This window comes from Mirounga leonina, unplaced genomic scaffold (assembly GCF_011800145.1).
Source record: "Mirounga leonina isolate KUSES-001 unplaced genomic scaffold, KU_Mleo_1.0 Mir_166, whole genome shotgun sequence".
NCBI lineage: Eukaryota > Metazoa > Chordata > Mammalia > Carnivora > Phocidae > Mirounga > Mirounga leonina.
Genome location: NW_023270418.1, coordinates 25,011,299 through 25,129,434, shown reverse-complemented (window position 1 = coordinate 25,129,434; position 118,136 = coordinate 25,011,299). Strand labels below are relative to the sequence as shown.

Below are 118,136 nucleotides of genomic sequence, written 5' to 3'. Positions count from 1 at the left end.
GCTAATGAAGTTCATTTTGTTCCTAGATTGCTGAGGATTTTGATCATAAAAAAAGATGTTGAATTCTGTTGAATATTTTTTCTACATTTATTGATATGATCATATGATTCTCTTTCTTTGGTGTATTATATGGTGAATTACACTGATTGTTTTTCTATTGTTGAACAAGCCTTGCAGCTTGGATGAATCCCACTTGGTTGTGATGTATTGGTGTTTATTGCTGTATCTGACTTAATAATGTTTTGTCAAAAATTTTTATGTCTGTGTATCATATGATCTCACTGATATGAGGAATTCTTAATTGTAGGAAACAAACTGAGGGTTGCTGGAGTGGGGGGTGGGGTGGGAGGGATGGGGTGACTGAGTGATAGACACTGGGGAGGGTATGTGCTCTGGTAAGCATTGCGAATTGTGCAAGACTGTTGAATCTCAGATCTGTACCTCTGAAACAAATAATGCAATATATGTTAAGAAAAAAAAAGAAGAAGAAGAAGATAGCAAGAGGGGAAGAATGAAGGGGGGGAAATCGGAGGGGGAGACGAACCATGAGAGACGATGGACTCTGAAAAACAAACAGGGTTCTAGAGGGGAAGGGGGTGGGAGGATGGGTTAGCCTGGTGGTGGGTATTGAGGAGGGCACATTCTGCATGGAGCACTGGGTGTTATGCACAAACAATGAATCATGGAACACTTCATCTAAAACTAATGATGTAATGTATGGGGATTAACATAAGAATAAAAAAATAAAATAAAAATAAAATAAAATGCACAGTAAGTGGAAAAAAAAATTTTATGTCTGTTTTCATGAGAAATAATGGTCTTTCATTTTCAGTACTTGTAGTTTTTTTTTATAAATAGAGCCCTATTGTTATCAAGAATATATTATTTACGGGATTAACATAAGAATAAAAAAAATTTTTTTTTAAGATTTTATTTATTTATTTGACAGAGAGAGAGACAGCGAGAGAGGGAACACAAGCAGGGGGCATGGGAGAGGGAGAAGCAGGCTCCCCATGGAGCAGAGAGCCTGATGCGGGGCTCGATCCCAGGACCCTGAGATCATGACCTGAGCCGAAGGCAGACGCTTAACGACTGAGCCACCCAGGCGCCCCTAAAAAAAAAATTTTTTTTAAAGATTAAAAAAAATTTAAAAAAAGAATATATTATTTATTATGTTTGTATTTTTTAATGAAAAAAATTAACACTGAGTGCAGAGATGAGCAAGATAGGCAGATAGATCTGGATTCAAAGTCCAGCTGTGCAACAAACTGTAGGTCATCTTGAGGAAGTCACTTTACTTCTTCAGACCTCAGCTTTCAACTCTGTAAAATGATAGTAATTACATCTAGATTTTAAAGTTACCATTAGGACGCACCAAGAAAATAAAAATGTCATGCATCACACAGCATGTACCACTACGTCAAGCCACCAATCACTATGGGCTGTCCATAATAGGCACTAACCAATATTATAGTCTTTATTTACAAAAGAAAGGACACTTCATTAAGCATTCTATCACAGCAAACTTTGTCCTTTCTTTTATTATTCAATGGTTAGAGGGAGTATAGCCTCACACTTAAAGAGTTCTGGCAAATCAGTGATGAGACTTGAGTTTGAATCTTAGCTCTCTTGTATGCTGGTGAGTAGAGCTAGACTGAATTTCTAACCTCCCAAATTCAGTCTCCTTACCTTTAAAATAGAGATAAGAAATTCATGTAAATTGTTTAACAAAATACTTCATAAATATAAGCAATTGTTGTCACTTATCAAGATTTCTTTCTTTCTTTCTTTCTTTCTTTCTTTCTTTTTTTTTTTTACTGAATCCCTTTAGGTACAAATCTGTTGAATTGCCATCAGGTCATACAAAAGCAACGTCACGACAGAAACACCTGCAGACATCTGCTTTCTGCCTCCTGCACCTAAACTTTCCAGTCAAACAAGTGAGGCTTGCCTGTGATTTGAATAATTGTATATGTGCTGCCGAAGCGAGCACGTGATTTGAATAATTGTAACTGTAGTAGGAATGAGCATTCATTGTAGGTTATGTGTGCTCTCTAAGTCATGCCGGGTATCTAAAGAGGACATCTGGCTTCAACACAGTGCACAGCCATGTCTGAGCCACTGGCTCTCCACCCTGGGCAAGGTCTGCAGTTAGCCCTCTTAGTGAAGCTGTAAGATTCTGGTCCATCCCCAGTGAGAATCCCAATATAACAGAAATGCTGAAGTAAGCACAATTTAGAAACCCTCCTTTGCATCAAATTAGCATTTGGCCTGGATTAGCATCCAGCTCAAACACATTTTGATGAGCCATGTAAATTAGATCACAGGAAAGATGGGCCAGGCAGAAAAAATATGATAGAATCAATATTCTTGCAAGGAGGCAGATCTATCTGCCCTACTTTGTTACTTCCCTGAAAGAAAAGCTTATCTTGTGGGTAATTCAGTGTCATTCATGCATTCAGGCATGAAAATGGGAATGAGAATGATTGGGCCATAAAAGAGGCTTGATCGGTTTGCACAAAGAGGAGGCCACAATGTGGAGGCAGCCATTTCCAGAGAGAAAAGGAGTCATCAGGAACCCAGGGTTCTCCTCATGCCTCCAGGAGGTAAGCAAGATGAATTTTTATTCTCATCAGCCCTGAGTCATCATCCCCACCATGACACTGCAGGACATTTCCAGATTCTGAAATGGAATGTGCAAATGTGGATGGATAGTTAAGAAAAAAATAAAAATGAATTTCTCATCAAAGGTCAAGAAGAGTGAAGTCTTTTGCCTTCTCTGTCCTTTGCCAGTTTTCTCACCAACTCTCTCATTATCATCTGTACCTGAGTTCCAACTCTAGAGAGAGGCCAAGTCCAGAAATGGATTCTAGAAGTCAGGCACAGAGCATACCTGTTACCTACTCGTCTCCCAGCTGCTTTGTTCTCTCCCAACCCCATCCCATTGGGTGCATGCTCTAGCTGTCCAACCATCTGGACTGTGGCACTTCTCTGCTCAAACACAGGGAACAGCCTCCTACTGCCTTCTTAAAACCAGTCATAGTAACATTATTGCATGCATACTCAGTACCAGGAACTGCACAAAGACTTTTCCTTCATTATTCCCAATGCTTCCAAAGGCCCTGGGAGGAAATGATTATTCTGTTATTGTTATTATCCCCAGTGTTATGCAAACTTCATATTTGGTCACGTCTGGATTGTCAGCTTTTTTTTTTTCCCCCAGCGTTTTTCCTTAGACCCCCAACCAAACTGACTTCTCACTGTTTTCCCATTCAAACCTTGTATTTCTTCCCCTTTGATTCTTATTTGTGGCTTCCCTCCAGTAGGCATGCTCTCCCTTTTGAAAACTGATCTCAAACACACCTCCTGCATGAGGACTTCTCATACCTCTTGGCCAAAAATAACATTTTCTCATCATTATCAGAGATACTCTCGTACCACCTTTTGGGACTTCCATTTGATTTTGTGCATCTCTGTCTCTCCTCTGCTAGACTGCCCATTTTTCAAGAGACTGAATGTCATGACACCAATATTTGTGTTTGGCATAAGGCATACAACACGTATTTGCTCAAGGAATGTCATATGGATAAATGTCAAACTTGAGGAGAATACCTAATCTCTGTTTGTAGAGTCTTAGACATCTGTTTCTCTCATCAATTAGTTTTTTCTTTCCTTAATTTACATTTTCACTCACATGTAAAATCCAGTATCAAAGTAAGCCCCCTACAGTATCATATTATTTTTCAAAGTACATCTAATGATGGCTATTTAATCAAGGCTCTGGCTGGCTCCATAGTAATTAAGAGAGAAATCTATACAAAAAACTTCCTGTGCCCTACTCAATTAATTTTCCCAAGATTATCCACATTTTCATTTAGACAAGCTTGCACAGAAGGAGAAATAAATTAGTATTTAACTTCACCCTTTTTCCCTGTCACATGTAACACCACTGAAGATGTTGTTTCATGTAATTCACTGACGGTATTTTTAGCTAGTTCATAGGGCTCCATGCAAGTTTAATGGAAATCAATGACCCCCAAAACTTACATTTGTTTTGATTTGTTTCTGATTTTAGTACAACGTTTTTCACAATATGAGATGAACTTATTTATGCCCAGGCTTCAAAGGATGTGCAAACATCTACTAAGTTATTTCTATCAGCAGAAATGTTAAAAAAAGAACTGTTCAAACTCTCATCATTATTATTCAACAAATAATTAAAGCAGAGTGTCTTTCTTAAGTCAGCAAGCAGGCAGGCAAGAAAAGAGGGTGTCGGCACTTAGGTGAAGAAAGAAGAGTATATAACCTTGGGGTTAGAGGGATTAGATCAAAACTGGCTCTGGAGAACATGCATCCTCAAAAGGGGAATGAAACCCAGAAAGGAGAAAAGGTAGGTGACAAATAATGAGTGACTGAAATGGAACAGGTAAATTTGAGAAAAAGACAGAGGAGTTACAAGATTAACCAAGATAGAGGGAATAAGCAGGAAATACAGAGAAAATAAAAATCCACCAAGGTTTAAATTTTTTAATCAGAAAAAAATAATTGTAACCAAGACATTTTGAAGCAGTAAGAAAAGTAGTTAGAAATGAAAAGCTGAGCGAGCTCAGAGTGGGACCAGTTCAGCTCAACAGCCATATACTAAGGTCCTACTATGGGCAAGGTGCCATGTTAAGAGCTACCGAGACCACCAAGACAATAAAGAAAGGCCCTGCCCTCCAGAAGCCCAGCAAAATGACAAAAACAAAGCTATCACTACGCCACAAAAATCATGATACATGGCAGATTGAGATGATGGTCAGGAGAGCAGCACCCGGAGATACTAAGGATGAAAGAAAGCTCCTCAGGGAAGGAAGTGATTCTTCATGAGCGTACTTGATGAGCATGCTTGAGCACGTGTGCTGTCCTCATTCATGGAGAAAAGAGAGTTAAATATATACACACAAAAGTCTTGTATTAATAAACAAGAAGTAGATGTTCTCATTTTAATGGGGTTAGGCTGGAAAGAAGGAGTTAGGAAATAAGACGATCAAAACCCCACTTGGTTGTGATGCATTGGTTTCTATTGCTGGATTTGATTTACTGGTGGTTCGTTACAGATTTTTATGCCCACATTCATGAAAATAATGGTCTTTAGTGTTCATTTTGTGCATTATTTTTACTGGTTTTGGTATTGGGGTAATATGACCCATAAAATGAGTTGGGAAATGTTCCTTTTTCACTTAAAGAGAATGTGTAGAATTAGTACTATTGCTTCCTTGTATGTTTGGTAGAATTCAGTACTGAAGCCATCTGGGCTGGAAGTGTCCTTTTATGGATGGTTTAATTCAATTTCTTTAATAGATATAAACCTTTTCAGATTACAGATTTATTCTTTGTTGAGTTTTTGCAGTGTGTGTCTTTCAAGGAATTTGTGTTTTCAATTAAGCTGACAAATTTATGGCATAAAATTATTCATACTATCCCCTATTAGCCTTTTAATGTCTATAGAATGAGGGATAATGTCTCCTCCCTCATCCTTAATCCTGGCAACATGTCTTCTTTCCTTTTTCTTGGTTAGCTTGGACAGAGATTTATGAGTTTTATTATTCTTTTTTTTTTTAACAGCTTTTGATTTGATTGATTTTCTGTACTTCTTTTGTGTTTACAATGTAATTATTTTCTTGCTTAATGTTTATTATTTTGTTCTTCCAGCTAGGTTTGGATTTTATTTGTTCTTCCTCTAATTTTCTAGGATGGAAACTTAGGTTATTGATTTTACATTTGTTTAAAATGCATACAGTCCGTATTTTAAATTTCCTCAAAACACTGCTTTAGGGGCGCCTGGGTGGCTCAGTCGTTAAGCATCTGCCTTCAGCTCAGGTCATGATCCTGGGGTCCTGGGATCAAGCCCCACATCAGGCTCCCTGCTCAGCGGGGAGTCTGCTTCTCCCTCTTCCCCTGCTCGTGCTCTCTCTCCCTCTCTGTCAAATAAATAGATAAAATCTTTAAAAAAAAAAAAAGCTCTGCTTTAACTGCCTCCCTCATTTTAATATTATTTATTTTCATTCAGTTCTAAATACTTCTTAAAATTTCCCTAGAGAATTCCACTTTGATCCATGGATTATTTATAAAAGTATTATTTATTTTTAAATATAGACTTTTCCAGATTTCTTTTCTGTTATTTATTTCTAGTTTAATCTTATGATGGACTAAGAAAGTGCATTGACTGATTCTTATTATTTTAAATTTGTTAAGTTTGCTTTACCACTCAGAATATAGAATACCCAGTGAATGTTTCATGAATGTTTACATCTATCTATCAGTTATCTATCTATGTATCTATCTATCATCTATCAATCTATCTATCATCTATCTATCTATCGGCATTAAAAAAGAGGGAATATTGCCATTTGTGACAACATGGATGGACCTTGAGGACATTATGCTAAGTGAAATAAGTCAGACAGAGAAAGACAAATATTGTATGATCACACTTACATGTGGAATCTAAAAAAGTTGAACTCACAGAGACAGAGAGGAGAACAGTGGGGGTAGGGAAATAGAGATATTGGCCAAGGGGTACAAACATCTAGGTATAACCAACTGAGCCACTTAGGTGTTCCTTTTTAAATTTTTTTAAAAATTTTATTTATTTATTTGTCAGAGAGAACAAACATCTAGGTAAAAGATGAATAGATTCTGAGGATCTAATGTACAGCATGGTGGCTATAGTTAACAATATGGTATTATATATTTAAAGTTGCTAAGGAAGTAGATCTTCGATGTGTCACCCTCCCCCACCCAAAAAATATAATCATGTGAAGTTGATGGATGGATCACCTGACTTTATTATAGTAATCATTTCTTTTTTTTTTTTTTAAGATTTTATTTATTTATTTGAGAGAGAGAGAAAACAAGAGGCAGAGCACAAGCAGAGGCCGGAGGGCAGAGGGAGAGGGAAAAGCAGACTCCCTGCTGAGCGGGGACCCAGATGTGAGACTTGTGGGATCATGACCTGAGCTGAATGCAGATGCTTAACTGACTGAGCCACCCAGACGCCCTATGGTAATCATTTCACAATGTATACATGAATCAAGTAATTGCATTGTGTACTTTAAACTGACACAATGTTGTAGGTCAGTTCTATCTCAGTAAAGTTAGAGGAAAAAAAAAACTGATGAAATCAAAATCAAGTCTACGGTTTAGTTAACAGTAATGGATCAAAGTTGGTTTCTGGATATTGAAAAATGCATAATGGCAATGTAAGATATTAACAATGGGGAAAATAGGAACTATACTACCCTTATAGAAGTTCTGTATGATAAAATTATTCAAAATTTTCTTTTTTTTTCATTTTTTAAATTTCAAGTTCTTATTTAAATTCTAGTTAGTCAAAATTTTCAATTTACATCAGACAGAAGTGCTTTAAATGCTATAGCCCCAATGCTTTTTATGCATATAACTCTGCTCACACCATCTCAAAATCCCACAAAATTAACTACATTTCAAAATCCATTTTTGTATGGTAGAATTTGTCTTTGACCAGCCGGTACTCGTAATCCATAAATCCTATTTCTGTCATCCATAAATGATACCAATGGAACAGTTACTCTGCGAGATACTTTCCTATCTCCCTCATCCACATCTAACTGTTCCTCCTTTTTAAGTAAAGATGTTTAGCTATGACGTTTGACACCAATTTTTTCTCATAGCATTTTTCACCTCTGAATTTCTCAGAGTATAGACTAAGGGACTGAACATAGGAGCAATGGTGTAAAATAGAGTAAATACCTTATCCACAGGGAAAGTGGTCGGAGGTGGAAGGTAGGCAAAGATTGAAGACCCAATAATAAAACCATCACAGTGATATGAGACCCACAGGTAGAGAAGGCTTTGTGTCTTCCTTCAGCCAAGGGATTTCTTAAGGTGAATAATGACATAGGAAAAAAATGCAACCACAAAAGTCACTAAGGTAACCAATCTTGAATTAGCAACTACAAGGACACCAGCGAAGTGGGTATCAGTACCAGCAACTTTCAGCAAAGGGAAAATACCATAAAAGTAGTGATCGATTTTGTTAGGACCAAAAAAGGGCAACTGGATTGCCATAGGAAACTGAGTTAAGAAGTGGACAGCCCCACCAGCCCACTCAGCTAAGATAGGAGATTGCACCTTGTCCTATTTGTGATAAGTACACAGTGAGGTTTGTAGATGGCAACGTGGGGATCAAAGGCCAGGATGGTAAGGTTAGAGACCTCAGTGCTTCTAGAGAAGTGTATGGTAAGGATCCGTCACATGCAATTACCATAGGAGATGGCTTTTCTTCCCACTAGCAGGTCCCTGATCAGTTTGGGTGTCATACAAGAGGTGTAGCATATGTCCATAAAGGATAAGTGACTGAAGAAATAGTACATCAGTTGGTAAAAAAGACGGCTGCATGGATTGCAATAAGCACTGGAGGTTATATGCAAATGAATCATGGAACATTACATCAAAAACTAATGAAGTACTGTATGGTGACTAATATAACATAAAAAAAAAAAGAATGGAGATAAGTTTTCCTACCAACAGGGCAACATAACAGAGTAAGAAGAGAATGGGACAAAATATTTGTATATCATAATTGTAAGACAATCCCAAAAGGATGAATTCTGAGACATTCTTCTGTTTCTCCATATATTTTAGTTTGCAAATATCTGAAAAGAAAGAAAACATTAATTTGTGTAAAAAATTAGCAACATGATAATAAAATAAAATTTGCCAAAATATGGTTGGGCATTATTGAATTTTTTTTTAAGATTTTTTTATTTATTTGACAGAAAGAGACAGCAAGAGAGGGAACACAAGCAGGGGGAATGGAAGAGGGAGAAGCAGGCTTCCCACCGAGCAGGGAGCAAGATGTGGGGCTTGATCCCAGGACCCTGAGATCATGACCTGAGCCGAAGGCAGACGTTTAACGACTGAGCCACCCAGGCGCCCCAGGCATTATTGAATAATAACATAAATTATTCCTGTTATGTAGAATTAACTTTCCTTTTTATTATGTATTATATTTTACAAATCAGTTGTGAAATCTAATGTGAAGTGGTTATAATAATATACTTTTTCAACTTTACTGTCAATAAGACAAATGATTATTTAAAAATGTTAGATTATCTTAAAGCAACCAAATATAACTTCTAGTTATATTATTTAGGTAACACAAGTTTAATTTACAAAAGTTTAAAAAAAAGCAAAATCTTTTGCACATTTTTAAATATGTGTTTAGGGTCAAAATATAGAATTGCCCAAGCATATTTGAGTTGATCATGTTATGGCTTTTTCTAGAAATTTCATGTTTTATATACAATCTAGACAATAAAAGTCAATAGAAGAAGATGATACAAGATTATAGCTTTAAGAGAGTTTTGTTGTCAGCACCCAGTGACTATTTGTTACATTAGTGAATGGATGAAAAAGTCACAAATTTGTATGTTTTGTACCATCTTGATACATTAGGAAATAGAGTATAGAATAGAGAGAATGCACTCTGGGAGCAGTTATATCCAGTGGACAAATTGATACCCAGTGTGAATGCAAACATTTTCAATCTTAGCTGAAATGTAGCTCCAGATGACTTTAGAAAAAAAAAAAAGATTTTATTTATTTGACAGAGAGAGACACAGCGAGAGAGGGAACACAAGCAGGGAGAGTGGGAGAGGGAGAAGCAGGCCTCCCGCAGAACAGGGAGCCCGATGCAGGGCTTGATCCCAGGACTCTGGGATCATGACCTGAGCTGAAGGCAGATGCTTAATGATTGAGCCACCCAGGCATCACTCCAGATGACTTTAAAAAGCAGAAGCCTTTTAGAGCAAAGTTTATTAGAAGCCATCAAATCCCAGGATTCACAATTTCAAAACTGATGCCTTTAACATCATTTTACCTGGTGAATAGGTCATTTGTACAGCATTTAAAAATGGCCCGTACTCCGAGAAACCAATTCTACTCTAAATTATTATAAAACTCTAATTTCATCAAGGAAAAAAGAAACTCAACTTGTTCATACTATGACTTGAATTGCTATAAGGCCTCCTACTCCTTATTGTTAACAAAGCAAAAATTATTATCAGGCTCCTAGTGTTCAACAGTGAATAGTACTTAAATAGAGGTGAATAAATTTGGGGGTCATTGATCAGTCTTCTCCTTACCTTATTACATCCAGTGCTGTTTCTTTGTTTACTTTATACATAGGTTTATTTACCCAAAACCAATTAATTTAAGGTAACTCTTAAATAAGCAGGTTGGTGAACAACTTAAATGCAATATCATGGGATATATCTAAACCCTTAATTTTCCATAAATGAGACACAGATCAAGACAATCTAAATAATTCCTTGTCATCAAAAAGTAATGCCCTGTGGATATTGGAGGACAGATATGCTGATTCCTACGCAGTCTAGGGCTGCATCCCATGTTTGAGAGAAGAACAAAATGGGGTGTCCTGGAGACCAGCATGGAGGGGTAACACTTTGAATCCTCATCCCAACAGAACAAGTATGCAAGGTGACTGACTACCAATCACCCAGTCTGTCTTTAAGAATACTTGAGGAGATACACTTTGCAGTTAATATAAGTACATAGCCCAGCATTCTTGATTCCAAATCCTTTTGAAATAATTTTCCATTAGTTTTAACAAATGTGCATTCTTTTTTTTTTTTTTTACAAATGTGCATTCTTTAAGGTAGGACAGAATTAGAATTTTTGTTTGTTTCAAGTTTTGATTTAAATTCTAGTTAGTTAACACATAGTATAATATTGCTTTCAGGGGTAGAATTCAGTGATTCATCACTTACGTACAATACCCAGTGTTCATCACAACAAGTGCACTCCTTATACCCATCACCTATTTAGTCCATCCCCTGCCCACCTCCCCTCCAGCAACCCTCAGTTTATTCTCTGTAGTTAAGAGTCTCTTACGGTTTGCCTTCCTCTCTTTTAGAACTGAAAAGAATTGAAGGGAGAAGTCAGTTACTGACTGTAAACTATGTTCTTTTTAAAAAAGCACATCTCCCTCCCATTTCTGCTTCTCTGTCTTGTTCCATTAATGTGGGGTTTAGGGGACTACAACCACGATCTTGTCCTACACCAACTGCCAGGTGACAGCCATAGGCAGTCACCCAAGATCTAAAATGCTTAAGCTAAAAGGTTGATTTGTAAAAATATGAACTATGAAGTTTATCTCTCCCTTTTCACTTACAAATATATCTGTAGAGGCTCTGAGTGCTCTAAGGATTGCTTTTCACAAATTAGAGAAAGCAAACTAGAAACAGGGATATGTGAGATATTATTAAACATGAAAGAACATTCATTTCTGTTCTTTCTTACTTATCAAGTCTTAAATATCACAAATGTGCTTGAAGGTTGAAGCATATTATTATTATTTTTTTAAAAGATTTTATTTATTTATTTGAGAGAGAGAGAATGAGAGACAGAGAGCACGAGAGGGAGGAGGGTCAGAGGGAGAAGCAGACTCCCCACCGAGCAGGGAGCCCGATGCGGGACTCGATCCCGGGACTCCGGGATCATGACCCGAGCCGAAGGCAGTGGCTTAACCAACTGAGCCACCCAGGCACCCGAAGCATATTATTATTGAAAGGCTGTATTTCCTGTTCCTCCTTTAAAGCTGCTATATCTGAAAGAGTATGCAGAGAAGCAGATTATGTATTTACAAATAACATACATTTATAAAAATATGTGTGACAAATATTGATATATAAATATATATGTGTAAAAAGGACATTCTTTATAGGGTTCAGAGTGGCATGTGTGGTTGCATTAATATTCCTGAACCTTCATGAGCAGTCAAATATATCATAAAGGCTGAGTGACATATGATACAAAACAGGACTCCAATATTTATTAAATATAAAAAGCTGAGGAAAATAATAGAATGGAGCCACATATCTTAATTTTATGATCATTGAATTGGCAAAATTAATCAGAATCATGTCAAATCTAGAGAGAGGTATATTTGAAGAGTGTTGAAGGAAACTATCATATTAATAACATACCTCAGGACTCACAGCATCAATGAAGTGGTCATTAAAAATTGAGAACAAAATATTCTGCAGTAACATGAAAAAAAAAACACAGAATGTATATGATGAGAAATATTTATTTTTGCTTAAAATATACCAGAATATCACATAGTACCATGAATTAATTTGCTTAAAATATTCCATAACATCGCACAGCACACTGTAAATCAATTCTTTTATTTTTTTGCAGATAAATCTTTTCACACTTTCCCTTCTCCTCATTCATGATCATGAAGCCGAATAACATGAATACATTTTTCTGCTGGGGTTGATCCAGGATCCCGTTGGGAAGAAAACAGTGTTTGTCACTTTCTTGCGCTTCTATTTGGGGATGTTGTTGAGTAACTTTCTGATGATTGCTACTATCAAGAACATTTGGGAGCAAGGGAGTCCAATGTACTTCTTCCTTTTCCACCTATCCTAACCTGACACCTGTTTCTGTACTTCCGTAGCCCCTAGAATGATTGTGGATGCACTTTTGAAGAAGACCCTATCTCTTTCAATGAGTGCATGAGACAAGGCTTTTCATCCCATTTCTTTGGCTGCCTGGGGTTCTTCATCCTTATCCTCATGACTGCTGACTGCTATGTGGCCATCTGTAAGCCCCTGCACTACACAACCATCATGAGTCGACAGGTCTGTGAGGTGCTGGTGGATATGGCGTGGGTGGGGTCCTGTGTGCATTCTTTAGCTCACATGTTTCTGGCCTTGAATTTAGCCTTCTGTGGTCCCAATGTGATCGATCACTAGTTTTGTGACTCGCAGCCCTCGCTGAAACTTGCCTGAGCAGACACCTATGTGATCAACCTACTCCTGGTGTCCAAAAGTGGGGCCATTTGCCCACTGAGTTCTGTCCTGCTGATGTGCTCTTATGTTACCATCTTGCATTCACTAACCACCACAGCGCTAAAGGGAGGAGAAAAGCCCTCTTCTACATCGTGATCTTCTTGTTCTTTGGGCCTTGAATACTTATATACACACATCCTGGAACCACCTTCCCCCTGGATAAGACGATAGCTGTGTTTTATACACTTGGAACACCTTTGTTCAACCCTCTGATTGACACTCCGAGGAATGCAGAACTGAAATTATGGAGCAAGAAGTGGATTTCAGATGACTAAAGATGAAAGGAAGTTTCAAATCATTCTTCATAGTTTAGGGTTCATAGGTTTAGGAACCTAGAAGTCCCTAAAGAATATAATCTTCTTGGGGCGACTGGGTGGCTCAGTCGTTAAGCGTCTGCCTTCGGCTCAGGTCATGATCCCAGGGTCCTGGGATCGAGTCCCACATCGGGCTCCCTGCTCAGCGGGAAGCCTGCTTCTCCCTCTCCCACTCCCCCTGCTTGTGTTCCCTCTCTCGCTGTCTCTCTCTCTGTCAAATAAATAAATAAAATCTTAAAAAAAAAAAAAAAGAATATAATCTTCTTAATGTGGAGCTAATAGAATCCTGTCTTTGGACATGAGCACTATTTCCTTCAGGAAAGTGAGCAATATGAACACACACACTGGTTGGTGTGAAGTCACCTTTATGCAGAGGAATAGACAGCATAAGGTACAAACAGGTACATGAGGTCTGTATCCTTACTCACCATTCTGTCTCTGCCTGTCTTGCCTGCCCAGTCACTGGTGGTTTTGACCTAGTGCTTGCCCTGTCCCTCTTCATGTGGACTCCTGGTTTCCTCTGCTGTTCAGTGTACCGCCCTGAATGTTTGCATCCACAGACTGCAGGCTTTCCCTCTTCCAGTTTCCTTTATTAGGCACTTCCGTGTCATCATAGCTGACCATGAACCTTCATTTAGTTGTTCTTCCTGACTTGATAGAAAGTATCAGATTCAAATAATTATAGGAGCTTCATGTTGTAAAGGACAATATGTAATCTAATAATCACCCCAACAATTCTTGGGGTTATATTCTGAAATCCCCTTTTTTTAAAGATTTATTTATTCATTCCCTAGAGACAGAGAAAGACAGAGATCACATGAGTGGGGGGAGGGGCAGAGGGATAATCTCAAGCAGACTCCCACTGATCATGGAGCCCGAGATGGGGATCCCATAACCCTGAGATCATGACTTGACCTGAATCAAGAGTCAGACACTCAACTGACTGAGACACCCAGGCGTCCCTATATTCTGAAATCTTATATGTTTACCTACATCCTTCTAGAACAGTAACAGAACTTGGTGAGAAAATTCATGTTTCTGAGGTTGTTCTTTGATATTAAGAAGGCTTTAATGGTTGGGTTTATACGCCTATTAGTATTCTTTTGGTAAAATCTACTTTATGCTCCTATCTTAATCCCTTCTAATTTCGGGGGTGTTAGGTTTCTTTTGAATCATACCAATTATAGTGATTTGTATATAATATTAATCATTATAATTATAACATAGATGGCCCAAATTAAAGATGATATATTTATGTGGCAGAAGTAGAGAGTGTAAGCAGTAGATAGCAGTGAATTTTAAAATATTAATTACTAAAACAATAAATGAGATACCCCAAAAGCTGATATTTAGGTTTTGAAACAGAAATATTTACATCAGAGACATGGATTATGAATTCCCTTTCTTGATAAGGAAAAACTGGTCGTAGTAAAAAAAAAAAAAAAAATCACTGGTTGGCAGAGACTCAGGGATAAAGGAGAAGGGGTGAATAGGTGGAGCATGGGACATTTTGGGGAAGGGAAACTATTCTGTATGATACTGTAATGGTGGATATGGGACATAATGCATATGTCAAAATCCCTAAAACTTGACAACACCAAGAGTAAATCCTAATGTAAGCTATTGACTTCAGGAATACTGTACCAATATTAGTTCAGCAGTGGTAACAAATGTAACACCCCACTGCAAGATGTCAGAAAACAGAAATTGTGAGGGGCAGAGCATGTATTTGGGAAATCACTGTACTTTTTGTGTAATGTTTCTGCAAACCAAATCTGTTTTAAAAAATAAAATCTATTTAAAAAACATATTCATGAGAATGTGCCATTCTGCCATTACATTTCTTTAAAATATTTTATTTGAATTTTTATACAAATTTATTATATAAGCCACATACTGATGCCCCCAAATCCTTTACAGTTTATGCTGGTATGCTATGCTAATCTCATTAGTGAATATAAAATATTATATTATCTGTGTGTAACTTCTTAAAAATTGAGATATTCTAACACTGCAAGCATGAATTTGAATTCTGTTACACCTCATGAAGAATTTGCAGCAGAAGGAATTTGCTACATTTAATACTTTTAAGTTTATATGCTTTTTTCTTTTCTGTTTATGTTTTCTTTTTTATAACATGCAAACTTTGTCAACATTTTCACATCAATAAACACAGATGTGGATATAATTTTTGCAAATAATTGTGTAATAAAAATGACTGGCATCTAAAAAGTTCTTGTCGCAGGAAAATAATTTGCAAGTATGTGTGGTGATGGATGTTAGCTAGACTTACTGCAGTGACTATTTTGCAATACATTATGTTGTATACAAGAAACTAGTATAATGTTATACATCATTTATATCTCAATTTAAAAAAAAAGACAATGCTTTCAACTTATTTAACATGAAAGCCACAGTAATAAGCCCAAAGTGATTTCTGTGAAAGTTGTTGGTTTGGTAGAATTCTAAAGTCTCCTTAACTTGGAATGGGTGTCTAGATTTGCAGCAGAAAACGTCATTAACCCTAGGTCAGTATTGTTTGCAAATAATAATTTTTATCACTAATGTTCTAAAGGAGAAATTCATATTATTAAGAAAGCATGATAATGAAAAAAATTAATAACCCTTATATAGAAGAGGCCTTTACAATGAATCTGCTGTTTAATTATCTGAACTTCTATTTCATTTTTAGAGACAGCTTTCTTTGTTCCAGCTGAGTAATTAAACAGTATATAACATGCCTAGGAGAAAAGTTTTAATCTGGCAACAGTTTTGTTTCTTTGTAAATAACCACTGAGACAATCTGTCCACTTCCTCTCTGCTCTAACAGCTCTGGTTAATTTCACTTCCTCATTACTTTTTTCTGCTCTTTCTACGGATTTTTATGGTGCCTCCAGACTGATTGTAACTCTTGCATTTTACTTAGATATTCGAAATGCTTTCCGTATTTTTACCATCTTCCTTTTAATAAAATCCTGTTATCTAGCATCTTCTCTATAATGATACTTGCTGTGTTTTTTAAGGGAACTTTATTTAAAATCTATGAAGCATGCAAAAAAGGTCTTTCTTAAACTTTGTTTCTGTAGAAAATCTTTTTCAGATGTCTCTTCTTTATTCCACTTGTGGTACAGAGATCATTATACATTTGTTATTTCATAAATCTATCATAGAATTTACAATTTAGGAAAGCCCAGAACTAAATGATAGCAGTGAAAACAAAACATTAAATTAAGTTCAGGGGTGCCTGGGTGGCTCAGTCGTTAAGCGTCTGCCTTCGGCTCAGGTCATGATCCCGGGATCCTGGGATCGAGCCCTACATCGGGCTCCCTGCTCCACAGAAAGCCTGCTTCTCCCTCTCCCACTCCCCCTGCTTGTGTTCCCTCTCTAGCTGTCTCTCTCTCTGTCAAATAAATAAATAAAATCTTTAAAAAATAATAAAAATAATAAATTAAGTTTAAAATTTGGGGGTATAAAATGGTAACAGTGCTTGGCAATCCAATCCAAAGACATCGCACACGTGAAGGAGGATAGACACTGGCAACCTTGAGGATGGTTAGTGAGTGGAGCCAGGCCAATCTGCAGGGCAAGCAATGGCTTCCAAGATTCTTTCTTCCTTCTAGGGAAACATGACATCAGGGCACACCTCTGCTCCTCAGAAACAAGTGCCATTCAAGCCCCAAATTGGCTTCAGGACAAAAAGGAGAACATCATCTCCATTTCCTTATGAATAGGTGCCCCCAGCTGAAGAAGGAGCCAGACACCTGTGCTTCTTTTTTAAAGTTACGAGGGTTGCTGGAGGGAAAGTGGGTGGGGGGATGGGATAACTGGGTGACAGGCATTAAGGAGGGCACTGGATGTGATGAGCACTGGGTGTTATAAGCAACTGATAAATTATTCAACACTACATCTGAAATTAACGATGTAGTTAAGTTGGCTTTAAAAAAATTGAGTTAAAAAAACAAAAACAGAATGGTTACTGAGATTAAGGATTCCTCATATCAGTAAGATCATATGATACATGTCTTTCTCTGACTTATAGGGTTGCTGGAGTGGTGGAGGGTGGGAGGGCTGGGGTGGCTGGATGATAGACATTGGGGAGGGTATGTACTATGGTGAGTGCTGTGAATTGTGTAAGACTGATGAATCACAGTCCTGTACCTCTGAAACAAATAATATATTATATGTTAAAAGAAGAAAAAAGAAGATAGTAGGAAGGGAAAAACGAAGTGGGGGAAATCGGAGGGGGTGATGAACCATGAGAGACTATGGACTCTGAGAAACAAACTGAAGGTTCTAGAGGGGAAGGGGGTGGGAGGATGGGTTAGCCTGGTGATGGGTATTAAAGAGGGCACGTACTGAATGGAGCACTAGGTGTTATATGCAAACAATGAATCATAGAACACTACATCAAAAACTAATGATGTAATCAAAAACTAATGATGTAATATATGGTGATTAACATAACATTAAAAAAAAAAAAAGAATGGTTACTGCTGCCTATGGACAGACAGGCAGCACAGTTTTTGGAAACTTGAAACTCAGAGAGCCTGGATACCCCTTACTAGTTCTACTGCTTAACATCTCTGGATAAGGTACTTAAATTCTCTAAAATCTTAATAAAATAACAAAATATAAGCACTTATAGGATACTTACTACTGTTAAACCCAAAAATTCAACTGAGTAATTTAAAAGATCCAACTGGCTTTTTTGAATGATTCATGAATCAGGCAGCATCCTACCTAGGAAATAGAAAAGAGGTACAGAGAACAGAGAACTGCAGAAAAATAAAAGTTTTTAAAGGCAGAGAAGCAGCATAGAAAAGGAAATTATTAACAAAGAATGCACTGTTTTAGGCAAAGTTGCCCTCCTAAGGGGGACAGACGGGGTCTATCAGTAAATTTTCTACTGCTGACCAGGAAATTCCATATTGACTGGCTAAAGTTATATCCCTGAAGGGGTTGAAAAGGCAGTTAGGTAGTAAGCCTTGCTTTGCTGACTTGGGCCCTTAACCTAAATGACTCCATTTCGGGCCTGTGATTGTCTTTTTAACACTATTTACCAAGAATTAGACCGCCCTGTAGACTATGTTCAAAGCCACACAGCCCACCTGTCATAACCGGGTCTTACTGACTCAGGAGCTTAAATTTCTTCACCATAATGCGATGGCATGTCATATCCCCTCAGCACCACCTGAATGTGAGAACGAAAACATACTCTAATCACTGTAGCTGCAATACTGAACTGGACTGAAATGTTGGGACCCATATGTAGGAAAGACCCCCCAACTCCCTCTGATTTAGCTGATTGTCCAATTTTCCTTATGAGGGACCCAATTCAGATTATAGTTCATTTTACGGTAAAAGTATCTGAACATGAAGTAAAATAAGACTATTTTGTGTACTTTCAGATGAAGCAACTAGTCTAAGTGGTATTTAATAAAATCTAAATGCTTTGAGAAATTTGATTATTTAGGTACAGAGTAAAGAATGAACTATTTGAAACTAAGATTTTTTTTGTGTGTAGATTATTCACAAAAGCCATGATATGGAACAACCTAAGTGGATAAGTGGAGATATATATATATATTAACCATGAGAAAGAAGGAAATACTGTCACTTATGACAGCAGGGGTAGAACTTGAGGGCATTATGCTAAGCAAAATAAGCCAAGGAAAGACAGATAGTGCATTGTATCACTTATATGTGCTATCTTAAAAAAAAAAATCCATCTCATAGAATCAGAAAGTAGAAAAGGAGTTTCCAGAGGCTGAGGAGTTGGAGGAACAGGAGAGGTTGGTAGAAGGTTATAAACATTTAGCTATGAGTAAGGTCTGAGAATTGAATGTGTAATGTGATGACTATAATTGATAAAATGGTTATATAATTGAAATTTGCTAAGGGAGTAGAACTTAAATTTTTTTAGAAAGATAAATATGTGAAATGATGGATGATTAACAAGATGGGGCAACCTTTCACAATAAGAAAAAAAAAAACAAGACAAAAAGATTGCTTTGAAATAATGAGGATATGTGATAACATAATCCTGGGCATCTCTCTGGTGTTGAAGAGAATACTAAAAGAGTCTAGAAGTGTCTCAACCAGCCTTCTCAGTGGACGCCTAGACACAGATGAAGGTTTGAAGAAAAGGTGAAGGACCTGGAGAGGGTGCTGAGGCAGAAGTCACATAGAACTATGTCGCCCACAGCTGATTTTGGACTCCAGTCTTTCCCTTATGGCCCATCCAAGATGTCTAAGCTTCCCCCAGTCTGATAATTTCTGAATATTGGGTCTAATATAGGGTGCTTGGGTAGTACGCGTGTTCCTTAGCAGGTTAAGATATTCCCTTAACAAAAGGTAGTGATGATGTACTTTTAAATTAGTGATAAATCCCGGTAGAAATGGATAGGACTTCTTAAACTACACATTTGTAAACATAAATATTCCTTAAATATTTTGTGTTTAAACTCACATGCAGAGCAAAACATCCTATGAAAGTCTTCTAGGCATTTACCTGACAGATATTTTTGAACATAGTAGACATTGTGGGGCACCTCAGTCAGCTGAGCGTTTACCTTTGGCTCAGGTCATGATCCTGGCATCCTGGGATCAAGCCCCATGTCAGGCACCCTGCTCATCAGGAAATTTGCTTCTCCTTCTCCCTCTGCCCCTCCCCCTGCTCATTTCTCTCTCAAATGAATAAATAAAAAATCTTAAAAAAATATAGTAGACATTGCACTGCAGGCTGGAAAATGAATCCTAGAAAGAACACCTGGCAAGTAGATAAATAATCTTATTACAGTGCATTTTTTTGTTGGCTTATTATATAATATCCTCATATCTTTTTTCTCATAAAATCTTGTGGATCATTGAGAAAAAATAAAAGATAATAAAAAGGGTTTTGGTTTTGTTGCATCACATTCTTTCTAGTGGTTATTCCTCCTGATGTGTCCTCAAGACCCCCACGGTCCCCATTACCACACACACAGACACAATCATCACGCATAGGTACAATACACCCACTACATCTTTATACTTAAAAATAATCCAAATACTTTTTGGGAAAATGTTACATTAAACCAGAGCACACAGAACTATGAATAAATAACCAGTCAGAGGAATTTCTGTGGAATGGGCAGGGTGTTTTCCCTGACATTTCAGAGATTTTCATGGCTCAAAAAAAAAAAGTATTAGTTATATGTGTGAAAAGTTCTAAGAGTTGAAACATCCAAAGATGACCTTGTCATCCACAGACAGGCACTATTGCCTCCATGGTTTTTCTTGGATTTTGTCTTGGCTCTGGGGCAGGAATACCTAAGTCAAGCAAACTCTGTTTGGAAGCAATCCAATCATTCTGTTAAGAGAACACAAGTGTTTGGTCAGAGAGAAATGTCCAGACAAATGGGAACCAAAACACGAAGCTGAGATTGGATTGTATGATTCAATGGACATGGATATAAACAATCATTAAAATCGTAGTGCCTCTTTATTGTAGAAAATAAACAAATAATAAGATATTCTAGGGGGCCTGGGAATCTGCTAGATTTCATTACCTCCCTAAGAGGCACATGGGAACACATGTTAAACTTTTAGCCTTTCTGACAATACTTATTTTATCATTAATGCATGATTGTTTGTGACGTAGGGAGAGTTCTAAATATGTAAGGACAATATATGCAGTCAAATAAAAAGGGAAAACAGTATCTTTGAATTTAATTCAGGAACGGTTTACTTACATCTTAATTAGTGCCAGGTTTATAGATAGGAAAAAAAGATACATATAGAAAAAAAAAAAAGCCAGATAATCTTCTGGCTCCGTCAAACTGAAAAACATAATTTGAAAGAAGAAACACTCATATACGGCACAGGATTATTTGAAAAGGAGTAAATGTACAGCTGCATAGCAATGAAGAACAGGGAAGGAATCAGAAATAATTCTGGTCTGTTGACATATCTGAAAAATCTTCCTGAATAAGATGACATCATGAGTGTGAATTATAGGTAAGACATGGATCCTCGAGCATGGGAGTAGGGAATCCTAAGCAGAAGAGATAGCTTAATGTTGATAGATCCTAGAGTGTGTTTGGAGAATGTAGATGGACCCAGTGTAGCTGGATGAAAGCATCTGAGCAAAGGGACATGCAAAGAGAAAAGCAAACAAAGAGGAAAAATAACTAACATGAGTTTCTGGTAGTCATGTGCCACATTAAAACTTCACATGTGTTAGCCAAAGTAACATTACATCTTTATGAAGGACAATATTACACCATTTTATAGATACTTTTTAAAGGGAGACTAATAAAATTAAAGTGAATTGTCAAGACCCAGAGATAAAATCTGTCAGTATTCACCCTGCTCTCCCTGACCCAAAAGCCTGTGATTTTAACACCATACTTTCTACCAACATAGTGACTTCTAAGATTGGCAAATTAGACTCAGATGATTTATGGAAGATTTCTGATAAACAAGCAGGGAAGTTAGTTTTATTCCAAGGAAAATAGGATTCCTTACACATTTTTGGATAAGGGAGTGATATGATCAGTGATATGCTTCAGAAGGGCATTTCTTGCTTCCTCACATGCAAGTGGTCACACGTGGAACTAGATGGATCTTTTAAGGTGACAGATTGCAGTCTGATTCACAGTAACTTGCTTCTTTGGCTCATGTAACGTCAGTCAGAGGTAATTTAGCCCAAGTGCCCAGACAAAGCTTATATGCTTTCTATAACTATTCAAGAGATAAATGCCTTTGGTACGTAGGATTGAAACTACAAAGAATACCACCTTATTTACATGAATTCTGAATGTGCTATTTTAGACCACACCTACCCCATGGTGATTTTCATCTCCATCTTTCTCAGAGTATAGATGAGAGGATTTGGCATGGGGACAATCACAGTATAAAATACGGAAATTTCCTTATACCCATTCTCACTCTCTGCAAGTAGAACATAAGTATGGATACAGGGCATGAAGAATAAAACTACCACCATTATGTGAGAGCTGCAGGTGGAGAGAGCTTTGCATTGCCCTGCAGAGGATTAGATCCTAAATGAGTATAGAAGAAGCCACCAGGACAACAAAAAAGGCTGCCACCACCATCCTTGAATTAGCTAAATTACCTAAAATACTAACAATATATATGTCTTTGCACACCAGTTCCAAAAGGGGCTTCACATCACATATGTAGTGATCTATCTGATTAAAGGTAAACTGAGTAAATTTGGTAAAAATAAAACATTAAATAAAGGGTAAAGCTGGAGCTTTTAATCTGGCAATATTTTTGTTTTATTAGTAACTTGACAAACTAGTAATCTGTCCAGTTCCCCTCTGCTATAAAAACTCTAATGAATTACATCTCCCTCATCAATTTTTCTACACTTCCATCCTTCTGTATATAGGGCCTGTATAATCACTGTAACTTTAGTATTGCATTTTCATGGACTAAAATTCTTTGTGTATTTTCATCATCATCCTATTCATATAATCCTGTTAAACAAACTCTTCTATTTTCATGATATTTGCTCTGTTTTCTAAGAAATCATTTATTTTTGTATCTTGTTAGAGATCCAAATAAACACATCACATCAAATTTTTTTTTCAGGTTCCTCTAGGAAATATATCTCATGTATCTCCTCTTCATGTTATTTACAAAGATGATTTGCCTTTTCCCTTCATTTCCATGATTTGTGTTAGAGGGTTTTTTGATTGAAGTTTGTCTGTTTGAGCTCTTATTTGTTTTTTGCTTATGTTTTTCTTGTGTTCATAAGAAGGACTTTGGATCTGATAAACAGTGACTTTCCTACTAATTTCTGGCATTTTATGATTCAGTTCCTTTATGGACTTTTTTAATGGGCCAATATGTAGAAGAGCAGTGAGTGTATTTTTAATATCCCAAGTAACTGATTTCACTTTATCTTTACTAGTTTATTTTTATCTCCAAAGTGAAGTCAAGAGGGTTAAAACCAGAGAATCACTTTAAATCAGATTCTATTATGCAAACTTCTTGATGTGTATTAATTTATAAATACGACTTGAGATCATTTAAGTGAAGATGCTATCATGAATCAAAACTTGATCTCAAAATTAGGGATTTTAACTACTCCTTTGCCAGACAGAATGTTTCATCATGTGGTCTAGCCACTAAAACTGAATTTTCTAATACAATTGCTATTAAAGTTTTCTTTTTTACATCAAAATTCACATTTTATATAACATTGTCTTAACTGTGCGTGTAACTGATTTTGTGTGTGTAAACTTGTTCATACCATCTCAAAGCCCACAAAATTAACTAAGTTTTAAACTTATTTTTTGTATGGTTAAATTAATATTTCTTTGTAGCTATTATTAAACTCTAAGTCCTAAGTTCTGTCACTCATAACATGATACCAGTGGAACAATTATTCCGCGAGATTGTTTCCTCCCTCCCCCATCCACATCTAGCTGCCCCTCTGTTTTGCTAAAAAGATGTTGAGCTCTGATGTTTGACACCAAATTTTTCTCATGGTGTTTTTCATCTCTGAATTTCTCAGAGTATAGATTAGGGGATTGAACATAGGAGCAATGATGGTATAAAATAGAGCAAATATTTTGTCCTCGGGAAAAGTAGTAGGTGGTCTAAGGTAGATAAAGATTACAGGCCCAAAAAATAAGATGACCACAGTGATATGAGACCCACAGGTGGAGAGGGCTTTGCATCTTCCCTCAGCTGAGAGATTTCTTAAAGTGAACAATATTATCCCATAAGAAACAAATAAGACAATAAAGGTTACTAAGGCAACCATACCTGAAAAGGCAACCACAAGGACACCAGTGATGTACGTATCAGTGCAGGCAACTTTCAGCAAAGGGAAGATATCACAAAAGTAGTGATCAATCTCATTAGGACCACAGAAGGGCAACCGGATTACCATAAAAAATTGAGGAAAGGAGTGGACAGCCCCACCAGCCCAAGCAGCTAAGAGTAGGAGACTGCACCTTGTCCTGTTCATGATAAGCAGGTAGTGGAGAGGTTTGCAGATGGCAGCATAGCGATCAAAGGCCATGACTGTAAGGATTAAAATTTCAATCATTCCAAAGAAGTGCATTGTAAAGACCTGTAACATGCAATTACCATAGGAGATGGTTTTTCTTTCCACTAGCAGGTCACCAATTAATTTGGGTGTAATGCTAGAGGTATAGCAGATGTCCATAGTGGATAAGTGGCTGAGGAAGTAGTACATGGGTTGGTGAAAAAGAGGGCTGCATCGAATGGAGACAAGGATCAGAAGGTTTCCTGCCAACAGGGCAACATAACAGAATAAGAAGAGCACAAAGCAAAACACTTGCATGTTCTGGTCATACGAAAATCCCAAAAGAATGAATTCTGAGACATTCCTCTGGATCTCCATGTGTTTCAGACTGGCATATATTGTAAACAGATGGGTTAAATATCTGAAAAGAAAGAAAACGTGAATCTGCATAGATATTAGCAGCATGGCAACAATACTATAAAATTTACCAAAAAGCAAATTGGTATCATTGAATAAGTAATATTTATTCCTGATACCTAGATTTATGCTTCTTTTTTATTTCTCTTATTTTAGAAATCTATTGTAAATAATTCTATAATGGGAAAAATGATGTAATTTTCAACATTACCGTCAATGATTATGGAATATTCAAATGTTAGTTTGACGTTAAAGAAATAATTTTTGTTAGTTGCATTAATTAGATAACAAAAGGAGTATAATTTACATAATTAAAATTTTTTGCACATTTTAAAATGCACGTGTTTATCCATAGGGTCAACTGTTTTTCTTTCAGGATGATCTGGACAAATTCTGTTTTATTTGGGAGTGTATCCTCAGGAATGAAAATTTATTAAAAATACATCAGTTTTTGGAGTGCCTGGGTGCCTCAGTTGGTTAAGTGCCCAACTCTTGATGTCGGCTCAGGTCATGATCTCAGGGTTGTGAGATAGAGTCCTGTGTCAGGTTCTGCACTGGGCATGGAGCCTGCTTAAGATTCTCTCTCTCCCTCTCTGCTTCTCCTCCCACCTCTCTCTCTATCTTTCCCTCTCTAAAAAATAAAATAAAAAATAAAGGATTATCTTCCTTGCCTTGTGGACAAACACTATCAATTGCACATTTTGAACTAAAATAGTTTCAGGCACATTAAAAGCAAAGAATGGTTGAAAACAATGCAGCAAAGAGACTGTCAAAGGATTCAAGTTGCAAAAAAATAAAGAGCCAATTTATTCATTTCTCCTATTTACATTTTACAAGCTAAACAAAAAAATTATTTTAAATTAATATAAATTTGTGATGGCAAGTGATAAATGAAAGATAAAAATAAATTGCCCAAGTATATTTGCACTGTTTATATTTCATGACTTTTCCTAGGAACTTCAGTATTTTATACATGATCTAGGCAATAAAGTCCAACAAAAGAAGATGATACAGAATGTAGGTCCAAGAGAGATTTGTTTCAACACTCAGCAACTAGACGTTACATTAAGGAATTGATCAAAGATTCACAGATTTGTATCTTTTGCACAATCTTGAGACATTATTTATATACAGGGAAAGAGTGTAGGAGAGACAGAATGCACTCCGGGAGCTGTTTTAGCCAGTGCTAAGGAATTAACTGACACTCAGTGAGATTCAAACACTGTAGCACAGCTTCCACCTTTGTCTGATCTAATGTAACAACCATGTCTGGGCACTCTGGATGAATATTTTAAAAACACAGAATGCTACTGTAGCAAAGTTATTTAGAAGCCATCAAATCCACTAAAAACTCAAAACTTTTATGCCTTTAAGATTTTTTTAGACATAATTGGTGTAACATTTTTAAACAGTGTAGACTATAAGAAACTTATTCTGTTTTAAATTATCATTCAACTCTAATTTCATCAAGAAGAAAAAAAATCCATCTTTTCCTACTATGGCTTTAGTACTGTTATCAGACTTCCTGACCTCTCTCTTGTTTTTAGCAAAGCAAAAATAATTATCAGTTCAGATGTTCAACAGTGAACAGCACTTAAACAGAGGTTAATAATTTTATGATTCATTGATCAATTTTCTCCTTACCTTATTACAGCCCGTGCTGATTCCTAATTTAGAAGATGGCATACTGTTTACAGAGAGATGTATTTGCCTAAAACAAATTGACTTGAAGTTAATTGTTAGATAAAAAACTTAAAGTGGATATCACATATCTATCCAAACCCCTGATTTTCAATAAAAGAGATTCAGATCAAGACAATCTAGGTAATTTATTAGCATCAGAAAGTAATATCGTGTGGAGGACAGATATCTTGATTCCCAGTCAGTCCAGAGCTGTATCCCATGCCTGTGAGCAGAACAAGAAGATGAGGTGTCCTGGAGGCCAGCAGTGAGAAGATGCATTTTGAATTCTCATCCCAATAAAAAAAGAAAAAAGTATGCAAGGTGACAGATTACTGATTACCTAATTTATGTTTATGAATATTTTGAGAAACATATTTTGCAGTTAATATAAATATGTGGTCCAGCATTCTTGATTCCAAATCATTTTGAAATAATTTTTCATCAGTTTTAGCAAAATGTGCCTTCCTTCAGGTAGGATTCTGCCTCATTTTTGAGATTATCACAGATGTTTCACCCACAATAGCTCTTAAACTCTCATCCTGATATCTGAGGAGAAATGCTATTATAATCACTGCTGTTAGCTGAAGTAAAAAGGATATGTGAATGCAGTCCAGTGACAGAATTATTGTGATTGAAACATGAAATATATTCTTGACCACATTTTCTCAATTTGTCAAATAATTGAAATCATAAGTGATGAAAGGAAGAAATATTATGCATTCCCTGGTTGGAATCATGGAGCAAGAAATATGTAGAAACATGGAGAAGTATAACTGAATGGTGAACTGTTTTGATTCAAATTGTGTTTCTACAGCAGTAACAATCTGAATATAAAAAGAATACCAGTTACCTAAATACTTCTAATGGTCAGAGGTTTGATATTAAGTGAAATGTGTCCTTATATTTGGTTATTCCACTTTAATTATGGTTATTTAGAATCAATGTATAGCATTTAAAATCTGAGTAATCTGGCCAATGTTCTATGAGAAATCAATCTTCCAGTTTAAGCAAAGACACTATCCAAACATTTTTCTCATTAACTTTAATGTCTTCCTTTTTTATATGCCGATAACTTTTAATAAGAACTCAGTAAACAAAATTAACCTTCTCCCTTTCCATCCATTTATGAATGAGATTATTGCTAACCTCTTAAAGCTTCATTGTCCACATTTATAGACTCCATAAACTATTACATAATTCAGACTATAATGAGGAATACAAAAAATAATGTGAAATACCCCAGTGTCATACATGGTTCAAAGTCATACATTAGCTTCAGTTTACTTTTTTGAGTGAGCAGTCTCTGATATTGCCATGTGCACATATATAGCCAGCCCAACAAGGAACAAACAAACAAACAAAAAAACTCCAAATATGCCAACATATATTAATGAGGATGACCATGATAAATTTCAGTTTGGAGCAAACTGTTAGTAAAAAGAAATAAAAATTACTCTAAAAAATTGGTTGTCTTTGGGCACTTCTTTTTTTTTTTTAAAGATTTACTTATTTATTTGAGAGAGCGAGAATGAGAGAGAGTACATGAGAGGGGGGAGGGTCAGAGGGAGAAACGGGCTCCTCGCTGAGCAGGGAGCCCAATGCGGGACTCGATCCCGGGACTCCAGGATCATGACCTGAGCTGAAGGCAGTTGTTTAACCAACTGAGCCACCCAGGCGCCCATCTTTGGGCACTTCTTAATACTAATCACTGGCCTGCAATTTCCCTGCACTAAAAAAATACAGTCAAACTATTACTTTATTTCTTTGGTTGCATTGCATAAAAATGCTGCATTGTCTTTTGATTGTGCTATTTAAATAATAAGAAAAACTGCTCTTAGAGTTTCCACTGTAAGTTCAGATTTTCTCCTAATGATATCAAAATATGGCCCACGAAGGTTACTTTAATTCAATCAGATAAATCTAGTCCATTTTAGAGTGACAAGGTTTTTGAAAGTTAGAAAACTTCTCATCATTGGGACATGCAATCATAAACTGGGCTATTCCTTCATAAGAATATAGTGGAAAATATAAAGGCGCCAAAAAGAGACTCAATAAATTTCACTGAAACATAAAGATTTCATTAACTTCAACTGAATTGTTTTTGTTCTCAAGTGGAATTCTGCTCATGAATAATGTACAATAAGACTAAAGGTAGTTAAATTATTTGGTAGTAATCACAATTAACTTATGCTGCTAGAGAAAATATAGTCTAAGGATGAAATTAAGTGGAATAAATTTAAATAGCATATAACCACCCCAAAGCACAGTTGGTGGAACATTCTCCAATGAAAATGGCATGGTTAATTCACTGAACATTAGATCTCAGTGGCTGTAAATTAATTTTAGGTCAAATCAGGAGAGCTCCCTCCTGAGGTACTCACTCTGCTGATTCTTCTCCAGTATCTAAAGATGAAATAAAATGCAGAGATTTATAAACCAATTATTCAAGCACATTTAGGTCAATTCTTTAAAATTATTTTGAAAATCTCAATATGTATTAGAACATTTTATATATTTGCAAGGGGAGTAGAACTTAAATATACATTGAACCATCAGGGATGTAAGAAGTGGATTTTAGAAAGAAAGAAGAAAAAGAAGAAAGAAAGAAAGAAGAAAGAAAGAAAGAAAGAAAGAAAGAAAGAAAGAAAGAAAGAAAGAAAGAAAGAAAGAAAGAAAGAATTAAGTATTTTGAAATTCTGGCAAAAACATATATACATTTTAAGTTCTAGGAGTCACTTATTTTATGCCTATCGATGAGGGGAAGTTGATTCAGAAGAGCAGAATATAACATATGACTAGCCTGGTGGTGGGTATTGAGGAGGGCACATTCTGCATGGAGCACTGGGTGTTATGCACAAACAATGAATCATGGAACACTTCATCTAAAACTAATGATGTAATGTATGGGGATTAACATAAGAATAAAGGGAAAAAAAAGAATATAACATATGACAACACAAGAATTAATAGGTCTTTGAAACTCTGAGAAATTATATTCCCAGAGGCATTTCTGAACAGATCTTCACTGTGTTGCTCTCCATGGTACTGACCCCGGTGCCTGTGGGCATTTTCTGGATATAACTTTACTCTTATCTTTGTGTTGGCTTGTGTCAAGCAGTTTCTCTGGAGGCTCCATAATGCTCTACTCAGAGCAATTCAGAAACTCTGCCTGCCTTGTGCTCATCTTGCTTTCTGAAGAAAAATAATATAACATGGAATAGTATTAGGGTAGTACTGACTAAGAAATAATTCACTGAAAACAAAAACATACATTTATTTGGGCAATTAGAATTGCAATTTGGGAGACACAGATTCAGGTAGAAACCTAAATTGTGTTCCCAGGAAGACAAAGAGAAGCAGAGTTATATAGGTGAAAGGCTGTGAGTGTAATTCTCTTTCATGTCCTCTATGCAAAACAAATTGGATTTAGGGTTACTGGGATTGGTTGGGTTAATAGGCAAATGAGGGATTGGAGCTCCTTTAGAAGTAAAGAATGCAGATGATTCAGGTATCATGGCTAGGAGAAAGTTAAGTCCAGGCCAAGGGCTTGCAGCTCTCTGAAAATTTAAAAAAATCTTCATGATTTCTCCAATGAAGACGTGCACAAATTCTTCCTCACTTATGGCCTCCTGATCCTATTTTTTTAAAAAAATACTCTTAATTAGGCTTATTTGCTCCATTTTGGAAATTTCCTTTTACATTAGCTTCAGAAAACTCTGAAATGGGGAAAGACAAACAGAACCAAACACATGCAGTACAGTCCAATATGCATCATTATCTAGAGTAACCTTCATGGGTAGAGTAGATAGATCAATAAAATAATGACCTGCCATATCAGGACTGGAACCTGGGTTATTTATTGCCAGGGACTAACAGTGATGAAATAGATGGTTGGGGAATGGAGGACAGAAGAAAAGGAAAGATAAAAGAATAAACAATCCATTCTTTATACACATATTAAGGTTAAAATGTTGTATCATTAAGTGAGAATATAATAAAATATGAGGGCAAGTCAGCACTCAATGCACAGCATAACTTTTATTCTGTTTACCATTTGGCTTAGTCCTATGTAACTTGATCTCTACAGATTATTTGGCTCAGCCCTGAATGTACACATTGATGTTCAGTGAACCAATTTTCCATTATACACAAATCCATATATAAAAAATTTGCTTTACACATGCTGAACCTAAGGAGATCAATTTTTATGGGATCTTATCTGGTACAAAATAATAATAATGATAATAATAAATAATCTATCAAGAGATTGTTTTGTGTTTTAAGTTCATTATATCATTTCATCTCACAATAGTGCATATTGTGAGTTAAGTACTGTTAGTTCTGTTGTTCCAATAAGAATACAGTCCTCTAGAAGTTAAAAAGATTTGCTCAAATAAGATTTGCTACTAAATAAGAATAAGAAAAAGAACTGTGTGCCTTTTATGACTGAAAGGAGCAGGTTTTTATATGTTTACTACTTGCTTCCAGGCTTTGAAAATGTAGTAACCCTGAGGAAATAAGAGATTCTAGTACTTCAGAATGATGGATATCAGAACTCAGTGTTTTACTGGTTGTCCATTTCAACATAATGCATGCTTTTGACCAAGCTTCACTCAGAGTTTGTGTCAATACAGAGAAGGAGATAGCTGGTCATATCTCTACCAATAACACACACAAATGCACCAGGATACTCCTTAGAGATGTGTTCAAGTACCTCATTTATAACCCCAATCCCTGCATTTGTCTCAGTTCATATTAGCTTGCTCTTCTGAGAATTGATTTTGTTATATTTATCCTTCTTTTCTAATCCCCTTCTAAAACCATTTGTTTTATGGGTTGTATGAACTTATTTGTAAAACAGATTTCAGGTATTTTTGAAGATATTAGGTATTGTTCTGTAGGCTGGAAAGTGAATTCTAGAAAGAACAACTTACAAGTAGATAACTAATCTAGGTTCTATATATTTTTTTGTGGGCTTGCTCTATAATATAGTCATATTTTTTGCCAATAAAATCTTACAGATTCTTGAGAAAAGAAAACAAATAAGAAAAGATTTTGGTTTTGTTGTGTAGCATTCTTTCTGATGGGTTGAATATTTCCTTTGACCCATCCTGAAGACCCTCAAAACCCCCATACCACACACACACACAGACAAAATGATCACACATGCATAGGAACAAGTATACACACTACAATTCTATACTTTTAAAAATAATCCAAATATTCTTTGGAAATTTAATAGGTTAAACCAGGTCAAATCAAACTATAACTAGACAGACTTAATAGTCTATGAAATAGGCAGAATGTTTTCCCTTGATATTCCACAGGTTTTCATGGATCCATGAAGAAAAAAAAGTAATTAGATGTGTGAAAAGTTGTAAGAGTGGAAATATCAAAAGAAGCTTTCCTGACATTAAAGACAAACACTATCTCATTTATGGTTTTTCCTGGGCTTCTCCTTGGCTCTGGGGCAGGAGTAATTCACATTTTTTTTATTCTTATGTTAATCCCCATACATTACATCATTAGTTTTAGATGTAGTGTTCCATGATTCATTGTTTGTGCATAACACCCAGTGCTCCATGCAGAATGTGTGGGGCAGGAGTAATTCAATCGAGAAAACTCTGTGTGGAAACAATGCAATCATTTTGCTAAGAAAAGTCAAGTGCTTTGGCAGAGAGAAATATCTACACAACTGGGAAGCAAGACACAGAGCTGACTGGATTATGTGATTCAAAAGACAAGGGATAAATGAAAATTAAAATAGTAGCAACTCCAAATCCAGAAAATAAGTAAAAAGACATAATAAGTGACTGAGAGTCTGCCAGTTTTCATTCCCTCTCTGATAGCTACATGGAATGTATGTTGAATTTTTAACCTTTCTTACATTACATATATTTTTTAAATTTTATTATGTTATGTTAATCACCATACATTACATCATTAGTTTTTGATGTAGTGTTCCATGATTCATTGTTTGTGTATAACACCCAGTGCTCCATCACCAGGCTAACCCACCCTCCACCCCCTCCCCTCTAGAACCCTCAGTTTGTTTCTCAGAGTCCATAGTCTCTCATGGTTCATCTCCCCTCCAATTTCCCCCCTTTCATTTTTCCCTTCCTACTATCTTCTTCTTTTTTTTTTTTTACATATAATGTATTATTTGTTTCAGAAGTACAGGTCTGTGATTCATGATAGTTCATAGCCTAAGGGGAATTTCTGGATATGTGAAAGCAAAGTATAAAGTCCAATAAAAAGAGAAGATAGATTATTTGAATTTAATTCATTAATTGTTTATTTCTTAATTTGTATGGGTGTACTGCTAGAAAATAGATTAAAAAAATAAAGATATAGTACATCTTTGACTGAGTTGACTCAATCAAACTAGAAAAACATAAGAAAAAATACTAACATGGGGCACAGGATTATTTTAAAAGGAGTAAATATACAGTTTTGTAACAACAAAAGAACAGGGAAAATCAGAAATACTTCTGGTCTTCCATGAGTTGGCAAAATCTTCTGGAATAAGAAAATATCAAGAATGTGACTTATATGTAAGACATGAACACTAACGCATAATGGGGGCAACATTATAAGCAAAAAAGATCGAAGAAACAGTCATAAAGATGATAGACTTTAGAGTATGTTTGGAGAATGTAGAGGAGTCCAGTGTAGCTGGTTGAAACCATCAAAGCAAAGGGAAACAAATGAAGAAAGGTAAGGAAAGAGGAAAAATATAAAATATGTTTCTAGTAGCCATATGCCCTAGCTAAATCTTCACGTGTTAGCCAAAGTAGTATTACAACTTTATAATGTACAAATTACACATTTCATAAATATTTGAAAATGGGGATACATATATAACTAAAACAAATTGCCAAGACACCAAGATAAAAATGTACCAGAGTCAGTAATCGTCGAGCTCTCCCTGACCTCAAAACCTGTCATTGTAACACCATACTTTCTACCAATGTACTGCCTTCTGAGATTAGCAAGTTGAGCCAAAACCAATTTTGATAAACAAGTGAGAAGTTTGGATTTTATTCCAAGGAAAATAGGGTTCCATATACATTTTTGGAGAGGCCTGTGCTATGATTAGGCATGTGTTTTAGAAAGACATTTCTAGCATTCCTCAAACCCATTCAACCACATCTAGAACTAGTTGGAAACTTTAGCATGCAGATTGTAATCTGAACTACAGTGACTTGCTTCTTTGACTCATATAATGTTAGAGATCATTTAGTCCAACTCCCTAAAGAAAGCTATATGTTTTCTATAACACCTCAAATAATAAATGCTCTAGGAAAACAGGGTCAGAAGTGAAATGAATATCACTTTTACCTGAATTTTTTTTTTTAGGATTTCTTTATTTATTTGACAGAGATAGAGAAGAGAGAGCACAAGCAAGGGGAGTGGCAGTAGGAGAAGCGGTCTCCCTGCTTATCAGGGAGCCTGTGTGGGGCTTGATCCCAGGATTCTGGGATCATGGACTGAGCCAAAGGCAGACACTTAACCAACTGAGCCACCCAGGCGCCCCTACCTGAATTTTGAGTGGGCCATTTTAGACCATACTTTCCACATGGCAATTCTCATCTCCATGTTTCTTAGGGTATAGATGAGAGGATTCAGCATGGGGGCAATCACAGTGTAAAATACAGAGATTTCCTTATCCTTGTTCTCACTCCCTGCAGGTAGAACATAAATATAGATACAAGGCACAAAGACTAAAATGACCACCATTACATGAGAGCTGCAGGTTGAGAGAGCTTTGCATCGCCCTAGAGAGGAGCAGGTCCTAAGATTATATAATATGAGAATGTAAGAAGCCACCAGGACAAGAAAGACAGCAACCACCACCATTCCTGAGTTTGCAATCATTAAGATATTAACAACGTAAATGTCTTTGCACACCAGTTTCAAAAGAGGCTTCACATCACATAGGTAGTGATCTATTTGATTAGGACCACAGAAGGGTAAATTGAGTACCATGAGCAATAGAGCAACAGAGTGCCAAAACCCCACACCCCAGGCCATGAAGATCAATATGCTACACCTCTGCCGGTTCATGATGACCATGTAGTGCAGGGGCTTGACAATGGCAATATAGCGGTCTAAAGCCATGGACACCAGGATGAATATCTCTACACCTGCCAGCAAGTGGGCAGTGAAGAGCTGGGTCATACAGTTGTTATAGGAAATATTTTTTCTTGCTGAGCCTAAGTCCCTGATTAACCTGGGGACCACAGTGGAGGTGTAGCAGAGGTCCATGAGGGCAAGGTGGCAGAGAAAATAGTACATTGGTTGTCCAATTAGATGGCTGCAGGTGATTGTGAGTAAGATAATGAAGTTTCCCATTAAGATTGCCAAATAACAGAACAGGAACAAGAAAAAGAACAGTAGCTCCATTTGCTCATTTCCCCACAGACCCATGAAAACAAATTCTGTGACATTGTTCTGATTTTCCATGAGGTTGAGGTGATTCCAGAGACACAAGAGAAACTTAATTTATCTGAAATGATACAGAACATATGACATCTTCAATAACACTTTTTAATTTTTGGAATATTTATAAATTGAAAAAAAATGATGTAGGTTATAAAGACTTTGTTACAATCTTTTAAATCCTTGCAGATCAGGGACATCATATTTCAAATTATATTTAATGAAAGCATGTTTTATGTCTGAAACTACTGTAAACACTCTACATGCATTTAATTCATAGCAACCCAATGGTTACTTTTCTGATACTTATTTTACATACGGGGAAACAGAAAGATAGATTGATTCAGTTAAGTCCACCAAATCATTAAGGTGTTAAGTAGCAACCTAAGATATGAACCTTTATCAGATGCCGTTTCCATTCTCTTCACATTTATGCCACATTACCTACTGAGCAAATGGACTTCCAGCTGTTTTCCACCATCTTAAAAGATATGGGTCTTACTCCATGTCTGCCATTAACTACCTCTATAACTTTAAACAAGTCCCATCCTTTCTCTATTCTACATACAATTTATTTGTGTGTGTTGCATGTGGTTGTCATATTTCTTTTTTATTTCAATTTTTAATTTAAATTCCAGTTAGTTGACATATATGGTAAAATTGGTTTCAGATACAGAATCTAATGATTTGTCACTTAACATATAACACTCAGTACTCATCACAAGGCCCTCCTTAATACCAATTACCCATCTAGCCCATTTCCCTCCATCAACCCTCATTTTTTTCTCTGTAGGTAAGTCTTTTATGGTTTGCTTTCCTGTCTCTATTTTTTCCCTTTACCTATGTTCATGTTTTGTTTCTTAAATTCCACAAATGAGTGAGATCATATGGTATTTGTCTTTCTCTGGCTGACTTATTTCACTTAGCATAATACACTCTAGCTCCATCCACATTGTTACAAATGGCAAGATTTCATTCTTTTTAATGAGTAATATTCCACAGTATATATACATACCACATCTTCTTTATCCATTCATCAGTTAATAACCATTTTGGAATTTATATATAATGCCCCAATCACACACATACATTCCATATATCCAGTAGAACTAAAGATATATTCTTGAAATAAGGACAAAATCAAGGCTCTTAATCATAGCAGAGATTAGTTGATAATTAGTTGATAATAGTTTCAGTGATTCTTCTTTTTGACAGGTTTGGTCAAGATTCAGAACATAAAGAGGCAGGAAAAAGGGAACTGGGACACAATCTGGGCATCTGAATATAAGAATGCAGTTTATTATTATATAAAACCTTCCTTTTTCCTAATCATTTTAAAGACACATTTTAGAGGTTGCTATTTAAAATGTTAGAAACACTGTGAAGAGATAGCTATTTTCTGTTGACATATGGAAGAACCCAAGGTGATTAAAGAATGTCCTGCATGTTTAACCATGCAGTTAAACAGCACAGCCACTTAGATGCAGTAGATCTAGGAGCAGAGAGTGACTATGTTGAGCCATCACCTTTTACCCATAACCAAATGTCCGCCACAGCAAAATCATGATTTGCTTAAAAGACTGTTAATGTCAATGAATTACTTCAATGGTACCAGCAGAGGAACAGTATGATGTAGTGGGCAGATTTCTAGTCAAATGTTCATGAAGGTGAGCATCCAGGGTCCTATGTCTTATTACCTTTATCTTGTTAGCACTGAGCAATTCATTCTCCCTGGTCCTCTTTCTTCAGCTGGTATTGGAACTAATAATCCTGGATCTGCCTGCCCTGTTCCAAGGGCAAAATAAATAAAGTTTATTTAAGGATGTACCTTATAGAGGCTTATGATTCTGATATGATAAAGTCTGAAGAAGAGTGCTCCCCGAAATGGAAAGGAACGAGTTGTTGTATAAGAAGATAGTTATCAGTATGTCCATCAGTTAATTGTTTTTACCTGTGGATTTTGTATTCTGCCACAATGGGGTAGTTGAAGAACTCATGTTAGACATACATTAAATGCAAAGAAAAAAAGTGGTGTTAGTATAAATTTGTTCTGGGTTAACACAGTCAAGCTTAGCAAAGTATTTATTTATGTGTAAATTGAGAATATCCAAACCTAGTCCTTGTTTATGTGGAATAATATGATCAGTTAAAGGATATATATGAACTTACGGATAACTTTTCATAAAGTTGTAGAACAAAAATGTAGCAAGTTCAAATCTTGGTTAAGACTCAACATCTCTCAGCATTTGGTCCAGGTCTGCTTAGTTCACAGTGACTGAATATCAGTTGGGAAAACACAAGCCCATATAGAAAAAAACATTCTGCAAAGCAGTGCCCTTAGAATCCTCTGGGAATGCTGCCTCATGCATAAATATCCCCTAGCCCATATTCAAATATTTTCCTTGTGGTCTTTATTTAATCCATAAAAAAAAAATCTTGTTTCTCTTCTCTTTTCTCTCTTCCTCTCTCTCTCTCTCTCTCATACACACACACACACACACACACACACACACACACACACCCCATATCTATATGCACAGGGTTTTAGGAGTAAAGAATTTTGAGTTCACCTTTTTACATACTTTTTTATTTAAAGAATTTCAAGAACCTCTCCTTAAGAGGTTATTCATTTATTATTTATTTATTTATTTATTGAGAGAAGGGGAGAGAGAGAGAGCGAGCAAGCACAGGCAGGCAAAGGGGCAGGGGGAGAAGAGAGAGAATCTCAAGCAGACTCCACACTGAGTGCAAAGCCTGCGTGGGGCTTGATCTCAAGACCCTGAGATTTTGACTTGAACTGAAAACAAGAGTCAGATCCTTAACTGACTGAGCCACCAGGTGCCCTAATTCTTCTGGCTTTTTAAAACTATTTATCACATCCATAATAAAGAAAAATGTGAAATTGAAATTTATGGGCTGAATTATGTGATACAATTAGACTAAAATGTTTAAATACCAAATGCTAAGTAATAATATATTCTAGGCACTTTAGTAAATGCTTTTCATTTAACAAGCATTTCATCTACACTATGACTTGATGATGTATATTATTGTACTATTGCCCCTGTTTTGCAAATAAGGAAATTTGAAACCAAGATTACACAAGTATTAAGGGGGAGTCTGTATCTAAACAATTTCTATATGATTTGAAAACTCATACTTTATTCATTTTGCTTGTCACAAATAAAAGCTTTAAACTATCAGTTTGCCCTCAAATTATCCAGATTTTATCTTGAATATCCTGAATGACCTCTCTTAAAAATAACCACCAAGAAAATATATTTCAGAAGAACTTAAACTTAAAGATAGGGATTCAATAAGATCAAATTTTTATATAAAATGAATTATTAGAAATCCCAATTATTTCCCCTCAATTTAAACATACATATTTACGTATATATGCATAAATTAAAATATAAAAATTATATATTACATTATACACACACACACATACATACCTAGTAATCAGGATGCTCACTTCTATAAGATTTTACATCTCTTTGGAATGTCAAGTGATCCTTTAGGCTGTGTTGTTTTTATTTTAATTTCTGTGCCTGTGCTATATAAAACAGCAAACACATGCGGAATGTCTCTGACTGTCCTGTGAATCTTCCATCCAAAAGAACCTTTCAGGAAAGCATTACTGGGAATACTTTGAATTAAAAGCACAAGAAGGACCTGAGGGGAAAACTCCCACAGGCATTTTACAGTGGCCAGTGCATATGTGGTTATAATTTGAAAAATAAAGTCCATATTTTTATAAGGCCATATAGATGGGCTTGAGGCTTATTTCATTAATCTCATGAGAGTTATTACCTAAGTGATTCAATACTTCTGTAGTGTTATAGCCTTGATGTAATATTATGGATATTTGTTTTTCTCCCTCTCTCCTTTTCTAGAAAATTTCCTTGGAGACTGAAGTCTCTCTTGTTGATCATAATACATAATATATATTTAATAAATGTTGAATTATTTATCATTCCAATTATAACCTTTTTGTGTTACTGGATATTACCTAGTTCGGGCACTGGTTAGAATTTGAAATGCCACAATGCATAATTATTTTCTCCCCTTATTTTAGTTTGTTTTTATCTTGCTTTGTTTTATCTCCCTCTCCTGAGAGAGAAATAGAGTGTCAATAGAGCCTAATGGGGGCAGGTTGAGTAAATCATAGCCCTCAGTTCATAGCAGATGATCCTCATGGGTCCATGCAAGGTCCATCTAAGGTTGTATTTTATAATATATTTTTCCCTTCTGCATTGCTCATCTCCACTTCCACTCCCTTCTGTGGACCCACCATACTCTAACACACTCAACTTTACTGGCCTGGGGCATTGCACATTCTTTGGGTTCTCCTACAGCTATCCAATACTGAGGAATAAATTTAACCAAGGAAGTGAAAGGCTTGTAGACTGAAAACCATAAGACAATGAAGAAACAGATTGAAGAATACACAAATAAATGGAAAGATATTCCATGCTCATGGATTAGAAAGATTAATATTCTGAAAATGTCCATACAACCCAAAACAATCTACAGATTCAATGCAATCCTGATCAAAATTCCAATGGCATCCCTGCAGTGTTCCTGACCTTAGGGAGAAAGCTCTCAGTTAACCCCATTGAGAATGATATTCGCTGTGGGTTGTCCACAGATGGCTTTTATGATATTGAGGTATATACCCTCTATCCCTATACTCTGAAGTTTTGATCAAGAAAGGATGCATGGTCATGGTGAATAATCCTTTTAATGTACTGTTGGATCCTATTGACTAGTATTTTGGTGAGAATTTTTGCATCCATGTTCATCAGGGATATTGGTCTGTAAGTCTCCTTTTTGATGGGGTCCTTGCCTGGTTTTGGGATCAAGGTAATGGTGGCCTCATAAAATGAGTTTGGAAGTTTTCCTTCCATTTCTATTTTTTGGAACACTTTCAGAAGAATAGGTATTAATTCTTCTTGAAATGTTTGGTAGAATTCCCCTGGGAAGCCATCTGGCCCTGGGCTTTTGTTTGTTGGGAGATTTTTGATGACTGCTTCAATTTCCTTAGTGGTTATAGGTCTGTTCAGGTTTTCTATTTCTTCCTGGTTCAGTTTTGGTAGTTGATACATCTCTAGGAATACATCCATTTCTTCCAGATTATCTAATTTGCTGGCATAGAGTTGCTCATAATATGTTCTTATAATTGTTTGTATTTCTTTGGTGTTGGTTGTGATCTCTCCTCTTTCATTCATGATTTTATTTATTTGGGTCATTTCTCTTTTCTTTTTGATAAGTCTGGCCAGGGGTTTATCAATCTTATTAATTCTTTCAAAGAACCAGCTCCTAGTTTCGTTGACCTGTTCTACTGTTCTTTTGGTTTCTAGTTCATTGATTTCTGCTCTGATATTTATTATTTCTCTTCTCCTGCTGGGTTTAGTCTTTATTTGCTGTTCTTTCTCCAGCTCCTTTAGGTGTACAGTTAGGTTGTGTATTTAAGACCTTTCTTGTTTCTTGAGAAAGGCTTGTATTGCTATATACTTTCTTCTTAGGACAGCCTTTGCTGCATCCCAAAGATTTTGACTGCTATTCAACATAGTACTAGAAGTCCTAGCCACAGCAATCAGACAACAAAAAGAAATCAAAGGCATCCGAATCAGCAAAGAAGTCAAACTCTCACTCTTTGCCCATGATATGGCACTTTCCACTTATGTGGAAAACCCAAAAGACTCCACCCCAAAACTGCTAGAACTCATACAGGAATTCAGTAAAGTGGCAGGATATAAAATCAATGCACAGAAATCAGTGGCATTCTTATACACCAACAACAAGACAGAAGAAAGAGAAATTAAGGAGTCAGTCCCATTCAAAATTGCACTCAAAACCATAAGATACCTAGGAATAAATCTAACCAAAGAGGCAAAGAATCTGTACTCAGAAAACTATCAAATACTCATGAAAGAAATTGAGGAAGACACCAAAAAATGGAAAAACGTCCTATGCTCATGGATTGGAAGAACAAATATTGTGAAGATGTCAATGCTACCTAGAGCAATCTACACATTCAATGCAAACTGCATCAAAATACCATCCACTTTTTTCAAAGAAATGGAACAAATAATCCTAAAATTTTATGGAACCAGAAAAGAGCCTGAACAGCCAGAGGAATGTTGAAAAAGAAAAGCAAAACTGCTGGATCACAATTCTGGGCTTCAAGCTCTATTACAAAGCTGTAATCATCAAGACAGTATGGTACTGGCACAGAAACAGACACATAGATCAATGGAACAGAATCGAGAGCCCAGAAATGGACCCTCAATGCTATGGTCAACTCATCTTCAACAAAGCAGGAAAGAATGTCCAATGGAAAAAAGACAGTCTCTTCAACAAATGGTGTTGGGAAAATTGGACAGCCACATACAGAAGAATGAAACTGGACCATTTCCTTACACCACACACAAAAATAGACTCCAAATGGTTGAAAGACCTAAATGTGAGATAGGAGTCCATCAGAATCATAAAGGAGAACACAGGCAGCAACCTCTTCAACCTCAGCCACAGCAACTTCTTTCTAGAAACATCACCAAAAGCAAGGGAAGCAAGGCAGAAATGAATTATTGGGACTTCATCAAGATAAAAAGCTTTTGCACAGCACAAGAAACAGTCAACAAAACCAAAAGACAAGCGACAGAATGGGAGAAGATATTTGCAAATGACATATCAGATAAAGGGCTAGTATCCAAAATCTATAAAGAATTTATCCAACTTAACACCCAAAGAACAAATAATCCAATCAAGAAATGGGCAGAAGACATGAACAGACATTTTTCCAAAGAAGACATCCAAATGGCCAACAGACACAGGAAGAAGTGCTCAACATCACTTGGCATCAGGGAAATCCTAATCAAAACCTCAATGAGATACCACCTCATACAGGTCAGAATGGCTAAAATTAACAAGTCAGGAAAAAACAGATGTTTGCAGGGATGCAGAGAAAGGGGAACCCTCCTACACTGTTGGTGGGAATGCAAGCTGGTGCAGCCACTCTGGAAAACAGTATGGAGGTTCCTCAAAAAGTTGAAAATAGAGTTACCATACGATCCAGCAATTGCACTACTGGGTATTTACCCCAAAGATACAAATGTAGGGATTCGAAGGGGTGCGTGCACCCTGATGTTTATAGTGGCAATGTCCACAATAGCCAAACTGTGGGAAGAGCCAAGATATACATCGACAGATGAATGGATAAAGAAGAAGTGGTATACATATACAATGAAATACTATGCAGCCATCAAAAGGAATGAAATCTTGCCATTTGCAACAACGTGGATTGAACTAGAGGGTATTATGCTAAGCAAAATAAATCAATCAGAGAAAGACATGTATCATATGATCTCACTGATATGAGGAATTCTTAATCTCAGGAAACAAACTGTTGGTTGCTGGATTGGTGAAGGTGGGAGGGATGGGGTGGCTGGGTGATAGGCATTGGGGAGGGTATATGCTGTGGTGAGCACTGTGAACTGTGTAAGACTGATGAATCACAGACCTGTACCTCTAAAACAAATAATACATTCTGTGTTAAAAAAAAAAAAAAGAAAGAAAGAAAGAGAGAGAGAGAGGAGACAGTAGTAAGGGAAAAATGAAAGGGGGGAAATCAGAGGGGGAGATGAACCATGAGAGACTATGGACTCTGAGAAACAAACTGAGGGTTCTAGAGGGGAGGGCATGGGGGGTTGGGTTAGCCTGGTGATGGGTATTAAAGAGGGCATGTATTGAATGGAGCACTGGGTGTTATATGCAAATAATGAATCATGGAACACTACATCAAAAACTAATGATGTAATGTATGGTGATTAACATAACATAATAAAATAAAATTTTAAAAAAAGAAAAAAAACTAATGATGTAATATATGTTGGCTAATTGAACAGAAAAAGAGTAAGTCTGAAAAAAATAAATAACCTTACTGAAAAATTTTAAAACCCTAACTGTATGTCCTATGTTTAAATTTTCTTCAATAAATGTAAGAGGAATAATTAATTAATTAATTAATTAATTAATTAAAATTAGGAAATGAAAAAATTTAAAAAAATTAACAAGTTGGAAAGGCTTCTTGAAATTAAAGCTCATTGTTTGTTATCTATTGTAGTTCTGAATATGGAGGGAGACTTTTGGAGATAGCCTTTCCCCAAGGTCATTAACATTTTACATCATTCTCTTTATATACACCTTATAAGAAGTAGAGAAAGCAGCATTTATTGCCAAATATTCTGTGAAAAAGCAGATTTCAGTAGGAAAGAGACAAAATCAGGAATGACAAAGATCTGACTTCTGCCAGCCTTTGTTTCAGGGGGTCAGAGATTCTCTGACAATAATTATTCACAAAGCAATTCCTAAAGCATCACTCTATTGTGGATAGCTGCAACCAAGTTATCTTGGAAGAGATTGAAGTGTAAATCAAAATTGAAGCCAGGGGCTATACTGGTGAGATTTTTTTTTCTTCTAAAATTAAAATAAGAAGGATTATGGAAAAAAGGAATTAAATACAATTGATATATTTTGAATACTTAAAACATAATTGTAAGACACTAGTCTCAGAAATAAGTGGAGAATAAAATTATTAAGATGATGGTCAGGTAATAAGGTGCACCTATATATGATTATAAAATGGGTAGCATGACTGTGAACAAGAAAATACCAATAATTTCAAAAGAAATTGGCATTGTCATGTTTGAAATGCTCAGAAAGTGGAGGAAGAAATTCTTTGAGATAGGTCTTAATTCAAGGACTCGTAAGTGTTCCCCTAGGACCATATAGATTGAATAATGGAAGCACAATATCCAGGCTTGTGTTTAAATGGTCATTTTCTTCTAGATGAAAGCCAAACAACATAATTAACAGTTATCAAAAACTACTAGTTTTCAGACCTCTTAAACTGACGGCTTTCTGAGTAAATATAGTTGTGTATTTTTTTATTTGTTTGTTTTAATTCAGAGGGACAAACAAAGGAGAATAAACATGTAAAAGGGGTATTCTTGAGTCTAAACCTGAATTATTATTACTATTATGATTTTTACCATTGATATTATCATTATTTCATGCCCTATAAGATAAAGCACACTTGTAATGACTACTCTGTCAGCCATAATACACAGATCTGAGAAAACGCAGCCCTGCAGTCTCCCAAAAGCTGGAAGAGCCAGGCACAATGTTGCTGCAAAGAGACAGCTGAGAGCACAGAGTATAATAGAAGCTATGTGCACTACACATGACAGATCTGGAGGGGACGTGGCCTCAGACAAAATTCCTAATGATGGCCTAAGACAATGCAATGCCATCCTAACCTACCACTGAAGGAATCATTTACAACTGTGGCTCAGCCTGAGGAAAAACTTGTACGTTTAAATCAAAACTATTGTACATACTCCTTTCCACATGCTTTATGTCTCTGAACTCACTAGAGCACCTGAAGTCCTAGCACTGAGGATGCATCCAATATTGTCTTCTTTTAAAATATTTCCAGTGATGATCTCCTCAAATATCTAATGCATCCTGACTGGGAGACCAATATAAACCAGCATGAAACCTAAATATTAAAAAGATGATGAAGGAATTAGTGAGATTAAGGGCAGAGTCTTTCCTTTTTTTCCCCCCTTTGAATCTTCAATTTTTTTAGTTAACAGGCAGATGTTTAAAAGTAATTCCTGGGGAATTCTCAAAAACTGAGTCTGAAGATGATAAATCACCCGAGATTTCACTTCCCCTCCTTTCAAATCCAACATGTCTTGATGTGTTTCCAGCAGTTCCTTTCATTGCTTTATCTTATTTTGTCTCTGCCTCTTCATCAGTGTTTCATGGCTATTTCAGGCTGACAGAATGGATTTAATTTCATAGTAGAAATAACGGCTCATATGATAATGGTAATGAAACTGAAACTTTCTTATTTCACAAATGGGATAAGAGAAGCCTCATGAAGCTAAATGATTTATCTAAAATTTCTGCACAATTGTCTCAGAAGATGTGTATAATTACTGTCCTCTTTCTAAATATACCCACCACCTCTTGAGTATAAGAGTTTGATATCTAATAGGGAACTGTAAATTCATTCACTCAAAGATAAGAGCATTCTAAGAGAACCTGTAGAGATCACCCACACTGAACTACTTGAACACTCATGGCATTATTCAGAAGGGAAAATACAGGGACATGTTTTCACTTCTGTGAAATAAGATGAGCTTTTCCAGATATATAAAAAATACCATATCCCCCAACACTGAATCGTTTCAAAATTAGGTTGACTGCCTTATACAGAATTAGAACTACTAAATTTGCATCAACATGGATGAAACTGAAGTTTATGCTAAGTGAAATAAGTCAAGCAGAGAAAGACAATTATCATATGGTATCACTCACATGTGGAATATAAGGAATAGTGTAGAGAATCATGGGGGAAGGGGGAGGAAACTGAATGGAAGAAATCAGAGACGGAGACACACCATAAGAGATCTGGACTCCAGGAAACAAACTGAGGGTTACAGAAGGGAGGGGGGTGGGAGGATGGGGTAAGTGAGTGATTGGTATTAAGGAAGGCATGTGTTGTGATGAGCACTGGGTGTTATACGCAACTAATGAATCCTTGAATACTACATCAAAAACTAATGATGTAATATATATTGGTTAATTGAACATATTAAAAATAGATTAATCAATTAATTTAAAAAGAACTAAATTTTGAGAAACAAATTTAAAAAACGTTTTAAAAAAAGGTGAAATTCTTCATTAGATGTGCGACTTAGAGAATTTGCTTTATGTCTCTGGACTTTGTTTCCTCATCTAACATGAATGAATGGACTAAACATGGAGGTAAGCTGATCAAAATATATACCCCTCAATTTCTCTAAATTTGCATGCTAAGAAGCAGTAAATATCCATTTTTACATTCCTAACTACATGATTCTCCGTGTATTTTGAGTCATAAATACATGTTCCTTGTTATGTTTTTCTTTCAGATAATTTTATCTTGGGAACTTGGTGTGCTAGACTAATTCCATGGGGAAAATAAACAATGTAACTGAATTCATTTTCTGGGGTCTTTCTCAGAACCTAGAGAGTGAAGAAGTTTGTTTCGTGGTGTTTTCTTTCTTCTACACAGTCATTCTTCTGGGAAATGTCCTCATCATGCTGACTGTTTACATGGGCAACCTTTTCAAGTTTCCGATGTATTTCTTCCTCAACTACTTGTCTTTTGTGGATATTTGTTACTCTTCAGTCACAGCTCCCAAGATGATTGTTGACCTATTAGCCAAGAGCAAAACTATCTCCTATGTGGGGTGCATGCTGCAACTCTTTGGGGTACATTTCTTTGGTTGCACAGAGATCTTCATCCTTACTGTTATGGCCTATGATCGCTATGTGGCTATCTGTAAACCCCTACACTATACGACCATCATGGACCAGGGCAGATGTAATAAAATGTTGCTGGGGACCTGGATAGGTGGGTTCTTACACTCCATTATTCAAGTGGCTATGGTAGTCCAGCTACCTTTTTGTGGACCCAATGAGATCGATCACTACTTTTGTGATGTCCACCCTGTGCTGAAACTTGCCTGCACAGACACATATGTTGTTGGTGTTGTGGTGACCGCCAACAGTGGTACCATTGCTCTGGGGAGCTTTGTAATCTTGATAATTTCCTATACCATCATCCTGATGTCCCTGAGAAAGCATTCAGCAGAAGGCAGACGCAAAGCACTCTCCACCTGTGGCTCCCACATTGCTGTGGTCATCATCTTTTTTGGCCCCTGTACTTTCATGTATATGCGCCCTGATACTACCTTTTCAGAGGATAAGATGGTGGCTGTATTTTACACCATTATCACCCCCATGTTAAATCCCTTGATCTATACACTGAGAAATGCAGAAGTAAAGAATGCAATGAAAAGACTGTGGGGCAGGAGGGTTTTCTCAAAAGCTAATGGTAAATAGTTGAAAGTAACAATTTAACCTGGATGATCTTAAATCTTCTCATCTGTTCAACAAAGACAGTAATGACAACCTTATAGGTTTTTGGAGGAACAAAAGACAGAATAACACTTTCTACATGCCTGAGGTATTATTTATCATCATTATTATTATATTTGTTCTAATATCTCATAAGTAGATAAATTTTCTGAATGAACTAGGCCAGAGGAATCTTATTAAACTCAGAAGCTCAGCATGATCATTCTCAGCACCATTGTTTTCTCCTCCCCATTTTGGTCTTTTTGCCATTTCCTTAAATTGAGAGTCTACTGTGAAATGTTTAAGTTCATTTTCTCGCATTTAGAACTGTGTTTGAAACATATTGAGCACTCAATATGTATATGTTGCATGCACAAAAGAATAAAGGAAAAATAACAGATCTGATCTACAGTGTTCTGATCTTAGTCCTCCAAAACACAGTGGAAACTAAATCTAGCAAGGCTGCAAAGGGAGGGGAGGTGAGTGCAGCATATGAAAGAGATTAAACAAGTTTAAAACACAAAAGACTTGTTCTCATCCTTTGCTCTTAGGAGAAAGAGTTTTCCATTCTCTAAGACTCATTTTCTTTACCCAAACAATAAGGAAAGTGGGGATAAAATTACCTCTAAAATGTCCATTCTAATGCTAACATCCCATTTATATGCTTCTGCTCACTCACTAAGCTTGCCTTGTCTGTAGCCAGTGGTCTCCAATTAACACAAAGTGACTAAAGGGAAAGACTAAAGAAAATGAATGAAAACAAAGACAACTGTGATGAGTTAGCCACTTGATTCAATCAACAGGGCAAATACAATGCTGAAATTCATAGCTGGGAAACTGTATTTCCTCCAGTGTTTGAGCCAGGCACCTTTACTGAATTCGGTGAGCCATTCATCACACACTTCTTCACTTTATGCATCTGAACTTTATTTTTCTATAAGAAATGAACATATCACTGATTATCCCTCTCATTGTTTCATGGTCTTTTGAACAAATCTGATTATTCAAGTGACTACCTATACCTGGGTAAGTGTTTATGGTGGAGTGTGTGTGTGTGTGTGTGTGTGTCTACATTACACTGAAAACTGTACATAGTGCTTTTAAAAAATATCTCTTATATTGATGCATTCACAGAGTTAAAGATAAGAAAGACCAAAGGCAGCACCATATCTGGATTAGAAGTTATAATTAAGAAACCCTGGCTCTGGAATCACACCATGGAACATGTTTATTGTCCCAGCTTGGAATCTTAATGGACTTCCATTTGCTCAGTTTTTAATGATGACTAGATCAGTGCTTCTCCAACTAGTTTGATCGTGGGAGTCATTGGGAGAGACCTCTGAACAGATAACAGTATCTGTGCTGAGAGTTTCTAATCTGTTAGGCCATGGTTAAGGGGTATTCAAAAATCTATATTTTTAACAAGCTCATCTCATAATTGTTATAGAGTCAGTGGAACATCTGAGCACTTAGATTGGAAAGAGTAGGACCGGATGATACTTGTTCTTAGAGCACAAGAGGTCTGTGAGTCAATGAAATACTAGGAGCCCTACCCTTGAATATAGGCCTTTGTCTGTTCTACTAACTGATGCAAAGGCAGCTAAATTTAAATAAGTTTAGAAAACATTGAAATAAATGAATATTATCCATTTGTAACTTTCCTCCACAACACTCTTTCATTCATATTTTTGTGCTGATGGCTTGAATACCAAGGAATGTTAGTTCTATTGAAGGTCTGAAGTCCCCAAGAAGATAAAAGCTGACAGATTTATTATCCTCAAAGACCAAGAAGCAGGGCATATGAAATAGTATTGAAGTTTCTACCAATGACTTTATACATTTATTCCTGTTCACAAAAGTTCCTCAGGGTCAATCCTAATCAGAGGAGCTCAGAAAGTTTACTCTTAGATCCTTGGAAAGAGATGACCAATAATCATTAGAACCAGACTCTCCCCAGTTTCATAGGGTTGAGTCTAGTTTATACCATTCTATTTCATAGACATATGATCACAGCATTGCCCGCCAACCACTGAAGTTTTATAGGTTTTGTAGTTTTACAACCTTGCTGTTACAAGATGACAGATAGGACTTTGATTAGAGCCTTCACTGATGAAAAACATGGCAACCCTTCCCATTTTCCAGATGAATAAATTAGTTTATTTCATAGTGGAAAACAATAAAAATATGTCTTCCTATGTCTTCCTATCAGTGGTTATACTTCTGTTCTGTGGAGTAGCAAAAACATTTTTAAACATGTTTCCTTATACCACTCAATTTAATCTGTAAAAAACTATTTTTTTCATTCATGTTCCCCCATATGTCATTCCTAATAGAAGAGTCTGTTTGATAACCACACATAGTAAAGAATACATATTTTAGAAAAATAATTTAGAAAAATCGCCAAAGAAACAAACAACCACAACCCACAAAACATGTCACCAATAATGTCAGAACAATACCAAGATGTTCAATCTCACTACTTATATTCAACATTTTATTATAGGTTTTTGCCAGAGAAATTAGGTTAAAAAATAAATAAAAGCATCCTCTTAAGAAAGGAAGAAGTAAAACTCTCTCTATTCACATAAGATATGATCTCATATATAGAAAATCCTAAAGACTCCACCAAAATAAGTATATATATTAGAACTAATAAATGAATTCAATCAATTTGAAGGATAAAAAAACAACATACAGAAATCAGTTGCATTTCTATACACTAATAAGAAACACCCTGAAAGACAAAAGAGAAAGCAATCCTATTTACAATAGCCTCAAAATCAGTAAAGTCTTAGGAATAAATTTAACTGAGGAGGTGAAAGAATTGTAGACTGAAAACCATGACACTGAAGACACAGATTGAAGAATACACAAATGAATGGAAAGGTATTCCATGTTCATGGATTAAAAAGATTAATATTGTGAAAATATCCAAACAAACCAAAGCTATAGATTCAATGCAATCCTGATCAAAATTCCAATGGCATTTTTCACAGGAAAAGATAAAACTGTCCTTATTTATCTCACACAAATCACAAAATTAACTTGGAATTAATCAGAGACTTAAATATAAGACCTAATAAAATAAACCTCCCAGAAGAAAACAGGGTGAAAGATTTTGGACATTAGTCTTCCAAAGAATTTCGGGGATTGGACAGAAAAAAAAAAAAAGAAGCAGGCAACAAAATCTAAAATGAACAAGTGGGGACTACATTAAACTAAAGAATTCTGCACAGCAAAGGAAATAGTACATTGAAGCAATCTACAGAATGGGAAAAATATTCACAAAACATATATCTGATAAGGGGTTACAAAAATAATAAAATAAAATACCTAATGAATTAATACAACTTAATAGCAATTAAATAAATAAATAATCCAATTAAAATTGGGCAAAAGACTTGAATAGTCATTTTTTTCAAAGAAGACATAAAATCATCAAAGTATATATGAAAAGGTGCTCAACCTCTCTAGCTGTCAATAAAATGTAAATCAAAACCACAACTGAATATCATCTCATTCCTGTTCAAATTGTTATTATAAAACAAAAACAAGAGATAAAAAATGTTAGCAAGAATATGGACAAAAGGAAACCTTTATTTTTTTATTTTTTTTATTATTATGTTATGTTAATCACCATACCTTACATCATTAGTTTTTGATGTACCTTTATACACTGTTGGTGGGAATATAAAATGGCATGTCCATTATGGATAACAATATGGTAAGACTTCAAAAAATAAAAAAAATGAACTACCATATTTATAAGATCTAGGAATTCTACTTCTGGGTATATTTGAAAGACTTAAAATCAGTATCTTGGAGACACCTGACTGGTTCAGTCAGTAGAGCATGTGGCTCTTCATCTCAGGGCCATGAGCTCAAGCTGAAAACTGGGTGTGGAACCTACCTAAAACAAATGAATAAATAAAGTTTTTAAATCAATATCTTGAAGAGACATCTGCACACCCATGATTATTCTAGCATTTTTTACAAAAGCTAAGATATGGGGGAAAAAATAAATGTGCCTCAATAGATAAATGAATAAAGAAGATAAATACTATTCAGCCTTAACAAGAAGGAAATCCTGCCATTTGCAATGACATGGTTAATCTGGAAAGCATTATGCTAAGTAAAATAAGCCAGAAAGAGAAAGTCAAATACTGTATGCTATCACTTATAGGTAAAATTGGGGTGGGGGAGAGAACAATTAGAGAACTTATTCTAGCTAAATTAAAGATTTATATTACGCTCCCATAACCAACACTGTGTGGTATTGCTCTAAGGATAAGCATATAGATCATTGAAACAATAGAATGTCCATAAGTAGACCTAAATGTGTGATTTTTTTTACAATGATGTTACGGTGATTGAACGGGGGAAAGAATAGATTTTTTCAACTAATTACGCTGGGTCTATTGGATATCCATCTGAGAAGTAAATGAACCTCAACTTCTATCTAACACCATACACAAAAATTAACTCAAAACAAGTCAAAGACCTAGATGTTAAAAGATAAACCTATAAAAATACTAGAAAGAGTATTTTTAACCTTGGGGTAGATCAATATTTATTAAATATCACACAATAATCATAACTAGAAGAAAAACTGAAAATTAGAATTTGTTAATATTTTAACTCTTAACTCTTTTGCTCATTGGATGTCATCATTTTATTTTAATTTTTTAAAGACTTTATTTACTTATTTGACAGAGAGAGACAGCTAGAGAGGGAACACAAGTAGGGGGAGTGGGAGAGGGAGAAGCAGGCTCCCTGCTCAGCAGGGAGCCAGACTCAGGGCTTGATCCCAGGACCCTGAGATCAGGGTCTGAGCAGAGGCAGACACTTAACAACTTAGTCACCCATTATTTTAAATGAATTTAATTTTAAAATTTAATGAATTTAAATTTTAAAATGAAAAGGCAATGCATGGACTAGGAAAAACTATATAAATATATAGACACACACACACATATAAGCATTTTATATTATATGCAATTTATATAGAATTTTACATATAAATTATATATAAATAGATACACTATATTTTTATATGTAAGTGATATATATGACAAAAAGACCTATATCTAGGATATATAAATAACACTTAAATTTTAGTAATACGAAACCCAGAGCTACTATTTTTATGCAATTTCTTATTCAAAACTGGATGTTTCTCAAACATGTCTCTTCAGCATACTTGCTTCTAAGACAAAGTCTTTCCATCAAAGGAGATAATTAATTCCAGAGAGAGGAAGCAGCAGCTAAAAGCCAAGGTCCTTGAATCTTTTTGGAAACCTCTTTAAATATCCATGTAGTGCCAGGTGAAAGTGTTGTAGCGGGGGGCGAGGGGGGTTACATTTCCAGAGCAAGATTCATTATGGTAGGAATGACCCATCTGAAAGTGTTTCCTCCATATTTCTTGCCTCTTGCCTATGAGACCAGATCCATCTGGAGATCTTTTCTCTGTAGTGTGCTAAAAGAATTCATTCTAAAATCAAATCCCAGATTTTCTATGAAGAATTTTGAGGCTTTAGGCTAAGAGGAAAATTTTAGACTTATAGAAAAAACTTTCTCAAGAACTGCTGAGTGATTACTGAATTACTGAAATAGTCTTTGTCTGAGTGTCTCATATATTTCATACTGAAAGTTTCCTATCCAAGATGAGGTCGGTTTGAAGACGAAATTATTTCTGAAATCCCATAGACATCATTTAGATCATCCAAGTCTATAAGGTAAGTTTTTCAGTAGCATGGAAGCATCTTAAAGATTGGTATGTTCTATATGTAGTAATCAATATGTTTCAACATTTTTCAAATACAGTAATATTTTATCCACACACCAGTTCTTCAAAAGATAGTTGGTAAATGTCATTAACCTAATTTAGCAAATGAAAACTTTGAGGCTCATAGAATTATGCAATTTTTAGGACCCAGCTCTCTGACATCAGGAGCTTTCTTCTGCCGTGAGACACCTCCTTTACATTCAAGACTAATCATGAGCATGAAAATAATGTGTATATACTCCACACACAGAAAAGACATAAATATGAGTAATGAACGATATAAATCACCAGTCATTTAGTCCAAGCATGACCAGGGACAGTCCTTCCTGAGGTTAACTGCTATTGATAATGTGAGTCTCTGTGGCTTCTTGAAAAGTAAAATTGGAGATGAACCTTCCTGATCTTATTGCATGGTTAAATATTTATCTGTATTTCACTCAAAATACCAATTCTTCCTATCTCCTACCTGCATACACAGTCACAAAAATAGGTGAAAGTTTTTAATGTGCCCACAGTAATGTGGTGGGTATGTTTATATATGTTTCTTCAATCAATTCTCATAACACCTGGGATATGGATATGATCATTCTCACTTTATGTGATGAAGAAGCAATGATGTAAGGTGCCAAGAAATGCACCCTGGATAAAAGAAGTGGCAAGTGCAAAAGGCAAGATTCCAAGCTAGTCTCTCTCATTTTCAAACCAATACACTACACTTAACTACTGTGGTAGTCATTTTCAACATTGTGCAGAAAAATCCAGGGACCCATGATTGTAAGGGGATTGGGAAGGGAGGAAATGGAGCTGCATTAGAGGTCAAGGTAAAAGTTCAATTCAATGAAACTAGTACCACCTTTTTATTAATATTTAGGGATTCCATGCGTGCGTGTGTGTGTTCATGAAATTACCTCATGTACATTTTTCTGAAATAACATTAATGTCATTATAATTATTATGGTCATGCCAAAAGCAGATTACTAATTCAATATCACTTATTATTACATAACAATGTAGGGCAAGGATTAAAAATTTGGAGGAAATTTAACAAATATAATATGATCTAATATTGTTTCTACCTTTTATTATCTGCTTGACCATAGGCAGGATCCTTAACTTCTTCTCTATGTTTGTATCTCCTATTGTGTAAAAGCAGTATAAAATAATAGTGGTAATAATCTCACAGGTTTGTAGTGAGAATTAAACAACCACATTTCTGCAAAAACAGAGCACAGCAAGTAACTAGTAAGTTTTAGTTGATATTATCATTATGATTACTATTAACATCAGTCTCTGCAATTGTTTCTTCATTTGCAAAATAGATAAATAATACTAACCGCACAGGTTACTGCAATGCCATACACATTCCAATCAATCATTACAAATATATTTATCAGCTATTATAATATTACTGGATTTGACAACATGTATTATCAATTCTTTTGTAGTAGCTCCTGGGGCCTTTTATTACATTCTCATAAGAAACACCATTACACTTTTTGTCAACTATTATAAATGGTCTCATACTGGGCTTTCTGTCACTGGCTTGCATCCCCTTACTGAACCTCATCCTACTTCATCAAGGCACACAAAGATCTTTACCAAACTTGTATGCAAGAGTCATGCTTCCTCCAATTCCTTTTCATCCTTCCACCCATATCCTCAATTACCTTCCATGGGTCCCCATTTCCTAAGGATAAGGGAAAAATTACTAGCTCTATATTCATAGCCTTGACATCCATTTCTGCACACTCTTTTCAAACTTAGCTGCCAATACCACTACTTCAAGATAAGTTCTTGGTCATCCATACAATGAAGTGTGCACAGATGATCTTCAAGAAATCATTACTACTTTCTATCTCAAAAACCTCATGAGAATCCACAACTCAGTAGAATCTAGGCATTTACTATTTATGAGATGAAGAAGCTTAATAAAGTCAAGTTTACATTAATCAACAGGAATTTCTTTTTCAGGCAATGCAATTAGTCATAAAATTAAATAATGGAGAATAGGAACAATGTGACAGAGTTTGTTCTACTGGGGCTCACAGAGAATCCAAAGATGCAGAAAATCATATTTGTTGTGGTTTCGGTCATCTACATCATCTCTGTGGTAGGGAATGTGCTCACCGTGGTCATATCACTACCAGCCCATTATCAGGGTCCCCCATGTACTTTTTCTTGGCCTATCTCTCTTTCATTGATGCCTGCTATTCTTCTGTCAACACCCCTACACTGATCTTAAATTCACTCCGTGAAAAGAAGACCATCCCATTCAATGCCTGTATTACCCAAATATTTGGAGAACATTTTTTGGAGGTGCTGATGTCATCCTGCTCACTGTGATGGCCTATGACCTCTATGTGGCCATCTGCAAGCCATTGCACTACATGACCATCATGAATCAGCAGGTGTGTGGCCTGATAATGGGAGTGATGTGGGTGGAAGTCTTCCTACATGCAACCATACAAATCTTCTTTATCATCCCATTACCCTCTGTGGCCCTAATGTCATAGATCATTAGGAACCTGGGTCTTGCCTTCACAGAGCTTTGGTTACACTGAGAGATACACAGAGGGGAGCAGAAAATGACAAAAACTTGTCATAAATGGTAAGGTAGTGGCTTCACAGGGTGCTATGGAAGCAGGTTTGAGGGATACACAGCAAAGAATGAGGGTCAAGAAAGGTTCCAAGATGAAAAGACAAGCAACATGGAACCTGAAACATGAAATCAAGTCAGCAGTGTGAATATGTTCACATCAGGTGAAGTAGGAGCATTCCTACAAGACAGAATACATAACAAAGGCCAGGGGGTGGAAATCAGTATGCAGGAAACCTCAAGAAATCAGTGTGGCTGTGGTTGTTAATTCATCTATTCAGTCAACAATTATTTAATGAACTACCACCGTGTGCCAGGCAGTGTGCTAGACAATGAGCTTATAAAAGGTAAACAGCAGGATATGAACCTGGAGAGACAGGAATAGGGAAGATGAAGAAAGGTCTCATAATCATGTTAAGATTTACTGCTAAATACAATGGGACAAACATTGGGAGGACTTTTGAACCAGTGAGTGATGCAGTTTGATCTCAGTTTGAGATGAGAGCTGTATGGGTTATCAGTGGGGGAAATGGATTGAAGGGAACAAGAGTGGCAGCAGGATGTTAATATAATGATTTGGGTGTGAAAGGATGGAGGCCTGAAATCTGGTGGTGTCAGTGAGGATACAGAACGTGGTGGGCACTGCTCTGTTCAGCTCCACTTCCCTTCAATCCTCCAATGTCCCAGTTGTTGTATGTCTGGGCTACTAATAGCTCAGAGCTCAGTGCCCCATCTTTTCTGTATATTTCCTCCAGAATGAAATTATAGGCTATGCCCATCATCCTAGGACCCAGCAGGAGCCAATGAAAGATAGGCTGGTCCCTTTGCCTCAAGGTGGAACCAGTCTTGTATTACAATGGATACCACAGAGTTCCCTTGATTCCGAGCTGATGCTAAGCCCCAGTTGAGACCACAACCTTCTTCCTGTACTGTAGTCAGCTTCCCTCCACCCTTGTCCTTATAAATCATTTTCAGTAAAATCCTCATCTCAGAATTTACATCTAGGGAACTCAATCTAACACAGAGACATAGAAAAGGTTAAGAAATACTTAAAAGTATAAACAGAAGAACTTGACATGGGATGACGATTTAAGAAAGAAGTCATTGTTGAAAACCAGATTCTTCCTTAGATTAATGGAAGGATGAGGGAACAGAAAAGATGAGACATTTTGGCAGTTGATGTGGCTTCTCCCTCTTAGCCTGAAGTATTAACTCTGCATTTCCTAAGGAAACTGTGATGGCCCCCACCCCAGGCAGTTGCCCTACAAAAAGGGTTCATTCTCCTCAGGACCCACCCCCACCACCCTCTTTGCTCCTAGACCTATAACTAGACATGATTCCCAGAAGACCCCTAACGGTGAGGTACTAAATGTGACCCATGAGAAACACACTACACTCCAGAATAACTATGTGAGTTTTCTAATTTATAAAGTTAGATATAGAATAATCATGGAAGAAACATAAAATTCAATAAAGTCAAATTTCTTGATATGGGTCACTAAGAAGAGATTCTTCATTTAATATTGTAGCTGGAACTGAGGAAAAGCTAAGCTTTTCTGTTCAGTCGCTAAAGCATGAATGAAAAGGTGGACCACATTAGGCTAATTAGAAACGCAAAACCTCCTTGGTTTTAATGGAAAGGGAGCGATTTAACGCTATGGAGAGATTGGAATGTTAGAATGGATTTGTCATTTAAGATTTACTTAACCCCCCTGGGAGGATCCAGAAGACATACCTTTCATATGACCCTGAGAAATAAATTTGTCAGGCTAGTCCCAGCATCCTTGAAAACCTCTGTGATCACTGTTTTCTATAAACAAGACCTTTAGTGTCAGTAAACTGGAAATCCTAATGCAACGGGAGGTATTTGATCCTAGATAATAGTGGCCAATTGGTAGCACTCAACAACCTTAAAGGCAAGGTGGGCATGCTTCCCATAAAGGACAGAAGATTCAAAACAGCAATCAGAATAATCAATACAAGCATAATCAGATTGTTGGCTAGTTTATAACATTGTTCCTAGAAGTCAAATAGAGAGGAAGCCTCTCTATTCAAGTTTTACTTGATCTGGGTAGTAAAAACGGTCTAGGTTAAGTAAACAGAAGTCTAACTTAATCATAACAGCAGAGATTCATGACCTCACAATCAATTCCCAGACTCAAACCAGTTTATAGAGTGAAAATTCCTTGAATAAAGGGGAGATTGGGTCTTCCTGAGGAAGGACTCTGGGACATTGCTAAAAAAATCTTATAATAATCTTTCCCTCAGCCTTCCCCAAAAGAGGCCTGTGGCCTTTTATCAGTCAAAGTGTGTGTTGGAGAAAAGAAAATAAGCAGACCTTTCAGGAACTCCTGGACACTGGCATTGACCTGAAATTGATTCCAGAAAACCCTCAACAACAGTGTGATTCACCAGGCAGAGCATCAGTTTACAGAGGACAGATTGTCACTGGAGTTTTAGGTCAGGCCTACTTTGCATCGGGACCAATAGGTCACTGAACTCATCCTATGGTTACATCCCCAGTTCCAGAATGCATAATTTGAATAGACATACTCTGCAACTGGCAGAATCCCCACATTGGTTCCCTGGCATGTGGACTGAGGGCTATTGTGGTGAAAAGCCAAGTGGAAGCCTCTAGAACTGCCTCTACGTAGGTAAGAGTAAACCGAAAGTGATACCACATCCCTGGAGGAATCATAGAGATTAGCGCCACCATCAAGGACTTGAAAGATACGGAGGTGGTGATTCCTACAACATACACATTTACCTCACTTATTTGGCCTATGCAGGAGTTAGATGGATCTTGGAGAATGACAGTAGATACTTATAAGCTTAACCAGGTGGAGAATCCACTAAATTATACCTGCTGTACCAGATGTGGTTTCCTTGCTTGAACGAATTAACAGATTCTCTGATACCTGGTATGCAGCACCTGATTTGGCAACTGCTTCTTATCTCCCTGTCAGTAAGGACCATCAGAGGCAGTTTGATTTCAGCTTACAAGGCCAGCAATATGCCTTCCCTGCCCTACCTCAGGGTTCTGTCAACTCGCCAGGACTATGTCATATTTTATTTCATAGGGAACTCTATTATCTTTCATTCTACAAGATATCCATACTGGTCTGTCATATTGATGACATTATGCTGAATGGATGTAGTGATCAAGACTTAACTACTCTAGATTTATTAGTAAGACATTTCTGGGTCAGAGGATGGAAAATAAATACAATTAAAATTCAGGGGACTGAAACTCAGTGAATTTTCCAGTGGCCGAGAGTATAGAGCATATCAAGATAGCCCTTTTGAAGGAAAAATACAATAGGATAAAGACAGAGAGGGAGACAAACCATAAGACACACCTAACTATAGAAAACAAACTGAGGGTTGCTGAAAGGGAGGTAGGTAGGGTGATGGGGTAACTGGAGGATGGACATTAAGGAGGACACTTGATGTAATGAGCACTGGGTGTTATATGTGACTGATGAATCACTAAATTCTACCACAAAATTAATAATACACTATATGTGAACTAACTTGAACTTAAATAAAACAAGACAGAGGATCATAAGGGAAGGGAGGGAAAAATGAAACAAGACGAAACCAGAGAGGGAGACAAACCATAAGAGACTCTTAATCTCAGGGAACAAACTGAGGGTTGCTGGAGTGGAGGAGGGTGGGAAGGATGGGGTGGCTGGGTGATGGACATTGGGGAGGGTATGTGCTGTGGTGAGTGCTGTGAATTGTGTAAGACTGATGAATCACAGACCTGCACCCCTGAAACAAATAATACATTATATGTCAATAAAAAATAATAATAATAAAATAAATAAAATGTAAAGATAATAATAAATAAATAAAACAAAAGATATCCCTTTTAAGGTGAAGGGTATCTTGGTCCATCTAACCCCTCCAACACCAAAAAGATACACAATACTCATTAGGCCCCTTTGGATTGGAAAACCAATGTGTTCTTCATTTGGGTGTTTTACTCTGACCTATTTATCAAGTGACTCAAAAGTTGCTAGTTTGCATTGAGCTCAGAAAAAAGAAACGGTTCTGCTACAGGTCCAGGCTGTAGTGAAAGCTTCTATTCCACATGGGTGTCAGGATTCAGCAAGTCCTACTGTGCTTCATGTGCCAATGGAAGTAAAGGATTCATGAAGCACTGAGTGTTATATAAAAACAACGAATCGTGGAATCAAAAACTAATGATGTATTGGATGGTGACTAACATAACATAAAAAAATAAAATTAAAAAAAAAGAAAAGGATGCTGTTGGAGTCTTTGGCTGTCCTCTATACATGAATTGCAGTGCAGGCCCTCAGGATTTTGGAGCAAAGTCCTGCCATCCTCTACAGATAATTGCTCTTCTTTTTAGAAATGGCTCTTGGCCTGCAACCAGGCCTTAGCAGAGACTAAACACTTAACCATGGCCATCAAGCTTCTGTGAAGCCAGAACTGCTTATCATGAACTTGGTGTTTTCGGATTCATAGAGCCATAAAGTTGGGTGTACAAAGTAGCACTCCTTTATGAAACAGAAAAGTCACAGGTTATCTACAGTTTTGCTTTCCAAGGTTTCATTACCTGAGGTTCAGAAGCAGGCGATCCTCCTTCTGCCATAATATCACAAGGTCAGCAGTATCCTATTTGTACATCACAGTGCCATGTCATTCACATCATACCATCTCATATCATGACAGCAAGAAGGGTGAATACAGTACATCCAGGTATTTTGAAAGAGAGAGAGGGAATATATTCAGATAACTTTTGTTACAGTTTATTGTTATAATTTTTCTTTTTTATTATTATTGTTATTAATTTCTTACTGTGCCTAATTTATAAATTAACTTTCATCACAGGTATATATGTATAGAAAAAAATATAGTATATGTAGGGTTCAGTACCCTCTATAATTTCAGACATTAATGGGGTCGTGAAACACATCGCTCTCCCCACATAATGAGGGACCTCTGTACAGAGGGACAGAGAGCACAAGTAGGCAGAGAGGCAGGCAGAGGGAGAGGGAGACGCAAGCTCCCTGCTGAGCAGAGAGCCCAAAGCTTGGCTTAATCCCAGGACTTTGGGATTATGACCGGAGCCAAAGGCAGACGCTTAACTGACTGAGCCACCCAGACTCCCCGTGTTTTCTTTACTTGAACTTTAAGTATGGTTTAAGGAGATGTATATAGGTGCTAGGTAGTTAAGCAATGAACTTGTACTGACTAATTTTATGGGTTAACTTGCCTAGACCACAGGGTGCGCAGATATTTTTTTGACTATTGTTTTGGGTTGTGACTATGAGATTTTTCTGGATGATATTAATTTTTGAATTGATAGACTGAATAAAGAAGATTGCTTTCACTAAAGTAGGGTCCTCATCCAACCAAAGGAAGGCCTGCAAATTACAAAAGGCTAACCTCCCCTGAGTAAGAGGGAAATCTCCTGCCTGAGTGCTTTCAAACATTAGCTTTTCCTGTCTGATGGCTTGCTCACTGACACATCAACTCTTCCCTGATTCTACACTAGCCTCCTGCCTATGGACCTAAACAGGGACATCAGCTCTTATCAGTTTATAGCAGTTTCTGGTCTTTAGACTCAAAATGGGACATAGACTGCAGATTTTGTGGTATACCTACAGTGGAATATTATTCAGCGTTGAAAAAGAATATATTTCTGACCCATGCTACAAGACAGATAAACTTTGATGACATATTAAATGAAATAAGCTGTTTCTTTTTGATAAACTTTATATTTTATAAAGGTTTATATTTATAGGGAAATTGTGGAAATGATATAGAGTTCCAATATGCTCTGCACTCAGTTTCCCCTGTTACCATCTTACATAGTATGGTACGTTTGTCACAACGAATTCACTTCACATGAACATATTATTTTTAACAAATATCCATACTTTTTTCAGATTACTTTGATTTTAACTAATGCCGTTTTTCTTCTCCAGAATGTCATCCAGCATACCACATTAGATTCAGTTGTTGTGTGTTCTTCAGTAACTCCAGACAGTGACAGTTTCTCTGAATGTTCTTTTATTTATTTATTTCAAGTGTGATTAACATACAGCATTAGATCAGTTTCAAGTGGATAAAATAATAATTCAACAATTCTAAGGACACCTGGTTGGCTCAGTAGGTTAAGCTTGTGCCTTCAGTTCATGTCATGATCCCAGGGTCCTGGGATGAGCCCTGCATGGAGCTCTCTAGTTAGAGGGGAGCCTGCTTCTCCCTAAGCCTATGCTCCCCCTGCTTGTGCTCTTTCTCTCCCTCTGTCTCTCTCTGATAATAAATAAATAAATACATAAATAAATAAAATTTAAAAAAATTTTAAAAGAATTTTATAGTTTACTCAGTGCCCATCATGGTAAGTACACTCTTAAAGTTTCTTGTTGTTGCTGTTTTTTTAATTTATTTATTTATTTGAGAGAGAGAGAGCTCAAGCAGGAGGAGGACAGAGGGAGAGAGAGACAGAGAAATAGACTCCCTGCTTAGTGTGGAGCCCCCTGAAGGGCTCAATCCCAGGACCCTGAGATCATGACTTGAGCCAGAACAAGAGTCGGAGGCTTAATCAACTGAACAAAGCAGGCACCCCTGAACTTTTCTTGTTTCTGATGAACTTGACAGTTTTGAGCAGAACTAGACAAACATTTTATATAAAAACCTTCATTTGGGGTTTGTCTGATATTTTACTCAAGATTGGACTGGGGCTATGGGTTATTGGGAGAAAGGTCACAGAGGCAAAGTGCCATTTGCATCACATCCTGCCAGTGGGTACATATTTTCAATGTGACTCATCACCATTGATGTTAACCTTGATCACATGTTTGAGGTAGTGTCTTCCATATTTCTCTTTAAATTTTACTCCCCCCTGCCCCACTCCACAATGTGTTTTTTAAAAGGAACTCACTTGTGTGCAGCCTACAAATAAGAGATTGAGTGTTATCCTATAACCTTTGAGAGCAGAGTACCTACAAAATCGTTATGAATTCCTTTTTATGGGAGCTTTATCTATTATCCCCTATTTATTAGTTATTTATTTAAGTGATTTATATCATTATGAACTTGTGGATTTTTTACACTATGAGTTATATTTCAACTCAGTGTCATTTATTTTGTTGCTCAAATCTTTTCCAAATTTTGGCACTGGAGGCTCTTCCCATGGGCTCTTGTTTCCCTTTGGCATATTCTCATCAGTGTGAATGTACTTGTGTGTGTGTGTGTGTTGTGTGTGTGTGTCTTTGTGTGTGTGTGTATTAGCACTTCTTTCCCTTCTAGAATTACAAGATGTTCCAGTTCATCTCCTACATTCCCTGCCGCAGACCTAGAATCCGTCATTTCTTTAAGAAATCTTAATTCATTTTCTTTGATAATGGTATCAGGAACCATGCCCTGGCCACTAGATAACTAGATAATCACTGTTTTTTTTTTTATTTTAGTCAAAATACGTCATTTATGGCCCACATAAGCCCCTTGCAAGAATTGATCACTTTTTTCCCATAATCTAATAATACATATTGAAAATTAAGTTCTTTCTCATATCTAGCTAATACTTCTTAATTAAAAGGAAAGGAAGACTTTAGGGAATGACCTTCCCCAGACTCCTATATTTTGCATCATTCATGTTAAATATTCCTGCAGGAAAGGCAAAAGAGAAGCATTTCCCAGTCAAAATTACATGTGAGGGTACGTTTAAGAAAGTGTGGGATGAATCCAGGACAAACTTTATCTTCTGGCATGCGTGTAAGAACCTGAGCCTCAGTGGCATCAAAAGAGATCAGATAGAATTTTAGAAACACTTTTTTTCTTAATTCTCATTTGAGTAAAGTACAGCCAAATTACCTTGAGAAGAAAAGAGTACGAATGAACATCCTAACCTTTGCAAAAGCTCTTATCAAAACTGGTAAGATTTCTCTTGGGGATTAACTTAGTTGTTTTTAATACTCTGAGAAAATTCATCTGATCGATTCCATAGTGTGCATCTAACATGTAAAAGGCATCTATGGAAGGATAGAAAATTTAGGGAATTTTCTAAAAGAGCTTTACAATCGAAACTGAGAAGACAGAAAAACAGAAACGCATAGCAGCTCCGGGTGGAGATCTAAGCAAAGAGAAATAATATCTGAGCATTCCAGGAAATGCTCCATGGAGTTGATGATTTTACTTTGGATGGAGTAAGCTTCCCTTTTCAGTGGTAACTGCATATTGAATAGGACTGAACACTATTGGATTGTATCAATAGGAAATTCTCTTAATTCTTTCATTCACATTATGAATACTTATTATTAAATATGTACTTTTTTCTAGATGTTAAATTCAGCCGTGAACAGATAAAAATTACCCTCTTTATGGTGCTTCATTCCAATGTATGCCACTCATATCTATTATTATGTGAAATATACAAGTATCTGTCTATATCTCTATCAGGTAGATGGATGATAGATTGACAGATTGATCAATTAATACATAGATAAATAGATGTCTTTTTTTTTTTTCAAAGATTTTATTTATTTATTTGAGAGAGAGAGAATGAGAGAGCACATGAGAGGGGGGAGGGTCAGAGGGCAAAGCAGACTCCCTGCTGAGCAGGGAGCCCGATGTGGGACTTGATCCCGGGACTCCAGGATCATGACCTGAGCCGAAGGCAGTCGCTTAACCAACTGAGCCACCCAGGCGCCCAATAGATGTCTTTTTATTGTACTTAACTGTTAGAAACAACAGAAAAGTTTTCATTCCTATTTGCTGAAGAGTTGGACAAAGAACATATTTGGCGAACTTCTCTAAGAGTGCAGGGGAACCCGTAGTGAATGGCAGTGTTGGGGCATGGGGCATGATGTGGTAAAGAGCCTTGAGTCCAGAACTGTCTCTAGCTGACTCACCCTCTTAAACAGACATTTAAATCTCATCTGGCCCTGGGAATCTTGCTGTCCCAGCAGCCCATGCCAGAAGACAGTTGTTATGAACCAGTAATATGCCAATGTGATTAACAAACCATTTACTAAGAGAAGGTTTTTGAGCTTTTATTTTTAATGAAACATGATTATGACATATTTTCAACTACCAAAGGAAATACTTTAAGACACAGGTCATCCTCCTGACTTTGATTCCAAGAAAGCAACTTCCCCACCCTGAGGCCACAAATATTATGTAATTTTGGTACTATCTTAAATACAATTAATTGGTAAGAGTCCGTGTGTGTGATATATATTATTCTGCTGATAATGAAAATATTACCATCCTCTGCATAGCGTTCTGAACTCTATCACTTTTCAAAATATTTTAGAAACCATTGCATATATATCCACTTCCTTTTTTTGTGTGTTAATCACCATACATTACATCATTAGTTTTTTTATTATTGCATAAAATACCATCCCTGACTCATTTAGCTTCCTTCTGATGGGCATTGAAGTTGTTTCTTACCTTTGGCCAACTTGGAAAGGACTGCTGTGATTGTCCTTGTGCCTGTGAGTGGATTACTTGCGGCAAATGGACTCATAGTCTATGTGCCATTGAAGTATCATCAATGCTGAAAATCACTCCCCAAGAAATTGCACCGCCTTAAACCCCTACCAAAATTGTGTGGGATCAATTGTTTCCCACATTATTTTCAGTAGTCTTTGTTAAGATATATTTATCAATGGGGCACCTGGGTGGCTCAGTCATTAAGCGTCTGCCTTTGGCTCAGGTCATGATCTCAGGGCCCTGGGATCGAGCCCTGCATCGGGCTCCCTGCTCAGCGGGGAGTCTGCTTCTCCCGCTCCCTCTGCCAGCTGTTCCCCCTGCTTGTGTTCTCTCTCTATCAAATAAATAAATAAAATCTTAAAAAAAAACACATTTTTCAAAAAGGTCTTTATTTAATTTATTAATCTGATAAGTGAAAAGATATATAATTGGAATTTAAATTTGAATGTATTTAGATATGAATGAAATTGATTATCTATTCACATTTTTAATAAGAAGAGTTTCTTTTGAAATCAATTATTTGACCCATTTTCATTTGCACTTTTTTTTTAAAGATTTTACTTATTTAGAGAGAGGGAGAGTGTGTGTGTGAGCAGGAGAAGGGGCAGTGGGAGAGGGAGAGAGAGAATCTTAAGCAGGCTCCACACCAGACACAGAGCCTGGCATGGGGCTCGATCCCATAACCCTGAGATCATGACCTGAGTGGAATCCAGAGTCGGACGCATAAGTGACTGAGCCACCCAGGTACCCTAAGCATTAAGTTTTTAAAGATTGATCCTTGAAATCTAATTATATTTGAGAAACTTTTGCTTTTGTCTGGAATACATGAGGTAAATATACTTAAATGACTTGTCACTTATGCTTTTAATTGTGCTACTATTTGGAAAATATATGTGATGAGGACAGAGAATGTTATTCCACTGTTAGGCATATATAAATAAATATTAGTTCCCTTCCTCTTTCTGTCTCCTCTTACTGAAGTCAGAATATGGGACACTCAAGAATATAGATTCCAAGAATTCTATTGAAAAGTTTCAGCTATGACTTGGAACTTCCTTAGCTCATTTTCTAAATCCCTGGTGCTTAAAATAACATGAAATTTGAAAAAAATGTTTTTCTTTGTGCCAGATGTTCTCTATTTATATTTATTTAGTCTGAGTCTCTCCTTGTTTCTTAAGAAAATATGCTGAAAGACCCATTAAAATACTGAAAGAGGCAAAGAGTGGGTATTAAGGAGGGCACATATTGCATGGAGCACTGGGTGTTATATGCAAACAATGTATCATAGAACACTACCTCAAAAACTAATGATGTATTGTATTGTGACTAGCATAACATAATAAAAAAAGGCAAAGATTTAATTTTGGACAACATCGTACAATTTCAAAAGTACAAAGCTTTATGATAGAAGCTGAATTTAAAACTACAAACAACTAGAAATTATTGAGAGTTAAAGTAACAGGAAATAAACAGTCAAACTAACAGATTAAAATAAATTTCAGGATGGACTGGATTAATTGAGGAAAGCTCACTGCTAAAATATTGTTTCTCCCTTCTCTCTCTCTCTCACTCTCTCTCTCAGGTTACATTAAGGGGAACACTATCAAAAGTTTCTACATCATTCCTTGAATGTTCAGAATATTTACGAGAAGATACTTTATAACTGAACTACCAGTTTCAAGTGGTGTGAAAGGGCATTATGTAAATCATGCATGAGTTTTCTCCATTTGTCAACATTCTACCCTAAAAGGATCTTGCCATAAACTAAAGAAAGACATTCAGCTCAGAAAGATACCCTCCCAATCCAAATCCCCTAAATTAATGTTTTTTATGCCTGAAGAATCAGGTACTCTAATTATTGATATATTTGATTGTTTCCATAAGCAATCAAGTGAATAGATTATGAATAAATATTATGATTTCCACTTTATTCAGAAGAAAAAAACATGAAAGGTAAGGGATTACACACAGGTAAGTGGCATATCCATGATCAAGCATATGGATATGATCTCAAAATGGAGTATCATTTCATAATATTTCTTTCTTTACAGATTAATTATTTCTAACCTGCGCTTTCTCCACTTTGCCTGAAATAATGCAGCAAAATAACAGCGTAACTGAGTTCATCCTATTAGGATTGACACAAGATCTTATGAAAAAGAAAATGATATTTGTAATCTTCTTCATTTTATATATGGGAACCATGATAGGGAATTTACTGATTATAGTGACCATCAAGTTCAGCCAGACACTTGGGAGCCCCATGTACTTTTTCCTATTTTATTTGTCTCTTGCTGATTCCTGCATTTCAACATCCACAGCCCCCAGACTAATTGTGGACTCACTCTCTGCAAAAAGAATCATAACTTATAATGAGTGCATGACTCAAGTCTTTGCACTACATTTCTTTGGCTGCATGGAGATCTATGTCCTCATCCTCATGGCTGCTGATCGCTATGTGGCCATCTGTAAGCCCCTACGTTACCCAACCATCATGAGGCAGCAGGTCTGCACAATCCTGATTGTTCTTGCATGGATAGGGTCTTTTATCCATTCTATAGCCCAGATTATCCTGGCTTTGAGGTTGCCCTTCTGTGGACCGAATTTGATTGATCATTACTGCTGTGATTTGCAGCCCTTGCTGGAACTTGCTTGCATGGACACATACATGATCAACCTACTGTTGGTGTCTAACAGCGGGGTCATTTGCTCAAGCAGTTTTGTGATTCTGATGATCTCATACATTGTCATCTTGCATTCCCTGCGAAACCACAGTGCAGAAGGGAGGAAAAAAGCTCTCTCTACTTGTACTTCTCACATCATTGTAGTAGTTTTATTCTTTGTTCCATGTATATTCATATATACACGCCCCCCAACCACTTTCCCCATGGACAAGATGGTGGCTGTATTTTATACTATTGGGACCCCTTTTCTCAACCCACTCATCTACACACTGAGAAATGCAGAAGTGAAAAATGCCATGAGAAAGCTATGGCATATAAAAATTACCACAGAAAGCAAAAGATGAATTGAGGGCTTTGGCTGATTCCTTAATCTGTACAGATATCAAATATGATAGTGTATATCCTGACTTGTACAAGACACTCTAACACCTGATTTCCTCATTTTTTTCTGTACTTCTGTCCTTAAACTAATAGCTTCCCTCATAATGCCAGCCTGGTTCTTACTTTTCCTGAGAGCTCAATTCTGACATTGCTGATTATGAAATACTACTTACATCTCCGTCTACACTCCGGTTTGATAAGGAGAAAGGTATTTATACAATCACAACTGTTCAAAAAGTGAGCACCCATAAATAAAGATTAGCCTGTTCTCTATGACTTGTAATTCTCTATAGCACATTTTAAATAAGGTATCCTGTTTCCTCTTGAACACATTCAGAGCAAAGGAACTAAATTTGTGTGTCAAGAAATTCTTTTCATTTTATCATTAATCTTGAAAAACGTTCCATACTAGTGAACTAAAGGCCAAAAGGTTGCATATATAAAATATGTAATTTTTTTCTTAAATAATTGTTATGTTCCCTTTGACTATTAATATAACTGTGGCATTATGTATGGGATTTTTTTTTCTGGGCCATAAGGCACATCTTTTTTTTTAATTAATTAATTTATTGTTTTAATTAATTTTATTTTGTTATGTTAGTCACCATACATTACATCATTAGTTTTTGATGTAGTGTTCCATGATTCATTGTTTGCGTATAACACCCAGTGCTCCATGCAATACATGCCCTCCTTAATACCCATCACTGGGCTAACCCATTCCCCCACACCCCTCCCCTCTAAAACCCTCAGTTTGCTTGTCAGAGTCCATCGTCTCTCATGGTTCATCTCCCCCTCCGATTTCTCCCCTTCATTCTTCCCTTCCTATCTTTTTTTTTTTTTCACATATAATGTATTATTTGTTTCAGAGGTACAGGTCTATGATTCATCAGTATTACACAATTCACAGCGCTCACCATAGCACATATGGGATTTTTTAAATGTAGTATTACAAAGTACTCATGATATTCAACTAATTTGTGTGATTGGGATATAGGGGCTACAGCAAGAGACTTCTACAACTGTAAGAGGGAAAGAAGTAAAATATGTATTGTGTCAAGACTGAATAAGAATTTAAATGCACCGTAAGGATGCCTGGGTGGCTCAGTCCGGTTAAGCGTCAGACTTCGGCTCCACTCATGATCCCAGGATTCTGGGATCGAATCCTGCATCAGGCTCCTTGCTCAGCTGGGGGCCTATTTCTCCCTCTGCCTGCTCTGCCTGCCACTTCCCCTGCTTGTGCTCTCTCTCTCTGACAAAAAATAAATAAAATTTTAAATAAATAAATACAATGCAGATTCAACATATTTTCTGAGATTGAAGTACAGAAGGTTAGGACCTAGTTTGAAGGAAAAAATGTATACTATTTCATTTACAGTTGGGTTGTATCAATGGAATAAGAGAAACTATCAGAGGCATTCAGAAATACTCAGGATACTTGTGTCTAGTAATGGAGTTGGAGAGAACATACTTTTACAGCAGGAAGCCACTTTCTTTCTCCGTTTGTACTTTCCTAATAAAAGGGGAGTACCTATTCACAAGTTAGAATTGCCAGTAGAATTTTGATGCTGATAGTGAGCACAGATTTGCAGCCATGCCTTCAATATGTGTATGCCAGGGGTTATATCATGTAATTTTGAAATTCACTGATTTCAGAGAGTACAAAAATACTTATTCAAAGGAATACATGCCCCCCTAATGTTTATATCAGCATTACCTACAATAGCCAAACTGTGGAAATAGCCCAAGTGCCCATCGAATGATGAATGGATAAAGATGTGGGGGATATATCTATCTATCTATCATCTATCTATCCATCTAAAATGGACTAATGGGGCGCCTGGGTGGCTCAGTTGTTAAGCGTCTGCCTTCGGCTCAGGTCATGGTCCCGGGGTCCTGGGATCGGGCCCCGCATCGGGCTCCCTGCTCGGCGGGAGGCCTGCTTCTCCCTCCCCCACTCCCTCTGCTTGTGTTCCCTCTCTCGCTGTGTCTCTCTCCGTCAAATAAATAAAATCTTAAAAAAATAAATAAATAAATAATAAAATGGACTATTACTCAGCCCTCAAAAGGAACGAGATCTTGTTATTTTCAATAACAAGGATGGAGCTAGAGAGTATTATTCTAACCAAAATTAGTAAGTCAGAGAAAGAAAACTACCATATGATTTCACTCATGTGGAATTTAAGAAACAAAACAAATGAGTATAGAGACAAAATGAGAGAGGGGGCAAACCAACAAACAGACTCTTAAATATAGAGAACAAACTAATGGTTACCAGGGGAGGTGGGTAGGAGGACAGGTTAATTAGGGGATGGCGATATAAGAGTACACTTGTGATGAGCACTGGCTGTGGTATGTAAGTGTTGAATCACTAAACCATACACCTGGAACTCCTATTACACTGTATGTTAACTAATGGGAATTTAAACAGAAACTTTAAAAAAAAATCAATTATTTCAGTGTATTCAAGTGTACCACATCCTTAGTAACTATGACAAGATTCCATTTCATTTTCAATGCTGTTCCCCATTATTTACCTGGAAAACCATTTCATACCAATAGTTTCCTCCTGTCAAAGACTATTTTCAACTAAATTCATTAAAATATCATGTTTTCCGTGTTCTCACAACTTTTTGCTTTGGGGGATATTATGAAGCTAGTGAGGGCTCTAGTGTCCCAAAATTGACATGTTGACGTACAAAAATTATATATATATTGCAATTGTATAAATTGATTTTTTGACATACATATAACGTGAAAATTTCACCACAATATAACTAATTAACAAATCTGTCTTCTCTATGTAGTTACCACCCACTAGAATGTCTAGAATCAAAAAAGACAGGCAATAACAAGTTTTAGTGAGGAGGTGGAGAAATAGGAGTTCTCATAAGTTGCTCATGGTAATGTAGCATAGTGCAATGATTTTTTTTTTAGATTTTATTTATTTATTTGTCAAAGAGAGAGAGCACATGTAGGTGAAGGGGCAGGTAGAGGGAGAAGCAGGCTCCCCACCTAGCAAGTAGCTTGATGCAGGACTGATTCCCAGGACCCTGGGATCAGGACCTGAGCTGAAGGCAGATGCTCAACCTACTGAGTCACCCAGGCTTCCCTGGTAAAATGACTTTGAAAAACAATGTGGCAGCTCCTCAAAAGGTTAATCATATAATATCAATGACCTAGCAATTCTAATCTTAGGCTCTACCCAAGGGAATTTAAGTATATATTATCACAGACACTTTTTACACCAATGTTCATAGCATCATTATTCATAATAGCTAAAATGGGGGAACATCTACATGTCAATCAACTGATGAATGGGTAACTTATATATTCATAAAATGGAATTTTATTCATCAACATAAAGGAAAGAAATACTGATACTTGCCACAACATGGATGAAAATTATGTAAGAACATTATGCTAAATGAAAGCAACAATTTAGAAAAGATAACATACTGCATAATTCCTTTTGTATGAAATGTCTAGAAAAGATATTCTACAGTGAAAGGAAGTAGATTATGGGGTGCCTGAATGGGTCAGTTGGTTAAGAATACAACTCTTGATTTCTGATATGGTCATTATTTCAGGGTCATGGGATTGAGCCCCATGTCAGGCTCTGTGCTCAGCATAGAGTCTGCTTGGGATTACCTCTCCCTGTCTGCCCCTCCCCAACCTCCATCCCACACACCCCCATTCCACCCCTCCTCCCCTGGCTCACTTGCACACTCTCACTCTCTCTCTCAAAAAAGAAAAAAAGAAAGTAGATTAATATTTGCCTAGGATGTCTAGTGATGATGATGGAGAGGAATAAGTAACTGCGAGTGGGTAAGGAATTTCTTTTTAAGGTGGCAAAATGTTTAAAATTAGACAGTCTTGATTGTTTCACAGTTTTCTATACTAAAAACCATTACATCATATACTTTAAATAAGTGAATTGTTTAGTATGTGGATTATATCTCAATAAAGCTGTTAAAAACAGATAAATGTTAAATTTTGAGATTATTTGATTATTTGTACAGAATAAAAGGCCATGAAATAACTATATGTATTAAAAATTAGTGCATAACAGTGACTTTGGATCTCTATTATGATTAAAATACAACCTAATGTCCATATTAATAACACTATAAAACTTATTTGAAAATTACAAATAGTAGCTCGTGAAAGTTTTCATCACAAGGAGAAGTTATAACTATGTGTGGTGGTGGATGCTAACTAGATTTATTGGGTGATCAATTTGAAATATATGCAAATTCAAATCATGAGGTTGTACACCTGAAACCACTAATAATGTTATATGCTAATTATCTCAGTAAAAAAAAAAAAGTGGGGTCTATCTCTCCATGATTTTATCTGAGCTAAACTTGTGACACATCTTACTTGGAACCTTTAACAACATGAACAGAAGGTGCTAAAAGTGATCTTGTATAATCCCTAAAGGTTGGCTTGAGAGGCCTTAAGGCTTTTGTTTTTGTGAAACAACCACTGCCCCACGAAACAGCCGTGGTGTGGTAGAGCCCAATCTACACTCCAGAAGAATGAACAGGAATAAATAAATATTATTATCTATTTGTAAGTTTCCTCCACAATACTCTTTCCTGTATGTCTTTGCACTTAAATCTTGACTACCAAGAGATGTTAGTTCTGAAGTTCTGACGTCCCTAAGAAGGTAAAAGCTGACAGATTTATTATCCTCAAAGACCAAGAAGCAGGACATGTGAAATAGTATTCAAGTTTCTACCAATGACTTTTTACATTTATTCCTGTTCACAAAAGGTCCTCAGTGCCAGTCCCAATCAGAGGAGCTCAGAGAGTCTACTCTTGGTTCCTGGAAAGAGATCATTTCTTTCATTAGAACCTAGACTCTCCCCAGTTTCAGTAGGGGTGAGTCTGGTTTATACCATTTTATTTCATAGACATATGATCTCAGCACTGGCTGCCAACCACTGTAGTTTTATAGTTTTTGTAGTTTTCAACGTTGCTGTTGCAAGATGTTACAAGATAGGAATTTGACTAGAGCCTTCATTGATGAAAATTAATGACAACCCTTCTCACTTTCCAGATGGATAAATTAGTTTATTTCACAGTGGAAAACAATAAAAAAATGTGTCTCCCTCTGTCTTCCAATCAGTGGTCATACTTCTGTCCCTGGGAGGAGCAAAAACATTTTAAACATGTTTTCTTGCACTGCTCAGTTTAATATGTAAAAATAGTTTTCAAGTTCCTCCATATGTTATCCCCTCTTTCATTTAAACATATCCAGGAGAAAAACATTTCTCACATATCAGTCTCTAGAATTTCACCATGTTTATAATAACTCAGTGGGAATGCCTCATTTTGTCAGTGTTTCAATATATCCAAATCTTTCATAGAAACCATTTTTGTTTTGAGGTGTAATGCAACTTCATCACTTTATTCAAATTTTCAAAATAGTCTTTATTTTACATTTTAGTATTAAAAAATCCACCAGCAAAGTGTACCACAGTATGAAGAGAGACAGACAATGCTGAACTTTCATAATAGTCAATGGTAATGCCAAACATCACCTGTCCAGAAGATAAACTTTCCATCTCAGGAAAGACTGAGATAACATTTCTGTTTTATGCCTGAGGAAAAAGAGAGCTGCCTGAAGTATACCCTAGATCAGCTGAACCCCACCTTTTGCAAAGACACATGAGCAAAAATGAAATGCTTATTGTATAAGCTACAAATACTACAGTGGCTTGTTACACAACATTGTTGAGCTGACTGATCCAGGAACAGCATGGTCAAACTATAGACGTGGGGATTGAGGCATACTCTTGAGTTAATAAAACGTCCAATATGTTTAGTGTAAGGTACCTTGAAAGGAGCAGTATAAAAGCCCGAGCAAGAGAGAACGGGCATGAGGGACAGCACCTAAGCTTGGTTATATACATAAAGGACAAATTCTATGTGCTCTTTTTTTTTTTAATTCTTATGCTAATCCCCATACATTACATCATTAGTTTTATTTTTTTTTATACATCATTAGTTTTAGATGTAGTGTTCCATGATTCATTGTTTGTGCATAACACCCAGTGCTCCATGCAGAATGTGCCCTCCTCAATACCCATCACCAGGCTAACCCGTCCTCCCACCCCCCTCCCCTCTAGAACCCTCAGTTTGTTTTTCAGAGCATAAAGGACAAATTCTAAATACCTAAGCATGCAGCCAACCTCCCTCTTCACTATTTCATCCATGGATAACCACAGGAAAAGAAAGACATATTTATTATTTTGGGGTAGGTTACTCTCCACCCCTCCTTTGTTGATAAATTATAAGAAGAATGTTAACAAAAGCTAAGAGCCAAGTTCAAACGGACTTCTGACAGGCCTGTCTCCTTAGGGGAAAAAACAAACAGCAAATTTGTTACATTAAGCAAATTTAATTCATGACCAGAGAATGTGGCCTATATATACATCAATAACAGGCTTGTTAAAAATAAACACCAGAATTAGGCACCAGCCCATGCAGCTATAGACATTGCTGTTCACCTTCACCTTTCTGAATTGGAGAATCCCACCAGGACATAACTGCTACCAGATCAACATCAAAACAAAATCCTGACTTAATGTGCTATTGTCTTTCTTACCTCCTTTTCAATATACTTCATTATTTTCCTTTCCTTCTAAGTTCCCTAATTTGCAGGCAGTACACATGTCAGGGTCTTTTGGGAAGAGGAAAACTATTGCTGAAAGCATCATCAACTATGGCTAATTACTACTCCTCACCTTAAAACCCAGATTCCTGCAGACCCATAAATATAGAGAACAAACCGATGGTTACCAGAGGGACGGTGGGGTGGGGGGGTTGGCAAAATGGGTGAAGGGAAGTGAAAGATACAGGCCTCAGTTATGGAATGAATATGTCATGAGAATAAAAGGCATAGCGTAGTGAATATAGTCTACAGTATTATAATAACAGTGCATGGGGACAGATGGTAGCTACACTTGTGGTGAGCACAGCAAAACACAGAGATATGTGGAATCACTCGGCTGTACACCTGAAACTAATGCAACATTGTGTATCGATTGACTATATTCCAAAACAGAAACAAAAACAGATTCCTGTTGCACAAAGGACAATAACACTTCAAGTAAATATAATTCAGTCTCTTCGTGGGGACTATGTGAAGAGAATGGAGCACCAGAAAATAACAAGTACTTGCCTCTCATATTTGGTGACCCCATCCTCTGGGACTCAGGTCCTCATGTCATGCTAGTGGATGACCCTGGATGATATCAGAGGCCCATTCCAATTCACAAAGCTTAAGTATTCTTGTATAAACTAAGGAAACACCTCAATGCACCAAAGTTGTTCTTGGCCTATGCCCCAGTTTTCACCTGGTTACATTTGCTTCTCAGTCTAACCTTCCTTGTTTCTCACTAGAATAAGGGTGTGCCTGAGTAGAACTGAGACAGTTTTGCATAGCGTGAATGGTGGGAAAAAATGTCAAAATATACTGTTTGCAATAAGAGCAGTGAGGATTAACAAAATGCACCCCATGCATTTAGACGTACATCTATTCTGCTATGTGGTTACTTATTTTTTTTCTTTTATGATTTTATTTTTTTTATTTGTGAGAGAGAAAGAGAAAGAGAGAGCAAGAGCATGGAAAGGGTGAAGGAGAGAGAAAGAGGGACAAGCAGACTCCCACTGAGCAGGGAGTAGGTCACAGGCTCAATACCAGGACCCTGAGATCAGGACCTGAGCCAAAGTCAGATGCTTAATCCCTTAACTAACTGAGCCACCCAGGCACCCTAAGCTATGTGGTTTCTTAATATGTGACAAATGTTTTTCTCCTAGATATGTTTAAATGAAAGAGGGGATAACATATGGAGGAACTTGAAAACTATTTTTACATATTAAACTGAGCAGTGCAAGAAAACATGTTTAAAAATGTTTTTGCTCCTCCCAGAGACAGAAGTATGACCACTATTATTGTATTGTTGTCGATGTGTTTCTTTGCTTTTGTTATTAATTGCCTTATATAATTGGCTGCTCCCACGTGAGGGGCATAGATATTTACAATTGTTAGATCTTCTTGTTGGATAGATCCTTTAAGTAGGATATAATGTCCTTCCTCATCTCTTATTACAGTCTTTGGTTGAAAATCTAATTTGTCTGATATAAGGATTGCCACCCCAGCTTTCTTTTGGTGTCCATTAGCATGGTAAATGGTTTTCCAACCCCTCACTTTCAATCTGGGGGTGTCTTTGGGTCTAAAATGAGTCTCTTGCAGACAGCATATCGATGGGTCTTGTTTTTTAATCCAGTCTGATAGCCTGTGTCTTTTGATTGGGGCATTGAGCCCATTTACATTCAGGGTAACTATTGAAAGATAGGAATTTAGTGCCACTGTATTGCCTGTAAGGTGACTGTTACCGTATATTGTCTGTGTTCCTTTCTGGTCTATGTTGCTTTTAGGCTCTCTCTTTGCTTAGAGGACCCCTTTCAAGATTTCCTGTAGGGCTGGTTTTGTGTTTGCAAATTCCTTTAGTTTTTGTTTGTCCTGAAAGCTTTTTATCTCTCCTTCAATTTTCAATGACAGCCTAGCTGGATAGAGTATTCTTGGCTGCATATTTTTCTCATTTAGTGCTCTGAATATATCCTGCCAGTCCTTTCTGGCCTGCCAGGTCTCTGTGGATAGGTCTGTTGCCAATCTAATGTTTCTACCCTTGTAGGTTACAGATCTCTTGTCCCGAGCTGCTTTCAGAATTTTCTCTTTGTCTATGAGACTCGTAAGTTTTACTATTAGATGTCGGGGTGTTGACCTATTTTTATTGATTTTGAGAGGGGTTCTCTGTGCTTCCTGGATTTTGATGCCTGTTTTCTTCCCCAAATTAGGGAAGTTCTCTGCTATAATTTGCTCCATTATACCTTCTGCCCCTCTCTCTCTTTCTTCTTCTGGGATCCCAATTATTCTAATGTTGTTTCGTCTTATGGTATCGCTTATCTCTCGAATTCTGCCTTCGTGATCCAGTAGTTGTTTATCTCTCTTTTTCTCAGCTTCTTTATTTTCCATCATTTCATCTTCTATATTACTGATTCTCTCTTCTGCCTCATTTATTCTAGCAGTTAGCGCCCCCATTTTTTATTGCACCTCATTAATAGCCTTTTTGATTTCTACTTGGTTGGATTTTAGCTCTTTTACTTCTCCAGAAAGGGTTTCTCTAATAACTTCCATATTTTTTCAAGCCCAGCTAGTATCTTTAAAGTGATGATTCTGAACTCTAGATCTGACATTGTACTAATGTCCGTATTGAGTAGGTCCCTGGCAGTCAGTACTACCTCTTGTTCTTTTTGTTGAGGTGATTTTTCCGCCTTGTCATTTTGTGCAGAGGAGAATATATTAATGAGAGACCAAAATGCTAGCAGAGTAACAACGTCCCCAGAAAATATACTCTAAACAAATCAGAAAAGACCTGAAGCAGTGGGAAAAGAAAGGGAAAGAGAGAAAAAAGAAAAAGAAAAAAAAGAAAAAGATAAAGATAAAAACAAAAACAAACAAAACAAAACAACAACAACAAAAAAAAAAAAAACCAGAATGTGATCAAATATGATCAGGCTGGTATATAGATCAGTGCCACACACTAGATTTGGGGTGTATTTTGGTCTTTTAGAAGAAAGTGCCTCCCAAAATTTTAAAGAAAGAAAAACTTATATATGTACAAAAATAAGGGGTGATATGATGAAGGGATGGAATAGGACTGTAAAGATGGAAATTATAAAAAATTTTATGAAAGGAATTGATAAGAAGTTGTTTGAAAAAAGAAAGAAGAGGATTTAAAAAAAGAAAAAAGAAAGAAAAAAAGGGAGAGGATGTGATCAGGCCAGGGAATAGAAAACACCATATACTAGAGATTTAGGGTATATTTTGATCTGTTAGAAGAAACTATCTCAAAATTTTAAAGAGAGAACAACTTATATATATAAGCCAAAAATATGGGTAACTACTATGAAGGAATAGAATATGACTCTAAAAATGAAAAATAAAAATGTTTTTTTTTAAAAAAGGGATTGATAAGATGTAGGTTGAAAAAGGGAAAAAGAAAAATTCAAAAAGAAATAAAAAGACAAAAAGACAGTTAAAAAAAAATTAACTTTAAAAGACTAAGGAATCATGGTAAAAAAGCCTTGAATTCTATGTGCAGTAGTCCCCCAGCGCCGGAGTTCTGCCGTTCTCATTGATCGGTAAACTTGGTCTTGGCCGGCTGTTCTCGCTGATCTTCTGGGGAGGGGCCTGTTGCCGTGGTTTTCAAATGTCTCTGCTGGAGGCGGAATTGCCCCGCCCTTGCCCCCTCCCGGCTAAGTCATCTGCTCGGGTTTGCTCTCCGGGGCTTTTGTTCCCTGCGAGCTTTCCGTACAGCTTTGGAGGCGGAGAGTGAAAATGGCGGCCTCCCAATCTCCGCCCCGGAGGAGCTGAGAACTCGGGCCCCGCTCCTCAGTGAGCCCCAGAGAAAAGCCGCCAGTCACTCCCGTCTCCCCGGTCTCCGGCTGCACCCCGTGCTCGCCCGGCCTGTGACCGCGCGTTTCTATCTCTGGCACCCGACCCGGTCTGGAGTCTCCAAACCCAGCAGATCCCTGTGGTGCACTCCCGCGTGGCTCCTCCCGGGGGAGGAAGGTGAGTCTCCCCGGATCTGCCACTTGTTGGGTCCCTGCTGGAGGAGCAGGGGCCCGACGGTGCCGCGGATCACGGTTTATGGCAGCCCCGAGCTGAGAGCCCGCGCCTGGGCTCCGCCTCTGCAGCCGGCTTCCCTGCTCCGTTACCTGGGAGCTCTGCCGCACTCAGGCACCCCCGGTCTTTCTGTGACCCCGAGGGTCCTGAGACCACACTGTCCCGGAGGGTTCCACCCCGCGCTTAGCCACCAGAGTGACGTCCCTCAGCGGAGCAGACTTCTAAAAGTTCCGATTTTGTGCTTCGCGGTTCTATCACTTGCCAGAAGCGGCCGACAGAGGCCCCTCCCCCGCCGTCTATCCTCCTGAATATCACCTCGGATTCACTTCTCCGCATGTCCTTCCTTCCAGAAAGTGGTCGCTTTTCTGATGAGAGAGTTGTTGCTCTTCTTTTCTTCGATCTCCTGTTGAGTTTGTAGGTGTTCAGAATGGTTTGATCCCTATCCAGCTGAATTCCTGAGAGGAGACGAAATCCAGATCTCCTACTCCTCTGCCATCTTGCTCCGCCCCCCCCAAGTTTTGCAACTTTGATGACAGCGCACCACCTCTCTGTACTTGCTGTATTTGTTGACATTAGGATTCTGTGGATAGAACAAGATCCAACCAAGGGTTTGAGCTCCAGAGACTTCATTTCCCTTCAAACCTTGTGTCCCGGCACCACATTTTCCTCATGACATTCTTCATGTCTGTGTTTCTCAGCGTGTAGATGAGAGGGTTGAACATTGGGGCAATCATGGTGTAAAATAGGGCAAAAACTTTGTCGTTACTGACGGAATCAGCCATGGGGACATATGTGAAGATTAGGGGCAAGAAGAACATGAACACGACAGTGATGTGTGAGCCACAGGTGGAGAGGGCTTTGTGCCAGCCCTGGGCTGAGCGAGTCCTCAGGGTGGACAGGATGATGACGTAAGAAATTACCAAGGCAGCAAAGGTCAAAATGGACAGCACTCCGGTGGTGCTAATGATCACAATAACCAACAGGCTAATGTCCATGCAGGCTAGCTTCATCAAAGGGAAAACATCACAGAAATAGTGGTCTATCTGATTGGGGCCACAGAAGGGAAGTTCAATAATAATCAGTACCTGCAGGATTGAATGGATAAATGCTCCGAGAATTGAGGCCATCACAAGGACATAGCACACCTGTCTTCTCATGATGACCATGTAGTGAAGGGGTCTGCAGATAGCTGCATAACGGTCATAGGCCATGGCCACCAAGATGAAGATCTCGGTGGCACCAAAAAAGTGGGCATAAAACATCTGGGCTATGCAGCTATTGTAGGAGATGGTCTTCCGCTGAGTCAGTAGGTCTGTGATCAGTTTGGGGGCCACTGTGGAAGTGAAGCAGACATCCATGAAAGACAGGTAGCTCAGGAAAAAGTACATGGGCTGTTCACGGAGGCGGCTGCCCCTGATGGTGAGAAGAATGAACAGGTTTCCTGAAAGAATCGCAATGTAGCAAAATGAGAACACCACAAAGCAGGCAACCTTTTCATCCTCATCACTGAAAAGTCCCAGGAGGATAAATTCTGTGATGTTTTCATGTCCCATTGTTTCTGTGGATTTGATCATGTAAAGGAGAAAGTTAACTGGAAACACTCAACTTTTAAAATTATTGATTGATTTTAAAAGTCATTTATTGAGGGGCCCCTGGGTGGCTCTGTTGGTTAAGTGACTGCCTTCAGCTCAGGTCATGATCCTGGAGTAGCGGGTTCGACTCCCACATTGGACTCCCTGCTCATCAGGGAGTCTGCTCCTCCATCTGACCCTTCCCCCCGCTCATGATCTCTCTCTCTCTCTCTCTCTCATTCTCTCTCTCTCAAATAAATAAATAAATAAATAAAATCTTTAAAAGTCATTCATTTAGAGTCCATAGTCTTTCATGGTTCATCTCCCCCTCCGATTCCCCCCAATCATTTTTCCCTTCCTACTATCTTTTTTTTTTTTAACATATAATGTGTTATTTGTTTCAGAGGTACAGGTCTGTGATTCATCAGTCTTACACTATTCACAGTACTCACCATAGCACATACCCTCCACAATGTCTATCACCCAGCCACTCCATTCCTCCCTTATTTTATTTTATTTTTTTATTTTATTTTATTTTATTTTATCCTATGTTAATCACCATACATTACATCATTAGTTTTTGATGTAGTGTTCCATGATTCATTGTTTCATTGTGCTCCTTGAAATACGTGAGCTCCTTAATACCCATCACCACACTAAACCATCCCCCCACCCCCCTCCCCTCTAAAACCATTTTTTTCCCAGAGTCCTTAGTCTCTAATGGTTCATCTCCCCCTCTGATTTCCCCCTCCCTTCATTTTTCCTTTCCTTCTCCTAATGTCTTCCATGCTATTCCTTATGTTGCACAAATAAGTGAAACCATATGATAATTGACCAATGGCATTTTTCGAGCTGCTGAAACACACAAATCTAAAATTTGTATGGAACCAAAAAAGACCCCAAATCACCAAGGAAATGTTGAAAAAGAAAACAAAGCTGGGGGCATCACGTTGCCTGATTTCAAGCTATATTACAAAGCCGTGATCACAAAGACAGTATGGTACTGGCACAAAAACAGACACATAGATCAATGGAACAGAATAGAGAGAACAGATATGGACCCTCAACTCGATGGTCAACTAATCTTCGACAAATCAGGAAAGAATATCCAATGGAAAAAAGACAGTCTTTTCAATAAATGGTGCTGGGAAAATTGGACCTATATACATAAGAATGACACTCAACCGTTCTCTTACACCATACACACAGATAAACTCTAAATGGATGAAAGACCTCAATGTGAGACAGTAATCCATCAAAATCCTAGAGGAGAACATAGGCAGTAACCTCTTTGACATCGGCCACAGCAAATTTCTTTCAGAACAGTTCTCCAAAGGCAAGGGAAACAAAAGTGAAATGTACTTTGTGACTTCATCAAGATAAAAAGCTTCTGCACAACAAAGGAAACAGTCAACAAAATAAAAAGGTAACCAATAGAATGGGAGAAGATATTTGCAAATGACACTACAGATAAAGGGCTTGTATCCAAGATCTATAAAGAACTTACCAAACTTTACACACTGATAAAATATGACAGTCTATTTTGAGGGGTTATAACAGCAACTTAACAATGCCTTTTACTTTTACTTATACTTTTATAATGTGAGTTCCTATGAGACTATTTTAGAAAAATGCACATGGGGCATACAACAAGATTTTTAATAGGATTTCAGGTAGTTTTTGGACTTTGGGGTTGAATTCTATCCATGAACCTCAAATTAACCACCTGTGGCCTAATTTCTTGCAAAAATCTCTGAAAATAACACTGTCACATAAGCACAATCAGTTGCAATGATTCTGGGCAATGGTGTGATTTGTTTAAAATAAATGGTTCAAGATTATTTTATCTGTGAGTTATCTCTTCTGTCCTTAAAAATGGAATTCCCTCATTGAATATAGAATTGTATTAGGAGGGGGCAGAGCAAGATGGTGGAGGAGTAGGAGACGTGGATTTCATCTGGTCTCAGGAATTCAGCTGGATAGGGATCAAACCATTCTGAAGACCTACAAACTCAACAGGAGATCAAAGAAAAGAATAGCAACAACTCTCTGAACAGAAAAGCGACCACTTTCTGGAAGGTAAGACGTGCGGAGAAGTGAATCTGAGGCGATATTCGGGAGGATAGAAGGCGGGGGAGGGGGCCTCTGTCAGCCACTTCCAGCAAGTGATAGAGCCATGGAGCACAAAATCGGAACTTTTAGAAGTCTGCTCCGCTGAGGGACGTCGCTCTAGTGGCTAAGCAGTGGGTAGAACCTTCATGGGACACTGTGGTCTCAGGACCGTCAGGGTCACAGAAAGACGGGGGTGCCTGAGTGTGGCAGAGCTCCCAGGTAACGGAGCAGGGAAGCCAGCTGCAGAGACGGAGCCGACGCGTGGGCTCTCAGCTCGGGGTTGCCATAAACCGTGATCCGTGGCACAGTCGGGCCACTGCTCCTCCAGCAGGGACCCAACAAGTGGCAGATCCGGGGAGACTCCCCTTCCTCTTCCGGGAGGAGCAGCATGGGAGTGCACCACAGGGATCAGCCAGGTTTGGAGACTCCACATGGGGTCGGGTGCCAGAGATAGAAAAGCTCGGTCACATGCCAGGTGAGCACGGAGTGCGGCCGGAAACTGGGGAGACAGGAGTGATTGACTGCTTTTCTCTGGGGGCTCACTGAGGAGTGGGGGCCCTGAGTTCTTGGCTCCTCCGGGGCGGAGATTGGGAGGCTGCCATTTTCACTCTCCGCCTCCAAAGCTGTGCGGAGAGCTTGCAGGAACAAAAGCTCCCAAGAGCAAACCCTAGCAGATTACTTAGCCCGGACCGGGCAAGGGTGGGGCAATTCCACCTCCAGCAAAGACATTTGGGAACCACAGCAACAGGCCCCTCCCCCAGAAGATCAGCAAGAACAGCCAGCCAAGACCAAGTTTAACAATCAATGAGAACGGCAGAACTCCAGCGCTAGGGGAATACTGCACATAGAATCCATGGCTTTTTTACCATGATTCTTTAGTCTTTCAAAGATAATTTTTTTAACTGTGTTTTTTTTTTTTTTGAATTTTTCTCTTTCCCTTTTTCAACCAACATCCTATCAATCCCTTTTTTAAAAAACATTTTTATTTTTCATTTTTAGAGTCATATTCTATCCCTTCATAGTAGTTACCCTTATTTTTGGCATATATATATAAGTTGTTCTCTCTTTAAAATTTTGAGATACAGTTTCTTCTAACAGATCAAAATATACCCTAAATCTCTAGTATATGGTGTTTTCTATTCCCCGGCCTGATCACATCCTCTCCCTTTTTTTTTTTCTTTTTTCTTTTTTTAAATCCTCTTCTTTCTTTTTTCAAACAACTTCTTATCAATTCCTTTTATAAAATTTTTTATAATTTCCATCTTTACAGTCCTATTCCATCCCTTCATCATATCACCCCTTATTTTTGTACATATATAAGTTTTTCTTTCTTTAAAATTTTGGGAGGCACTTTCTTCAAACAGACCAAAATACACCCAAAATCTAGTGTATGCCACTGATCTATGCACCAGCCTGATCATATTTGATCATATTCTGGGTTTTTTTGTTTTGTTCTGTTTTTGTTTGTTTTTATCTTTTTCATTTTCTTTTTCTTTTTTTTTCTTTTTCTTTTTTCTTTCTTCCCCTTTCTTTTCCCCCAGGTTCAGATCTTTTCTGATTTGTTTAGAGTATATTTTCTGGGGACATTGTTACCCTGTTAGGATGTTGTTCTCTCACTTATCTATTCTTCTGTGGACAAAATGACAAGACAGAAAAAATCACCTCAACAAAAAGAACAAGAGGTAGTACCGACTGCCAGGGAACTACTCAATACGAAAATTAGTACGATGTCAGATCTAGAGTTCAGAATCATCACTTTAAAGATACTAGCTGGGCTTGAAAAAAGCAGGGAAGTTATTAGAGAAACACTTTCTGGAGAAATAAAAGAACTAAAATCTAAGCAACTCGAAATCAAAAAGGCTATTAATGAGGTGCAATCAAAAATGGGGGTGCTAACTGCTAGGTTAAATGAGGTAAAAGAGAGAATCAGTGATATAGAAGACCAAATGATGGAAAATAAAGAAGCTGAGAAAAAGAGAGATAAACAACTACTGGATCACGAGGGCAGAATTTGAGAGATAAGCAATACCATAGGACGAAACAACATTACAATAATTGGGATCCCAGAAGAAGAAAAAAGAGAGAGAGGGGCAGAGTATGTTGGAGCAAATTATAGCAGAGAACTTCCCTAATTTGGGGAAGAAAACAGGCATCAAAATCCAGGAGGCACAGAGAACCCCTCAAAATCAATAAAAATAGGTCAACAGTGCAACATCTAATAGTAAAACTTACAAGTCTCAGAGACAAAGAGAGAATCCTGAAAGCAGCTTGGGACAAGAGATCAGTAACCTTCAACGGTAGAAACATTAGATTGGCAACAGACCTATCCACAGAGACCTGGCAGGCCAGAAAGGACTGGCATGATAGATTCAGAGCACTAAATGAGAAAAATATGCAGCCAAGAATACTCTATCCAGCTAGGCTGTCATTGAAAATAGAAGGAGAGATAAAAAGCTTTCAGGACAAACAAAAACTAAAGGAATTTGCAAACACAAAACCAGCCCTACAGGAAATCTTGAAAGGGGTCCGAAGCAAAGAGAGACCCTAAAAGCAACATAGACCAGAAAGGAACACAGACAATATACAATAATAGTCACCTTACAGGCAATACAATGGCACTAAATTCCTATTTTCAATAGTTACCCTGAATGTAAATGGGCTAAATGCCCCAATCAAAAGACACAGGCTATCAAATTGGATTAAAAAACAAGACCTATTGATATGCTGTCTGCCAGAGACTCATTTAGACCCAAAGACACCCCCAGATTGAAAGTAAGGGGGTGAAAAACCATTTACCATGCTAATGGACACCAAAAGAAAGCTGGGGTGGCAATCCTTATATCAGACAAATTAGATTTTAAACCAAAGACTGTAATAAGAGATGAGGAAGGACACTATATCCTACTTAAAGGGTCTATCCAACAAAAAGATCTAAAAATTGTAAATATCTATGCCCCTCACATGGGAGCAGCCAATTATATAAGGCAACTAATAACAAAAGCAAGGAAACACATTGACAACAATACAATAATAGTGGGGGACTTTAACATCCCCCTCACTGAAATGGATGGATCATCTAAGCCAAAGATCAACAAGGAAATAAAGACTTTAAATGAAACACTGGACCAAATGGACTTCACAGACATATTCAGAACATTCCATCCCAAAGCAATGGAATACACATTCTTCTCTAGTGCCCATGGAACATTCTCCAGAATAGATCACATCCCAGGTCACAATTCAGGTCTCAACCGGTACCAAAAGATTGGGATCATTCCCTGCCTATTTTCAGACCACAATGCTTTGAAACTAGAACTCAATCACAAGAAGAAAATCAGAAAGAACTCAAATACATGGAGCTAAAGAGCATCCTACTAAAGAATGAATGGGTCAACCAGGAGATTAAAGAAGAACTAAAACAATTCATGGAAACCAATGACAATGAAAACACAACTGTTCAAAATCTTTGGGATGCAGCAAAGGCAGTCCTAAGAGGAAAGTATATAGCAATACAAGCCATTCTCAAGAAACAAGAAAGGTCTCAAATACACAACCTAACCCTACACCGAAAGGAGCTGGAGAAAGAACAGCAAATAAAAACTAAACCCAGCAGGAGAAGAGAAATAATAAAGATCAGAGCAGAAATCAATTAAATAGAAACCAAAAGAACAGTAGAACAGATCAACAAAACTAGGAGCTGGTTCTTTGAAAGAATTAACAAGATTGATAAACCCCTGGCCAGACTTATCAAAAAGAAAAGAGAAATGACCCAAATCAACAAAATCATGAATGAAAGAGGAGAGATCACAACCAACACCAAAGAAATATAAACAATTATAAGAACATATTATGAGCAACTCTATGCCAGCAAATTAGATAACCTGGAAGAAATGGATGCAATCCTAGAGATGTATCAACTACCAAAACTGAACCAGGATGAAATAGAAAACCTGAACAGACCTATAACCACTAAGGAAATTGAAGCAGTCATCGAAAATCTCCCAACAAACAAAAGCCCAGGGCCAGATGGCTTCCCAAGGGAATTCTACCAAACATTTCAAGAAGAATTAATACCTATTCTTCTGAAACTGTTCCAAAAAATAGAAATGGAAGGAAAACTTCCAAACTCGTTTTATGAGGCCACCATTACCTTGATCCCAAAACCAGACAAAGACCCCCTCAAAAAGGAAAATTACAGACCAATATCCCTGATGAACATGGATGCAAAAATTCTCACCAAAATACTAGCCAATAGGATCCAACAGTATGTTAAAAGGATTATTCACCACGACCAAGTGGGATTTATCCCTGGGCTGCAAGGTTTGTTCAACATCCACAAATCGATCAACAAGATACAATACATTAACAGAAGAAAGAACAGGAATCATATGATGCTCTCAGTAGATGCAGAAAAAGCATCTGACAAAGTACAGCATCCTTTCTTGATCAAAACTCTTCAGAGTATAGGCATAGAGGATACATACCTCAATATCATAAAAGCCATCTATGAAAAACCTACAGCGAATATCATTCTCAATAGGGAAAAACTGAGAGCTTTCCCCCTAAGGTCAGGAATGCAACGGGGATGTCCACTATCACCACTGCTATTCAACATAGTATTAGAAGTCCTAGCCACAGCAATCAGACAACAAAAAGAAATAAAAGGCATCCAAATCATCAAAGAAGAAGTCAAACTCTCACTCTTTGCAGATGATATGATACTTTATGTGGAAAACCCAAAAGACTCCACCCCAAAACTGCTAGAACTCATACAGGAATTCAGTAAAGTGGCAGGATATAATATCAATGCACAAAAGTTAGTGGCATTCCTATACACCAACAACAAGACAGAAGAAAGAGAAATTAAGGAGTTGATCCCATTTACAATTGCACCCAAAACCATAAGATACCCAGGAATAAATCTAACCAAAGAGGCAAAGGATCTGTACTCAGAAAACTATAAAATACTCATGAAAGAAATTGAGGAAGACACAAAGAAACGGAAAAATGTTCCATGCTCATGGATTGGAAGAACAAATATTGTGAAGATGTCAATGTTACCTAGAGCAATCTACACAGTCAATGCAATCCCTATCAAAATACCATCCACTTTTTTCAAAGAAATGGAACAAATCATCCTAAAATTTGTATGGAACCAGAAAAGACCCCGAATAGCCACAGGAATGTTGAAAAAGAAAAGCAAAGCTGGTGGCATCACAATTCCGGACTTCCAGCTCTACTACAAAGCTGTCATCATCAAGACAGCATGGTACTGGCACAAAAACAGACACATAGATCAATGGAACAGAATAGAGAGCCCAGAAATGGACCCTCAACTCTATGGTCAACTCATCTTTGACAAAGCAGGAAAGAATGTCCAATGGAACAAAGACAGTCCCTTCAACAAATGGTGTTGGGAAACTTGGACAGCCACATGCAGAAGAATGAAACTGGACCATTTCCTTACACCACACACAAAAATAGACTCCAAATGGTTGAAAGACCTCAATGTGAGACAGGAGTCCATCAAAATCCTAAAGGACAACACAGGCAGCAACCTCTTCGACCTCAGCCGCAACAACTTCTTCCTAGAAACATCACCAAAGGCAAGGGAAGCAAGGGCAAAAATGAACTATTGGGACTTCATCAGATAAAAAGCTTTTGCACAGCAAAAGAAACAGTCAACAAAACCAAAAGACAACAGATAGAATGGGAGGAGATATTTGCAAAGGACATATCACATAAAGGGCTAGTACCCAAAATCTATAAAGAACTTACCAAACTCAACACCCAAAGAACAAAGAATCCAATCAAGAAATGGGCAGAAGACATGAACAGACATTTTTCCAAAGAAGACATCCAAATGGCCAACAGACACATGAAAAAGTGCTCAACATCGCTCAGCATCAGGCAAATCCAAATCAAAACCTCAATGAGATACCACCTCACACCAGTCAGAATGGCTAAAATTAACAACTCAGGAAATGACAGATGTTGGCGGGGATGAGGAGAAAGGGGAACCCTCCTACACTGTTGGTGGGAATGCAAGCTGGTGCAGCCACTCTGGAAAACAGTATGGAGGTTCCTCAAAAAGTTGAAAATTGAGCTACCATATGATCCAGCAATTGCACTACTGGGTATTTACCCCAAAGATACAAATGTATGGATCCGAAGGGGTACATGCACCCCGATGTTTATAGCAGCAATGTCCACAATAGCCAAACCGTGGAAAGAGCCAAGATGTCCATCAACAGATGAATGGATAAAGAAGAAGTGGTATATATATACAATGGAATATTATGCAGCCATCAAAAGGAATGAGATCTTGCCATTTGCAATGACGTGGATGGAACTGGAGGGTGTTATGCTGAGCAAAATAAGTCAATTAGAGAAAGACAGGTATCATATGATCTCACTGCTTTGAGGAATTCTTAATCTCAGGAAACAAACTGAGGGCTGCTGGAGTGGTGGGGGGTGGGAGGGATGGGGTGGCTGGGTCATAGACACTGGGGAGGGTATGTGCTATGGTGAACGCTGTGAATTGTGCAAGACTGTTGAATCACAGATCTGTACCTCTGAAACAAATAATGCAATATATGTTAAGAAAAAAAAAAAGAAGATATCAGAAGAGGAAGAATGAAGGGGGGAATCGGAGGGGGAGACGAACCATGAGAGACGATGGACTCTGAAAAACAAACTGAGGGTTCTAGAGGGGAGGGAGGGGGGTGGGAGGATGGGTTAGCCTGGTGATGGGTATTAAAGAGGGCACGTTCTGCATGGAGCACTGGGTTTTATGCACAAACAATGAATCATGGAATACTACATCAAGAACTAAAGATGTAATGTATGGTGATTAACATAACAATAAAAAATAACAAATAGAAAAAATAAATAAAATCCTAAAAAAAAAAAAGATATGAAAACATCGTAACAAGTTAAAAGATTATACCATGTTTATGGTTAGGGAGGATCAATATATAAGACAGATGCAATTCTTCCCAAATTAATCAATACATTTAATAATTAAAACAAAAATTCTGACAAACTTTTTCATGAAAAGCTGATTCCAAAATTCTGAAAGAATTAAAATGCAGAGTAGTTAAGCTAACTTTTTTAAAGGAAAAACAAAGAGAATAGACATATCTTCCAGAATTGAAGTATATTATAAAGCTATGGCAATTAAAAAGTTGTAGGTAGGGGTGCCTGGGTGGCTCAGTAGGTTAAGCATCTGACTCTTGGTTTTGGCTAGGGCATGATCTCAGTGTTGTGAGATCAAGCCCAGTGTTGGGCTCTGTGCTCAGAGCAGATGCAGCTTGAGATTCTCTCTCCCTCTCCCTAATCCCTCTTGCTCTTGCTCTTCACGTGTGCACTCTCCCTCTCAAAAATAAATCTTGAAAAACAAAGTTGTAGGTAAAGACAGATTGCTATATTTTTTTAAAGATTTTATTTATTTGACAGAGAGAGAGAGAGCACAAGTAGGCAGAGAGGCAGGCAGAGGGAGAAGGAGAAGCAGGCTCTCCACTGAGCAGGGAGCCCAACGTGGGGCTCGATCGCAGGACCCTGGGATTATGACCTGAGCCGAAGGCAGCCACTTAACCGACTGAGCCACCCAGGTGCCCCCAGATTGCTATATTTGAAGACAGCCAATAAATAAACACATATATCCTGGAATTTTTTCCATATTTAAGTTGAAATTTCAAATTGATATGAACTCCAGTGAATTCAAATTGATGTGAATTTTAGTAACTGATGTTAAGACTTTGAACCTCTTGCTGAAAACAATATACCTCAAAGGCGCAAAAAATCTTAATCCAAATGGGAGAAGGATACAAATGTACGTAACAAAAGTTAAAATAAAAATCTGAGAAATAATTAGAATGGGTTTCGATCTTATGGAGGAACATTTTTTAAGCAAAGCACAAAAAGGAAATTCACACAAAAAAATAAAATCTATTTTAAAACCTTCTATATGACACAATTTCATATAAACCAAATATATTTAGAAGTGGCAAATGGGAGTAAATATTTATAAATCCTATGAATCAATCACATAAAGATAAATAGTCCAATTTTCTAAAAAAGAGAAATATTTGACAAGGCAATACACAGAAAGGAAATCACAACTGTCAAAAAGTGTATATCAAAATATTCAACCTCATTAGAATCAGGGAAATGTAGATTCAACAAGAATGAGATACTATATTCCCGCTCATCAACTTTATAAAAATAAAATTTAAAAGGCTGTCCATTAAATTTTTGATGAGTGACCCAGAAAAACTACCCCAGAAAGCATACAAAAGGATATTCTTCACATACTCATTCAAATTTGGAAGATAGAAGTGATCTAAAACCTGACAATAGAATGGAAATAAGGGGTGGTATGTTCTCATTATGGAAAAGTAGACAAATTTAAATGTTCAGTCCCTGGGAGACATCTACCATGATACAAATCGCTAAGACATACTTTAGTATGGAAAACTTAGTGGACAAAAATAATCACATACGATAACATGCATGTTAAAAAAAAGATCACAGCCACAGAATACCATGTAGTTTCTGTGAGAACTTCTGTGCTTATAAATTAATAGAAAAATGTGTGAAGTAAAGATTTACTTCTCAGAAATAAAGGAGGTGATGGCCAAAGGAGATTGTAGTGTTATTCAATGTTTTAATTTCTTTATTAAAGAGATTATATTTCATTATTACTTCTGAAATTAAAGTTAATTTTAAAACTCATTTTATAATATGGTTTGAGAAGAACACAATACATAAGAAATGAAATGAAGCAGAACAAAAAGTGAACTGGAATTCAGTAAACTTAAATAACTTGTTTATCATTAATTACTACATTGTTTCCTCAATGTCTTTAGCAAGTTTAGACATAGATGCTCTTCCTCAAGCATCATATGTCATCAATTGTCATAAAAAATGTAAATATAACTGGACAGGTACATATGTACCCAACTCCCACACTCCTTCATGAGGACATATTTGATAATAAGGAAACAGGAAACACATCTATATCTGTATCTCTTTTAAACCTCTATCTGGATTTGGTCTTTATATCAGCACTAGCACATCTAGTTATACTTTTATAATCCAGATAGGATTTAAAGAAATTTCAAGGTGATTTGTTGTATCTCTAGCTGTTATCACTGAGGACTCAAGTTCATAATTTGCTCTTTTTCATGGTTCCTTGTTTTACTGAACCAACTCTATTTTCATTTTAACAGAAGGAAACAACAAATTTGCAGCAGAGATTGCTGAATATCAGGATATGCTACACAAAAGGTTAACAACCTCCAACATATATGGACTCAGTAGAAATGCCGCCATATTTAAAACTTCTGATTACCTGCAATCTTCATCTCTGTTGCAACAAGGTCACTAAGAAAATCTACACCAGACAGCATCCTAAAAGGGGCAGTTGGGACACTGGTGTTCACTCTGCCTTACCACAACTTCTAAAAAGGCATTAAAAAGGAGGGGAAAAAATAACCCCTGATTTTCAGTATCATCTTGGTGTCCTTATTCTCACAGAAAATATTTCTTAGGACCCAAGACTGACTGGCTAATCTTCAATTCCTGAAGTGAAATTGGCAATTGTATTTGCAAGAGAGACAAGTTATCATGGTGGGAGAGAGTGCTTGAATTTGGCTGAATGCGTTTCAATATATGGTCCACTAAACCGAAATAATCTTAGGCAGGTTATAAACCTTCTGAGCCTTGTTTTTTCATCTGTAAAACAGTGATAATAGTACTTATCACATAAGATTCTTGTGGGAATCAAATTAAAATATTCATATAAAACGTTTAGCTACAGTGCATATAATACATCATAAGAATTAACTAACTATGAAATTTTATTATTAATTTAAAAATGACTAATATTCTATAAATGCTTCACAGTTCTAGGACAAAGGGAACATTGGGAATAAATTTTCTTTAATGAGTTTAACATGCCACTGAATATAGATTTCTACAGAAGTTATAAAAGTATTTTGACAACTAATCATTACTGAAAATCCCAAACTAATGACCAAGACCTGGGGTAGGTCATAGGATCTCCCATTTCACAGATGGAAGAACTAAAATCAAAGTAAAAATTTATTCATAAAGATCTTCAATACCCTACAAAAAATAGTCTCTCTCTTATTATTTAGAATAATGAATCAAACACTTCAAGAAAATAATTTTTTTATCCCTCTATTTTACTTAGGTCATTTTCTAGTTTTCTGCAGGTTTTTTAAAATTTTAATATATATCAGATTTATTTTTGTTAAAGAAATAGTCACTGATTATATAATTTGAAATTCTTTAACTGTGGTTACTGAAATTTTCTTCCATATAATCCCTATTCATTTCAAATACCATGGATTACTGCTCAGTATTACAGACCTATGGCACAGTGAGGCAAGAAATGGAGGTTCTTGTCCTGATCTGCCACTCCCTGATTATGGGATTTAGTTCCTCAGATTCTTTGGATATCTATTTCCTCTTAAGAAAATAAGGAATTGTAGTTTTCATGGATCCTTCCAGCTGCAAAGAACTAATTTTTTTAATCAAATGATTTACTAATTCATTTACCAGTTTATCAAAATTATCAATTAATTTCCATCATTTTTTTACTATCTTTATTCTCTTTATTACTTACTTCTTATCTTATTCAATTATTTGATTTTTTCTAAACTTCTACTGTTTTTTATCATTGATTTTCTATCCAAAGGAGAGTGCACAACGTTCCATAATTTCTCTTAGCCTCCTGACCTGGCAGCTAAGCAGTCCCAAGTTTGAAACCAGGATTTCAAAATAACATTCCCATTTTTTTAAATTTTTTTATTACAATAGACCTTTAAAAGTTGTTTTTAAACTATTAAAATGCCAAATTGTTACATGAATTAGAAGCCTAAAAGGTTATAAAAGAAATCATTATCAAGAAGATATATTTCTAGAATATTATTCATGCAAAAATATTACCTTAGAAAACAAGTGAATAAAGATAGATGATTCTATAGCTGTTCAAAGAGATGACATAACTCAGACATGCAAAAATAGAAAATGTAAGAATAAAGAAAAGAAGGAAAAGGAAAAAAATATAAGAACTCACATATTTAGTATCAACCAATTCCAATTAATATTGAAAGGGATATCTTTGTCTTCTTGAACTCAAGACAACAAATGAAAAAAAATCTTCAAAATCAGAAGGTGAATAGATCTCTTAGGACAAAAAAAGTAATGAAAAAGTCTCATACTTTGTAGGTAGGTTTCAAATTATATTTAAATGTAATGAATTCTACTCCTGAAACTAATATTACACTATATGTTAACTAACTGGAATATAAATAAAAACTTGAAACTACAAAAATAAAAAAATAATAAAATAAAATAAATATATCTTAAAAACTATGAATACTCAGAACAGGAATGAGAAGCATAAAACTGGAAGGAAAATCTCAACTGCATCTGGGCCTTTCTGTCTTGCCTTTTTTTCCCTTTGGTGCAATAATGAGCTTCAATGTCTACTTCCCTAAATGCACAGGGTTGGGGACTCTTGGAGAAGCCGCAGGGGAACAGGTCAGGAAGAGTATTTAAAGGCTCTGGATGCACGTAAGAACTGTACCTGTCAATGGCAATCCTTATGGGAATTCTTGGACAAGGCTAATAAAAATAAACTGGTGATTTTAATTTGCTATTGCTTTGGTTTTTCAAATGTGCTTTTTAAAATAGATTTTTTTTAGATTGCCTCAAATATATGATGTTAAATATCGAATGTAGTTTCTACGGTCAGTGATCAAAAAGTTTTTAAAGTGGCCTTATTCCTTTCTACACAAAGAATAAACACTAATGCATCCATTATATTTCTTAAGGGTCTTCCACTGTTTCCATTATCAAGGCTAATTATTTACTAACATTAAGGGTATTCGGCTTTTTCTTAAAATAATTAAGGTGTCATTTAAATGTCCCCATTCCAACAAAGCTTATCCTCATTATATCACCTTTCTGAAACCTAATTGCACAATCCAAGTCATCCCTTTACACTCCCAATACCTAATTTCACCAGATCACTTGACCCTCTTTTCATAAATAGTTGAAGGTTTTCTCATTTTGTTTTGGGGGGGGGGTTGTGCGTATTCTTTAAATATTGGTGTTCTTCTCTCATTTTCTCAATAGACTATTAACTCAATGAAAATAGGGTCTATTCTTCCTTATACTGTATTTAATAACTTAAATTTTAAGGATGGCAAGTGTAATAGCAGTAATTGAAAAGTCATTACAGTGTGTTAGTAATTGTGCTAAGGATGTTAAAGGAATTTTTTTAATTTAATGCACATAATGATCTTATGAGATGGTATTATTAATATTTCCACAGAGGCACAAAGAGATAAATTGACAAGACTAGGCAACTAGTAACTAGTATAGTAGAATTTGACCTTGGCTAAGATGCTTTACTGACCCTACAATGACTGTGACCAGTACTACCACATTTTACACAGAGGAAGTACTTAATAAGTGTATCTGAATTTTTATTAAAATAATAAAATAATGTACTGCATATTTCAAAATTACACTTAAATTTTGAATTGTGTACTTAGGATAAATAATGTTATTTTCCAACTTATACAGTCCACTCATAGTAGAATCTCAATTGCACCAACAAAATAAATTACTAAGATAATTTCTATAGTTTTGATTATTTGATGATGGCAAAGTACCATAAAATTTAAAAGATTTACTTTTCATTTTTTTATTGAAATACACTTACAATTCTGTTCCCCGTCTAAACAATTTAATTTTTGTGCTTTTGATGTCAGAAACACTGCAAGGAGGACTGATTATTTTTGTGTGAGTGCATGCATTTGAGCATGCGAATGGAAACAGGAAGATGGCTGAAGGATGCACCATAGGAAGAGCATCAAAACCTAATTATATATGCATCTTAAGTATTTAGAAGAAGAGGCAATTTTATGTGAGATGCATTTGCCAGATGTCCAGGATGATTTCATGTTTACCACCTCAAACGCTGAAACCAGAGGGTCTGAGTTTGAATCCCAGGCGTACCTTTCACAGGCTATGTGACCTTGGATAAGACACTTATCTCACTGATATTTAGATTCTTCCCCTATAAATATAATTATTTTATCACACATCAGTAATATGTAGTCACTATTATTATAATTAGTATTACTACTATTATTTACTATTATTATTGGAAAATTTCTGACACAATTTACAAAGAAACTTGGAAATATCTCCAGGACAAAGCATTCAGATCACAATCTTTAGATCAAAGTCATTGATACAGAAGGACAAAATAAGACAACAGCTCACTGCACAAAACTCTGTGACACTGAAATATAAGTTCCCCACTCCAGGCCCTCATCCATGGCATTGACGTGTTTGTGCATGTAGACAATTTGTTATAGCTGAACTGATTGTATAAGATACTTAATGAAGATCATATATTTAGTTGTATTCAAGGATAATGTTAATATAAAATGTTACTTATATTTCTTCCAAGACTCGAACCACACCTAAGAGAATGTCATATTCTCCACATGGATAAATAACATTTGGAAGAAGATGCAAAAGTGACGTATTTAATAGAGATAGAAATACGTTCATTTTAGAAATATTGAATTATGCACTCTCCAGTTCTTGGGTTAAAGCTATGATTTTCCAAAACTCCTTTTACACTGTGGTAGACATAATTCCAAAATGCCCCTCAGAATTTCCTGCCCTAGCCCTGGGAACTGGAAATATGATAATATAGCACATGTTAAATGTAGAATTACATGCCTAAAGGGATTTCAACAAATCAACTCCTAACATCAAATTTCAAGTCCTAGCTACATGTTTCATGTCAAAAGATTCTATATTCAGACATATGCATTTTTTAACTGTAAAGGTTTTTTTAAATTATTACATGCAATAGTAGCCAAATTATTTAAAGTCAGCAAAATTTTACTTAGGGACTCTCACATGTTATTGTTTTTCACTACTCACCAATGTCCCGTTAGTTCCTCCAAAGTTTGAATCAAAATTTATCTTCAGGATAGCCCTTCTAATAAGAACATCTTTTTTTTTTAATTAAAATATCTTGTGTAAGTTTATGGTATACAACATGTTGATTTGATACATTAATATATTGTAGTCTGATTGCCATTAAAAATATAAGAACTTGCAAGATGCATTGAGAACAGTGTAGTATCAGTAAATGGAAGTTATAACATTCTACAATGCCTATGGAGAAGTGTTTATGATCACTTGTATTAAAGATGTTTCTAAGAATGCTAAGAAGCATAAAAATAAAAAATAATACATAAATACATATATATATGTACATATATATACACACACACACCATGCTCAATCCTCAGTTGTCATGTCAAGCTTCAATTCTTTCAGTTGGGCTTATTTTCTCTGAAAATTTTATGTGATTATGGACACACTGATGACTTACTGATGGGATACTTTTCTACCTATAAACTTTGGGATCTAATTTTTTCAAGCAATTTACTTTAGGGCCCTCTGAATATGAATTGAGTTTAAATCATATTTACTCCAAAACTAGCACACCCAAGAATAATACAGACTTTGAGGATATACCAATACCTAAGATTTAAAAAAAAATGGACTATCAGGTCTTTCATTCTTTGGCAGCTCTCTCTTATAGTTCTTTCCACAGATCTAACAAAGAGTTTCGTGAGAAAAAGCAGACAACATAGTTATTCAATTAGGCATCTCCAATGATGTGGGTCTGCAGAAAAAGCCAATCAGGATAGACCTCAACTCCAAACTTCTCTTTTACCACACTGAAAACACCCCCCATCATTAAGTGTTCCCCTAGGTCACACTTGTACATAGTGGTCATGGAATCCTACAGTTCTCTCATGTATGACATGTCCTCCTAGAGCAATACTGGACTTTCCTGCTTGGCCTTCCCTGTGACTTGCACCTGGTTAGATGTTTGGAAGCAATGAAGGGTGTGGGAGGAATCTCAGGAAGAAACCAAATATCATTGTCTGACAACTTGTTCAAATGAAGTAATCACAAGGTGTCTAGGCAACAGAAGACTGTTGTTGCCCTCTTTAAAGGAAGACAGAGCTACTTATGACAACCAAGAGGATGCAAGATCATCTCTGAGTTCATAGTTCTCCCTCTTACCCACACAAATGTGTCTACATTAGATGTCAGAGTACTAGTCTTTCCCTATCAAAACACTGACGTCAAAAAAAAAAAAAAATCCTGGTGAGGTTGCACATTCCATCACCTTTTCAGTTCTACTATCTTTATCACAAAATTCTGAACTGGAATTAGATCATAACCTCTGTTGTCAAGAGACACAGTAACAGCAGCCCAGAGAACTCCATCTCAGAAGCGTGTCCAGAAGGCATTTTGAATAGAGTGTCTCTGAGGAGGTACCTAAATTAGATCCAACATATTCCCCTTTTCGTATATGCCTTGTTGTGAAAGAGAAGAGGACTTCAAATAAAACTCTGCCAACTAAGATCTACTAAAGTGTGACCCTTGCAAGAGGAAAATCAGCTATGATCAATGATAAACTGCTTGAGATGGATAAATTCTGAATCTGAAAAAAAAAAAGTGATGTATATATGTCACTAGTGTTCATTGTGGAATTCACAGGATTCCATTCCCACATGGAGAAATAGATGATTCTTTTTCAAACTAAGTCCTTTTTTCTTTTTGTTAATTTTTTATTTTAAGTAGGCTCCATAGCCAACATGGGGCTTAAACTCATGACGCTGAGATCAAGAGCTCTATGTTCTCCTGACTGAGCCAGCCAGATGCCCCTCAAGCTAAGAGGTTTTAATGTTCCTATTACAATAAACTTCACACAAACTTAGTGATTTTAATATAATTTAGTAATTTATAAGTAAAAATATGTTCAAAAAACCCAAAAATACCCATGTTAAATATTCTCTATGGAGAAAAATACAAATAAGAAAATAGGTTGAAACTGAAAGATTCTTAGTGATCATGTAACTCAATACTGCAATGTTGATGGATGGTGACTAAAGGTGATATCCCTCTCTATTGCATAAATACAGTTTTTATCCAAATATCTTGGTCTCTCTCAAGTTACCCTCTTTTCTAGATTATATTAAAACTCACTAAGATAATTCATATCTGTGATGTGACTATTTCTGTTTCAAAGCCTAAAGACTCCTCTGAGTTTAAACATTCTTTATCAGTTGTTACATTCAAATTCCCTATTTCAACCTTTTGTTGCTTGTATACTTTACTTCTAGCCCACATGAATATATCTACTTAATTTGGGCTATCTGTGCTACAATCATAATAACCCAATAGTATAAACAAATTATTATAAATTGTATGACCAATGAAAAACCTAATGCTTCCCCTCAATTAGAAGTGATCATTGTAGAAGCAAAAAGTAGTTTTTACAAAAAGAATAATGTGAGTACCACCCCCACTATCAGAACCTTCCCAAGGTAAAAAGATTCCTTCAGAAAGGTGAATATTCACACTATGTTCTGCCACTGTTCTAGGAGGATCTAAATAAATATGAGAATTTGAAGTATGACCCCAAGAAATAGAAGGGAGATTACCTAACATATAGATTGTCCCTTAAAACATGAAGATTTTATAATTATTTGGATCTGGTGTTTTCTGCTTAGTCAACCAAGAAGAAATACCAAGTTGAAAGTACATGATCAGACATGATGTGACTGAAGTATCTAATACAAAGGAAGTCATATGAAGGAGGAATAGTCTGCCAGGCTGTGGATATAAGCATATAAAAGTATAACTGTAAACAGAGAACACCAGAAGTCAACATGAAGAAGAGCAGGGAAAACACTAGATCAAAACCACCGTGATGCTAGGCAGGCAAGAGAGGTAGAGACACAGCAGTGAACATCCCACGCATGTGTCTTGACATGGCAGTTTGTACCTGGTGCTGTCTCTTCTTGTACATGAAACTGACTCAACACTAACCAGTGTACATGCTCATTCTTGAAGGAATGAATTCCCATGCCCCCTGATTATGTTAACACCACAATAAAAAGATAACATTCTTAATAGACTTTTAGACAAATCCAAACTATGAAGAAAAATTTGAAACTCCCACTCATTTTTTGTCATCTGAAATCAACTTCTTTCTCCATAACTTCCTCATGGCATTTTTCACTTCTGCATTCCTCAATGTGTAAATCAGAGGATTGATCAAAGGTGTTCCAAGTGTATAAAACACAGCTATCATCTTATCCATGGGGAAGGTGGTTGCAGGGCGTGTGTATATAAATATGCAAGGACCAAAGAACAAGATGACCACAATGATGTGAGAGATGCAGGTGGAGAGGGCTTTTCTCCTCCCTTCAGCACTGTGGTTTCTCAGAGAATACAAGATGATAACATAGGAGCACAGCAGCATGACAAAACTCACTGTACAAATGGCCCCACTATTGGACACCAACAGTAGATTGATCACATAGGTGTCTGCACAGGCAAGTTTCAACAAGGGCTGCAAGTCACAAAAATAGTGATCAATCACATTGGGACCACAGAAAGGTAAACTCAAGGCAAGAAAAATCTGAGCTAAAGAATGCACACAGGACCCCACCCAGGCTATAGCCACCAGCACCTCACAGACCCGTCGACTCATGATGGTTGTGTAGTGCAGGGGCTTACAGATGGCCACGTAGCGGTCAGCAGCCATGAGGATTAGGATGAAAATCTCCAGGCAGCCAAAGAAATGGAATGAAAAGACTTGTATCATGCACTCACTGAAAGAGATAGTGGTTTTCTTCAAAAGGGCATCCACAATCATTCTAGGGGCTATGGAAGTACAAAAGCAGGTGTCAGATAAGGATAGGTGGAAAAGGAAAAAATACATTGGACTCCCTAGTGTCTGGCTGGTCTTGATAGTAGTAATAATCAAAAAGTTACCCAGCAACATCCCCAGATAGAAAAGTAAGAAAATGACAAACACAATTTTCTTTCTAAGAGGATCCTGGGTCAACCCAAGCAGAATGAACTCAGTCACATTATATAGCTGCATGATTTCATGAACGAGGAGAAGGCTGAGTGTGAAGCTGTTGATCTGAAAAAAAGAAAGGAATTAATTCAAGGTGTGATGTGTGATTTTATGGAATATTTTAAGAAAAATAAATATTCCTCATCATGAATGTTTTAGGGGTGAGTTCTTACAAGTCACCTCAATAGTTTGTTCCTCCATTTATAATGGCCACATCATAAGGTCATTATGAATCTCAACAAATTTGTGAAGGTTATATCTTCCTAGAGTATACTTCAGGTACAATCTTGTAGCATTTAAATGATTCTGATTAATTCTGTCAATTCAATGAATATAAAGGTGAAAGATATGACTCCATTTTATTATTAATGTTATTATTTTTGCATATTTAATAAATCCTTGGGCCCATGTTTCGATGGTGTATCACTTGGCATTTTGGATATTTTGGCTGCCTTTCGAGGTTCATGATATAAATATAAAATCACACCCCACTTTCACCCCATAAAGAATGTCTTTATGCATATATTTATCACCCTATATTTGTTATACATAGTTATAGAAAATGTATATTTTTCATAATTATATAATACACCATCTTTCACTAAACATTTGTTCCCAGATATTACAGCTTGAAAAGAGGAACAAGAAATACTCATAGCTTCTAAATAAAATGCTATTACCTTGAAACACCTTATGATACTTAGTATTTGACATACTCTAATGCAGATAAGTGAATGAATGTCTTTGATAGTTGATCATCTCAAATATCTGCATTTCTAATTTTATCCCTCCCATTTCTGGAAAGCACTCCTTAGAGGACCCAAAATCCCTGAGATTACATATAAATGAAAGAGGTTATTATTACTCAATAGCTCATGTTTTCAATAATCCAAATTTTAGCTTAAGCACTTTGGATCTGAGGTCATGTAGGGAGATGTCACCAGGCAGTTCATGCAGGACCAAATCACGACTGTAATCTCCACCAGAGTTTGTATTATCTAGGTAGTGAAAATCCCATATCCTCGTAACAGAACAAAGATTCAGAAGAGTGAGGTAGATATACTTTTAGACAAGAGGAATAGTAAATAGAACTGACTTGATTCAATTTTTTTCTATCCTGGCAAAGCCAATGATCATTCAACTTTGAAATTTTACACCTTCCAAATGAAGATTTCCTTTTTTCAAATTTGGAAAAAAAAGATTGCCACTGACTTCACTTCAAAGAACAAAATCTTTTCTCTAGATCTTTCTTGTCAAGATGGTGTTGAAAGGGACACTACATATGAGTAAAAGTATAAAAGTATAAACTGAAGTGTGGTGTATTTAAAAATAATTTGGAAGACTTACCAAATATTTAATCAACAGTTTAATCAATAATCTCCTTCCTTCCTGGAATGTCATTTCATTTCTACCTACTTCAATTGTCTCAAAACTTCAAGACCCAAATTCCAAGAACTCTTCTCTGGAGGCCTTCAATAATTACTCTGTGATAAAAGAAATTCTCACTCCTTTTCTCCATTGACATCCTTTATAGATTTTCTTATAACATTACATACCATGCTTAAATTCAATTATGTGTGTGCTTTCTTTAGCTTCTTTCTTGGAATAAGAATCTTTGAAAACTATTTATTCTCAGGATTTTATTCTCCATAGTTTCAACCTCAATGCCTTGTTCCATGTAGGTACTTAGTATTTTTTAATTAAAACTTATCAGTTACCTCTTAAATATAATATTTATCTGATGGTTTTAGTAATATTCTGATTACAGAACACTTTCATATCATTAAACTAATGCGGCCTTTTATCCACTATGTCTGGCAGACAGACAAATAGTCCCATGATTTAAAAATCCAGGAAGTAAGTCAATTTTAAGCAATGTAGTAAAGATGGAGTAGAATATGTTGTATTCTGAAGAGCATCACAGAGACATGTAAGATTTGGGGACTCTGACACCCATAAAAATCATCATCTTAAACATTAGCATTTTTACATGAATCTTTAACCCATAAAGAATGCAAGGAGAGCCTTGACATTTTTCATATCTTCTTGCAACTGAGGCACGTTTATGTCCATGTCTTTGTGGATGACTACATGTCCATTTTTTCCAAAGACATGTTAACACTTTCATCTGGTTCTCCAAGGAATATGACATAAAAATGAGTTGCAATGATCTGGAGACAAATAGCACTAGTAAAATAGCATATCTTCTAATAAGTATTGTACTTACCTTGACTTTTCAAACAAGTTTAGCTAACTTTAGAATGGCTAAATTTGTCAGCACAGTAATGAACAAACTAAGTGTTGGATTTGGAGGCAGCAGAGAAGAGCCGAAAGAAAAGCACACAAAAAAAGTGGAGAATAGATGAAGGTGGAATATAGAGTGTCAGGTGGATATTCTATCCTAAAAATCTGTTTTACTGCAGTGGCCATGGTGAGAACCACTGCTTTCCTTAAGGGCTTTCTTCAACTACCTAACCCTCCCAGATTGGGTTACACTAGACTTCTATCTTTGGGAGAATCCCTGCACTCATTTCTATACAAAATCCACCATTCTCTGTGGGAAGGTTAAGAGGCTGTCCCCAGATTCTTTATCCCTTAAGGAAACAAACTTAGGGTTCCAGAAGGGAGGGGGGTGGGAGGATGGGTTAACCGGGTTATGAGTATTAAGGAGGGCACAGGTGGTGATGACCACTGGGTGTTATACCCAACTAATGAATCGTTAACCACTACATCAAAAACTGATGGTGTACTATATGTTGGCTAATTGAACATAATAATAAATTTTTAAAAACCCTCACACATATATAGTACATTACCTTTCATTTTCATGATGTCGTATTGCCTCCACACTGCCATGTTTCCTCTGAACTTTCCATGAGAAGTAGTTATTCAACTCTCAAACTAAATCTCAGATGTGTGTGAACTGCAAATTAAATTCTTACGATATTATTTTGGAAGAATAATAATTCCATACTCTAATGTACAACTATTATTTATTTTTTTTAGATTTATTTCTTTATTTTAGAGAAAGAGAAAGTGGGAGGGAGGGACAGAGGGAGAGAAAGGGAGACTCTCAAGCAGACTCTCCACTGAGCATAGAGCTGGATGTGGCGCCTCATCCCAGGACCCAAAGATCATGACCAGAGCTAAATCAAGAGTCAGTTGCTCAACCGCTGAGCTACCCAGGTGCCCCATGACTTTCTATTTAAAACTGTCACTTGGAGATGGGAAAGCTGGCATTCTCCAGAAGCTGTCAAGGTCACTGCCTCAATTGACCTTTTCTCTAATTTCTCACCAGGCATAAGCTCTTCCAACTTGAATATCCATACTGAGGACTTATCTTCCTCAGCTACCTTATGTAAAAAGCATTTGTGAACTTTCTACATTCTGCTACCTCAATAAACTATAAAAAAAAACCTTACAGCATGAAATTCATTCTTCCATCCCCATATAAGAATGGAAAGCCACACAAAGACTTTCACATACCTGGTACTCATAAAACACTTGCTGAGTTCAAAAGATTATTTTGTTCCAAAGCTTACATTTCATTTTATTTCTTTACTATATTAACAGTAAACTTTTGAAAAATAATCTCTTTTTTCCTGTTCCCTTCTCAGAGGAAGTGGTTGCAATATAGTCACAAGACATATGGAAATATAATTTTTAAATATGTTGGATTATTCTGTAATGATGCCTCCTTGAGTACAAAGATGTAAGCAATCTGTCACTTACCTGTTAGAACACCATAAATTAATGCCAAATATTTCCATCCCTTTTTGAAAGCAGCCTTCCCATAGAACAAAAAATACCCTTTCTGTATCCCAGGGGGAATATTTTATTTTAAACATGTTATAAAATATTAGCACCCTAGAGAATACTATTCCCTAAAGTTGCCCTTTCTTTGTTAATCAGAAACATCCCAGATGTTGTAATACATTTAACTTTTGATTCATCCATTTAGCCTGCAGTAGAATAAGTTAACCCTCCTCAGACCCAAGAACCAAATACAGACAAGGGTTTGGTGGTAGAAGGTGCCTCGGGCTGCCAAAAGATACAGAGGAAAAAAGGAAAATACAAATGAATGGTGCTAGAGAACAGGAAGAAGAAAAAATAGTGTCCTTGGCAAAAAGAGGATATGGTTCTCCAAGAAACTACTCTGATCCCACCCAGTGCCCTAAGTTGATCTTCTGCACTTTAGGAGACAAGCTTCTCTAACTCTTGTAATTTATTCACAAGTACAATCCAAGGAAAGCAGTAGGGTGTCCTAAAACCAGGGGTTCTGTTCTGTGTGCTATAGCCAAGCCCCACCAAAGAACCAGATATGTAGCAACTAATCTGAGAATTAGTACATATACTGAATAGATATCTCATATTATTTCAAATTCATTTCCATTTGTTTCATTAATATTAGTAAAATGACACTTGTTAAGGAATTCATTTTATTGAAATAATTTTAACTCACCCAATATTTATTAAATGCCTTTTATATTCTATCTCTTTATCACTTTATATAACTTTTATCTTTTCATTTTCATAAATATCCCATGAAATAGGTATTAACAATGACATTTCATATAAAAAAAAAAAACAACTAAAACTCATGAAACTTAAACAGCTTGTCAGTTTTCACATTTAGTAATTTCAGTGTGGAGATCTGTGTTAATGATTCTCTTTTAATAGTTTTTCCTCATTCCCCCCTTTTTCCTGACTAGCCTAAATTGAAAGCCAGGAAGTACTAGAAAGTGATGATGAAGGAAATTTCTGATAGCTAGCAATCATATCTCAGGTTGAGGAGTTTAGAATTAATAGTAAAGCAATGAGAATAGCTTGAAACACAGGTAGGTAGCCATAGAATACACGAGTGAAAATGTTCAGTGGACACTTGGATTTTTTTTTAAGTTAGGACTATAGAACTAGATTTTGATATTACTACTTGTAAATGATAGTTTAAATCAAGAAATTGGGTGAGGTCACTCCACACCCCTCCCCCCAGATATCAGGTAGATAGTGTGGAGCCAACAACAAAATGTAGGGTTACATCAACATTTAAAAGAATACCTGAAGATTCTTAAGAAGCACATTCAAAGAATCATGAGTAAAATGAGAAGAGGACAGTGATTTGGAACCCAAAGGAGTAGACTTTCAGGAATAAGTGAATTTTCTGCATAAGAAGGCCCCCTGAGCATTAGTGCTGAAAACACAGATGCATGCAAATTGTGATTGAAATGATCAGTTACTAGGAAATTAAAAATCAGAAAATTTTGCATGTGAACCAGAAACCAAGAATTCTGATTTTATTCCTCAAAATCTTCACAAGTTCCATAAACTTTAAATACTCATTGAGGGTGGGGATTACCACTATCTTGTTCTCCACCATATCTACTAGTAAGCATTTATAAAAAGCAGTTCACATTAGGCATTAAGTTATCTATTGGTTACTAAGTGAATGAATGAATTAAACAAGTAAACCAAATTGAAAAAATGTTTAAATGATAATTTATAATTACTTCTAAATAATTACCCACATGATGGTAGATGAAATAAGTTGAAGAGATTCTTTCTGAACTACTCTAAAACTACTAATTTAGAAAGACAGCAGATTGAAGTGAGGTCAGGTTTTGGGTGACAACTAATAATCCTCTAGGAGTCCCTCCAGTGATATGCCTCAGTAGCACTTAGTGTCAATAGCACTGAGACACTGAATCTCATTAAACATCAAATAGGACCTTGAAAATGTTAGGTTGTGCTCATAATAGAGTGTGACATTTTTCATGAAGTGGTGTAGAATGTAGCATCAGTAAGGAGGACCTTTGTGGATATTTGCTGTTTTGATGAAACATAATCTTAACACTTCAGCAGATACACTTGCCTGCCTCATAAAGATGTTAAAGATGAGTGATAAAAACTGTCTCAGTGAGCCCTGATTGATTTTGCCTGAAAGGAGTTTGTCTTCCTTCTTTGAATGAACCTTGATTTTCCTCGGGAGACCCACAAATTCTCCATTTTCAGTATGAGTTATGAGTTGTGTTATGACCCAAGGGTGGGAATATGATTCCTGTGTGGTCAATCAGAAAGCATTTCCCCCAGTTGTAATGATTAGGTCAGGGATCTATTAGCAAATGTAAATGATGTAAACTCAAAACTTTTGTTTGGACTCTTGAAAAAAGTCATTATTTTTTTTTTTTCCTAATGGAGTTTCTGGAGTAGAGACCCAGAACTCTTGCCTATGATCTTGCTGTAAGTGGAAAGAGCCTGATCTAGAATGGAGCCAACACAAAAGGAAGCAGAGCCAGCAGATAAGCAGAAGAAACCCATTCTTATCATAAAATTTTAACTGTAGAATCCACCCATTCCAACTATTTTACCGTCTTGTATTTTATCCATTTTATATTACTGGGGGTTTTTTTGCACTAATTTAAATAATATAACAAATACTTGTAAACTTAACTCTATCCCAAGAACTAAAATACTACCAATAATTAAAACCATTTTAGCTCTTCCTTATCTTGTCCCCTGCTTAAACTTAAAGGTAACCAATATCCTGACTTTTGAATGTATAACTACCTTTCTTCCTAAAAATAAAATATCTTTATCATATATATATATATATATATAGGTTGGGTTTTCCTAGTTTTGAATTTTAAAGAATGTAGCACACTATATGCAGACCTCTAGGAAGTGCTTTTATTTTTTCATTCAACATTATGTATGTTACCAAGATTTACATCGGTTTTTAAATATAGTTGTATTATTTTTACTGTCATAACATACTCTAGTGTATGATTATTTCAAAATGTGTTTACCCATTATCCTGTCAATGAATATTTGTCTACTATGAACAATAACTATTAACATTTATAAGCATGTCTCTTACAAATGTAATTGGTGGGTAGCCGGATGTGGCAATATTCAGCTTTACAAGATAATATAATAAATTTCCACAAGGGGTCCAGGAAATGCAACAGAACTATGTTCAAAAAAAGAAGAGACTAGAATATTTATAAACAGATCTAATACTTCCACTTGATGAATGAAGATATTTTCTATTTTGCTGTTGATGTTTTAATTAAAAACATGGATAGGTTTGTAATCAAAAACAGTCTGGGTCTATATTTTTCACTATCAACTAAAAATTGTCAGTTGTTAGCAATGTAATGGTTCAGAAGATAGCTACACTTGTGGTGAACACAGCATAATGTATAAAATTTTTAAATCACTAAGTTGTACACCTGAAATTAACATTGTGTGTTAATTATACTCAAATTTTAAAATTGCCAATTCTTAGCCACTTTATCTGTGTCATATTTAGAATAAAATTTTTGAGCACTAAAATAGACTGATGTCCTGTGAATGGAAGAAAAGTTTCTATGAAGCAGAAAACATTTCCTTATTTATTAAATATTATTAGTATTATTAGAATATGTGATCTAGAAAGTTAGATTTGAGGTATATGCTTGCACTTCTATTAACAGAAGCATATGTATACAAATAATTCCATCTACTCCTACATACTTATATTAATTGAAGATGACTTACAGAGGTTAGGCAAAGCATGGTAATGAATTAGAGAATTGCATGATAGCATAAAGTTCTTTGTTTCCTAGAATATAGCCTGGGATCAAAAGCCTGGTCAAGTAGAATAAGATCTTCTGTTTGGAAAATGATAATGAAAAGCATCATCTTTACTGTCTTATTGATAGGTTACAGAGCTCTATAAATAGATGACCTTCCAGAACCTTGAGTCCTAAGGGGACCTCATACCTCCTAATAGACTGCCTGCCAGTACTTTAGCTTCTTAAAAGAACTTCTTAAAAGTGAAGAACTCAAAAAGATAGAAAAATTAAAATAGATTTACCTTCATCTTATTTCGTAATTTAAAAACCCAATTTGAAGAGGTAGTGGAGGGAGATGAATAGGTGAAGCACTGAGAATCTTTCGGGCAATAAAAAAAAATCTGTATGACACTATAATGATGGATACATGTCATTATTATACATTTGTCTAAACCCACAGAATGTACAATGAAGGTAGGGTCCAGAATGAACCCTAAGGTGAACTATGGAATGTGGGTGATTATGATGTGTCAGTGTAAGTTCAACTGAAACAAATATATAACTTTGGTGGGGGATGTTGATAATGAGGAGGCTGTGCGTATGTGAGGGCAGTCAATACATGGGAAATTTCTATGCCTTCCTCTCAATTTTTCTGTGAACATAACAGTGTTATAAAAAATAAAGTCTTCAATAAAATGATTTACTAGCTGATGTATAGACTTTTATATGTTTTCTTGCCAGGTTTTTTCCTGCGGTATAATTTCTTGGGGTCATGATCTATCCTGAAGCTATGACAACGATGTTTTCTTTAGGTCAGCCTTACTTACAGATGCCTCGAAACTCCAGCCCCTGCCTTTGGCTCATGATGCAGGGAAGAAAAAAGTGGATTCCCTGAGGTACACAGCAAACTGTGGTCAATAACTCCTTCCAACATGGGCTCTTGGTCTCCAAGTCTGATGCAATCCTTTAATTATCGGAATGTGTGGTGTCAAAACCATTTCCACACTAACAGGCACTTTTGTTTATCAACTCCCCAGTGACAACTGCTTCCAGCAGCCAGTGGTTTCTTGGCAGGAAGCTTCAGGGCTAAATCCTACTACTGAGCTACAGAAAAAAGTTCCTACAAGCATGCCCCAATTCCCCCAACGTAATGAAATATCCTCTGAAGACATTACATCAGCCACCTTGAATGATGTTTCTGTCTCCAGTACCCTGCCCAGTCATGAACTGCAGCTGAGGCCTCCTGTCTGTCTCCCATCCATGAGCTCATGCCAACTCCCTGCCTTTACTCAGAACATCTTCCTGAGATCACTCTTTTACTGCTTCATATCACTCAGAGCATGGGCCCAGTACCATCTACACAATCAAGACTTGTGCGATCCATTGAAGTGTCCACTGTTTACACACATGGCACCTAAGTGTACCTTGATAATCATTGTTCCTCAAATTTGCAGAAGACTTTTAAATAGGGATGCTCTGAAGCTCAGCTTCAGCCTTGGTATTCAGCCAAAATAATTTATCAGTTTAGACTTCAGCATTTGAAAGTTCTAGAGACAAAGGCCTGCATCAGTGTCATTTCTGGTTGTCTCTTCCCTTCAGGGAATGGCTGCATAGGTTACCACTGTGTCCAATCTGCCTAATGGTACAATTACAGATTAGTTGTGGCATTCAGATTCATTGTTATTATATGAATATTTACTTTCAAATATTAATATTTACTTTCAAATATTAATGAACATTCAAGTGTGACTTGGAGGAAATACCTCCTTATTTGTTTTATTTTTTTCACTTTGGTTTTCTTGTGGATTTGAAACATTTTGGATAGGATCTGGATCATCATTCTTATAATACCAATAATCAGAATACTAACCTCGTTCCCAAAATGTGAACACACACATGATAGCCACAGCTGCAATTGACAGCAAATCACTTCAGGAACAGGCACAAATTGGATCACAAAGCAAATGAAATTGCCCAAGTTCCTTTTCCATTTTTTTAACCTACTGCCTCATTGATAAAGAAAGGAATCCTATTTTTGATTCTTGCCTCAAACTAATTAGCAAAATTATCGAATAGGGCTAGCACAGTCCTGTAATATTTAAATTATAATATTTAATTCTGAAATGTTTAAATCTCTTAAAGAATGAAATTTATCTTTTAGAAATATTTTTACTTTTTGTTTCGTTTGGACATTTGTAGAGAATCATGACCACTGAAAAGGGTCTTGATGAATTCCTCCAATGAGACATTGAAGAAAGTTTCCAACACAGGGCAGAAAGGAGGAAGAAAAGAAAGAAATGTTAAGATGCAGGATACTTGGTCAAGTTAGAAAATACAGTCTTTTAAAGGAAAATCATTTCTTCCAGAAACCATCTGGGGATAAAAAATGCTCTAGGTAACATCTGGTACACAAAGATCGCCAAAATGATCTCTCTGGATGGCTTCCCATCAGAGACTGCTACAACAGAAAGTGACCTGTGGTTCCCAATGACTGAAAGAAGACTGAAGAATTAACAAATGCCAAGGTTTCTATTTTTTCTATGTTTTGATAAACTCGGAGCATAAAAAGTATAATGAACAGTTAAATTCTCAAACACATTGGACCATGGGAAGCTGAGCTCTTCTGAGAACACAAGGCTGGACTTTCTCACTCATTTGTATCATTCCACAAATACTCCTAAGACTAGAAGAGATTCCCAAAATATAAAGCACAGGTCCTTCTCTTCCCTGTATTTTTATGAAAATTACCACTTTTACTGTCCTTTTTTTTTTTTCCTTCTCACTTCTCTTCAATCCTTAAATTTCCTCTCTGCTAATCTTGTTAGGAAAGCTTCTCACTTCCAGCTGCCCTTGCATCGTTATTAGAAAAGCCTTCTCATGTGGTATATATATACAATGGAATATTATGCAGCCATCAAAAGGAATGAGATCTTGCCATTTGTAATGACATGGTTGGAACTGGAGGGTATTATGTTGAGCGAAATAAGTCAAAAAGAGAAAGACATGTATCATATGACCTCACTGATATGAGGAATTCTTAATCGCAGGAAACAAACTGAGGGTTGCTGGAGTGGGGGGTGGGGTGGGAGGGATGGGGTGACTGGGTGATAGACACTGGGGAGGGTATGTGCTCTGGTAAGCGCTGTGAATTGTGCAAGACTGTTGAATCTCAGATCTGTACCTCTGAAACAAATAATGCAATATATGTTAAGAAAAAAAAAGAAGAAGAAGGTAGCAGGAGGGGAAGAATGTAGCAGGGGAAATCGGAGGGGTAGACGAACCATGAGAGACGATGGACTCTGAAAAACAAACTGAGGGTTCTAGAGGGGAGGGGAATGGGAGGTTGGGTTAGCCTGGTGGTGGGTATTGAGGAGGGCACATTCTGCATGGAGCACTGGGTGTTGTGCACAAACAATGAATCATGGAACACTTCATCTAAAACTAATGATGTAATGTATGGGGATTAACATAAGAATAAAAAAAAAATACTTCTATTCAGTCTTTCCTCATTCCACGAAACTATACTCCAGTGATCAGGGACCCAAAACAGAAATGTATTCCTGTAGAACACATGGAAGTCTAACAATATATGCAGAACCAGCCCATTGTAATAGCTTTGCTCTTTCTTTCACCTTTGGTCTGCTTTCTGACCACTGGACTACAGGAATGAGCACTAGTTTGCAAAATATTTCCAGTAATCTCCAGAAATATTTGAATATTTCTCTTTCCAGAGCACAGTTGTCCTGGCAAATGGTCTCAGATGCCTTAGAGAAAGGTTAGGATGAAGATATACACCCTTTATTCATGGTACTATCACAGACTATTCAAGGATACCTAATGATTCCTTCATTCAAAAAATTCTAGCTTTAGAAATTATTCACATATGGTGATTCAATAAGGAACTATGACCTTCCTGAACTGAATTATGGTAATTTAACTCAGGCCTTTATTCACCAAATCTAGATTATTTATCATCATCATCATCATCATCATAAGTCTGCTTGAGCTGTCATAATAAAATACTACAGACTGGGAGGGTTAAACAGACATTGATTTTTTCCCACAGTCCTGGAGGCTGGAAGTCCAAGATCAAGGTAGCAACAGGGCTGGTTTCTGGTGAAGCCTCTTTTCTGGGCTTGTAGATGGTCCATCTTCTCACGCTGTCCTCACATGGCCTCTCCTCTCTGCACACATTTGAGAAAGAGAATTCTAATGTCCCTTCCTCTCCTTATAAGGACACCAGTTCTATCACTTTAGGGCCTCTCTCTTATGATCTCAAGGAGTAACAGTTGTTCTAGTTCCCACTGTTCAAGACTTGAAAGTCTAGGTACAAGGCACGTGAGTAAAGAAACTTTTCAGATGACCTCAAGCTCAGCCAATTTCTGTCTGCAACCTCACGAGAGGCCCTAAAGCAGAAGTAACCCTCAGAAATGCTCCCAAATTCCTGACCCACTGAAACCATCTGAAATGATAAAGTGATTGCTGGTATTTTCAGCTACTAAATATTGGGATGATTTTTTATATTGCAATAGTATCTGAAACATTGCAGCACTTTAGATACTGTATTATTATTCATGGATCAACTAACTGAACAATATAGAAAGCTAAGAAATAGAAGAACAGATATTTTATATATGAAAGTACAGGTGTTGCAGGGTAGTGGGAAATTCAATGGTTTTCAATAAATGTGCTGGGAAAATTTATTCTTATGATAAAAAGGAAAGTATATTTCTACTTCACACCATACCTGAAAATTTATATCCTATATGGGTTAAAGATGTAAATGTAAGAAGCAAAACTTTAAAACTTTTTTTAATTATATTTTTTAAATCAGGACAGGGAAGGACTTTAAGAAGTATATGCACAGATCTTTCATTCTGAGTCCAGCTTCCCCATCTCTGCATAACAGCTTAGGTGGTAAATCCTTGATCCCAACTGCGTTCACACCAGTATCCATGTGTCAGCTCCTCCAATTCTGGTCATTTTGAAATATTTAATCCACTGTATTGGATTTCTTTCTAATTAAGATATCTAGATTACCTTTTATCTCCTTCATTAAAGAATAAACAAATCTTCATGGCTGGCACTTATTCAATACATTTTAAATAAGTGGAAGCATTAATATTGCTAAATACACTAACTGGATCCAATTATAAATCAAAAGAAGGATGAGGACAAGGAATACCAATTTCATATCCAATCTGTGTTGTGAGTTGACCTCTCAACAAGGTAATGTGTAATGCCAGGGCCTTCAAAAATGATCTTTGTAATACAATAATCAACCTCCAAAATTTTTATAGAGAAATTGTAAAGAGAGAAGTCACCTTTGACTTATCACTTAAGTCAAGAACACAAAGTTTACACAGACAATGAGAAAGGCAGTCATATGTAAAACAAAACATATTCCCAAAATGTTTAACATTTATTACAACTTTTAAAAAAAGTATACCCAGAGAGTTTAATTTAATGTAGGTAGACTCTGATGCTCTACTGTGATATGAGAGACTTAAATATGTATTTCAACTACCAGAAGAGGTCATTTGATCTAGATACACACAATGAGTTGAACAATTTAATTTTTCTGTCCAAAACTTAATTAGGACATACAAAATCAGCCATATGCTACCATCACAGTATAAAGCTAATAAAGTTCACTTCTCATAGATCTATCCTCAACTATGAACATGTGCTGTGAAATGTCAAATTAATTAATTTGACCAGGACATTTATTTTTACTGTTAAAGTATTTTTTAACAATGTGAATTTTTAATTTTAAAATTTCACTCTCTTGGACTAAAAGGGAATAAGTTCTATTAGGCAATATTTTTATGAATCATGGAGGTACCATACCCCACAAACAAGAACTTGAAATAAAATGAAAAAATTGTTACCCACTGAAGAATCTTAACACAGTATGATTACATATATTAGGGATTAAATTTACACAATTCTCTTACCCTCTAAGGGTTATAACATACTCCATTTAGATAAAGATTAATTTATATAGCTGCTTCAGAATAAATAGGCTAACCCAAAGGATATAATTTTTAAGATGTAATCACTGATAGTGAAAGTAGTCTTTGATTCTGTGAAAGAATGAATATCATATTCTGCATGAGCAATACAACCCTCTGCCAACTAAGGTCACATTTTTACTCCAAAGTTTCCGTATGGCATTTTTTATTTCTGCATTTCTCAGGGTGTAGATTAAGGGGTTCAGCATGGGAGTTATGAATGTTAAAACCACAGTCATGAATTTATCAATGGGAAAGGTAGAATTAGGCCTTGCATACAGGAAGATACAGGGAACAAAGAATAAAATGACCATAGTTATATGGGATGCACAGGTGTGGAAGGCTTTGTGTTTCCCGTCCAAACCATGAGTCTTAAGGGAGTGGAATATGACCCCATAGGAAACTATGAGAATGAAGAAGATGCCAGTGCAAATGGCTCCTCCATTAGCTAACATAGAAATTCCAATGAGGTAGGTACTGGTGCAAGCAAGTTTCAATAAGGGATACATATCACACACAAAGTTGTCAATGACATTGGGGCCACAGAAAGGGAGCTGATAAATAAAGAGAAATTGAACCAATGAGTGCAGAAAGCCTCCAATCCAGGCCACCAGCAGCAGAAGAACACATGCTCTCCGATTCATGATGATTAGATAATGAAGTGGTTTACAGATGGCTACATATCGGTCATAGGCCATCACCACCAGAAGAATGACTTCAGCACCTGCAAATAAGTGATCTAGAAAGACTTGAGTCATACAAGCCTGGAAGGAAATAGTCTTCTTCTCATATAGCAAGTCTACAATCATCTTGGGAGCAATGACAGTAGAATAGATAGCATCTATAAATGATAAATAAGCTAGAAAAAAGTACATGGGAGAATCCAGTAACGGGCTGGCCATAATGGTTACCACGATAAGCAGATTGCCCGCTATTGTCACAATGTAGATGAGTAAGAATGGGACAAACAGAACTTTTTGCCCTTCAGGGTCCTGTGTGAGCCCCAGGAGAACAAACTCTGTCACATTGTTTCTATTTCCCATATATTCTTTGGAAGGCATCGAACTCAGGTGTCAGAGGCTGCAAACAAAAGGGCCATAATGAATTTGAGAGGATCTCAAGCTTTATGTCAAAACCGGCTGCCTGGCTCAACCACGTTTGCCCCACAGGGCCTCACACAGGGTGACTTTCTAGAAAATGAGAGTTTAGAATCTCCACCCACAGTTTCTGCTTTCATTTCCACAAATTTCTTGCATCGACTACAATGAGGAGACCAGTTTTCCACCTGGGAGGTACATGTGAGTGGGCATGCCAAACAAGGAAGCAGCTGTCTCCAAAATCTTGCTCACAGAGACTTCATTTTCTACTTTATATGTCATTTTTCCTTTTCTTGAATGCTTTTGGCCTTCTGAGATTGACCATGAAAACAATCTCATCTCTAATAGCCTTATTTACATAATAATACCTAGTGCATGGAGCATAAAATGATAACCTGACACTTATAGATAACTGCCTCTCTTAGTTACTTCACTATGAGTTCCAAATATTGAAAAATATGTCACCTGCAGCAGTGAAAGAATCAGACACACCATGAGTGCCCCTTAAGTGCTTATTAAACTTTATTTAATTCAGCTGAATTTTAAACATGTAAGAAACCCACTGAGAAGAGATAAGTATATTAAATTATTCCCTGGGGTGCCTGGGTGGCTCAGTCAGTTAAGCGTCTACCATCAGCCCAGGTCACGATCCCAGAGTCCTGGGATCCAGTCCCACATCCAGCTCCCTGCTCAGTGGGGAGTCTGCTTCTCCCTCTCCCACTCTCCCTGCTTGAGCTCTCTCTCTCTCTCCCTCTCTTTCTCTCTCTCTCTCTCTCTAATAAATAAAATCTTTAAAAAAATAAAAATAAATTCTTCCCACTCATGAAAGTACAATGAAAACAACATTTTGTTTGAAAATACACACACATATGCACACAAATGAAATTGGCATTTATTACAACCTAGGTTATAGAGGAGAAAAATTGATAGTACAAATCTAAGTAAATGGGTACTACATAGACATTTTCCCTACTTTCCAAAACTGTTTAGAATTTATTATTGCTAACTGTAGCTCAATTCAGAATGCCAACATAAAGATTTTAGACAGAATCATGGTATAGTAGAAAGAATTCTATTCTAAAAATATCAAAATGTTAATTGATTTTGTTCAGTCATCTTGGGAAAATCATGTCCCAACTCATGTTCTTATTGGAAAGGTTATAATCTTCCCAGATGTATGAATTTCTGAATTCCAGTCACTGAAAATTTTATCTTAAATGACATGCAAGCACTTGCTGGTAGACCATCTTTATAATAATCAGGGTGAATTAGCAAGTGTTAAAGGTTATTTGATTATTAAATTGATAAATAGATTACACCAGATATTTTGTTCATATTGTTAGTTCTTGATTATCTGAGTCTGTATGGAATATAAGATATTCCTTCTCACTTGAGGAAAATAAATTATCCATGAGACCTATCAGATACAATCCAGGGCCAATTGTATATGTAATGTGTGCAACTTTGTTTTGGCAGAATTATTTTAAATGTGCTCCATTATAACATCTACATTTGTAAACCATCATTTGTGAAGGAAAGGAGATTCTTTTATCCTTTTTGCTTCTAGACAAGCCAATTTGTACTCAAAAACAGAGGGAGAATAAAAATGTAGGAAAGAGAAAATAAAAGAAAACAGAAAAGGCAGATAGGAATCAGCAAAGACCATAAACTGAATGAAATAGGCTTTGAAATTGATCAAGTTTGGTTTGGGGGAACTGAATTGGAAGTAGAGGAATTTCAGATTTCCTGAGCTTTCAATCCAGAGTTAGACCAGAGGGTAACCTAGGATCAGTACCATGACTCGCCCTTCAGAATTTTTATGTTTCCAGAAAACCAAGACCTGAACCTTAAGATATATCAGAAGAGACCAGCTGCTTAAAGGAGTTCCATCTTTGGGCCTTCCAGCAGTTCATCACATACATACATACATAAATATCTTCACTCACAGTTATGAAGCTATGTCTGCATTTTTAATGGCAAATACTCACAATGCATAGGGGTTGTCTGAGCATTCAAGAGTTAACTTCCAGTATGAGGGTCCAACTCCTTGCCCTGTAGCACTCATTTATTTATAGCTGTGTTTTCCCCAGTCATCTGTTAGATCTGCCAAGAGAGTAAACACTTTTGGGGCGCCTGGGTGGCTCAGTGGGTTAAACGACTGCCTTCGGCTCAGGTCATGATCCTGGAGTCCCGGGATCGAGTTCTGCATCAGGCTCCCTGCTCAGCAGGGAGTCTGCTTCTCCCTCTGACCCTCCCCCCTCTCATGTGCGCCCCCTCTCATGTGCTCTCTCTCTCTCTCTCATTCTCTCTCCTTCAAATAAATAAATAAAATCTTTAAAAAAAAAAGAGAGTAAACACTGTTTAGTAATGGTATCACCAAAATCTATATGTGTGCTCTATGCATTTTAAGGGATCAATAAATATTTGACTATTAAAAATGTGCTTATGAACATAATTAATCCTGAATTATTATGAACATAATTATTGAAAACTAGTGATTTGCCTCAGAATGATACAAAATTCTATACTTTGCCAGTACAGTATTTTATTAAAAATAAATATATCTGCTTCCAACATTTGTGAGATACTTCAAATTTCTCAACACATTCAATGAGAACAAATAAATCACTAAGGAATGCTCCAAAAACTTAAATCTATGATAACTATCCCACAATGAGAATTAAAATAAGATAAATTAAGATCTACTCTATGCCAAATTCAACAACATAAGGCAGAAAAACAACCCAGGCATATGGCATGCAAGGTGTAAAACACTGGGAGAGACTTTCAGATCAGCAGAATACTGGAAATTATAGACTCTGAAATTTTGAATTTCAGTCCAGATCTTTTTGAAACATATGATCACAATACATATCTGAATGTTTCTATTTAATAGTCTGTATAGGTAAATCTGTTCCCCACATAAGTGCTTTTTTTAATGATTGAAGCAGTGACCATAAAAATGATGCAGCAAAAATTTTGAGGTCCTATTAAACACCTAATCAGATCACCAGATAAAAAACAAAGATACATTTTAGGGGGCACCTGAGTGGATCAGTCAGTTAAGCATCTGCCTTCAGCTCAGGTCATCATCCCAGGGGAGACTCCCTGCTCAGTGGGGAGCCTGCTTCTCCCTCTCCCTCACACCCTCCCCCAACACCTCCATGCCCCCTTGCTCTCCCTCAACCTTGTGCTTGCCCTCTTGTGCTCACCCACTGGTGCTTGTGGGCTCATGTGCTCTCTCTCAAATAAACAAATAAAATCTTTTTAAAAAAATTAAAAATTTTAAAAAGATACATCTTAAAAAACTATCACATTTTCCAAGTCAGTTACTTTATAGTGAAGGAAAAATGCTACCTCTAAAACCTGAATGTGGTTGAACAGATTTTGGGGACAA

The 118,136-nt window shown here is 36.7% G+C and overlaps 7 protein-coding genes, 1 non-coding gene and 2 pseudogenes across 8 annotated transcripts; 3 read left to right on the top strand and 7 right to left on the bottom strand.

Moving 5' to 3' along the window:
* Positions 1-7,662: 7,662 nt before the first annotated feature.
* Positions 7,663-8,658, bottom strand: LOC118016275 (annotated as a pseudogene).
* Positions 8,659-10,452: 1,794 nt separating this feature from the next.
* On the top strand, positions 10,453-13,180 carry LOC118016274 (annotated as a pseudogene).
* A 10,474-nt stretch (positions 13,181-23,654) lies between these two features.
* LOC118016273 (olfactory receptor 4P4-like) lies at positions 23,655-24,605 on the bottom strand. The gene has a single exon (XM_035013715.1). It carries the CDS (start codon positions 24,603-24,605, stop codon positions 23,655-23,657), a length of 951 nt encoding a protein of 316 aa, XP_034869606.1.
* A 9,258-nt stretch (positions 24,606-33,863) lies between these two features.
* On the bottom strand, positions 33,864-34,625 carry LOC118016272 (olfactory receptor 4P4-like). Its single transcript, XM_035013714.1, has one exon. The coding sequence runs from the start codon at positions 34,623-34,625 to the stop codon at positions 33,864-33,866; it is 762 nt and encodes a 253-aa protein (XP_034869605.1).
* Positions 34,626-45,800: 11,175 nt separating this feature from the next.
* LOC118015576 (olfactory receptor 4S2) lies at positions 45,801-46,736 on the top strand. The gene has a single exon (XM_035012319.1). It carries the CDS (start codon positions 45,801-45,803, stop codon positions 46,734-46,736), a length of 936 nt encoding a protein of 311 aa, XP_034868210.1.
* A 19,965-nt stretch (positions 46,737-66,701) lies between these two features.
* Positions 66,702-67,774, top strand: LOC118015575 (olfactory receptor 4C11). Its single transcript, XM_035012318.1, has one exon. It carries the CDS (start codon positions 66,702-66,704, stop codon positions 67,632-67,634), a length of 933 nt encoding a protein of 310 aa, XP_034868209.1. The 3' UTR covers positions 67,635-67,774.
* Positions 67,775-78,859: 11,085 nt separating this feature from the next.
* Positions 78,860-79,926, bottom strand: LOC118015574 (olfactory receptor 4P4-like). Its single transcript, XM_035012317.1, has one exon. It carries the CDS (start codon positions 79,924-79,926, stop codon positions 79,000-79,002), a length of 927 nt encoding a protein of 308 aa, XP_034868208.1. The 3' UTR covers positions 78,860-78,999.
* Positions 79,927-96,717: 16,791 nt separating this feature from the next.
* On the bottom strand, positions 96,718-96,847 carry LOC118016352. The gene has a single exon (XR_004680783.1). It is a non-coding gene; the product is annotated as a small nucleolar RNA SNORA18 (small nucleolar RNA).
* A 2,322-nt stretch (positions 96,848-99,169) lies between these two features.
* On the bottom strand, positions 99,170-100,099 carry LOC118015573 (olfactory receptor 4C16-like). The gene has a single exon (XM_035012316.1). The coding sequence runs from the start codon at positions 100,097-100,099 to the stop codon at positions 99,170-99,172; it is 930 nt and encodes a 309-aa protein (XP_034868207.1).
* A 13,632-nt stretch (positions 100,100-113,731) lies between these two features.
* LOC118016271 (olfactory receptor 4A15-like) lies at positions 113,732-114,730 on the bottom strand. The gene has a single exon (XM_035013713.1). It carries the CDS (start codon positions 114,701-114,703, stop codon positions 113,732-113,734), a length of 972 nt encoding a protein of 323 aa, XP_034869604.1. The 5' UTR covers positions 114,704-114,730.
* Between the last annotated feature and the right edge of the window lie 3,406 nt (positions 114,731-118,136).

Bases quoted from the DNA above. Each gene is read 5' to 3' on its own strand.
- LOC118016273 (XM_035013715.1), bottom strand. From the start codon at position 24,605: ATGGAGATCCAGAGGAATGTCTCAGAATTCATTCTTTTGGGATTTTCG.
- LOC118016272 (XM_035013714.1), bottom strand. From the start codon at position 34,625: ATGTACTATTTTCTCTGCCACCTTGCCCTCATGGACCTCTGCTACACC.
- LOC118015576 (XM_035012319.1), top strand. From the start codon at position 45,801: ATGGGGAAAATAAACAATGTAACTGAATTCATTTTCTGGGGTCTTTCT.
- LOC118015575 (XM_035012318.1), top strand. From the start codon at position 66,702: ATGCAGCAAAATAACAGCGTAACTGAGTTCATCCTATTAGGATTGACA.
- LOC118015574 (XM_035012317.1), bottom strand. From the start codon at position 79,926: ATGGGACATGAAAACATCACAGAATTTATCCTCCTGGGACTTTTCAGT.
- LOC118015573 (XM_035012316.1), bottom strand. From the start codon at position 100,099: ATGCAGCTATATAATGTGACTGAGTTCATTCTGCTTGGGTTGACCCAG.
- LOC118016271 (XM_035013713.1), bottom strand. From the start codon at position 114,703: ATGCCTTCCAAAGAATATATGGGAAATAGAAACAATGTGACAGAGTTT.